Source organism: Bufo gargarizans, chromosome 1 (genome assembly GCF_014858855.1).
Source record: "Bufo gargarizans isolate SCDJY-AF-19 chromosome 1, ASM1485885v1, whole genome shotgun sequence".
Classification (NCBI taxonomy): Eukaryota; Metazoa; Chordata; class Amphibia; order Anura; family Bufonidae; genus Bufo; species Bufo gargarizans.
This window is the reverse complement of record NC_058080.1, coordinates 580,457,665-580,577,830: the sequence shown is the minus strand read 5'-3', so window position 1 is coordinate 580,577,830 and position 120,166 is coordinate 580,457,665. Positions and strand designations below refer to the sequence as shown.

At 45.0% G+C, this 120,166-nt stretch overlaps 1 protein-coding gene across 1 annotated transcript; it reads right to left on the bottom strand.

Moving 5' to 3' along the window:
• Window positions 1–24,745: 24,745 nt before the first annotated feature.
• On the bottom strand, window positions 24,746–78,165 carry TRAFD1 (TRAF-type zinc finger domain containing 1). Its single transcript, XM_044275796.1, has 12 exons — window positions 78,083–78,165; window positions 66,072–66,126; window positions 63,406–63,541; window positions 56,611–56,664; window positions 43,175–43,553; window positions 41,693–41,977; window positions 40,996–41,066; window positions 40,320–40,496; window positions 38,148–38,298; window positions 36,166–36,388; window positions 25,936–25,957; window positions 24,746–25,469 (listed from the first exon to the last, which is right to left on the bottom strand). Exons 2-12 carry the CDS (start codon window positions 66,113–66,115, stop codon window positions 25,419–25,421), a joined length of 1,593 nt encoding a protein of 530 aa, XP_044131731.1. The 5' UTR covers window positions 66,116–66,126; window positions 78,083–78,165; the 3' UTR covers window positions 24,746–25,418.
• Between the last annotated feature and the right edge of the window lie 42,001 nt (window positions 78,166–120,166).

Genomic DNA, 120,166 nt, shown 5'->3' with positions numbered 1-120,166 from the left:
TGCCGGATATACCTGCGATACTGTTGGGGGATTTCAACAATGTAATATCTCCAGCGTTAGAATGAACAGATCTGGACATCTGTTAGAGAGGGAAAGCACCCCGTTTGGGTGGATTCTATGTGAAGCCTCCTTGATAGCTCTCTGGAGAGTGAGAAACCCACAGGGAAAACTATTCTTGCCACTCCACTACATATGGAACATTGTCTAGAATAGATTTAATATTGGGTAATGCTATGATGAGCCACCTCATTCGGGAGATCAGATATCTTCCGCGACAGATATCTGATCACTCCCCTGTGCTTGCTGCTGCTGAATTCTCGTCTTCTAGCCTGAGAGGGGACAAAATATGGAAGTTCAATCCATTCTTGTTACATGTGCTTGCAGATGTGACTGCATTGGTGAACAATTAAAGGAGTTCTTTACGTATAATTTGCCGACAGATAGACTAGTGGTGTGGGACATGATGAAAGCTTTTCTTAGAGGAGTGTTAACAGCGGAGGTGAATAAAAAACAAAAATGAATGAAACCAGGGCCACAGTTCATAAAAACTGCTAATGGAAGTGGAGATGGCAGAAGCTAGGTATGTAGAACACTCCACAGTTGAGTCTGAAAGGCAATGGTCAGAAGCACAGCACAGATTGAATGAGCGTTTACTACTAAATGCAAAAAATAAATGCTTTTTTCAGAGACAATCATATTATGAATAGGGGGAAAAGGCGGGTAGAGTATTGGCACTGGTGGCTAGAGCTCAACAGCAACCAACCTATGTAGCTTCCCTACGCAATTTCAGAGGAGAGTTATGTAATACACCAGAACAGATACTAGAAAATTATGCATTTATTTTACTCCTTTCTGTATGGTTCCAAAATCTGTGCTTCAGAAGCAGAGATTAATGACTTTCTTGATCCGTTAAAACGACCAACTCTAACTGTAGAACAGAGGTCTATGATGGACGCTCCTATCACTATAAAAGAAATGGAAGTAGCAGTGGGGGATATGACCAATAATATAAGGCCCCTGGAGGAGATGGACTGCCTGTAGAAATGTATAAAACTTTTGCTTCCATACTTTTGCCACAATTATTGGAAGTGTATAAGGAGGCTCATAAGTTGGGCAGATTGCCCACTTCCATGAATGAAGCGATCATAGTGGTGATTCCGAAGCCGGGTGGGGATTTTCTGGAGGCGGAGTCCTACAGGCCCATCTCTTTGCTGCAAGTGGATGTAAAGATACTGGTGAAAGTACTAGCGAACCGCTTAAATTCAGTGATGGCATCTCTTATACATACTGACCAAGCAGGCTTCATGCCTAACATGTCAACGGCAGTGAACATTAGGAGATTGTATTTGAACATTCAGGTGGGTCTGTTCACACCTTGAATGCAGCGGTCATGTCTCTTGACGCAACAAAGCATTCGACATTGTGGAATGGCGATCTTTATGGAAAGTTCTTAAAGTATAGGGGTTTGGGCCAGAGTTTATCAAGTGGATACAAATATTGTACCAGTCCTACAGCAAAAATAAGGGTTAATGGGAAACTTTCAGAATCTTTTACATTGCATTGAGGGGCTAGGCAGGGATGCCCTCTATCGCTCTTATTGTTCGATATAGCAATAGAACCTCTGGCAGAAGCACTCAGGAAAGCGATTGGGGTGAAAGGATTGCAATTGACTGAAAAGGTGGCTTTATATGCGGATGATCTGTTACTTTTCTTGGACGAATGGGGCTCCTCTCTTCCAGAAGCTATGTCCATAATAAATGGTTTTGGCAGACTGTCTGGCTTAGGCAATAGAACTGGCTTCGTCCAGTTTATGACATTATCGGAAAATGTAATAGATATACCAGGCTTACAAATAGTGTCCTCCTTCAAATATCTTGGTATTAATAATATATTACAAAGAAAAAAATATGGGGAATTCAGCCCGCACAACCCCTAGCAGGTGCAGATTGCTATGGCGAAATACAGATACAAACGCAAAAACACAAAATGCAATCGCACTCTACAACCAGCACTCTGCCCTGCCTTTATGCTGGATGTTGAATAAGGCATTGGTGTACATTTTGGCCAAAGCGTAATAAGCCACTCACCACGTCAAGGTCGCCTTCATGAGTGGTCCCTAACACTAGTTCCTACCTTTTATGGGCCATGACAGCCACACAAAGTGCATGCTGTACCTGCGCTCCCTGGACTTTGTGTGGCTGTCATGGCCCATAAAAGGTAGGAACTAGTGTTAGGGACCACTCGTTAAGGCGACCTTGACGTTGTGAGTGGCTTATTACGCTTTGGCCAAAATGTACACCAATGCCTTATTCAACATCCAGCATAAAGGCAGGGCAGAGTGCTGGTTGCAGAGTGCGATTGCATTTTGTGTTTTTGCGTTTGTATCTGTATTTCGCCATAGCAATCTGCACCTGCTAGGGGTTGTGCGGGCTGAATCCCCCATATTTTTTTCTTTGCAGTCTATATTGGAGGCGTGGCGATCTCCATGCAGTCATGCACACCTGACCAGTTAGTATGCCCTGGAGGCTGGTTTTAAAGTCAGTATAAAACTGAGTCTGCTTATATAGCACCTACCAGTAGCCATTAGGCTCCAGGAGAAGTACACTCACCTAAAGAATTATTAGGAACACCTGTTCTATTTCTCATTAATGCGATTATCTGGTCAACCAATCACATGGCAGTTGCTTCAATGCATGTAGGGTTGTGGTCCTGGTCAAGACAATCTCCTAAACTCCAAACTGAATGTCAGAATGGGAAAGAAAGGTGGGCTACAACAGCAGAAGACCCCACCGGGTACCACTTATCTCCACTACAAATAGGAAAAAAAAGAGGCTACAATTTGCACAAGCTCACCAAAATTGAACTGTTGAAGACAGTTGCCTGGTCTGATGAGTCTCGATTTCTGTTGAGACATTCCAATGGTAGAATCCGAATTTGGCGTAAACAGAATGAGAACATGTATCCATCATGCCTTATTACCACTGTGCAGGCTGGTGGTGGTGGTGTAATGGTGTGAGGGATGTTTTCTGGGCACACTTTAGGCCCCTTAGTGCCAATTGGCCATCGTTTAAATGCCACGGGCTACCTGAGCATCGTTTCTGACCATGTCCATCCCTTCATGACCACCATGTACCCATCCTCTGATGGCTACTTCCAGCAGGATAATGCACCATGTCACAAAGCTCGAATCATTTCAAATTGGTTTCTTGAACATGACAATTAGTTCACTGTACTAAAATGGCCCCTACAGTCACCAGATCTCAACTCAATAGAGCATCTTTGGGATGTGGTGGAACGGGAGCTTCGTGCCCTGGATGTGCATCCCTCAAATCTCCATCAACTGCAAGATGCTATCCTATCAATATGGGCCAACATTTCTAAAGAATGCTATCAGCACCTTGTTGAATCAATGCCACATAGAATTAAGGCAGTTCTGAAGGCAAAAGGGTGTCCAACACCGTATTAGTATGGTGTTCCTAATAATTCTTTAGGTGAGTGTATATAGTGGGCTCAGCATGCATGTTGGTACTTGCATCCCTGGATCCGATGAAAGCTGTAATGGCACCGGACGGGGTTAAAAGCAGAGTGTGCTTGGCGTGCATGCTGTACCTGCGCTCCCTGGACTTTGTGTGGCTGTCATGGCCCATAAAAGGTAGGAACTAGTGTTAGGGACCACTCATGAAGGCGACCTTGACATGGTGAATGGCTTATTACGCTTTGGCCAAAATGTACACTAATGCCTTATTCAACATCCAGCATAAAGGCAGGGCAGAGTGCTGGTTGCAGAGTGCGATTGCATTTTGTAAAATCAGAGGTAGTCAGACGCACAAGTTTGTGTGACCACCAACCGGGGTGCCCACAGTCGAGTAGTATCACCCCACTACTCTAAAAAGTATGACAGCAATCAATAGAAGACTGGGCACACCTCAAGATATTAAGACACTAGATTTAATCGATTAAAACAGTTCAAAATAATAACATTAAAATAACAGTCAAGGACAATATCTGTAAAATTCATAATAAATATTGGCATTAGAATAACACTCACAAAACAGTATCTGTGAATACAGAGTAAATATTATGACAATGTAAACCTGTCAGTACGCTGAGGATCCTAATAAGTAGCAGATAAATTCATAAATCGGCTGATTGTATGCGCAGTAGCCCAGCCGATCTTACAAAATTTCAAAGACACTCAGTCACTGATAGTGAAACCGGGATCCTTAACAATAGCAGCACGGCATCAGACACAAGGCAACAACTAACGAGGTAACTGTAAATTCATATCCCTTGTTGGCAGGGTAGTTGTAAATCTGTAGCGCTAGCAAGCAGCTTGGTACCACCTTGATAGCGCCTGCAGTGAGGATGTTATTTGCAACACCCGACCAGCACAACACAGTTTGAACTGCTTTTTGAACTGTTTTTTGAGTGTTGTGCTGGTCGGGTGTTGCAAATAACATCCTCACTGCAGGCGCTATCAAGGTGGTACCAAGCCGCTTGCTAGCGCTACAGATTTACAACTAACCTGCCAACAAGGGATATGAATTTACAGTTACCTCGTTAGTTGTTGCCTTGTGTCTGATGCCGTGCTGCTATTGTTAAGGATCCCGGTTTCACTATCAGTGACTGAGTGTCTTTGAAATTTTGTAAGATCGGCTGGGCTACTGCGCATACAATCAGCCGATTTATGAATTTATCTGCTACTTATTAGGATCCTCAGCGTACTGACAGGTTTACATTGTCATAATATTTACTCTGTATTCACAGATACTGTTTTTTGAGTGTTATTCTAATGCCAATATTTATTACGAATTTTACAGATCTTGTCCTTGACTGTTATTTTAATGTTATTATTTTGAACTGTTTTAAATCGATTAAATCTAGTGTCTTAATATCTTGAGGTGTGCCCAGTCTTCTATTGATTACTTACCAATTGTTACGCACAATCCATGAGGTGTGGTGGAAATCCAGGAAGGTGGCGGATGTTCATAGGTTTACTAGATTTACACCGATTTGGCTCAACCACATGTATGGGGAACTAAATAAAGTAGCTAATGCACAAGTGTGGGAAAAATACTGTCTTAATCGTATTCACCAATTGCTTGATAATAGGGTACTTAAAGAATTTGGTCATTTGCAACAGGAATTTAAATCACCTAGAACCCTCTTTTATGTCTACTTGCACATGACATGCCATTAGTTCCCGGAGCAACACGGTAAAAGAATACCTGTCGCAAAACATCGTATTATAGATCTTAAGGCTTCCCATGGAGCCACTGGTGGAGTAATTTCACTTCACTACTGGAATCTTATGGAGGCAAAATGGAAGAGATGTCCATTGGCTCTATACGACAAATGGCGGCAAGATATCACAGATCTGACAGAGGAACAATGGAAGACGGTCTTAGAAAAATTTCCTGGAAACAGCAGTAAGTGAGGCCCATAGAGTATCTCAGCTGTACTTTTTCCATATAGTGTACAGGACCCCTAAAGTGTTGAAATAAAATGGGGTATAGGACAGATGATCAATGTCCAAGATGTGGGATGCCTAACGCAGATCTAATCCATCTCATGTGGAGTTGTCCACTATTAAGACGATACTGGTTGGATGTTGTTGAGATCATAAATAAGGTATTTCGTGTTAAGCTAGGTATGACAGCATTAATATGCATATTAGAATATGTTAAAGCATTTCCTATACTGGCAGAGAAAAAGGTAGCCATTATGCGTATACAATACAATGCTAGAAAGCTAATTGCATATTATTGGATTGCCCCCAGTCCTCCTAAAGTAACAGAACTAATAGAAAAAGTTCATACTTTGGTGAGATTGGAAGGATTTGTGTATCAGAAAAGAGGCAATACTAAAAAGTTTGATAAAATATGGAATGCATAGATACAACACTATAATGTTACATTATAATCTTTGTATCTGTGTAACGGATAGGTGAATTTTTCAAATTTTGAAAGTGCTGTGCCAGTTGAATTCTGTCGCACTTTATCATAACTAATATACTGTTATGTTTGTATTAGCTATGTTACCATACTACACATGAGAATGCATGATGTGTATGATTGAACAAGATTCGGTGGACCTACGAAAGAAAAAGTAAAAGACTTGCACGGACCACCACCCCCAATAAAAAATTAAAAAAGACTTGCACGGAAACACGTGAAAAACTACACCATCTCTTACTGTACTTTATTTGTTCAAAAATAACAAGGATTGCAGAATGGACCTTCTTTGGTGTTACAGTCTTATGGGAAAGGGATATATATTTGTAAAAGTTTCTTATAAAAGTGACAAATTATTTGAATAAAAAAAAAAAAAATCCTATAAAAGAGGGAACCACCCCCAGTGTTTTATTCTGTCCTCTTTCTTTTCAGGTGCTGGTCCTTTGTTCTTCGGTTCCGGCAGCTTACTGGCGGTCTGCATCGTGCTAGCGCACCTTGTTTTGCTCCTCTCCGCGGCGTCCTCGGTCCGGTTTTCCGCTGCCGATGGGCGCCACCATTTTCCGGACGTGACGTCGTAATGGCGTCTGACGTCACTTCTGGGTATTCCTCGCGGCTGTGATTCACGGTCGCCGGGGATCATATTTTCTGCTTCCTCCTGTTAGCATTTTTGTTACTTCTATGCCCTGGTAGGTATCATTTCTTATATTTATAGGTGTTTCATAAGTTTGGTTATTTTTTTTCCCCGCCTAGGGGCGGAGTTTTTCTTCTGGGTTTAGTCTATTTAAGGAAGCATTGTGCACCAGCTCGGTCTCTGGCTGCACATGCTTCACAGCTAGCTCCCAGAGCCTTTTATAAGCTGGTATTTTTTCTGCTTATAGGCACCTTTGTTCTTGGATAACCTCTTTCTTCTGCTACCTTCGGTGTGCCTCTTACCTTTCTGCTTAGTAACATTTGTTTATATATACAAATATCTTATTGTCTTTTCCTCCCGCAGTGATTTCTTCTCCGCGGGATCCTGATAGCAGATAGTCGGCTTCCAAGCGGAAGCATTTATCTTGCTCCGATTGTAGCACTCCTTTGGATGATTGCTATCCCTACTCTAGATGTGACAGCTGCCGTCAGAGGGTCCAACCTTCTGGTGAACCTACCATGCAGGATATGTATTCATGGGTGAAAAGCTATGTGGACGCTATGGGGTCCTCTGCTCCGATGGAGAGACCCTCTGTGGTCTCCTTAGTTTCTTCCTCCTCAGAGTATGAGGAGCTTACCTCATGTATTTTTCCTCCAGAAAAAACACAGACTACTCAAGTCCATTAGGTCGGGGAACCATGATGTTGACACGGGGAAGCCTTCCGATCCCGCTATTCGGGCACCACGTGTCTTTAAAGCGGATGAGACCCTCCTTCCTCTCTGTCATGCGTACAGAGTGGAAGAAACCTGAGAAAGGTCCGGTTCTAACTAAAAAAATTTGAACCATGTTCCCTATGGCTAAGTCCTTGGTGGAATCGTGGGGTTCCATTCCCAAGGTGGACATGGCAATAGCCAAATTGTCCAGACGCACTCTGGTTCCAGTAGACGATTGGTCTAGTCTGCAGGATCCCCTTGGCAGGAGAGCAGAGTGCAGTCTAAGAAGAGGTTACACTGCAGCCACAGAATCCGCTTCTACAGCCATTTCTCTACGTTCCTCTGGACTTGCCTGAACCAGATTCAGACTGACATGGATCAGGTGGGGTCTCGTGACGACATACTGGCTGCCTTTTAAACCATTAACCTGGCAACAGATTTCCTGTGAGATACCAGCTTCAGCTAAAATTAGCCATGGCCCTGTGTCAGCAGCCCGTAGGCCCTTATGGCTTAAGCCTTGGGTTGCTGAAAACTCTTCTAAATTCAATTTATGTGGCCTTCCCTTTGACCCCAACCGTTTGTTCTGCTCGAAGCCTGATAAAATTATGGAAGGAATATCAGATAAAAAGGGGAAGAGTCTTCCCCAACAGTCCTTTCGAGGGCAGGGCAGACAGGACCGTGGGGGTAGGTCTGGCCAGCAGTCAAGATCTCAAAGGGACTGGGGAGCGCAGCGAAGGGGTTTGAGGCGCTCTCGCAGAGCAGCCAAGGATAAAAAAGCCACCTCCTGACTACGGGCCTCCTCGAGTCTCTTGGGTGACTCCCGTTACTCCTGCCAGAAAGCTTCCCTGTTCCTCTGCCTCATCTACCTGTCGGGTGCAGTCTCTCCCACTTCAAAGAGAGTTGGATCTAAAATATTTCAGATCCCTGGGTCCTGAATATCTCCGAAGGTTATTTGATCAATCTCATCTCTCCTTCTCCAGACAAGTTCATCAAGACCAAGCTCTTACAAGCTGCCAAGCAGTCAGTTCTGGAGGCCTACATTCAGAACTACATCCACAAGGGGGCTCTGGAGGAGGTTCTGGCAGGGAAACGGGGCTTAGGGTTCTATTCACCAGTTTTTTTGGTTCCGAAAGCGTCAGGAGATCTCCGGATGACTATCGATCTGAGTTGTTTCAATCGGTAGATAAGGAAGGTGGCGTTTCGTATGGAAACAAACAATCAGGTCAGTGGTTTACGTTCTCCGTCCTGGGGACGTAATGGCAACCCTAGACCTCAAGGATGTATATCTGCACATTCTGATCCATCCTGCTTCCAGGAAATATCTCAGGGATCGTGGTCCAGGTGTCGGGTGTCACCAGACACCTTCAGTTTGTTGCTCTTCCTTTTGGCATTTCTTCTGCCCCTCACACTTTTACCAAGGTGGTGGTTTCTGTGGTGGCGGCTTTAAGACTTCAGGGACTGACCATCATTCCTTATCTGGACAACTGGCTTTTGAAAGCCTCTTCTCCGGCGGTCCTATCCCAGCATCCTCATGTAGAAATCTCCTTTCTGTTCCACTTAGGTTGGATCATCAACTGGCAGAAGTCGAACGCGAGCCCGTCAACTTCAGTAAGATATCTAGGCTTCATAAAAGACTCAGTTGGGATGTCTCTCCAGTTCTCTCCAGAAAGAAGAGCACGGCAGAGGTCCTATCCGTTCCCCGGCGAGTCCCAATTCGGACTCTCATGAAGATGTTGGGGCTCATGTCAGCTTCTGCGGAAGCAGTCCCTTGGGCTCTGTGGCACCTCCGCCCTCTACAGTGGGAGGTCCTCTCCAAATGGAATGGCAGCCCTGCCTGGCTAAACTCCCTGTCTTGGAGAACTCTGTTTTCCCTCAGATGGTGGATCCATCTTTTAGATGGAAAGTCTATGACCCAGCCAAACTGGATCATATTTACAACAGATGCATCCCAAGTAGGCAGGCGCGCTCACCTAGATGACTCTCCAGTTCACGGAACCTGGTCTCCTCAGGTGCGGCTTCTCTCATCCAATCTCTGTGAGATTCAAGCTATCCGGCTAGCCCTTCTTCACTTCACCCCTCAGATCTGGGGCAAAGCTGTGAAAGTCCAGTCAGACAATATGACTGCAGTACTTTACATTAACAAGCAGGAAGGCACAAGATCACTTCCGCTCCTATCAGAGATCGGGCTGATTCTGGATTGGAGAGAGTCAAACCTGTCCAAATTCTCTGCTATCCACATTCGAGGCTCCCTCAATATGATAACGCATTGGCTGAGCTGCTGTCTTCCAACAATGGAGTGGTTTTTACATCCTGGAGATATTCAAGCAGATAGTCCTCAAGTGGGGGATGCCAGAGGTGGATCTCATGGCAACAAGGTTAAACGCCAAGGTGGAGAGGTTTTGCTCCCTTTACAGGGAGGACAACCCCCTGGTGATAGATGCTCTGTCAATATCCTGGAGGTTCAGGCTGGCTTAAATCTTCCCTCCGTTTTCTATGATTCCGAGGGTATTGATGAAAATCCGTCAGGATCAGGCCTCGGTGATAGCCATCATACAGTTTTGGCCGAAGAGATCCTGGTTTACCCAGCTCACCCAAATGAGTCGAGGGCAATATTGAAGGCTCCCCCCCTCAGCAGACTCTGGTGTCGTGAGACATGCACCTCTGCACAGATTCAACCTGACAGCCTGGAGGTTGATTAGTCCCTTTCTCAGAGTAGAAGGGTTTTCAGAGTCGGTCCTGAGAACGCTGTCTGTCTCATTCAAGAGCTGACTCTACCAAGAGAGCCTACTCATGGATTATGAAGATATTCTCAAGGGAGGTGGGGGCTGCAGATCCGACCCTCTCTGCTATCCTTCAGTTCCTGCAAGATGGCCTTGACAAAGGCCTTGCCCCATCTACTCTGTGGGTTTAACTTTTAGCCATCTCAGCCTGCCTCAACAGGTCTTTTTCTCAGGACCCGCTCATCAAAACGGTTCCTTAAGGGAGCTGAAAGATTAAAGCCTACAGTACTGAGACCTATTCCTCAATAGGAATCCGTAGTCCTCAAGGGGTTAGCATCTCCCCCCTTTGAGCCTTTGAAGGAGGTGGCTTTCAAGTTCATCACATGGAAGCTTGATTTTCTTCTTGCAGTGACTTTGGCCAAGAGGGTCTCCGAGCTTCAAGTTCTCTCAGCACACGAGCCCTATACCATCTTTTTTTCAAGACCGGGTCCTTTTAAGATTTCAGCCCTAAAGTTCCTTTGTTACAGAATATCAACCAGGTGATATCCCTCCCGTTTCTTTCTAAACCTTCTACCTCCTACGAGGAACCTGCTATACATCCTCTGGACGTCTCAAGATGCCTCCGGATCTATGTGGATAGATCAAAGGAGTTTAGGAAATTAAAAAAATCTTCTAATCTTGTTTGCCGGTAAGGTTAAAGGCCATAAGGCATCTAAACCATCCAGCAGTCGATGGATTAAGGAGGCTATTAGGGAAGCCTTTGTTTCCCAATATCTAAACCCTCCGGGGTTCGTGAAGGCCCATTCTACTAGGGCCATAGCCACTTCTTTTGCCGAGAGGAGTCTTCTTCCTCTCGACATGATTTGCAAGTCTGCCTCCTGGAGCTCTGAATCAACATTCATCTCCCATTATAGATTGGATTCTAGATTAGCTGAGTACTCGGCCTTTGGGCAGACTATACTTGATTCTGCCAGGCATGAGGGCCCTCCCTAGGGGTTCTTCTTGCCATCTCCCCATCTGTGCTGCTGGTAGGACGTAAGGGAATCGTTAATTTCTAACGATAATTTGTATTCCCTTAGTCCTAACGGCAGTCACAAAGATCCCACCCTAGTAAGTTTAGTTTTTTCTTGCTACAACACAGTGGGCTGGGGGTGGTTCCCTACTTTATAGGGGGTATTTAATTGTTTGATTTACTTGGGCTCATTAATAATTCCACCGGTCCTACCAGTCCATGGGGATGGTTAATACCATCTGTGCTGGTGTTAGGACTAAGGGAAAACAAATTATCAGTAGAAATTAATGATTTTTACCTGTCTGTCAGCAGCAACATCTCTAACAAACCAAGCCCAAGTTCACATATCTGTTGCTCACCTGAGTGTAAAGAAGTATTTGTTTTAAGAGGTCATTTACTCCTTTTTGTAGATTTTTGAGTTTTTGCAAATGAGCATATGCACTCAGGTGAGCAATAAATATGTGAACTTGGACTTAGTTTACTAGAGGTGATGCTGACACACTCCCTTTACTGTATATGTTAATCTAGGAATATAACACAGGCACGGCCAGTGGGTGTAACTACATTAAATGTCGCAAGCTAATCAATACGTGTGACTGTGTAAGGAACATGTCTAGAAGTCATACTAATATTTGTTGTAAAGGGATTATCCGACTGAGAAAATTTTGGACGAATAGACCAAAAAATTAAAAATAATCCCTCACTGATCCCCTGCTACTTTCATTCCCATGCTAACCAGGTCTGCACCAATCTATACTTCCTGGTCTCATATTGATACACAGGAAATCCCCCACTCAGCCAGTCACTGCATTGGTGTATTGACAATAGTGTAGGCAAGTTGAATAACATATAGGGGGAGGTAAATGAGTGGCTCAATAACCGCTGTAGGAAGGAGAGGTTTTGGTTTCTGGAGAACTGGGTAAATTTCTGTTGGCTACAGGCTTTATTGTAGGGATGGGCTGCACCTCAGTGGGGAAGGTGCAGCTGCTTTGGGGGAGAAGCTAGCCAGGTTGTAGGAGTGTTTAACCTGGGGAGGGGTGAGTTGACTAGCTGATAGAAGGGGCAGTGCAGATAGTGGCCTGGGGAAAGGTAATGCAATAGGGTGGGGGGTGTAATGGTCAGAGGAACTAGAACATTTCATAAAGAAAGGTGTAGACCAGGGGTGGACTGGAAACTTAAAGAGGTCCTCCGACAGTTAAGAAAATTAAAATACTTAAATATTACTTTACAAAAATATATATTCCCAAATACCTTTCATTAGTTATAATGGCTAGTTTTGTCTAGGGAGCAATCATTAGAAGAAATAAAATGGTAGCCATCCTATAAGTACACACAAAACCTGTCCTAATCACCCAGGAGGACAATTTAATTCACAACACTGACGTAAAGAGCTGCCTCATCTTCCTCTCTACTCTGCTTGTCAGGGGTTATGATGATCCTGAATACAGTTTAATATGATCTTCAGCTGAAACTCTGTAGAAATGGAGCTCACGAGGAGACATGAAGTACAGAGAGGATGTGGCTGATGAGCAGCAGAGCTTGTATGCAGTCTCCATTACCACATTCTGTCCTCTCTGCACTTCTTATAAACTAAATTCCCCAGAGATTCAGCTAAAGATCAGCTGTATTTAGAATTAGAATCCCTGACCAGTAGAGCAGAGAGGAGGATGAGGCAGCTCTTTAGTGTAAGTTGTCCTGCTGTGTGATTAGGACAGGTTTTGTGTGTTTCCCCAGATGATTGCTCCCTAGCCAAAAAGGGTTAATTTTAATGTAAATTTGTTTTCCCTTAGTCTTAGCAGCACAAGTGGGGAGTTCTCCCCTGTCAAACTGGCAGGACAGGTGGAATTCTTATTGCTAAGATCGGGTGGGAAATTTGTGTGCTGCTGTTAGGACTAAGGGAAAACAAATTTACGTTAAAATTAACGCTTCCCTTTCGTCCTAACCAGCAGCACAAGTGGGGAGTTCTCCCCTGTCAAACTGGCAGGACAGGTGGAATTCTTATTGCTAAGATCGGGTGGGAAATTTGTGTGCTGCTGTTAGGACTAAGGGAAAACAAATTTACGTTAAAATTAACGCTTCCCTTTCGTCCTAACCAGCAGCACAAGTGGGGACCTAGCAAGGAGCAAAACAGACAAATTGAGAGGGCGGCATTCAGAATGGTACGTCCAAAAACCACTCCCTCAGAATGCCTGGAATCTAGGTGATAATGTTTAATGAAAGTGCTCTGGGAACTCCAAGACGCTGCAGCACAGATTTGTTTTAGGGCAGGGATGCCCAACCTGCGGCCCTCCAGCTGTTGCAAAACTACAACTCCCAGCATGCTCCAATAGCTGTAGGCTGTCCAGGCATGGTGGAAGTTGTAGTTTTGCAACAGCTGGAGGGCCACAGGTTGAGCATTCCTGTTCTAGGGAAACCAATCTTTTCTCCGGATAAGAGGTGGACACTGCTCTTATAGAGTGGGCAGTGACAAAGGATGGAGGAGCCAAATCCTGAGCTAAAAAAACTTAGCAGAGTGCCTCTTTCACCCACCTACCTAAAGAGGGTTTAAAGGCCTTAAGACCTTTGTTTTTCCCTGAAAAGGACACAAGGAGGTTTTCAGATCTTCTAAAGTCCACAGTTCTGTTCAGGTAAATTTTGAGATTTCCAAGGAATGGAGGGCTTCTTCCTCAGGAGCTGCAGGAGAGGGACACAAAATCGGTAAGGTAACGGTCTGATTAGTGTTCCTGAATGACGGAAGTTTGGGAACAAAGGTCGGTAGAAACCTCAACAGGATCCTGTCCTAGAGGAAGAGGGTGTAAGGCTCGGCGGCCACCAAGGCCTGAAGTTTTCAAATCCTTTTGGCTGAAGTTATGGCCAACAGAAAAGTGACCTTTAAAGATAAAAATCTAAGGTCTGTTTCCAAAGGTTCAAAAGGGGGAGAGGACAACCCCTTTAGAATGACAGATAAATCCTATCCAGGGATAGGTCTCAAGAGGCTAGGTTTTAGTCTTTCGGCTCCTTTGAGGAACCTCCTGGGTAGGGGGTCTTGAGCTAAAGATCTGCCTAAAAAGGCAGAAAGAGCACTGGTCTGAACTCTGAACGTTGACAGGTTTAGACCCTTGTCCAGGCCGACCTGGAGAAACTGTAGAATAGCTGAAAGAGGAGGATTTGAGAGTACAACCTCTTTAACCCCTTAAGGACGTAGGGCATACCGGTACGCCCTATTTCCCGAGTCCTTAAGGACTCGGGCGTACCAGTACATCCTAACTTTAAATAGAGATTCCGGCGCCGCGGGGGTTAATTGGAACAGGATGCCGGCTGTGAGACAATGTGGTAAGCGGAGGCATGTAGAGGAGGACCTTTAAATTCTAAAACAAGAGAGGAGAAAAGCCGTCAGATACTCCATGGAAGGCTGCCTGAACTGGCAGACCTAACCGGAAGCTGAAAAAGAAAACAAACATCTAGGCGAAAAGGGACAAAAATATAAAGGTTGTGTAAACTCATCAGACACTGTCCACCGCCACTACGGAACAACCTAATTAAAAATTTTTTTTTAAAAAAGGAGATACAGAATGGGGTTATCAGAGGTATGGACAAAATAGCCAGACAGGAAACGGAGATGGTATAAATACTGTGCCAGGAAGGGAGTGTGGACACCGAACGCCACAAAGTCCCAGAAAAAAACTGGTAACAGAACCAATACCACCCTCGCAGGCACGCCACAGCAGAAAGGAGGCATACGAGAACCAAATGGCTATGAAAAGAGAGAAACAGTATGTGGGGGAAATGCAACTACTCGCCCTGCCGAAGGGGAGAGTAGAAGAGGCCAATGTGGCTCAGTTAAGAACCAGCACTTAGGAGTGACAACAAGGGCAGCACGACCGCTCTACCCGGTGACGGGAGCAATGCAGACAACTCACATATGCAAACTGAGAAGGTGCATACCCAAACTCCACAAGGAGGTAACGCTAATGTCACTGTAGCAGAATGTAGAGGCAATGCACTACCCATAAAGGGAACAAGGCGCTAAACCAGCGCTATAGAAATCAGTAGGTTATACCAGGTGCAAAAAAAAACTTACTAATGCCCACCAGAAGTGAGCAAACCCATCAACTGCAGCATTTCATGGTATGGGCAGATGACAGTGCTACAAGAGGACATAGTTTTACATTAGAGGGGCAAAGGTTTAATAGTAATATCAGGAAGTATTACTTTACTGAGAGAGTAGTGGATGCATGGAATAGCCTTCCTGCAGAAGTGGTTGCTGCAAATACAGTGAAGGAGTTTAAGCATGCATGGGATAGGCATAAGGCCATCCTTCATATAAGATAGGGCCAGGGGCTATTCATAGTATTCAGTATATTGGGCAGACTAGATGGGCCAAATGGTTCTTATCTGCCGACACATTCTATGTTTCTATGAATAAAGTACCTGTCAGCCAGCGCCTCAGGTACACACCATACATACAATGCCTGGTGGGACTACCGCACCCAGTGATGGCAGAACATGAGCACAGTGCCACCTGTGGAGAAGGAAATGTATGCACAAGCACAATTACAACTAGCGAGAAGGCTCCACCCTTCAAAGGATGAATGCTTTGTAGATACCGCGGGTAATGCTAGGGCCGATACTCCTTGTGGAGGAAGGGGATGCAGTAAAAACATAGATGCAGTGTCCCCCACCCATGCGTCATGTAAGCCCCATTTGAAGGATGAACACAAATACTTCCCCTGGGAAGGGGTCACACAGTAGTAGCCATAAAATCTCTGGCCAGCGCAAAGACTGCCTGATAGGGGGGAGGCCATAGCAACAACTATGGCCTCCAGGGCCAGAGGAGAGGTTCTACCTGAAAATTAGATCAAACACCAGTAGCCACCATTAAAGGAGGAAACTGGCAATCGGTGAGGACGTTCCACCTACTGATGGAGTGTGGACGCCGAGCGTGCTAATGACAATCCCTTACAGGGACTCAAGGCAACAGCCTGTTAGCTACCCGCCTACCTGGAAGGCCGAGGCTGCCACGTAGGCGCTCGACACCAATCCAAACAATGACTACCTGAGGAAGAGGATAGTGTGAAGCAGTCACAGTATCCAGTAGTAGTGCCAAAATACCACTTATGACGGGGGGATAAGGCGATTGTAGGTACAAAGTCTAGCAAATAGGCCACCCATGGAACAGGATGCAATGCAACAAGGAAGAAATTAAAGTAGTCAATGTTCAAGCCATTACTTAAATAAGAAAGACTGGTAATGCGATAGGATGGACAGCTTCCAGAGATAGTAAATCACTCTGCTGACAGAAAGAGGGGAACCAAACAAGATGTACAGGGTTCACTGATAGTGCAAGCACTACTGCCTAAGGAAGGAGGGTAACGCGATAGTCTTTATAGGATCCAGTGGTAGAGCAATTACTCTTGGTGTAACTATTCCGTCTATGGAAAGAGGGCAATGCTACCGATGTATAGGATCCAACGGGAGGTGCAAATACCCTGCTTATGAAAAGAGAGTAATGATACAGAATGAATAGACTCAAGTGGTAAGTGCAAACACTCCGCTGACAAAAGGAGGGTAATGCTACAGGCTGTACAGTACCCAGGGGAAGTGCTATTACTCTGCCTATGGAAGGATGGTAATGCTATGGGCTGTACAGTATCCAGTGGTAGTGCAAGTACTCAGCCTATGAAAGGGGGGGTAATGCACTAGATACCGTACAGCCTGTAGCAAGTGCAATTACTCCGCCCATGGAAGGGGTTAATGCTACAGAATGGGTCCAGCGGTAAGCACACATATTCTGCCGAAGGAAGGGACAGGACCTACAGAATCCAGTAGTAGTGAAACAACTCCGTCTATGGAACTACAGGGTGTGCCGCCCCTTGGGGATGGCGGCTACACCGGTACCAGGGGCGACCAGGAGTAGCAGACAAGGTGACACTGTAGCTAGTGGGTAACCATGGATTTGAGATCCACTGTTCCTCCTAGTCTTCCAGTGGTTAGCTCAGTGTATGCAGGATGGGTATAGCCGAGAGGAGGAGCTAACACTTTTTTGCTTAGTGTCGCTCCCTAGTGGCAGCAGCTAACCCCATGGTCTTCTGTGTCCCCCAATGATAAAAGCGAGAAAATAACAGATAAAAATATAATACTTCAGAAGCTTTATTAGCCACACCTCTGCTTATCTGTGAATGAAAACCCTTATCTAACACCAAAATATATTTAAAAAAAAGAAAAGAAATAAAAGTTATAGGAAGAATTCTTCAGTCAGCTTCAAATCTTCAAAGGTGGACTTCTCAGATATTAGTGCAAAGACTCAAACGTTGGAAAAAATCCAGGACTGATTCAAGAGATACTGTCCTGGACTGTGTGGATACTGTCCACACACTCATATTATAAAAAAAATAAAAAAAAATATTTCTAACACACCCATGAAAACAAAAAAATGGTTCAGGCGGGGGGGGACATATTAACAAGGAAAAAAAAGCACACAATATGGCAACCCGCCCCCAAAAGAAATAATAGGTGGGGGGTAGAATGCAATGATATTGATGTTGTAAATCTGTCCAAAACTGTACTAATTAAGAATCAACATGAAGTTTTGACTCTAGGTTTAAATTTTGTTCCATCTACTGACTTCGATATGTTCATTGATATCAACAAATATGTCAGAAATTTAACAGTAAAAAAAAAACATTTTTCGGAGGTGGAGAACAATTTGGACTCTGTTAGAAAGCAATTGCAATAATATGTATTCAGGTTTATCGTTCAGAGAACAAATATCTCTTATGACCTTAAATAAGCTAGTCAGTCAGTCCCTGATAATGGAACTCTAGATTGTGTACCACAAAAATTTTGTGTCACCAATCCACAGTTCTATCCCAAACAATTACTTACTGTGGGTATGGATATCTTTCAAGAGGTGATGGAGAAGGAATTGTCCTTCTTTAATGAACACAAGGACAGTAAATATAAGTATAGTAATCTAACTAAACAACATAGAATAGCTCCCCAAGAACTGAAAGATACCCACAGTATCGTGATTAAATTGGCTGATAAAAGGCAGAGCGGTAGTGGTTCTTGATAGAAATGTATATGAAAGCCAAATGATGGATATCATTATGGATTCCTCCACATACAAAAAGTTAAAATCAAATCCCATTGAATTATATATAAAAGAATATTCGGATATTATATGTAGATTCAGGGTATTTTTCATATAAGGAATACTCCTACTTGGATGTGGAGGCTCCCATTACACCCATTCATGCCTTACCAAAGATCCATAAAGGAATAAACCCACCCCCACTCCGCCCAATTGTCTTAGGAATCGGCTCACTGACTGAAAGATTGGGCCTGTGGTTAGATTCTATTCTACAACCTCTAGCAAAACGAACTCCGGGGTACATAAAGGACACTAGTGATGTTTTAAGGAGTTTTTTTTAACCAAAAATGGTGCCTCAACTACAATTGGCCCACTGCCGATGTAGTGAGCTTGTACCCTTCAATTCCACATCACATTGCACTCTTGGCATTAGAATTTCATTTACACAAAATATAGCCATCATGCTGATGAATACATTCAATATACAGTCATGTGAAAAAATTAGGACACCCTTTGAAAGCATGTGGTTTTTTGTAACATTTTTAATAAAAGGTTATTTCATCTCCGTTTCAACAATACAGAGAGATTAAAGTAATCCAACTAAACAAAGAAAACTGAAGAAAAGTCTTTTCAAGATCTTCTGTAAATGTCATTCTACAAAAATGCCTATTCTAACTGAGGAAAAAAAGATAGGACACCCTTGCCCCTAATAGCGAGTGTTACCTCCTTTGGCTGAAATAACTGCAGTGAGACGGTTCTTGTAGCCATCTACCAGTCTTCGACATCGGTCTGAGGAAATTTTACCCCACTCCTCAATGCAGAACTTTTTCAGCTGTGAGATGTTTGAGGGGTTTCTTGCACGTACAGCCCTTTTCAAGTCACCCCACAGCATCTCAATGGGATTCAAATCTGGACTTTGACTTGGCCATTCCAGGACTCTCCATTTCTTCTTTTTCAGCCAATCTTTGGTTGATTTACTAGTATGTTTTGGGTCATTGTCATGTTGCATGGTCCAGTTCCGCTTCAGCTTTAATTTTCTAACTGATGGTCTCACATGTTCTTCAAGCACCTTCTGATACACAGTAGAATTCATCGTGGATTCTATGATGGTGAGCTGACCAGGTCCTGCTGCAGCAAAGCAGCCCCAAACCATGACACTTCCACCTCCATGCTTCACAGTTGGTATGAGGTTCTTTTCTTGGAATGCTGTGTTTGGTTTACGCCAAACATGTCCTCTGCTGTTGTGTCCAAATAATTCAATTTTGGACTCATCTGTCCAAAGAACATTATTCCAGAAGTCCTGGTCTTTGTCAACTTTATCTCTGGCAAATGTCAGTCTGGCCTCGATGTTTCTCTTGGAAAGCAAAGGTTTCCTCCTTGCACACCTCCCATGCAAGTTAAACTTGTACAGTCTCTTTCTGATTGTAGAGGCATGTACTTCTACATCAACAGTAGCCAGAGCCTGCTGTAGTTCTCGAGATGACACTTTAGGGTTTTTGGAGACCTCTTTTAGCATCTTGCGGTCTGCTCTTGGGGTGAACTTGCTGGGGCGACCAGTCCTGGGCATGTTGGCAGTTGTTTTGAAAGCCCTCCACTTGTAGAATATCTTCCGGACAGTGGAATGGCTGATTTCAAAATCTTTTGAGATCTTTTTAAATCCCTTCCCAGACTCATAGGCTGCTACAATCTTTTTTCTGAAGTCCTCTGACAGCTCTTTTGCTCTCACCATGGTGCTCACTCTCACTTCAACAGTCAGGAGCACACCAAACTAAATGTCTGAGGTTTAAATAGGGCAAGCCTCATTCAACATGCAGAGTAACGATCTACTAATTATGTGCACCTGGTGTGATATACCTGTGTGAGATCTGAGCCAATTTAAGAGGGAATACATGTGAGGGTGTCCTATCTTTTTCCTCAGTTAGAATAGGCATTTTTGTAGAATGACATTTACAGAAGATCTTGAAAAGACTTTTCTTCAGTTTTCTTTGTTTAGTTGGATTACTTTAATCTCTCTGTATTGTTGAAACGGAGATGAAATAACCTTTTATTAAAAATGTTACAAAAAACCACATGCTTTCAAAGGGTGTCCTAATTTTTTCACATGACTGTATATTGGAAGTCACACAATTTTTGTTGGTGCACAATTATTTTTGCTTCAATTAACATTTATATATTCAGTACAGATAATCCTTATCTAGAGGACATTCAGTGGTATGGCAGATACACCGATGACCTGCTCATGGTCTGGGCTGGCGATGTATCTGCCATACCCTCATTTGAAGCCTATCTTAACAACACAATGCGGTTTCAATTGATTTTCTAGATCTAACCCTGACAGGTATTAAAGGGGAGGTGGTCCAAAACATACTCTAAACCAACAACGGGCAACACTATTCTCAGACGCGGATAGCCACCATCCCATACATACAATCAAGTCCATTCCCGTTGGCGAATTTATTCGCGCAAGACGTAATTGCAGCGATGATATATTCTTCCATTATGAGAGCAATATCATCGCTGCACGCCTGACATCCAGGGGTTACCCTATGTGGATGATGCAACGGGCACAGGGAATAGCACAGAGAAAGAAGCGTGGAGATTTGTTGTTTGGAAATATTTAATCCAACAACAGATTCAAAAATACTAAACAATTGCCAACCTTGGAACTTACATATAGCAACCAGTTTCGTCAAATCCGAGAATCCATTTCAAAGTGCATCTCTTTGTTATTTGAAGATCAAGCATTATATCAATTGTTGAGAGATGGACACAGGGTGGTCTCAAGATGACCTCCGTCTCTTGCAACCTCACTGTGTCCCTCTCTCTTCACTTCCCTAACTAAATCAAAACGCAAACAGACCTGGTTGTAATACATTGGATTCACATGATGTGGTAGTCACCCTTGCAGAGCCTGTGGTCATGTCCTCCCCCAGAAGACTTTCCGAGATTCATCGGATAACAACAGTTTTCCTATCAAATTGTACATTAATTGTAATTCCACCGGAGTGGTTTATGTGATCGAGTGTGTGGAATGCAGACTTCTGTATGTGGGTTGCACAACTTGGAGATGTAAAATCGAGATTATTGGAACATTTAAATTATATTACAAATAGCGCATACGTGAATATTTTGAATGCTGGGAAACATTTTACCACTTCCCACAACAGAAGCCTGCATACCTTTTGTGCATATGCAATAGAACAGATCTCCTCCCCTTTGTGGGAGAAAGATACGAAAAAATTAACCCTTTAAAGAGAAGCTTTCTGGATTTTGAAATTAAACACAAGATATCCCACGGGACTAAATCTAAGGAAAGACTTAATGTATATTTACTGAGAAGGAAGCACCCCTTTAACCTAAGCGTTAGCCATGCACCTATAGGTTTGTTTTTAGGTTGATTTGCTATAGTTGAGAGTTCAGACACTGCGTTTTTTTGTTAAACATAGAAAAGCAATATTTGTTGATACAGTGTCGGTTAAAATATTTACTCAATCTAGGCAAAACCACATTTTATGTTTAACATGTTTTATCAGGGCTTTTTTTTCTCAGAAAAGGTGGTGGAACTCACCCCCCCTCCCCTGGCCACGCCCCTGCACGTGATCGTCTGTGTTGTTGCTGGGTTTGACCACACCTCTAGTCTCAGGTGCAGCTTAAGTGGTAATGCCTACTCCTCTATTTAGCTATGCGGTTTATAGATCTTTTTGGTTGTGAAGAGCGGGTGTTTGGCCCTCCTCTGAGTTCCTGCTCGTCTGCATATTTTGGAGTTAAGTGTCTTCTCCCTATTTCTTGTTTGTGGTTTTCCCCTACCTTTTGGTATTGGGCCTGAGGGAGTCTTCTGTTCCTTCAGCTGGGAAGGAACAGGTCATCTCGTGTCCTGACACTATTTCCAGGGCCCTACAGGGCCCTAGGTTCCAGAGTGTGAACATTCCTACCATCAAGGTCTGTTCATACTTCTAGTAGTCAGGGCTCAGGTTAGGGATTCACTAGGTGGTGACCTTTTCCCATATCCAAGCCTAGTACCTTTTCCCCTTCACTCCCACACCGTGCCGTGACACTGCCACTACACTGCAATATGCTGAGAATTGGCCGGACGCAGCACGCATCGGTATTTATCCAACCAAATCCCAGCATATTTGCCGGGTAGCAGTCGGATCTCCCCACCGGAACCTATTATAGTCAATGAGGTGTGCAGGCAATGCCAGAACATCAGCCACAAATGTGAAACTGGACTTAGTTTTATTATAAAGGCTGTGATAAAGGTCTAACTGGTAGAAGCAAGATTAAATATCAGTGATGCACATTTTATAGTTTATTTATTGATGTATAAAATACATTTAAAATGAGCAACCCCAAAAAGCAACATAGAAATATCTGTTTTAAAGTATCAAATAGTAAAGAATGAGCCATACGAGGTTCTATAAAATACATCCAGTACGAAAAGATTAGATAATCAGGCACTTTGCGGTACTACAGATTCCCATCATTTGGCAAAATGGTTTCTTTTACAAACTGGCTACTTCCACTGCATGAACCTGATTGGTCCGCTTTAAGACATTTCTCAGAAATTGTTTATCTGCATATAATTTATCAGTTCTTGTTAAAAGTCGGCCAGTCTACCATTATGTTCACTTCTGCATTGAAGGCTCATTGAAATCCGATGCGAATTCTATTGTTTTGGTCTGGAAAGATAGCATCAGCCACCTATTTTCAAATCAATGGGATTTATTGGTTGCCGCTGATGTCAGTCATCTGACACCGTTTCAGTTTTTTTTATAATGGTAACCAAGATGCAGATGTGAACAGAGTCCAAAATAAATCAAATCGATAAAAAAATAGCCAACCTGATGAAAACGCTGTACCGTAAATCAGAAGAAGCACAGACTGAATGATTAGCTAATGGAAGCTATAGTGAGAACAGTCATACGTGTACTTAGTAATAGAACAACATGTAAACATATTCATACACATGGGGGTAATTTATCATGAGGGCAAATTTAGATATCAGTTTTGCTTGTGTCTGTGTTGGAGTACTTTAAGTACTAAGTTTAGCAAATGTTGCACGTGGCTTGATAAATTCGAAACATCTTTATACCTAATATTTTTGACTAGAAATGCTGCTCTGGTTTTTCTACTCCACCCTCCTACTGGTGCGATTTAGCAAAAGTTGCAGTGGTAAATCTGGAGTGCAACTGGTCAACGTAGGCCACATTCCCACCCACTTTTGTAAAGTGATGAAGGTTGACTTTTCTTTTTACACTAATGATATATTCTCCCCAAAGAATACAACTCTGAAATACACATTACAGACATGCAGCCCACTTTACAAGACAATTCTGTAAACCCCATGATGTAATTCCAATGACTAGTGCAATGTACAGGCAGCCTGTTATAGAGCAGGAGGAGCTGAGATTGATATATAGTATTACGGGAAAATATTCAGTAAAACTTGTAATTTATACATTTATATAATTATATTTCTCTAACTTAGGCCTCATGCACACGAACTTATTTTGTTTCCGTGGCCGTCCCATTTAATTCAACGGGTCCGCAAAAAATGCGGACAGCAGACCGTGTGCTATCCGCATCCGTATGTCCGTTCCGTAGACCCGAATTTTTTTTTTTTTACATTTTCTATTTTTGTCCGTTTTAGGCATTGTTACAATGGATCCGCAATAAAAACGGATGGCATATGGATGTCAGTGTTTTTTTTTTTTTTGCGGATCCGCAATTTGTGGACTGCAAAACACATACGGTCGTGTGCATTTAGCCTTAGGCTACATTCAGATGACCGTTCTGTTTTCCAGTACACAAATTGCGGATCTACAAAACACGGATACCGGCCCATGTGCGTTCCGCAATGTGCGGGCCACACATGGCCAACGCTATGATAGAAAATGCCTTGGGAATGCTCTTATCTTTTTTGCTGGGCTGCAGAACGGAATAACTGATGCGGACAGAACACTGTGTGCTGTCCGCATCTTTTGCGGCCCAATTGAAATGAATGGGTCCGCACCAGTTCCGCAAAATTGCAGAATGGATAAATGCGGACTCATTCTTACAGTCGTCTGAATAAACCATTAACAACAACCCTATGAACAGCTCTCAGTACACGGAGGAGGTGTTATCAATGACTGACAACTATCTATGTATATTACAGAGAATGCTATCAATCACTGATAACACCTCGGAGGGTGGTCTTTTCCCACAAAAATATATATCAATCTGCTCGGCTTCTCCTGCTCTATTACATGGAGCCTTCACATTGCATTCCATTATGTGGTGATGGGTCCTCTAAAGTGCATCTATCAGTATGCTCAACACTATTAAAACTATGCATACTGCCTGCTAGGGTTGATTATGCTGATTAAAACGATACCTTCCTTATGTCTCTAGGTTGCATTGTTGTTGAAAAATCTCAGTTTTTATCATCATGCAAATTGCCTCCACTTTCAGGTCACATCAAGACAGCGCAGGCCGGGAGAAGACAAGATGTCTAGTCCCGTCATTCCCGGGGAAGGGAAGATTGGCAATAACTGAAGGGTGTTAACTAACTGGTGCTCTGAGGGCTCCGGCCAGCCCCTCGGGGCTAGGTGGAGCCCCGAGGGGCTGGCCGGAGCCCTCAGAGCACCAGTTAGTTAACACCGTTCAGTTATTGCCAAATACAAATAATACAAATGGAGATTTCTCGACAATTGTTCAACCTAGAGACCTAAAGAGGATATTGTTTTAATCAAAGTGATCAATCCCACTAGACAGTATAGCTGGTGTAATAGGTTTGACCATACTGACCGATACTCTTTCAAAATCCAACCCCTCTGGCTGAATACATGGTTAGTCTTTTATTGCTTTGAATATTTTGCTTATTAAATGAAAATATTGCTTTATATCTTTTTTTGCATGAAGTTTCATCATTCCAGCAAATTAAGTTAATGCACACTGATAAAACACTGATCTCTTAGAGAGCGGCAGTACAGGAGGTGCCATGAATATAGCAACAGTCCAAGAAAAATCTGCTCTAGACCTGAATTATAACAGCAGGTTAAGCAAAATCTCACTGTTCAGGTGAATAAATGTAACCTGCTCAAATCATACAATCCCATTATTAAAAATTATAAGCCCCATACAAAAGATATATACAAAGAAACATCATAGACAAACATATATCCCCTATCATATACATAAAGAAGACAGTGTTCAGACAGGACTAGCCCTATAAAGGAGTGTGCCCGCACCTTCTTGAGCAGTTTTATAGACTCTCCTTTACAGAAGTGTAATAGAAGATATAATACAAAAGATTCAAGAAACATATAGAGACGTTACTCCTCCTTATCAACTTCGTCAGACCTTGAGTTCATCTTCTTTTTCGGCTAAAATCAGAACATACAGAAATGAGTTAATACAGCACACCAGAGTCATGACAATAATGGCACATGTATTCCAGTTAAAATAAGTTATCCCCTTTCCACAGGATACTGGATAACTATCAGATCTGTGGGGGTCCTACCGCTGGGGCCCAAATGATCATGAGAACGGGGGCCCTGTACCCTGTGGAGCCCTCCTGAAATGGATGGAACGGCTGGTCAGTAAAGTCGCCTCCGCTCCATTCATTTCTCTGGAAGTGTCTGAGATAGCCGAGTACAGCGCTCAGCTATCTCTGGTGCTCCCACAGAAATGGATGGGGTGGTGGCGCCGATTTACCACCAGTTGCTCTGTCCATACAGGGGGGGCTCCTCCGGGTACCAGGCCCCCATTCTCGTGATCGGTGGAGGTCCCAGGAGACTAACCGGAATACCCTTTTAACTTCTTTATAGGGAGGGACGCTGGCTTTCTTACCTTGCCTCTGGTGCTGGTGTTCCTGCAGAAAAGAGAAACAGACCTTAATGAACACACAAATCCCACACAAAGCACCCATCAATATACAAATACAACAAAGAATCCAGATTTTTCATCACTAGATAAGTAGACTGTGGACATGAGGAGACTGCTCACAACACAACTATAATCCAAAGACCAATATGTATTATCCGTGTTGATTCTTCCATTGAAATAAATGGGAAGCTGAAAATAAAAAATGTAACATGCAAAAAATTTGAGCGGATTACGCGCTGATTTTTTCAGTGCGTTCTCAAAATCCATCATGTGTAATAGTTAGGGCTACACGGCGACACAATTTTTTTTGTAATTATAGTCAATGGTGTCGCACTGTGACTGGAACGGCGGCAAAAACCCATCCAAGTTGGATCTTTGTGTGACTGTTGCATCGCAGTGTGACACCATTGACTATCATTACAAAAATGTTGCGCATTATGTCGCAGTGTAGTTGTACCTCTTTTGTCACGTGACAAAAGTCACCATGTAGCCCTAGCCTAAAGTGTTGTCCTATCTCCCTTGTTCACCTCCACAGCTCAGCAATTCCTGGAAGTTTAGTGGGTGGATCTATTCTATTTAACTGAAGCCAAAAAGGCAGGCAGCGCTCTAATGTGCGCATTGTGCAGACTGCCTGCATGTGCACATTCCCAATGCTAGGTTCTGCCATTCTATCTCATCAAAGCTGTATAGGCCAGCTCCAGGACTACTGCACATGTAATGGAGCTGACCTATACACGAAATGCTGCAGCGCCATGGACGGGAACTGCCACGCATGCATGCTCCTGCAATCCCAGCCACGACAGTAAGAAGAGGAGTTCACCCCACTGCGCAAACGCTGCCACTGCTGCAAGATTGCAGCGGTGGCCATATCCGCAGTACACACTACAAGGGGGCATTTTCAATAAACCACTGCAATTGGCAAATTCCTTCTATTAAAAGGGTTGTTGGGGCTTTTAATATTGATGACCTGTCCTCAGGATAGGTCATCAATATCAGATCAGCGGGGGTCCAACACCCGGCACCCCTGCCAATCAGCTATATGAGGAGACGCAGTGTGCACGTGCCTTTTCTCTTCCTGTTCCTCGCTGCTGTCTATAGCAAAGCAGCGGTAAACAGGAAGAGAAACCGGAGACAGAACATGTGCACTGCGCACGCCATCTCCTCATACAGCTGAATGCTGGGTGTCGGACCCCCGCCGATCTGATATTGATGACCGATCCTCAGGATAAGGGTCCAGTCGCACGTCTGTAGTGTATTGCGGATCTGCAATACACCCGGCCGGCACCCCCCATAGAACTGCCTATTCTTGTCCGCAATTGCGGACAAGAATAGGACATGTTCTATTTTTTTGCGGAGCCGTGGCCCGGAAGTTCAGGGGCGCGCTCTGGAAATGCGGATGCGGAGAGCACATAGTGTGCTCTCCGCATCTTTTCCGGCCCCATAAAGAATGAATGGGTCCGCACCCATTTCTGATATTGTAGAATGGATGCGGACCCGTTTGCGGACGTGTGAATGGACCCTAGGTCATCAATATTAAAAGCTCGGACAACCCCTTTAAGTTTTTCTGCATGAGGGGACCCAATAAACAAGCTCGGAATACCCCTTTAACTCTACAGAGTCAGGAAAGATATGATGGCTGCCAAATTGCTAATCTCCCTGCAACACTGTACCTACGCCAACTGTTAAAGGGAATCTGTCACCAGGTTTTAGCATATTAAGCTGTCACCATTGCCATGTACAATAAACTACCTTCTTTCCTGCTGTGGTCCTCTTATCTTTTTTTATGGTGTCCTTTTTTATGATATGCAAATGAACCTCCAAGGTGCCCAGAGGGGCGTTATTCTTCTCTTGAGCCCAATAACCCCCCCCCCCCCCCCTGCAGTCCCCAGTCCGCCTTAATTTCCAGCTCAAGCACGCCACCTCATCAAGAAATACCCTCCGACAGCCGAGGTGAACGGCGGCGCCCCCTCTGCTACTTCATCAAATACATTCCAGCTACGCCCCTGGCTTCTTCCTTTCGGCCGCCGGAAATCTCGCGCAGGAGCAGTACTGCCCGCGCCTGTGCGATCATAAAGCTCCTGAGGGCAACAGCATCAAAAGAATCACTGGGCATGCGCCAAACCCAGTGATTGCTCGGCCATGCCTATTGACACTTTTGAGGCTGTTGCCCTCAGTAGCATTACGATCGCAAAGGCAGTCGGCAGTACTGCGCCTGCGCGAGATTCCCGGCAGCCAAAAGGAAGAAGCCAGGGGCGTAGCTGGAAAGTATCAGATGATGTAGCAGAGGGGGCGGCGCCATTCACCTCGGCTGTCGGAGGATATTTCTTGATGAGGCGGCGTGCTTAGGCTGGAAATGAAGGCGGACTCGGCACTGCGGGGGGGGGGGGGGGGGGGGGGGGGGGTTATTGGGCTCAAGAGAAGAAGAACGCCCATCTGGGCATCTTGGAGGTTCATTTGCATATCATAAAAAGCGCTTTTTTATCAAAATGACACCATGAAACGATAAAAGAAGACAACAGCAGGAAGGTAGTTTATTGTACATGGCAATGTAATATGCTAAAACCTGGTGACAGATTCCCTTTAAATATACACTGCACAATCATTTTTTTTAAGTTTTTTTTTTAACATGGTTGCCTGGCTAAATATTGCTAGAAACCAATCTTAGATTATTTAGGTCATCAGCTTCAAGTGTTGGTCCTTTCTAGACAAACCATTCACATATGCACAAATAAAAGCTGCAACTGGAAGATATTATAGTAATACATACTTTGTGCAGTAGAGGTGTGTTCACTACCACAGCATGATATCTCTGCTTAGAAAGTAAATGAAGAATATAATTTTACTTTTGGGTTGACTTTCTATAAAGTCTTTTACTTTTTTCACATGTTTCTACAACTTTGAGTGAAGTCCACCTGCGGTAAATTAAGTATAAAAGGACATGATTTGGAAAGACATCCCCGTGTCCTTATAAGGTCTCACAGCTGACAATGCATATCAGAGCAAAAACCAAGCCATGGGGAAGAAAACTGCCTGTAGAGCCCAGAGACAGAATTATGAGGAGGAACAGATCTAAAGAAGGGTAGAAAAAAACATCTGCACTGCAACGCTTCCAAGAGTGGGATCCATAAATCTGAAATAGAAGCTTTTTAAAGACTCTTCCTAGAGCTGGCTGCTCCACCAAACTAAGTAATCGGAGGGGAAAGGGACTTTGTAGGAGAGGTGACCAAGGACCCAATGGTCACTCTGGCTGAGAACCAAAGATCCTGTGTGCAGATGGGAGAAACTTCCAGAAGGTGAACCATCATTGCAGCACTCCACCAATTTGGGCTTTATAGTAGAGTGGCCAGAAAGAAGCCTCTCCTCAGTGAGACTACTTTCACACTAGCGTTTTGCTTTCCATTTCTGAGATCCGGTCAGGGCTCTCACAAGCGGTCCAAAACGGATCGGTTCTTTGCCCTAATGCATTCTGAATGGAAAAGGATCCGCTCAGAATGCATCCATTCCGCTCTGGAGGCAGAAACCAAAAAGCTGCCTGCAGCGTTTTGCTGTCCGCCTGACAAAGCGGAGCCAAATGGTTCCTTTTTATCTGACACAATAGAAAATGGATCCGTCCCCCATTGACTTTCAATGGTGTTCAAGACTGATTCCGTCATGGCTATAGAAGACATAATGCAACCAGATCCGTTCATTATTGTAACGGAAGAGTTTTTGCAGATCCATGACCGATCCGCAAAAAACGCTAGTGTGAAAGTAGCCTTAAAGACACATGAAAGCCCACGTGGAGTTCACAAATAAAAACACTCTAAGGGTCCATTCACACGTCCGTGTGTGTTTTGCGAATCCATGGATCCGCCAAAACACGGACATCGGCGATGTGCGTTCCGCATTTTGCGGACCGCACATCGCCGGCATTCTCATAGAAAATGCCTTTTCTTGTCCGCAATTGCGGACAAGAATAGGACATGTTCGATTTTTTTCGGGATCGGAAATGCGGACCCGGAAGTGCAGATCCGCAATTCCGGATCCGGGCAGCACATCGTGCTGCCCCATAGAAATGAATGGGTCCCTTATTGCCAAGTTCTGGCAGAGACGAGATATACCTACTAAAGTAGAGCTGTTCAATAGTATAGCGGAGGTCAGAAGAATGGAATATCTGACAGCAGGCATTAATAATACAGTAGATAAATTTAATAAGATTTGGCAACCCTGAGCAACTAGAATCCTTTTCCCCATTTTTCTTTTGTCTCCCCTCCTGTGTCTTGTCTCTCATTTGTTTTCCCAAATTATTAAATTTTTATAATAGAGTAAGTGATCTATCCTCCCGGTTTTCGGGATTTTTCAAGATAAGCTGTTATTTAACGGAGATTGACTAGAGCTGCACTTTGATGCTGTAAGTGTGTTGTCATTTACGTTGTTTTTCTCATTTGGATTATCTGAATGTCTATTGACCACACGAGAAATTGTACATGTACACTTTTATTTTTGTACTTATTCTAATAAAAAGACAATTATACAAAAAAAAGAAATGAATGGGTCGGCAATTCCGTTCCGCAAAATGCGGAACGAAATTGCGGACGTGTGAATGGACCCTAAATCAAACCTTTTTTGCACCAAGGACCAGCATCATGCACGAAAATTTTCCCAGGGACCGGGTGGGACTTAGGGGGTGGACAGGGCTTAGGGTTTTTATTTTTATGTTACGGCGCTCACCACAGAGGACATTTTTTTAAAATTTTAATAATTTGGACTTTCAGACATGGCGATATGTACGGTAATCTGTAAAATTGGGTGATTTATACTTAATATTTTGGTGTTTTTTTTTTTTTACCATTTCCTCCCTTAGGGGCTAGAACCTGGGATCTTTTCATCCCTTGTCCTATTCACCCTGATAGAGATCTATTAGGGTCCATTCACACGTCCGCAAAATGGATCCGCATCCATTCCGCAATTTTGCGGAACGGGTGCAGACCCATTAATTTTCAATGGGGCCGGAAAGTGCTGTCCGCATCCACATTTGCGGATCCGCACTTCCGCATCCGTGCTTCCGTTTCCGCAAAAAAATAGAACATGTCCTATTCTTGTCCGCAATTGCGGACAAGAACAGGCATATTCTATTAGTGCCGGCAATGTGCGGTCCGCAAAATGCGGAACGCACTTTACCGCTTTCCGTGTTTTGCGGATCCGTGTATCCGCAAAACTCATTGCGGACGTGTAAATGGAGCCTTAGGGTGAATAGGACTTCACACTCTTCCTGCTGCCCTGTGCTTTGTGCACACAGCAGCAGAGAGATTACCATGGCAACCAGGGCTTCAGTAGAGTCCTGGCTGCCATGGTGATCGGAGCCCCGGGATTACACTGCTGGGGCTCCGATCAGAATCTGCCACTAATGAGGATGAGAGGAAGGGACCCTGTGGCCACTGCCACCAATGATTTTAATACTGGAGGGGGGGTGAGTGCACTGCGCCACCAATGATTTTAATACAGATACAGGAGATGGGTGCGGCAGAATCACATAGCCAGCACCCAACCTCTAACAGGGAGCTGCGATCAGCGGCAGTTAACCCCTCAGGTGCCGCACCCGCCTCCTGTATCTGTAAGAGGACCTTTCATGGGTCCGGACCTTGTTAACTAAGTAGCAGGACATGTAGAGAGGCGCCAAGGGTTCTCTCTGCACTTACCATTATATCTAAGCACCGCTCCGTTCGCCCGCTGTGGCCCCCCATTACCGTCTCCCGCGCTGTATGCGAATTACTACCATGGGAACATCAGCTTCTCTCCCTGGGCGTTCCTTCTCCCTGGCTGTAGCGCTGTCCAATCACTACGCAGAGCGTCACAGCCAGGGAGAAGGTGATTTATTTATTTTCTCCCTGGCTGTGACGCTCTGCGCAGTGATTGGACAGCGCTACAGCCAGGGAGAAGGAACGCCCAGGGAGAGAAGCTGATGTCTCCTCCCTGGTGTTCCGAAAGTAGTAATTAGCATACAGCGCGGGTAACGGGGGCCACAGCTGTTGAAGACTGCTGCTCTAAATGACTCTCAGACTGTGAGAAACAAGATTCTCTGATCTGATGAACCCAAGATTGAATTTTTAGGCCTGAATTCTAAGTGTCAAGTCTGGAGCAAACCTGCCCAATACATCCCTACAGTGAAGCGTGGTGGAAGAAAAGCTGAAAGAAACAAAGCACAGCGAAAACCTGATCCAGAGATCGCTTGGCCTCAGACTGGGCCAAAGGTTTACCTTTCAATAAGACAATGACCCTAAGCCTGGGTTCACACCTGAGCGTTTTACAGCGCATACGAACGCGCTGTAAAACGCCCTACGCCCCAAGAAGTACAGGAGCTTCTTTGGGGCGTATTGTCCCGCGTTCCCGCCCATAGACTTCAGCGGGAACGCGCGACAATGGGCGTTTCTTGTTTGCTAATTTTAAAACGCACGTACGTACGCGCCTCTGTGTGTGTAAAAAGTATTTTACTACTGTCTGAAACGAGCTCTCTCCTGTTGATAAAAGGGCCAGCCTCTGTACTCACTTTTATGAATGCACTGCAGCGAGCGGTAGCGAGCTGACCGGCCGGCACGTGAACTTAGTAACGCTCCTCCTTCCTGAATTAGGAGCGTTACTTAGTGATGTCAGTCAAGCGCCGGCCGGCCAGCTCACTGACGCTCGCTGCAGTGCATTCATAGTGAAAGTGAGTACAGAGGCTGGCCATTTCATCAATAGGAGAGAGCTTGCTTAATACAATAGTAAAATACTTTGCACACAAAGCCAGTTATGTGCACAGTTTAGGACACATGAGGGGACACATAGGGCCATGAGGGGGACCAGCATAAGATGCTATATGTGTCATAGCACAGGTCCCCCCATAACAGCGCCCTCCACAGGTCCCCCCCCCCATAACAGCGCCCTCCACAGGCCCCCCCCCCCCATAACAGCGCCCTCCACAGGCCCCCCCCCCCCCCCATAACAGCGCCCTCCACAGGCCCCCCCCCCATAACAGCGCCCTCCACAGGCCCCCCCCCCATAACAGCGCCCTCCACAGGCCCCCCCCCCCATAACAGCGCCCTCCACAGGTCCCCCCCCCCCCATAACAGCGCCCTCCACAGGTCCCCCCCGCCCTCCACAGGTCCCCCCCCCCCCATAACAGCGCCCTCCACAGGTCCCCCCCCCCCCCATAACAGCGCCCTCCACAGTCCCCCCCTTCCATAACATCGCCCTCCACAGGTCCCCCCCCTTCCATAACAGCGCCCTCCACAGGTCCCCCCCCCCATAACAGCGCCCTCCACAGGTCCCCCCCCATAACAGCGCCCTCCACAGGTCCCCCCCCCATAACAGCGCCCTCCACAGGTCCCCCCCATACACGCCCTAACACAGGTCCCCCCCCATAACAGCGCCCTCCACAGGTCCCCCCCCATAACAGCGCCCTCCACAGGTCCCCCCCCCATAACAGCGCCCTCCACAGGTCCCCCCCCCATAACAGCGCCCTCCACAGGTCCCCCCCCATAACAGCGCCCCAGCCCCCCCATAACAGCGCCCTCCACAGGTCCCCCCCCCCCCATAACAGCGCCCTCCACAGGTCCCAGAGTTTTTCATTGAATGCCTCTGTTGTCAATCACACAAACGCACGTATTACGAGCGTTTCCTAAATACAAAAACGCCCCAAAATACGCCTGTAAAACGCCCCAAAATACGCCTGTAAAACGCCTGTAAAACGCCTGATAAATGCGCATACCGAATACGCTCAGGTGTGAACCAACGCTTAGCGCACATCCAGGACAATACAGGAGTGGATTAGGGACAACTATGTGAATGGCTCAGCCAGAGTGATCACTTGAACCCAACTGAACTTCTCTGTTGAGACCTGAAAATGGCTATCCACCAATGGTCCCCATCCAACCTGACAGAGCGTGAGAGAATCTGCAGAGAAGAATGGCAGAAAATCTCCAAATCCAGGTGTGCAAACCTTGTGGCATCATACCCAAGAAGACTGGAGACTAACTGTAGCCAAAGGTGTTTCGACTCAGTCCTGGGTAAAGGGTTTTAATACTTATGTTAATGCAAAATTTTAGTTTTTTTCTTTTCAATAAATTAGCAAACTTTCTAACATTCTGTTTTCACTTTTGAGTGCGCTTTTGGGTATTGAGTGCAGAATGATGGGGGAAAACATGCTACAACATAAAATGTGAAAAAAATGAAAGGGTCTGAAGACTTTCTCAATGCAGTGTACTTAATACTAAACTAACAGAGTTCAGCAAGCAGGAAGGCAGCTATAGGGTGTGAAGAAGAAGCGGTCACATCTGAGGATTGGTGCCTAAAGGGGTCGAAAGGCCACAAACAAAAAAAGAGAGATGTAAATGGAACATGATAGTTTGAAAAGACGAACATTTAAAGGGGTTGTCCGAGTTATGCAAATGTAGCAGCTTTCCAATTCATTCACGTTATTTCTGGTGGCTGGTTCCTCAGATTTCACTGAGGGTCACATGACCTGTGATGTCAGCTTCTCTCCCTGCTCTGATAAAAGGTCGTTTATGTCACTGTGCTGGCCACGCCCCCCTTCCCTGCCGTCTACTCTCTGCTAGGATTCTTAACCCCTTCAGCTGCACAGCTCTGCAGGCAGTGAAGAGACAATACATACTAGAGAGAGCATTGCACAAGAAGGTAGGGGGAAGATCCTGTGTGTATTAGCAGTGTCATTATACAGCTGGGACTTGTAGTCCTACACATACAACATGCTGCAGAGTCTCCCAGCAGTCAGACATGTCACTCAGGCCAGCATTTGTATTCACTCCCTTTGCAGAGCAGGGGGAGGGGCAGAGATTGTTTTTATTATACACTAGTGGGGTACCTCAGGGGTCAGTATTGGGCCCTATTCTCTTCAATATATTTATTAATGATCTTGTAGAAGGCTTGCATAGTAAAGTATCAATTTTCGCAGATGACACTAAACTGTGTAAAGTAATTTACACTGATGAGGACAGTATACTACTACAGAGGGATCTGGATAGATTGGAGGCTTGGGCAGATAAGTGGCAGATGAGGTTTAACACTGACAAATGTAAAGTTATGCACATGGGAAGGAATAATGCAAGTCACCCGTACATACTAAATGGTAAAACACTCGGTAACACTGACATGGAAAAGGATCTAGGAATTTTAATAAACAGCAAACTAAGCTGCAAAAACCAGTGTCAGGCAGCTGCTGCCAAGGCCAATAAGATAATGGGTTGCATCAGAAGGGGCATAGATTCCCGTGATAAGAACATAGTCCTACCACTTTACAAATCATTAGTCAGACCACACATGGGGTACTGTGTACAGTTCTGGGCTCCTGTAAACAAGGCAGACATAGCAGAGCTGGAGAAGGTCCAGAGGAGGGCATCTAAAGTAATAACTGGAATGGGGCAACTACAGTACCCTGAAAGATTATTAAAATTAGGGCTATTCACTTTAGAAAAAAGACGACTGAGGGGAGATCTAATTACTATGTATAAATATATCAGGGGTCAGTACAGAGATCTATCCCATCAGCTATTTATCCCCGGGACGGTGACTGTGACGAGGGGACATCCTCTGCGTCTGGAGGAAAGAAGGTTTGTACACAAACATAGAAGAGGATTCTTTACAGTAAGAGCAGTGAGACTATGGAACCCTCTACCTGAGGAGGTGGTGATGGTGAGTACAATAAAGGAATCCAAGAGGGGCCTGAATGTATTTCTGGAGCGTAATAATATTACAGGCTATAGCTACTAGAGGGGTCGTTGATCCAGGGAGTTATTCTGATTGCCTGATTGGAGTCGGGATAGAATTTTTTATTCCCCTAAAGTGGGGAAAATTGGCTTCTACCTCACAGGTTTTTTTTTTTTTGCCTGCCTCTGGATCAACTTGCAGGATGACAGGCCGAACTGGATGGACAGATGTCTTTTTTCGGCCTTATGTACTATGTTACTATTGCATGTAAACAAAGGGCCAGAAAAGAACCAGGGAAATAAGGAAATATATATATATTTTTTTTGCATAAAACTTGCTTAGCTCAGTTATATATCAGATTTTCAGTGCTATATTAATTTTTTTTCATAACTCGGACAACCCCTTTAAGTTTTGCTGCCTTTTTTCAAAGGAAAAAATAAATATAGCATAATTCTGCAGCTAAATTACAGAAGATGTTTCCCCTAAATCAAGAGCATAAGTAGATTTTGCTACCTGCTTGATGCTCCCTGTGTATGACCAAAGAAATCCTCGGATTGGCTTCTGGCCATTCTGGCATTCTCTTCCATGTTCCCTTTTCTCATTTCTTCAAGACTGGACTGACGAGTGTTATTCAATGGACGATATAGATTGTCAATTCTGCCATGAGCTCTAGTTGCGTTATCTGCATTCCTTCTTGTCTGGTTCCTGAAAGAGACTGTGGCTTCACTCCCTGATGCTGAAATATGAGAACGCAAATTAGTTAGGTCAGTAATGTTACCAATATACTGCTACAGAAGTAATCAAGTGTTCTTATTTATTAAAGGTGATGTCACAGAGTCTTTTGTAGCAGGCTCGCCAACACTCCCCATTTCAGATCTGACCAAAGAGAGGTCACAAAAAAGGACACCTTTTACAAGAAAACTTACATAGAAAATTATGAATGAGACGGGTCTCCTGGCCCGTCCTCTTCTCGGCCTACAATTTACCCGGCGTTAGTGGGGAGAAGTGACAGATAGCGGTGAAACTAACTGTTGCGCCGCCATCTGCACCTGAAATACGTGTAATATAAGCGCATTTCAGTATAATAAATGATCCCCTTAAGTGTGTTTACTTAAAAAGAAGTTAAAAATAAATTCCAAATTAAAAACTATACCTTTATTTTTCTGTCAATAGGAGCTGTCTTAGCTCGTTTTTGTAGGGTGAGCTGTGTTGAGTTTCTGGCACAAGGAGGGCCAGAGATGCAACTTATTTATTAAGAGTCCTTTGCTTCTTAATAAATTAGGTGTATCTGACTATCGCAGGGGGATGAAGACTGGCATATGGGAACGCCAGTCTTGATAAATGTCCCCCAGTGGCTTTGGCAGTCTAGGTCTAAACATAATTCAGTCAACAGAAACCTACACTTATTATGGACCTTCACTGACCATTGTGGCTCTGTGTGTATAGAATATTAAAGTGGTATTCCCATCTTAGACAATGGGGGCATATCGCTATGCCCCATTGTCCGATAGGTGCGGGTCCCACTGCTGGGACCCGCACCTATATCGAGAACAGAGAGGGGAGCGCTGTGGCTGGAGGACCCCAGATTTCCCAGGGTCCGTCCACCACCAAGCACTAATCCCTGCCTCTCGAATGGGAGCGTGCCGCGCATGCGCAGCCCATGCTCCTATTCATTTCTATGGGGCAGATGGCAATAGCTGAGCCAGCGCTCGGCTATTTTCGGCAGCCCCATAGAAATTAATGGAGGATGGCAGCCCATGCGCAGTGTGCCCTCCTTCACTTTTGAGGCTCCACTCTCTATATAGGTGCGGGTCCCAGAGGTGGGACCCGCACCTATAAGACGATAGGGGCATATCCTAGTGAAAGTCCCCCATTGTCTGAGATGAGAAAACCCCTTTAAAGAGGTCATTCCAGAATGGCAACTTATCTATCCAGTGGCTCTGTGGTGGACTAACCACTGAGACGCCCAGCCATCATGAAAAGTACGGTCCTCTGTCTCCAATTTAAACAGAGGTGCAATGGAGATTGCGCACTGCCACTCGACCTCAGCTCCATTTAAACAGGGAAGACTGTACCCTCATTCACATGGATAGGTGAAAGTGGTCATCTGGGACTACCTCTTTCGAGTCTGTCTTCTTAGTGATACAAATCTCCAAGCTGTACCAAAATGGTTAATGTTCCCTGATTTTGGAAATTCATGGTGGTCTGTGCAGGGACACACCTCCAACTGGTTAACAGCCCTCTGTACCCTTACTGCAGACTGCTAGCAGTTCATTCATAACTTCTAGTAGAAATAATACAGGAATGGCACAACATAGAGCCATAACAATAGATGCTCCAGAATTGTCATTACATGGGGAACGTTTTTAGCTATTAAAACTGGCATGTCAGGAGCGGTGACATGTCCTCTTTAAGTATCTGTGACTAGCTAGAGGATAATCTTAAGTGGATTTCCACTTTAATTATTCTGTACTCAGAAGCAGAGGAGAACAAACCTGCTCTGTGACCGAGTGTCTGGGAGGGTGTGGGAACCATGTAACTTCTGTACTCATCTTCAGAGGCGACCTCGGGGGAGACATTATCAGAAAAGGATGGCGCTGAAAAGTGGGATGTTTTCTCAGAGTTTGGTCCCATGTCACATTGATCCTATGAGAAACCAATAATAGAAATTAGGAAAGGGATTTTTTGCAATTGTAATCACAAAATAAACATCTATATGGCACCAGATTTTACCTTAAGGCAGAATTGTACAGAATTCTATAACACCAAATGCAGCACATACATATATATGCAGAAGGAACTGTTGGAATGGAATAACACCTTCTATGTGTGAATGATATATGCAAGTTAAAACGGATAAGCTTATTGGGAAAAAACCTGTACAACTAATAGGAGGCTCCAAAACCATTTTGGGCCGCCTCTAGTCTGGATACAAGATGACATACGGTTGGACATAGAGCCTTACAGGTTCCATAAGGTATCCTGCTGCACATTTGCCCACAGATGTTACAGCTAGGCCTGTAGATCCCGCAGACATGTAGGCTGCTGAAGCTGGTGTCCCAGCTGGCTCCATAAATGCTCAATTGGTGATAAATCTGGTGACCAGGCAGTGTTGCAATCCTGTGTGTGGTGAGCATTATCCTGCTGAAAAATGCCAGTTGGAAGCCCTGCCATAAGAGGCAACGCATGTGGCCGTAGGATGTCCTGCATATATGGATGAGCTGTTAGTGTTCCTCATATCACTACTAGGGTGGACCGACTCATGTGTGATGGCTCCCTAGATCATCACACCAGCAGTTGGGGTAGTGCGTCTCCCCACTGCAAAGGTGTTTGCCATGTGTGTGTGTTCTTATGTAACCAATGCTCCCAACATCTCCTAACAACTAGGTCAGAACAGCCTAGATGGTGGACAGTTCATCGAAACAACCATCCTGCTTCCCTCAGTCCAATGATGTGCCCCCTCTCAAAGTCTGTCAACTGGGCAAATGTCTGAATGCATTATAAAAGGCACGTCTAGCAGTCAGCGATCTCTCACTGAGATGTACACAACCCAAAGTAGCCTCTGAGAGCCATTTTATAGGACAGCAGGAAAGCACTTTTACACCCTCTTGTGGCAAGACCCAATGTCTAATCAGACCGCAACTGAAATCATTTACAGATCTGCCCTAGACTTAACTACATGCTGAGTTTTGCAGCAATCTGATAAATTTATGGTATGCTTTATCAGAGTTTCCCATCTTTCAAAGGTTTTGTTTAGCAACTGTATTCCAATAAATATACTTGATGTTCTGAGTCGCTTGATCATTTACATGATGGTGATGAAAAGCCAGATGTTAACATTTTACACATTCTAATTATTAGTCATTTATAAGTAGTCGGAGATGGAGTCAGAGTTTGGAAAAAGTCTGAGTCATAGCAGGAAGTCTGGCTTACCTCCATTGCCCTGGATGTCATACAAGTGAAAACTGTAGGAACCCTTAGAAAGCAGGAGCTGCAACAATTACCAAGGCATTGTGCCTGGTTTAACCAGTGAACCTCCGGGAGACCGACTCCCGGTCAGCATACTGTATATTCAGATGTGGCATATCATCACTGCAGTATTTTCTGTATTGATCATTTTAGGCTACTTTCACACTTGCGTTTTTGCCTGATCCGGCAGGGATCAGCAAAAAAGCTTCCTGTACTGATAATACAACCATCTGCATCCGCTATGAACGGATCCGGTTGTATTATCTTTAACATAGCAATGACTGATCCGTCATGAACACCACTGAAAGTCAATGGGGAACGGTTCAATTATTTACTGTGTCAGGAAAACGGATCAGTCCCCATTGACTTGCATTGTGGGTCATGTCGGATCCCTTTTGCTTTGCATCCCATGATCGGAAAAAATAAAAAAAAACGCAGCTTGCTGCAGTTTGCTCTCCGGTATGGAAACGCAACCAAACAAAAACGGAATGCATTTTGGAGCCTTCCGTTCTGTTCAGTTACGTTTTTCTCCGGTATTAGATCCTCTGCTGGATCTCAGTCCCGGAAAATGTAAACGCAAGTGTGAAAGTAGCCCTAGTCAGTGCAAAACGCAGTCATGAGACGAAACGCTGCATGTAGGCACATCACCTACCGTCCAATGTTTTACACAGGAGCCACAGATTTTACAATGCAGGTACCTGATGATGAAACAGGATATCCCCTTCCATCAGGACACCACAGAATTCACATGGAATGATGACACTCTGAGGACTGCGAGCAGGAGGTGAAGATGATCTAAGATGTTCAATGAAGTCCAGCGGGGGACTAGGGGAACGTCTTCTAACCGAGGAAGTGACACTGGGCCTGCAACCAGACTGCAAACAAAGAAATCACTATACATTTTTCAGAATTAAAACCAACATAAACAGAAGCTGGATAACTATTCACAAAATATTGGAGAGCTACAGAATAAATTTGGAGGTGAAAATATATAATCATTGTGGGGCAGAATTATTTGTGCGCACAACGCTTCCTTTCCTGCAATTACAATGCAACAAGCTTGCCACAATGTCAAATTCTTCAAAGTTATGCAATTGTGTATATATAGATGACACTATCTAAAAAATAAAAATTCAGCATTTTATGGAACAAAATGCAGAACTAAAAGGTGATGAATGAGCAGAAAGTAAAGAAACCCCCACTTAGCAATGAAATGATGCAAAACACCACAATAGGAAGCTACAGAAAGAAGTGGATGTTCATCATGTTTGTCCTGTATTTGAAGGATAAAATCTTGCAAGAACTGAAGCTCAGCTTGTTTGATAAGTGCAGTCATAGAGAAAGGGACTGTGAAAGGAATTGTGGCGCTGGTACCTGGTGTAAGATCAGATCATGTTCAGGAAAGAGCTCTTCGCAGAACTCGCAGGGCAGCTGGATGGCATCGGCTGTGAAGACAAACAGGGGGTGAAAAACTAAACCAACTTCATCTTAAGGACCCATTCACGACTGTGGTGCTGCTGGGCCCATGTTGTGGACCGCAGGTCCGTAAAACACAGGCACCAACCGCGTGAGCTCCGCATTGCTGTATGGGTCTGCGATCTGAAAGATGCGGAGAAAGATAGGACATGTTCTATCTTTTACGGCATGGAGGCACCAACCTGGAATCTCTTCCGTATGCTTCCAGGTCTATGCCGCAAAAGACAGAACATATCCTATCTTTCTCCGCATCTTGCAAATCGTGGACTCATTGAGGTCAATGGGTATGCACGGCGATGCGGCGTTCACATGGCTGGTGCCCGTGTTTTTGCAGACACAGGCACGGCGGCCCCACGGTCGTGTGAATGAGGCCTAACTGACTTTACAGAGTAAGGGTACAGCCAAATGTGGTGTAAATGCTAAAGGATTTTCTATAGTGGAATTGATTGTAGAAAATATACGTTTCGCAGCAGCAGCAGAGTAGACGAGATTTAAACTCATCCACAAGCCGCGGTGCTTAATTTATTTGTACCAATGGAGATGCAGCTTAGAGAAACGGGTTTATTTCAATGCTAGGCCCTAAATAAAAACGTACCGGTGGGTGTGCTGGGTGAATTTAAGTGCGCAGATTCACTGGTGGAGAAATAGTTAAGGTTGCTTCGTCCCTCGACATTCGTCTTCATTTTATTATCTTTGCAGTAGTAGTCACGCCAGAAGTCCAAGTTATCATCAGACTCAGGACTTGATCGAGTTCTGTTCTGACGCCGTTGAAGATGGGAGTGATCATAATTGCGGAATGGTTTAGGCTTTTCCTCCAAAAGGTGATCGAAAAAATCCAGTGGACTGTCTATGTCCAGATCCTGAGGAGTCCTATCTGTCTCTAAAAAGAGAGAAAACACAGCTTATTATAAGACAAATGAAATCCTGACATGACTGAAATATGAAATCATTAGATCGCAAGTAAATCATCTGCTCCAGCAAAGAAAGAAAAAAATAAAGAGTCCATATTTCTCATAACAGCCAGGTCCCTTTACACTCATCCGAGGGAATGTATCTCCCAATGGAACAAAAGATCAGGCATGCTGAAATCCAACATGCGCTATCCTTCATTCCCCTGCCATCTGTAGTCAGGTGAGCTGTGACACCCTCACACACATTACACCGTTGGCTGATGCAGCCAATGCATATCTAATGGGGATGGAACCCTTCACTTCTTTTTCTCAGGTATTATAGAAGATGGCACTGGTAGGAGGTCTATTCTTATGACTGTTTTGTCATTCCTCGGTTATTCCTGCTAACAATGTATGAATAAATGTATAACTGTATGTTACCAATTAAGAAAGTGCCCCTGTGCAATCTGCCACTGGCAGCAGTGATCGGATAATGCTAGAAGGTGCAGGGACACACTCCTAAAACCCAGTTGGACCTTTATTGCAGACTGCTGGAAACTCATTCATAAACTTCTAATAGGAATAATAGAGGAAATGGCACAACAGAGTCAGATCCAAAGATGCTCCATAGGTGTTTAGATATGGTAACAGGTCCACTTTAAAGTACAAGCAACACATTTTAGAAATCTGGGACTTAGAAGATACACATACATGGGAAACACGTCACAACATCACACGAGTCAGGTGATGCATGGGCAGCACAACTCCACTGACCCATATCAAATGCGATGTGCAGGAGCTCAGACCCAGCGGCATGGGTATCCGGTAAGTAGGATTCCCTCCACAGGTCTGCCACGCTAGGGGTGTCTGGACCCAGGGATAAACAAGCCCTTTAAGTGGGTGAGGGAATTCACAGCTTATGTCCTGGGGTGACAAAGGATTGGGCATGTGTAAATCCAAAATACCCAATCATTCTGTCTCAACTGCTGGGTGGGAAGAAGCTAGGAGACCTCCATAGAGTCTGTTCACATTATATAAAGGTCTGTCACATAACGGACACTGGCAGCAACGTATAATGGAGTCTTTTCACACGAAAAACTAATACCAGTAGCTCTGAATGCCGCGTTATTAATCAAAACAGACTAAATCTGCAACGTATTAGATCATTACCAGCTCAGAAATCTTACCGTGTTCTCTCCTCGTGTATTGGTTTAGGTCATCTAATTGGGTTAAAATGGAATTTCTATAAAATCTCTTGGGTACGTGACTTGGCACCTGAGAAAGAAGGTTGTTCACTAAGGCGCTTCTGTTCACAGACGGAAATGACGGCACCGCATAGTCTCTGCTGTCCTCCCAACTGTGGACTCTCGCCGGTTTCTTTTGCGCCTTCACTTTGCCACACACAGCCGGGTGCTCCGTGAGGTCCTTAATCATTACACTGGAGCCACAATTCTCACACTGCTCAGTCCGAGCGCCACAATAATCTTCATGATTTTCTAGTGTATTAAAGGTCACTTCCAGCTCACAAAACTGGCATTTAACCAGACGCAAAGGACAAGAGGATTTCTGCAAAAAAAAAAATAATAAAAAAAAAAAAGAATTTCCAAATACTAACACACTGTATTTCAGGTTACCCCACGGAGCATGGCAGCTGACTGTTTCCATCCCTTACTGATAGGTCATAGATTTATATAATACATGCAATGACTACAGACAGACATAAGCTGCACCTCAGACATCATTTTCGTATTTCTCAGGCTACTTTCACACTTGCGTTCAGAGCGGATCCGTCTGAGACGGATCCGCTCATATAATGCAGACGGTGGATCCGTTCAGAACAGATCCGTCTGCATTATATTGTAAAAAAAATTCTAAGTGTCAAAGTAGCCTCAGACGGATCCGTCCAGACTTTACATTGAAAGTCAATGGGGGACGGATCCGTTTGAAAATTGAGCCATAGTGTGTCATATTCAAACGGATCCGTCCCCATTGACTTACATTGCAAGTCTGGACGGATTCGTTTTGCCTCCGCACGGCCAGGCCGACACCCGAACGCTGCCAGACTGATGCATTCTGAGCGGATCCGCATCCACTCAGAATGCATTAGGGCTGGACGGAAGCATTCGGGGCCGCTTGTGAGAGCCTTTGAACGGAACTCACAAGCGGAGCCCCGAATGCTAGTGTGAAAGTAGCCTCAGTTGTAAGTAACGGAAGGCTTCATTCTAAGCCCATCCACCACCTTTAGGCCTCATGCTCAAAACCATATCAGTTTTGTGGTCCGCAAAACATGGACGATGTCCGTGCGACGTCTGTTTTTTGTGGACCCACTGACTTCAATTGGTCCTTGGTCCGCATTTTGCCGCAAAGAATAGGACATGTTCTATTTTTTTTTTTTTCAGAATGGACACATGGATGTGGACAGCAAATGGATGACATTGCGGTCCAATTTTTTTGCAGACCCGTAGAAATGAATGGGTCTGTGTGCAGTACGCAAAACAAATGCAGATCGGACACGTATACAAAATGCAGTCGCGTGCGTCTGTGAGGCCTTACTGAAAGTCTAAGGCTTCTTGTACATCTGCGTTTTTCCTGTGACGGATCTCAAAACCGCTTCAAGTTTTCTCCCCATTAATCTTCAATGGGGACAAAAATGAACGGAGTGCATCAGAATGCACTCCGTTCCATTTCGTTGCGTTCCCATGACACACACAAAGCCGCAAGCAGCGGTTTTGTGTACGACATGGGATACTGATCAAGACGGATCCGGCATGAAAACGGATCCGGCATGATCAAGACGGATCCGGCATGGTGCAGGATCTGTTTTTCGGACACACAAAAAATGGATCCAACGCCCATAGACTTACAATGGATTTAGTGACAAATCAGTCTTGTTCATTTTGGAGATAATACAACCAGATCCTGATGCAGACCGTCGTATCACTACTGAGCGGATGCAGACCGTCGTATCATTACTGAGCGGATGCAGACCGTCGTATCATTACTGAGCGGATGCAGATCGTCGTATTATTGAACACATGCGTTTTTTGCTGATCCCCTCTGGATCAGCAAAAATGCAGATATTAAAGTAGCCTAAGAAGTTGTTCTGTTCACCAGATGATCTGGCCAAGGAAAGTGGCGGGATGTGGACCTATATAAAGAAACAAGCAGAGAAGACAAGGATTGTGTCATCTCTGCATACCCTTCTGTCAAATGCAAAATCAGCTTCTGCCTTCAGGAACGTCTCACTCAGTGGGGGTCATTTACAAAGCATGTCAAGCCACTCTTTGGCTTAAAAAAAAAAGTTGCAAGACAGTACTTTACGACTTTTTTTTTTTTTTTAACTCCCGTACGACAATATCTTGTCACTCAAGTGTTTTTATGCCACCCTTGCCACTTAGGAGTGGTGGGGGTGTAAAAGAGTGAAAACGAGGACTCTCCTGCATAATGGAAACGGGATGGATCCGTTATGCAGGCCATAGACTTCTATTATGACGGAAAGAATAACGGAATGGCTCTAAAGGCATTCCATTATGCATTCCGTCATAGAATTGCGTTATGGTCCGTGGTAACGGAAACCATAACGCAATTCTGCTTTTACCACAAAACGAAGCGTGAACGAATTTCAAAATATGAAATTAGGTAATCTCTAGCCAATGAACACAATGGGCAATCTAACAATTGACAGTTATTGTCATCCAAGGTGACTTAAAAAAAGTAAAAGTTAAAAAAAAGTTTTTACAAATAAAAAGAGAGCTAATGTAAAAGAATGATGTGTCAGCCAACTGGAGTCCAATCAATGAGATGAGAGGCGTTTGTTACAGCTGCCCTGCCCTATAAAAAACACACACCAGTTCTGGGTTTGCTTTTCACAAGAAGCATTGCCTGATGTGAATGATGCCTCGCACACAAGAGCTCTCAGAAGACCTATGATTAAGAATTGTTGACTTGCATAAAGCTGGAAAGGGTTATAAAAGTATCTTCAAAAGCCTTGCTGTCCATCAGTCCACGGTAAGACAAATTCTCTATAAATGGAGAAAGTTCAGCACTGCTGCTACTCTCCCTAAGAGTGGCCATCCTGTAAAGATGACTGCAAGAGCACAGTGCAGACTGCTCAATAAGGTGAAGAAGAATCCTAGAGTGTCAGCTCAAGACTTACAAAAGTCTCTGGCATATGCTAGCCTCCCTGTTAGCAAATCTACGATACGTAAAACACTAAACAAGAATGGATTTCATGGGAGGATACCACAGAGGAAGCCACTGCTGTCCAAAAAAAACATTGCTGCACGTTTACAGTTTGCACAAGAGCACCTGGATGTTCCACAGCAGTACTGGCAAAATATTCTGTGGATAGATGAAACCAAAGTTGAGTTGTTTGGAAGAAACACACAATACTATGTGTGGAGAAAAAGAGGCACAGCACACCAACATCAAAACCTCATCCCAACTGTGAAGTATGGTGGTGGGGGCATCATGGTTTGGGGCTGCTTTGCTGCATCAAGGCCTGGACGGATTGCCATCAAAAGGAAAAATGAGTTCCCAAGTTTATCAAGACATTTTGCAGGAGAACTTAAGGCCATTTGTCCACCAGCTGAAGCTCAACAGAAGATGGGTGTTGCAACAGGACAACGACCCAAAGCATAGAAGTAAATCAACAACAGAATGGCTTAAACAGAAGAAAATACGCCTTCTGGAGTGGCCCAGTCAGAGTCCTGACATCAACCCGATTGAGATGCTGTGGCATGACTTCAAGAAAGCGATTCACACCAGACATCCCAAGAAAATTGCTGAACTGAAGCAGTTCTGTAAAGAGGAATGGTCAAGAATTACTCCTGACCGTTGTGCTCGTCTGATCTGCAACTACAGGAAACGTTTGGTTGAAGTTATTGCTGCCAAAGGAGGTTCAACCAGTTATTAAATCCAAGGGTTCACATACTTTTTCCACCTGCACTGTGAATGTTGACATGGTGTGTTCAATAAAAACATGGTAACATTTAATTCTTTGTGTGTTATTAGTTTAAGCAGGCTGTGATTGTCTATTGTTGTGACTTAGATGAAGATCAGATCACATTTTATGACCAATTTGTGCAGAAATCCATATCATTCCAAATGGTTCACATACTTTTTCTTGCAACTGTATAATATATTATAAAAAATAAACATCATGGGCATCGCCGAGTGCAAAAATGCCCATACAATTAAAATATAACAATATTAATGGCATATGGCAAATAGAGTAACGAGGGAAAAAAATAAATAAAAAAGTGATCAAAAAGTCGCACACACTTCAAATTGGTATCACTGAAGTACAGACTGTCCCGCAAAAAATGAGCCCTCACACAGCCCCGTACACATAACTACAAAAAATTTCAAGCGGTCAGAATATGGTTATAACATTTTATTATTTTTCCTCAAAGGTTTAAAAAAAAAAAATATCAGTATTGAAACGCAAGAAAAATTATACAACTGTGGTATCGTTGTAACCGTACTGATCTGGAGAATGAAGATAACCGGTCAATTTTACTGCATAGTGTAAAAAAAACCAAAAAAAACTTCATCTCAATTGCGTTTTTTCCCAATTCTACCCCATTTGGAATTTTTTTTTCCTGCTTCCTACTACACGGTATGTAATTATAAAGTACAAGTTGTCCCTCAAAAAAATAAGCCCTCATAAGGCTATGTGAATGGAAAAATAAAAAAGTTAGGACTATGGGAAGGCTTCCCGTGAAAAACGCAAAAAAAAGGAAAATCTCACGGCCCTGAAGGGGTTAAAGGTAGACAAAAGTGTCTGTCCCTATCCAGTCTACATTTTAGGCCTCATGCACACAACCGTAGTTTGGGTCAGTCAGCGTCCAAAAAATGCAGACAGCACAGGGATTTTATCCACGTGCTGTTCTGCAAAATTATAGAACGTATCCTATTTTTGTCCGTTTTGCAGACAAAAATAGTAATTTCTAGTATTACAATGTTATACGTAATCCATATTTTGCAAGCGCAAGCAGGTCTCAAGCAGAATCAGTAAATCTCCCCCAATGCGTTTACAGACGGGGAACTGGTTATGTCAGTAAGGCCTCATGCACACAACAGTGTGTTTCCTTGTGTCTTCCTTTTTTTTTTGTCTGACAGAGGAAAAAAAAGGAAGGTTAATGAAAAGTGTAATTTTATTGCACCAAGGTCTTGTAGAAAAAAGCGGACACTGATGACATACCAGTTGTGCATCCGTTTTTTTTTGACGGACCCATTGACTTGAATGGGTCCGTCCTCCGTTTTCCACTGACAAGAATAGGACCGGTTATATTTTTTGGACGGACTGGAATCACGGACGCGGAGAAAAAACGGAGGACTATCAGTTTTTTTTTCTTCACAGCTCCAAAGAAATTTATGGGACCTCTGCTAAACTGTAAAAAATGAAGGAACAGACGCGGATGCACACAACGGTCGTGTGCATGAGGCCTAAGTGTCACAGAACAAACAGTAAGTGTGACAGCTCATAGTGCGGTGTGCCAGGGCAGGCTGTGCTGCAAGACTGGGTAGAGATAACGTAGGAGGCACCGTACAGAAAACGTTGGCAATCCTCATTCTGCATAGGCACATGGTATAATACAGTGTAGGCTCCTAGTGCTAGTGTACTCCAATAGCTTACACGCCTGGTGATGTACATGTTGATTCTTGTCTAACATGGTGAACTAGTTTGTTCAGTATTTTGTCTGGTATTGGGCAAGTAGAAGATCCAGGCCCTGCCATTTCCAAATGGTTCCCACCTGCAGAACTACACAAACACTGAATATGTAATTTGGTGGAAAAGAAAAGAACTAAGCAATTATATTAGAAGACTATGGGGTCATTTACAAAAACCATAGGATTCAGCTAATTTATGATGAGGCGTGTGCCTCGTCATAAATTAGGCGCACCTCCGGCAGTCCTTGCGTCATCATAAAAACGACACCAGCCCTCACTGTTTTCAGGCATAAAAGTTATTACATTTTTCAGAACAGTCACTCCAAAGTGCTGATTGTGCAATAAAATAGTCCAAGGAGGTTAAAAAAAATGTTTGCAAATTTGCAACTATTTTAATTGCTAAAAGCTGGCGCAAAAATGATGGTAGATGACCCCCATGTGCACAAAGACACCAGTAGCCCAGCTTTGCCTGCTCTATTCTGTAGTCTTATAATTAAATGGGTTACAAACTAAACACTGGACAGCCACGCTCATTTCCTTTATACTTTAGGCCTTATTATTTACCATTTCCAATATCTCTGTTGCACGGAGGGGAATTTATCACCTCCTACACTCCAGAATCCTGGCTTCAAAAAGTCACAAAACAGGGCATTCGCAACTGTCTGGGCTTCCTTGCACAAAAGTTTTAGGACTTTTAGAATTTTTACCACTCACTCCTGTTCTGAAAAGTAGGTGGGGAAATGGGTGTGGTGTGGTTCCCTTCCGTCAATTGTCTGCTCGCTAGAGGAGGAGACTGCTGCCATTACATGCAACCATCTCCTCTGCAGCATAGGGGCAAGCGATCGCTAATGCACCGCTCGTCCCTGTCTCATTGTTTGCCGGCATCAGAGTGCCTATTACACAGCGTAATCTGCCGCCGGCAAACCAGGATTTTTTTAACATGTAAAAGATCCCAAGTACCTGATGAACGGGTAATCAGTGGCAGTATTACATTGTCTTTTTATACTGTCAGATGATTGCTAACGAGCGGTAGGGTCTCAATACAAGAGAGAAACGCTTCTGTTTTGTCCCCATTCCTTGTCTATGAGGACAAAACGTAACTGAACAGAACAGAATGTGCCAAAATGCATTCGGTCCCTTTCTCATACCGGAGAGCAAACCGCAGCATGCTGTAGTTTGCTTTCCGTCATGGGATGCAGAGCAAGACGGATCCGGCAAGACTCATAATGTAAGTCAATGGGGACGGATACGTTTAAAGGGGTTCTGCAGTTTTTTCAAACTGATGATCTATCCTCTGGATAGATCATCAGCATCTGATCGGCGGAGGTCCGACACCCGGAACCCCTGCCGATCAGCTGTTTGAGAAGGCAGTGGCGCTTGCAGTAGCGTCGCGGCCTTCTCGCTGTTTACCGCAGGCCCAGTGACGTCACAACTAGTATCAATGGCCTGGGCGATGCTAAGCTCTATTCAAGTGAACGGAACAGCCCCGTCCAGGCCATTGATACTAGTCATGACGTCACTGGGCCTGTGGTAAACAGCGAGAAGGCTGCGGCGCTACTGCCAGCGCCGCTGCCTTCTTAAACAGCTGGGTGTCGGACCCCCGCCGATCAGAGGATAGATCATCAGTTTGAAAAACTGCAGAACCCCTTTAACTCTGACACTATATGACACAACAGAAAACGGATCTGTTCTCCATTGACTTTCAATGGAGTTCATGACGGATCTGTCTTGGGTATGTTAAAGAAAATACAACCGGATCTGTTCATAACGGATGCAGACGGTTGTATTATCAGTAACGGAAGCGTTTTTGCTGAACCCTGCCGGATCGAGCAAAAACGCTAGTGTGAAAGTAGCCTAACTCCAGTAGGGAGTGGAGTACAAAATAAATTAAGTACCATTTCTAGACAAGATGTGACAACTTTAATAAATAACATGCGACATGGTGCAAAAATAGTAATGCAGACTCAACCAAAACTTAGGGTCCATTCACACGTCCGCAAAATTGGTCCGCATCCGTTCCACAATTTTGCAGAACAGGTGCAGACCCATTCATTTTCAATGGGGCCGGAATGTGCTGTCCGCATCCGCATTTGCAGATCCGCACTTCCATTCCGCAAAAAAATAGAACATGTCCTATTCTTGTCCACAATTGTGGACAAGAAAAGGCGTTTTCTTTGAGAGTGCCGGCGATGTGCGGTCCGCAAAATGCAGAACGCACATTGCCTGTGTCCGTGTTTTGCGGATCCGCAAAACACATATGGACGTGTGAATGGACCCCAAGATATATCACTCTCACAATTGTTTTATTCAGGGGGTGAAAAACTTTCCTGACCATGTCCTGCTCACACAGCTGATTGGTTTGCTGTAAGGTATAGAGCTAGGCAGCCCCATGTAAGCTAAACACAGCAGAAGCAAATTCCTCTCCATTCTAGGCTGATGTGTATTAGCTATGCTAATCGATTATAATGAGCCAGGCTGAAAGTCCCAAGAAGTTTAAAGGGATTTACAGATATATTTTTACTGGTGGCCTATTCTCTGGATAGGTCATCAGTACCTGATCGGTGGGGGTCTGACACCCTGGACCCCCAATCGATCAGCACACTAACCACAGCGTCGATAAAAAATAGTAGAGATTTGTGTGTGATTTTTATTGCAGATATGAGGATTTTCTGCATACAAATCTGCGGTGTGCAAGTAGCCTTGGGCTGTACACGAGTGCAGGTTGTGCAACAGAATTTCTGCATGGATTTTTATATGGATTTTTGTGTTTTTATGCTGATTTGCTGCAGATCTCACCACTGACACTGCAAAAGGTAAAATCTGCACCAAAAAATAAATACATTGCACAAATAACCGACATGTTCCGCCAGGTCAATTCAGCATTTTTCCGCATGGAAAAAAAGCTAAGTGTACATGATATCTGTCTAATCTCTTTCACTTTACAGGCACTGTATTATGGTCCATTCACACGTCCGCAAATGGGTCCGCATCCTTTCTGCAATATCGGGAACGGGTGCGGACCCATTAATTCTCAACGGGGCAGGAATGGATGCGGAGAGCACACTATGTGCTCTCCGGATCCGCACTTCCGGAGCGCGGCCCCGAGCTTCCGGGCTGCGGCTCCGGAAAAAAATAGAACATGTCCTATTCTTGTCCGCAATTGCGGACAAGAATAGGCAGTTCTATGGGGGGTGCTGGCCGGGTGTATTGCGGATCCGCAGTACCCCACAGACGTGTGAATGGACCCTTAGGCCCCATGCACACGGCCGTGTTTCACAGCCGTGTGCGGGCCGTGGAACCGCGGCCTGGATCCCTCCTGAGAGCAGGAGCGCACGGCGTCACTGGTTGCTATGACGCCGTGCGCTCCCTGCTGCCGCCGCAATACAGTAATACACTGGTATGATCTATACCAGTGTATTACTGTACTGTGCCGGCAGCAGGGAGCGCACGGCGTCATAGCAACCAGTGACGCCGTGCGCTCCTGCTCTCAGAAGGGATCCAGGCCGTGGTTCCACTGCCCGCACACGGCTGTGAAACACGGCCGTGTGCATGGGGCCATACACTGGTATGATCTATACCAGTGTATTACTGTACTGTGCCGGCAGCAGGGAGCGCACGGCGTCATAGCAACCAGTGACGCCGTGCGCTCCTGCTCTCAGAAGGGATCCAGGCCGTGGTTCCACTGCCCGCACACAGCCGTGTGCATGGGGCCTTATGCTGCGTTTTGTCTGCACGTAATCTGCAATGCGTGACAGTACACAAGTGCAGGTGACTGCACAGAATTTCCACAGGAATTTCCGTGCATTTCTGCAGTACATCTGCACCAAAGTCCGCAATTTCTAATTGAGGATTAGATGAGGTTTTGCAGCAGATCTCGCTCTTCCATTGAAAAGGGTAAAATCTGCAACTAAAACCGCAAACATAAGTGTTGTCATAATGTGGCTTCTGTAATCCACAATGCAGGTCAATTTCTGTATGGAAACAATCCGCAAAGTGTACATGAGATATGTGTAATGTCATACACTTTGCTGGTACTGTACTACTCTGCAGTTTTTCTGCACAGAAAAAACTTGCGTATTCTGCAATGTGTAGAGGTGGCCTTGGGTTATGTTCACACAGAGGATTTTTGGTGTGGGTTTTGGCCCAGATCCTGCACTAAAAACAGATGCAGAACCTCTCCATCGATCACATTGGGGAATCTGCATGTTAAACCATATATAAAAAAATATAAAAAGTCAAACACTGTCAAAAAAAGGAAATAACCTGTCCATTCTTGATGTGGGTTCAGAACTCCCACACAAAATCAGCAGGAATGAAAATCCATATTTAAAAAATAAAAATTTGATTCCACATTAGTTTTTTTCAGCACAGACAATATTGTGAACACTGATGCAGTTTTAATGTGGGAATTCGGCGCAAAATCTGTGTTAAAAAGTTGTAGAGCTTTTAATTTATACGGTGATTAAAGAAGCTTTCCAGTAAATGTTTGCCTATATAGTGGAGTGTATGCTTTTAATAAAGAATAAGGCCTCTTGCACATGAACTTTTTTTCCCCCCATTTCCGTTCCGTATACGGAACCATTGATTTCAATGGATCCGCAAAAAAAAAACGGAAGGTACTCCGTACGCCTTCCGTTTCCTTATTTCCATTCACAGATAGAACATGTCCTATTATTGTCCGCAAAACGGACAAGGATAGTACTGTTCTATCAGGGGCCAGCTGTTCCGTTCCGCAAAAAACTGAATGCACATGGACGTCATCCGTTTTTTTCTGCGGATCTGTTTTTTGAGGACCGCAAAATACAGAAAAAGCCATACAGTCGTGTGCAAGAGGTCTAAGCTAGAGGCTCTTTAGTATATCGTGTGTGTACTTGATTTTGCTTTCAAGGTTGTCTGCCATCTTGTCTCCTTTTTCATGCGGATGGGTTTCCCCTAATGCAATCTCATGTGCAGCCCTGCAACCTACATTTCCCATTTATTGCTTGCTATCCAGAGGCAGAGGGGGTAAAGACCCAATACACTGCACATGCTGCGCTATGAGCCCTAGCTAAGGGCAGCAAGTGATGGATCAGTGACGTAGAACTTGTGTCCTTTACCTATAAAAACCCCCCTCCACAGAGATGCTACTTCACACTGCTCTCCTCTGCCTTGTAAGAGCAGACGGGAGGATACCCATCACAAGCAGGAGTCAGGGGAGAGCAGCATGACGCTGCATCACCTTGAAATACAATGGACTCTACGCTGAACCCAGAAAAAGGCAGGGGTGAGTGAGGGGAGTTTTTATAAGGCTTATTGCACACGAGCGATACGGAATGAGTCAGGGTCTATTCAGGGAAAAACTGATGGTCTTCCATGCAAGTTCAATTAGTTTTGTCTGTGATTTCATTCAGTGTTTCAGTTTTTTTCCGCATGGATGCAATCCATTTTTGATGTCTTTTTCATGCACAGTAACAAAAACTGAAGAACATGTTGCGATCTGCAATGCAGAGATAATCAGTGATAAATGGCGCTCATGTACACAAATGAGTCAGGATTCGGTCTGGATGCTACATGCTTCGCATATGGACGGAAAACTCGCTCCTGTGAAAGAGGCCTAACTGCAACTAATCACTCAATGGACGCACCTACATCACTACATTTCTATTCCCTTATCTACAGCAGAAATGATCTCATCAGCAGCATTCTATAAATGGGGGGGGGGCATAGGGAGGTACAAAATAGGTTAACCCCGTGGGGAGGGAAAGTGCGAGGAGGGATTTAGTAGATGCTGGTGTAATTCACAGGTCATACCTGGGGACAATGATCTCCTGTCTACATAGGAGAACCCGCTCTTGACTTGTGGTCAGGCTGGTGATCACAAGAAATAAGAGGCTTCAGACTGTATGAATGGAACACATAACACTGCTAGAATATTGCTGGAGAGTTAGCATTAAAAGTCCCAGAAAAAATGCTTGAACTGCTTCTTTAAAGGGAACCTGTCACTGGGATGTTGTGTATGGAGCTGAGGACATGGGTTGCTAGATGGCCGCTAGAACATCTGCAATACCCAGTCCCCATAGCTCTGTGCTTTTATTGTGTAAAAAACTGATTTGATACATACGCAAATTACCCCGAGATGAGTCCTGACTCATCTCACGTACAGGACTCATCTCAGGTTAATTTGCATATCTATCAAATCATTTTTTTTACACAATAAAAGCACACAGAGCTATGAGGACTGGGTATTGCGGATGTGCTAGCTGCCATCTAGCAACCCATGTCCTCAGCTCCATACCCAAAATCCCGGTGACAGGTTCCCTTTAAGCAATAGTCATACAAAATAAAAGGAGTATTAAATTAATAAAACACGAGGTAGGGGTTTTCCAACAGTTAGAAGGTTGGCTGATCTATATATTTTCTGTACAGAATTATGCCCATAAGAACTCAATTCAGACGGCCGTAGTGTTTTGTGGACCGCACATGGCCTCAACCACAATAGCCTATTCTTGTCCAGGAGTGCGGAAAATAGGACATGCTCTATCCTTTCCACGGTGTGCCATCCACATCTTTTGCGGCCCCGTTGAAATGAAGGGGTGTGCACCCGTTACGCAAAATTGTGGAACGGGTGCGGACTCGTTCATACGGCTGCCTGAATGGGCCCTAAGATTAAGCATGCTTTTATAAAATAACCCACTTAAGTCAATTGGTTTGCATCTGCAAACAGCGTGCACACGGACGGTGCCCGTGCATTGTTGACCGTTATTTGGGGTCCGCAGCACGGCCATAGGGCACACACGCCCATGTGCCCTTAGTCTGTAAAAACAAAGTTTAGAAGAAGGAAAAAAATAAAAAAATTACCTTAATGCCACCTGCACACTTTACGGATCATACACGTTTTTATCTGTATAGATTCTCCCGTGGAAAATGTTCAGCATAATACAGTACCAGCAAAGTGTATGATATTTCACAAATGTCGTGTACACTTTGCTTTTCCTTTGGTGTTGAAATTAATCTACTGTTCAGATTTTGAGATCTGCAACAACTCAATTCAACGCAACGGTGAGATCTGCAGTGAAACTGCATCAAATCCGCACCAAAAATTGCAAGGAACACAGAAGCCTGGCTTACAGTGCAACGGTGGCGTGCTTGCTGCACTGAACAGTTCATTATGAGACAAATTTCTCCAGAATGAGGCCAACAACTAAGATGGGACCAAGAGCGTTTTACTCAGAGGACCATCACACGCCTAACAATTCATTTACACGGGTATGGTGGTGACAAATTCCCTTCAGGGTCTATTCACACATCCGTATGTACGGCTCCGCATCCGCTATTTTGCAGAACGGATGTGTACTCATTCATTTCAATGGGGAAAAAATAAAATATAAGAGCATGTCCTATTTTTGTCCGCAGCCACGGACAACAATAGGCATTTCTATTGCAGGGCCGACCACGTGTGGTTCGCAAAATGCGGAACGCACATGGCCGGTCTCAGTGTTGTGCAGATCTCCAATTTGCGGACCGCAAAACACTTGCGAATGCGTGAATGGACCCTTAGGGTCCTTTCACATGTCCGTGAATGTGTCTGCAACCGTTCCGCAATTCTGTGGAACGGGTGAGAACCCATTCATTCTCTATGGGGCAGGAATGGATGCGGACAGCACACAGTGTGCTGTCCGCATCCGTATTTCCGGAGCGTGCCCCCGATCTTCCGGTCCGCTGTGCCGAAAAAAAAATAGAACATGTCCTATTCTTGTACGCAGTTGCGGACAAAAATAGGCAGCTCTATGGGGGTGCCGGCCGGGTGTATTGAGGATCCACAATACACTACGGACGTGTGAATGGACCTTTTAAGTGAGCAAATGAGACCAGCACAAATACATTGGGGTCATTATAAAATAGACAGACATTCCTGAGAAACCTGCATTCTACCCGCGAACATAAGAACAGAAGTACACGATAAACTGACCTCATGTTCCTCCAGTGCACACTTCTCCATGGTCATGCTGCATTTGCAAGTCACCTGCAATAGAAAAATGAGATCTATAAACTAGACCTGAATATTTTAGGCATGGTTTATACAATAAACTGTTAAAAAACCACAACTGAACAACGAATGTTCATTCACTGAATTTAACAGACTTCATCAGCCCCTGGATAAAAACCTTGGATGTTTCCATTCACCAAGGCTACGGCCATCACCGTTTATTGGAGGAGGTTTTGAGGCAGATTTGCCTGCAGGATTTTCAGCCAAAGCCAGAGGTGGATCCACCAGGAAAGAGAAGAATAAATCTTTACTTTATTATATATTTCTGATGGCTTTCGAATCCACTTCTGACTTCTGAAAACTGTTCAGCTGTACCCTGACAGAAAAAAAAAAGACAGTGAGAAACTGAAACAGTGGGTAAGATATAGTAAGACTGGCATTTCATACACCAGTCTTAAAGGTCATTGGCGTAAAATGCAACATATTTATTGAAAGACGCAGGCCTCTTAATAAATTTGGCGCATCTTCTACAACTATGAGCTGGCACAGATTTTAATTACAATTTATGCCAGTTTCACTAAGTATCTTTCTACCCCTCATCTAAGCCTCACCCACTGTACTTACCACTTTTGAAAAGTGTTGAGAGAAGTGAAAAGTCACAAAGTATGGTATGTGCCATAATTAAAAGTAATGTAAAAAGTTTGATATATCTGTTCCAGTGTATACAAAAAGGTTGTAGAACTTTGCACTGTACAATACCTACATAAAACCAGAATAATCTGTTGTCCCATTAAGACGGCTTATCCAAAGAATAGGACATAAGGACCTGATCGGCGGTGGTCCGACCAATGGGACTGCTGCTGATCACGAGAATGGGGGTCCAGTTTCCCCTGTTTAAATGGAGCAGTGATCATGCATGCTCACTGGCACTGCTACTACAGAAATCCAAGTACAAGAGCTAAGCTACCTCTGGCAGCCCCATAGTGCTGAATGGAGTGGCAGCGAGAATGCATGACCACAAATGGGGAGGAAAAGGGCCCCCCATTCTCGGGATCAGCAGGGGTCCCATTGGTCAGACCCCCTCCGATCAGATGTTATGCCTAAGGGCTCATGCACGCGTCCGTGCCGTGTTTTGCTGTACGCAAACTGCCGATCCGCAAAACACGGATGCCACTAGTGTGCGTTCCTCGATTTGTGGAACGGAACAGGCGGCCCATGATAGAAATGCCGCAAATCGGACAAGAATCCGCATCTTTTGCGGCTCCATTTAAGTAAATGGGTCCGCATTAGAGCCACATGCGAGCCCAAACAACAGTCGTGTGCATGAGCCCTTATTCTGTGAATGTGAACCATAGTTTTCAATCATGAACATTTAACGCCTTAGATTCCATGGTCAATTGCAACCACAACATATGAGAAGTTATTCCTTACCTCCCTTCCCCCCCTTCCCTTCCCAATGAGACTGCAACAGTCACTCACTTGCTGTGGCAGGCTAGGGCCTTCTACAGTTCCTAATGACTGTACATTCCAGTCCTCTTGGAGAACAAATAATAAACTTTAAAAAAAAAAGTTTATAAAAACATCCAAAACATTTAAAAATTCAAATCAGATCCTTTTCACATTATACACCACAAAGAAAAATAAATAATAATAATAATTTGTATCATTGCATCCAAAAAAGCCTGCACTATTAAAATATAAAAGTATTTATCCTGTACGGTGACGCCATAACAGAGAAAAATATCTAAATGCTTGTATTGCTGTTTTTTTGTTGCCAAACCTTCCAAAAAGCCATACACACACTAGTAATCATACATAACCACAGAATAAAAGGTGAAGTAGCATTTTTGAAGCCCAATGAATGCAGTAAATACAAAACCCGTAAAACAATAGTGGAATTGTATTTTTCCCATAATTCCACCTTCTTAATAATAATTAATAATTTTTGGCTTTCCAATACATTGTATGGAATGTTAAAGGGGTTTTATGAGATTTTTATCCTCTGATAGGTCAGTATCTGATCGGTGGGGGTCCGACACCAGGGACCTCTGCTGATCAGCTGTTTGAGAAGGAGCCGGTGCTGTTCTCCTTTGAGCACCGCAGCCTTCTCTCTGCTTTTCCTAGGCCAGTGATGACATGTTCATCGTTCACGTGTCCTAGGAGCAGCTCAGCCCCATAGAAGTGAATGGGGCAGAGCACGGACGCTATACAATGTACGACTCACAAGCCCTCATATGCCTATGTGTATGGAAAAGTTAAAAAAAGTTAAAAAAACAACCATTAAAGGGGTTATCCTAGATAAGTTATTTCTGAGTTATCCCCAGGATAGGTCAGATCTGTGCGGGTGCAGCACCTGGGATCCCCACTGATCAGCTGTTAGAAGAGGCCTTAAATGCCGCAGCCTCTTCCTAGACCAGTGACATCACTGTACATCAGTCACATGTCCTGGCTGCAGCTCCGCTCCATCCAAGTCAATGGGGCCGAGCTGCAATACCAAGCACTGCCACTATACAATGTACAGCGCTGTGCTTGGAAAGCTGTCGGCAGCTTGCATCACTCACACAGCTTTGGTGGGCATAGCAGCTCCCTGAAACAGATGATTGGCAGGGATACCAGGACTTGGACCCACACTAATGTGAAAATCATGACCTATCCCGAGGATAAGTCATCATTACTTTTTCCAGGATAATCTCTTTAACCCCTTACCGGACTTTAAAGATGGTGCCTGCTTTGCTTGGTTCAAACAGTAGGCCCTCTGGACTTTAGTCCGCAAATGGCCGTAAAGCTGATCGTGTGGGCTCCATAGGAACATAGGGGGTCATTTATCAAGCTGAAATCCAGGTGCAGATTGCGACGCAATGGTTAGTTGTGCCGTAATCTGCGATTTTTCCCCGCTCACGCCAGGTCTGAACAAGGGGGCGTGGCACGGGCAGGTAATTCCGTTTCATTTACCATTTTCTACATTGTTTCAGGCTAAGGCCTCATGCACACGACAGTATTTTTTCACGGTCCGCAAAAACGGGGTCCGTAGGTCCGTGACCGTTTTTTCGCCCGTGGGTCTTCCTTGATTTTTGGAGGATCCACGGACATGAAAAAAAAAGTCGTTTTGGTGCCCGCCTGGCCGTGCTGAGCCAAACGGATCCGTCCTGAATTACAATGCAAGTCAATGGGGACGGATCCGTTTGACGTTGACACAATATGGTGCGATTGCAAACGGATCCGTCCCCCATTGACTTTTAATGTAAAGTCAGGAGTCCCTTTATACCATCGGATCGGCGTTTTCTCCAATCCGATGGTATATTTTAACTTGAAGCGTCCCCATCACCATGGGAACGCCTCTATGTTAGAATATACTGTCGCATATGAGTTAGATCGTGAAACTCAGATCCGACAGTATATTCTAACACAGAGGCCTTCCCATGGTGATGGGGACGCTTCAGGTTAGAATATACTAAACTCATTGGTGGCCATTGGTGGCCAGTGCGGGCCCCCCCCCCCCTGTAGTTAACTTATTGGTGGCCAGTGGGCCCCCCCTCCCTCCCCTGTAGTTAACTCGTTGGTAGCCAGCCCCTTTCCTTGTAGTTAACTCTTTGGTAGCCAGTGGAGAGTACCGATCGGAGTCCCAGTTTAATCGCTGGGGCTCAGATCGGTAACCATGGCAACCGGGACACTACTGCAGTCCCGGTTGCCATGGTTACTCAGCAAGTTGTAGAAGCATCATACTTACCTGCGAGCTGCGATGTCTGTGTACGGCCGGGAGCTCCTCCTACTGGTAAGTGACAGATCATTAGGCAATGTGCCGCACAGACCTGTCACTTACCAGTAGGAGGAGCTCCCGGCTAGACACAGACATCGCAGCTCGCAGGTAAGTATGATGCTTCTACAAATTGCTAAGTAACCATGGCAACCGGGACTGCAGTAGCGTCCCGGTTGCCATGGTTACTGATCGGAGCCCCAGCGATTAAACTGGGACTCCGATCGGTACTCTCCACTGCCACCAATGATAGGGGGGGAGATTTTAATTAGGAGGGGGAGGGAGGGGAGAGGGCCCACTGGCCACCAACAAGTTAACTACAGGGGAGGGAGGGGGGGGGGGGGGCAGTCATGTACACAGTTCTTTTAGTATATTCTAACTAGAAGCGTCCCCATCACTATGGGAACGCCTCTGTGTTAGAATATACTGTCGGATCTGAGTTTTCACAAAGTGAAAACTCAGCTCTGAAAAAGCTTTTATGCAGACGGATCTTCGGATCCGTCTGTATAAAAGTAACCTACGGCCACGGATCACGGACACGGATGCCAATCTTGTGTGCATCCGTGTTCTTTCACGGACCCATTGACTTGAATGGGTCCGTGAACCGTTGTCAGTCAAAAAAAAAAATAGGACAGGTCATATTTTTTTGACGGACAGGATACACGGATCACGGTCTCGGCTGCAAAACAGTGCATTTTCCGATTTTTCCACGGACCCATTGAAAGTCAATGGGTCCGCGAAAAAAAACGAAAAACGGCACAACGGTCGTGTGCATGAGGCCTAAATGTAAGACAGCTCAGTAGAGTCCGGCGACTCTTCATAACTTAGGCAATCCACAACTAGCTGTGGCCTTTGTTAAAGGGAACCTGTCACCCAAAAATCGCCTATTAAGCTGTTTACAGTACCTTATAGTGCTGTATAGTCGTTTCCTGATGCACTTTTTGTTAGTTTTGCAGCATGTATGCTCAGTCAGAAATCGATGTTATATTCAGCTGCTGCCCCGTGCTTCAAGTCAGGCTTGAAGTCACGGGGGCAGCGGCCTCGGCGTCTTACATGGCCCTCTCCCCGCCCCCTGCCTCTGTGACTGACAGCCGAAATCCGATTCCGGGACCGCGCTCAACGGCCGCATGCGCAGTAAAGGGCGGCAGGAGCGCGGTCCCGGCTGCCGCGCGTACTACGCGCCGTCTTACTTTCGCCGCACTGCGCATGCGCCCGACATCCTGTATCAAACGCGCCCGCGCCCTCATCTGGGCGCGGGCGCGTTTGATACAGGATGTCGGGCGCATGCGCAGTGCGGCGAAAGTAAGACGGCGCGTAGTACGCGCGGCAGCCGGGACCGCGCTCCTGCCGCCCTTTACTGCGCATGCGGCCGTTGAGCGCGGTCCCGGAATCGGATTTCGGCTGTCAGTCACAGAGGCAGGGGGCGGGGAGAGGGCCATGTAAGACGCCGAGGCCGCTGCCCCCGTGACTTCAAGCCTGACTTGAAGCACGGGGCAGCAGCTGAATATAACATCGATTTCTGACTGAGCATACATGCTGCAAAACTAACAAAAAGTGCATCAGGAAACGACTATACAGCACTATAAGGTACTGTAAACAGCTTAATAGGCGATTTTTGGGTGACAGGTTCCCTTTAAGACCGATGTCTAAAACACTGGTCTTAATAAATGTGCCTCAAAGTGTATTTCTCATACACTCCAATGTTAATGCATTGGAGTGTTTGAGAGAAACAATCTAATGATTGCTTGATACAGTTCCCTGTGGGAACTATAAAAAAAGGTTTTAAAAATTAAAATGTAAAACAATACATAAAAATTCAACTCCCCTCCCTTTCCCCAAAACGATATGTCGATACTATTAAAAGATAAAAACATTTATCACAAATGGCGAAACAGAAAAAAGGCAAAATGGAATTATTTTTTTCATTTTTTGGTCACTTCACTTCCCACAAAAAATGTAATAAAAACTGATCAGCTTACATACTGGAAATTGGTATCAATGAAAAGTACAGATTGCCCTTAGCAAAAAATGAGCCCTCAAAAATTTTTTTTTCAAAGGTTTTTTTTGTCTTGTTTTTTCAGTATTAAAAAAAACACAAGAAATACTATGGGGGAAATTTATCAAACTGGTGTATAGTAGAACTGGCGGACACTTTCACACTCGCGTTTTAGCTTTGCGTTTGCGAGATCCGTCATGGGCTCTCACAAGCGGTCCAAAACGGATCAGTTTTGCCCTAATGCATTCTGTATTGAAAAGGATCCGCTCAGAATGCATCAGTTTGCCTCCGTTCAGTCACCATTCCGCTCCGGAGGCTGCCTGCAGTGTTTTGCTGTCCGCCTCTCGAAGCGGAGCAAAACGGATGCGTCCTGGCACACAATGTTTTCTCTGACACAATCTGGCACAATAGAAAAACAGATCTGTCTCCTATTGGCTTTCAATTGCGTTCAAGACGGATCCGTCATGGCTATGGAAGACATAATACAACCGGATCCGTTCATGACGGATGCATGCGGTTGTATTATTGTAACGGAAGCATTTTTGCAGATCCATGACGGATCCGCAAAAAAACACTAATGTGAAAGTTGCCCATAGCAACCAGATTCCACCTTTCATTTTTGACAGTTCCTTTGGAAAATGAAAGGTGGAATCTGAATCTGATTGGTTAATATACGCAAGTTTTACCATATGGGGAAAGTCGTGAAAACAAAACCCATAAAACTGCTACAGAACTACGTTTTTTTTTTCCAATTTCACACCATTTGGAATTTTTTTTTACAGCTGCCCACTATATTGTATGCAATGGTAAATGGTGGAATTAGAAAATTAACCATGCCCCGCAAAAAACAAGCCCTCATACGGCCAAGTGACAGTATTTTCTTTGTTTGACCTGAAAATAACACATTATTGTAACACAAATACATCATAAATAATAAAAAACAGAAAACACTTTTAAATGCATTATGGTGTCCAAAATGAATAATCTTCAGTACCTAATACATAAAACTATTCCTGCCAACTCTTACCAGGGCATGCTCACTGGCATGGTGATCCTCCATCTCACTTCTGGGGATCGGCTCTTTGCACAGCTTACATATGATGATATTGCGTCTGCAGTGAATCTCATGGATGGTGAAGTTAACCACAGGAATGTCACGTTTACTATATAAACAATACAAAAAGAGTAAGATTAAAAGGTGGATAAAGAACGGTCTTGCTGTAACTTTTCATTCTCATTTTAAGAGAATCTGTCACTAGGATATTCAGTATTAAACCAGGCAGAGATCACAATGACTTCTGTATAGGACATTTTACTCCCTATAAAAAAATAAAAAAAAGTCTTAGGGTCTATACACACGTCCGCAAAATGGGTCCGCATCCGTTCTGCAATTTTTCGGAACAGGTGCGGACCCATTCATTTTCAATGGGGCTGGAATGTGCTGTCCGCATCCGCATTTGCGGATCCGCACTTACGTTCCGCAAAAAAAAAAATAGAACATGTCCTATTCTTGTCCGCAATTGCGGACAAGAAAAGGCATTTTATAGGAGAGTGCCGGCGATGTGCGGTTCGCAAAATGCAAAACGCACATTGCTGGTGTCCGTGTTTTGCAGATCTGCAAAACACATACGGACGTGTGAATGGTCCCTTAGGCTTATTTTCCCTGCCATTCATGAGTTCAGGGCAAAATGGCACTAATAGGACATCAGTGATTAATAGTATTCTCTGTGTAAGTGTGTATACAGATAGCTGTCAGTTACTGATATCTGTACACAGGAAGTGTTATCAGTGATTGATAGTATTCTCTGTGTAAGTGTGTATACGTAGATCAGGCATGTCCAAACTGCGGCCCTCCAGCTGTTGCAAAACTACAACTCCCAGCATGCCTGGATAGCTTACAGCTATTAGGGCATGCTGGGAGTTTTAGTTTTGCAACAGCTGGAGGGCCGCAGTTTGGACATGCCCGACATAGATAGTGGTCAGTCTCTGATAGCTGTACACAGGGGAGATGGTATTAGTGATTGATAGCATTCTCTATGTAAGGCCTCATGCACACGTTGTTCGGGTCCGCATCCAAGCCGCAGTTTTCGAGGCTCTGATGCGGACCCATTCACTTCAATGGGGCCGCAAAAGATGCGGACAGCACTCCGTGTTCTGTCCGCATCCTTTGCTCCGTTCCGTGGCCCCGCAAAAAAAATATATTATGTCCTATTCTCGTCAGTTTTGTGGACAAGAAAAGGCATTTCTACAATAGGCCGCCCGTTCTGCAAATTGCGGAAGGCACACGGGCGGCTTCCGCTTTTTGCAGAATGAGGCCTAAGTGTGTATACAGAGATAGCTGTCAGTCACTGATAGCTGTACACGGGAAAGGTGTCATCAGTGATGGATGGTATTCTCTATGTAAGTGTGTATACATAGGTAGCTGTCAGTCACTGATAGCTGTACATGGGGAGGTGTTATCAGTCATGGATGGTATTCTCTATGTAAATGTGTATACATAGGTAGCTGTCAGTCACTGATAGCTGTACACAGTCAGTCAGTTTTTTTCTCCATGGTTGGGATGCTCTCCACTGTGATTGGACCATGGCACAGCCAGTGAGAAGGAGACGCCCATTAAAAAACCCTGGTGTCTCCTCCTCCCTGTACCGATGCTCAGGATTAACATACTGAGCGGGAAAACTACAGGGGGGCACAGCGGGGCGTACGAGTGATATTTGAAAGAAACAGGCAGGGTGGCAGGAAAGGTACTTATCTAAAAAAAAAAGAAAAAAAAAAAAAAAAAAAAAAAAAAAAAAAGAAAAGAAAGGTCCTCTTTAAATGTCCTTTTTCTCAGACCACATTATTTTATTAGAGGCCACTCCACTTTTTGTGACAGCCCCGCCGCCTCAATGTATGTTTGGACGCCGATGCCAAGTCTGATGATGCAGCATCCCATTACCACACATGGGGAGATATGCCAACTCTTCTAGGTGTCGGAGGATCCCTTTTTTTTCCTTGAAAGTTGCCAAGTATGAGGTCATCTGGTTCTACCAAAACTGGTGGATTCTGATGTCTTTCATCTAATGTGTAGGCCCTCATTAGAACTTCCTTATACAGAGCCAGTAACACAGGTGTCTTACATACAGTCTGCAATGGAATTTCATGCAGATATTACCTATTGCAGAGTATTTTACCTCTGCATGTGGATGGGGGTTTGCATTCTTATGCATTGTACTTTAGTACAGATTATTGTGTAGTTTTGCTATTAGGTTTACATCTGTAGCAAATTTTCCTTTTTTTTTCTGTTCCGGAATAGGAAAAAATAATAATTCAAACACAGAAGGTCAGGATTCAAGCAGCACCTGGATTGAGTCTGTCAGGCTTCTGGCACTCTGCTGGGCAGTGGCCCATTACAAGGATACGCTCTGTACTCAGCTTGCCGAAGCCTTCACCGAGCAGACGCCTCGTGGCCAAATGTCTGCCCAGGAGGCTCCACTGCCTCTGCCTGAGCTACAACTACTACCACTAGCAGAAACAGCAGCACCAGCTCCTACTTTTTGTCAAAACCTGCAATGGAGGCTCCAGAACAAACCTCTGATGTTCTGTATGGATATGTCACTGGTATTACATAGCACCAGAACCGATCCCTGAGACATTTCTGTCCTCTGCCCATAAAAAGCAATCCACAAGCTGCCATTATGACACATTACTCACCAGTTTCCGCACAGCCGTGTCTCCTGCTCAGCACTGGAATCCATGGTCAGCGTCTCTAAAGAAAACAGCACAATCACTATCACTTTCATTTCTCAGTAAGACCATAAAAAAAAAAAAAAAAAAGAGAGAACGTTCCTCAGAGACTCGCTCCTGAATAACACACTCTAATACAGGAGCTCTAGAATCTGTATGGAGGAGGTCACATGGAGATAAAACATCCCTCAATCTTAGGGTTGTCACGATACCAACATTTTTATTTGATTTCGATACCATAATAAAGTATTGCGATACTCGATACCAAGCGTAAAAAAAAACCCAAAAAAAAAAAAAAAAAAAGCCTCGTGCATTACGCATTTTATGGAATGTCTGGCCCATAATAGAACGGTCCTACCCCATTTTCTTTGGTTGGGGACAAGGTGACCAAAAAAAGGTAAATTGCTTGTTTTTTTATTTTATTTTCCTGTTAGGGTACTTTCACACTAGCGTTTTTCTTTTCCGGCGCTGAGTTCCGTCCTAGGGGCTCAAATCCGGAAAAGAACTGATCAGTTTTATCCTAATGCATTCTGAATGGAGAGTCCGTCCCTCAGGATGCATCAGGAAGTCTTCTGTTCAGTCTTTTTGACTGATCAGGCTTTTCAGAAAAACGTAGCATGCAGTATTTTTACCTCCGGCCAAAAAGCCTGAACACTTTGACTGAACGCCTGATCAGGCTTTTTTCCCATTGACTTGCATTAACGCCGGATCCGGCGCCGTGTGTTCAGTCAAAACGGATCCGGCTTTTGCATGTTAAACCCGAAAAATAGGAAAAAAAAGTTAAAGTCCATAAATGGCGGATCCGTTTTTTCCAATGCATTTTTCCATTGTGATCGAAAGCCTGATCAGGATTCAAATGTAATCAGTTTTCACATGTTTTTCCGGATACGGCGGGCAGTTCCGGTGTCGGAATTGAACGCCGGATTCAAACAACGCTAGTGTGAAAGTAGCCTTACGGCGTTCACCGCATAGGAGATACTTTCTGATATTTTAATCATTCTGACATTTTTTCGGAAGTGGCGATATGTAATTTTTTATTGTGTTTACCGTATATTTTTATATATAAAATTAGGAAAGGGGGCGATTTAAAATTTCTATATTTGGGGGGGGGGGGGGTTAATTTTTTATTTTTTTACTTTAAATTTACTATTAGCCCCCTTAGGGGCTAGAACCCTTGTCTATTCACCCTAATAAAGCTCAATTAGGGTGAATAGGATTTTACACTGTACCTGCTGCCCTGTGCTTTGTGCACACAGCAGCAGGGAGCTTACCATGGCAGCCAGGGCTTCAGCAGCGCCCTGGCAACCGATCGGAGCCCCAGCTGCCACTGCACCACCAATGGATGAGGAGATGGAGACCCTGGAGCCACTGCTACCAATGACTATAATACTGGGGAAAGGGTGGGCACCCTGCGCCACCAATGACTATAAGGCCCCTTTCAGATGAGTGAGTATTCTGCGTGGGTGCAATTTCAATGGGTCTGTGTACATGAGCGTTGTTTTTCACGCATCACTTGTGCGTTGCGTGAAAAATGCAGCATGTTCTATATCCTGCGTTTTTCATGCAATGCTGGCCCCATAGAGGTGAATGGGGCTGCGTGAAAATCGCATTGCATCTGCAAGCAAGTGTGGATGTGATGTGTTTTTCACTGATAGCTGCTAAGAGATGTTGTTTGTATACCTTCAGTTTTTTATCACTTGCGTGCAAAACGCATTAAATTGCATCCGCACGATAAAAACTGAACGCGATCGCATACAAAACTGAATGAACTTGCTTGCGAAATCGCGCATTTTTCACTGAACCAATCCGCAACGCATCCGGACCAAATCCGCTCACGCAAGTCTGCAAGGGGCCTAAGACTATGGATGGGGGGGTGGAGACCGCAATTAATATAATACTGAGAAGAGGGGGAGTAGGAGGGGAGGGACTGTGGCCACTGGGCCACCGATGAATATAGTTTATGCCTGAATACAAACGTAGGCTGCAGGTTCCGGGCCATGTCACATACCTGGCCTCTATGACTGCACGCTGCGATCCACTGCAATTAACCCCTCAGGTGCGGCAGCCTACGTTTGTATTCAGGCATAAAATATATTCATTGGTGACACAGTGGCCACAGTCCCCCCCCCCCCCCCCTCCCCTCTGTTCTCATTGGGGCCCACAACAGCCGCACACAGTGGGGAGGGAGGGACTCCCTCCTTCTTTACTGTTCCGGCTCAGGATTACATGGTGCACGCCGAGAGCGGAGCGTGCCATGTTCTCTCAGTGATACTAGGCTGCGCAGCAGCGCAGCTTAGTATCGGTAAATAGCAAATCCTGGTATCAAATCGATCCGGGTACAAAAGTATCGATTGGGTATCAATAATTCGATACACCGTGCAAACATACTCAACATGATTTTTTTTTTTTGTTTCAAAAATGCTGTTATTGTGTAAAACTTAAATTTAAAAAAAGTATACATATTAGGTATCGCCGCATCCGTAAGAACCTGCTGCATAAAAATAACTAACCTCTCAGGTGAACAGTATAAATTTTTTATATGCAGATTATGCCTAGGTGTGTTTGTGTACACGCAGAATATGTATTTATTAAAAAACTGTCGAATCAACAGTACATTTGATTCTTCCTCCTTTTTCTTCTTTTTGTTCACAGATCACCAGCACTTATCATGCGGAGGGGTGGAGTCTGAGGACGAAGTTGACACATTATCCTACACAGGAGGTTGATACCCCTGACAGTTATGCTTTTTTTCTTTCTCTTTTCTGTTTTGTTTTTATATTTGTATTTTTCACTGTTCGATCTGGCACGCACCAGGGGCACCACAGCTGGGCCGACATGGTGTCACGGCTGATCTACCATCTATCTGGTCTAGATTTGCTCCCTGTAACACCTGGGTACAAATTGGAGGAGAACCCTCTTGGGTATGTAAGCGACCGGACACCTGTGATGGATAACCCCCTACACATAACGGTTTCCGTTGTGATGGTGGACTCCAATCTAGGCATGGCATGAGGACAATCTGGTTTCCGGGCTGTCCGTGCCGGTCTGGTTTGCTATACCCTGATGTACCTTATGATGGGTGTACAGATGCAGGCAAAGGGCATCTTTCCAGTCTTTAAGATGGCGTCCCGAGATAGGACGTGAACGGGACGTGCGCCGTGAAGCACCTAGGCCGGATGCAATGACGCAGTGGTGACGTAGTGGAGGGCGGTCTTTGATGACGCGTGGCGGCTGACAACGGACGTCGTCCCCTTTCTGGTGCCAGGCCGTGACAACAGTGAGTTGGATACGGGACCCAGCGATCGCACAGCTGTGGTTTTCAATTTACATAGGATCCAGTGATTGCATGGCTGTGGCTTTCAATTTTTAAGTGTCCTTTGACTCGTCTCTCAGCTCCTCCCTCAGCATGTCTTACACGCCTTGGACGCATCCACCGGCTGTGTACTTGTGTAAGTGTGCAGCCGATGGGTCCGCCCTCTTTCCTCCTTTTTTTCATTATAAGTTTGCAAATGTCCGATGCACGCACATGATTGGTGTTTCACGTTGTATCAATATCTGATATATGTAATTGATGACATTCGCTTTACTTTGTGCACATGTATTTTATGTAACCATGTTTATGCATTGTTTTGAACACGCCCCTTGGGGTGGGACGTGTAGTGATCACGTGATTTGTAATTCAATTAACTCACCTATATAACTGCAGACACTTGATTTGTATTTGTGCTTGATAAAGGCTCAGTATTGGAGCCGAAACGTTGTACCGCAAGGTTGATTAAAGACCAATTTTATTTCAACTAGAACGGAGTGCCGTCCTTTTTCTGGATTCATATATATATATATATATATATATATATATATATATATATATATATATATATATATATATATATATATATATATATATATATATATATATATATAAGAATAAATACACCGCAGCACGTCCGTAAGGTGAAAAATGTGGGATCCTTTATTCACCCAAGTGAGTGAATAAAGGATCTCACATTTTTCACCTTACGGACGTGCTGCGGTGTATTTATTCTTCTGGTTATTGGACACTGTGGTATAGTGTCGATACCGCTGGCACCCTACATCTGCTACAAGGAGTGCTGCCCTGAACTTTCATCTCTCTCTATCTATCTATCTATATATTTTTTTTTTTTTTTGGTCACCTTACAGCATAAAAAGTGTAATACGTAATAAGTGATCAAAATGTCATACGCACCCCAAAATCATACCAAACAGTCATCTCACCCCACAAAAAATGAGACCCTAACTAGGACAATCGCTCAAAAAATTTAAAAAGTAAGTGGTTGCTGAGAACCAGCTTCATAATCATTGCAGCCCAGGCCTTGAAAAGAATCAAATCTACATAAGAAGAGTCATGGTTATTCATAATCTCCTGCTCTCCCCGCCCATTTGCTGATGATTGGCAGTTCTCTCCTAGAGAGAAAGGGAGAAAACTAAGTAGAAGACTGTCCGTCCTCAGCAGGTGGGCGGGGAGAGCAGGAATTTATGAATAACCATGATTTCTCAGGTGTCCGGGACTCTTTTCCAGGCCCAGTCTGCAATGATTGTGATGTTGGTTCTCGGCAACCACTTACTTTTAACTTATAAATGACAGACCTCTGAAATCATCTCACTGTCCCTACTTTATGCTGTCGTTAGTATGGGCAGCATAAAGTTGATGACAGATTCCCTTTAAATAGATTTTAAAAAGTATACATATTAGGTATTGCCATGTCCGTAAGAACCTGCTGTATAAAAATATCACATGAACTAACCCCCTCAGGAGAACACCGTAAAAAAAACACGTTTAAAAAAAAATGTATTTTTTTTTTTTTTAGTTTCTTCTATTGTGTGCAGTATTGCAGATCTGCCGCATTTAAACGAATGGGGCTGAGAAGCAATACTACACAAAACCTGTGGACAGATGTGGCGCTGTTTTAGGAAGAAAGCAGCTATGTTTTTGAAGTTCTGGACACCTAATCTGAGCCTTTTAGACCACTCAGATCAGGTTATAGACTCCCTTGCTCTCATTACAACGGTACCTTTATTTGTTCTGTCCCTTGCCGAGATCTTCCAAAAAAGACTTTTTAAACTTATGCTAATGAGTTTCAGCAAGTGCCCAGGTGCGGAGTTTCTGCAGCAAGTGCCCAGGTCCCTTGGCAATGTACCCAGAAAACCACACCTCTTTCACCATTCTGGCCCGCCCTTGTTTCCCATTATTGCCTCCTCCTCTCCAACAAAGATCTCACGCCTGCGCATGCACAGTTCAACTACCTGTTCCTGTGCCCATAATAGGAATAGCAGTGCGCAGGTGCCGGACAAGTGTGGAGCGGAGAAGAAACAAAATCTGGGAGGGAGAAGAGGAGGTAATAATAGGAAACAAGTGCGGGCCAGAATGGTGAAAGAGGTGTAGTTTTCTAGGCACATCGCCAAGGGGCCTGGGCACTTGCTGCAGTAACTCCGCACCTGGGCACTTGCCGAACATCATTAGCATAAGTTTAAACATTTAGGCCCCTTTTACACGAGCAAATTTTCCGCGCGGGAGCAATGCGTGATGTGAACGCATAGCACCCGCACTGAATCCTGACCCATTCATTTCAATGGGGCTGTGTACATGAGCGTTGTTTTTCACGCATCAGTTCTGCGTTGTGTGAAAATCGCAGCATGTTCTATATTCTGCGTTTTTCACGCAGCCCTGGCTCCATAGAAGTGAATGGGGCTGCGTGAAAAACGCATTGCATCCGCAAGCAAGTGCGGGTGCAATGCGTTTTTCACTGATGGTTGCTAAGAGATGTTGTTTGTAAACCTTCAGTTTTTTTTATCACGCGCGTAAAAAAACGCATCAAAACGCATTGCACCCGCGCAGAAAAAAAAAACCGGAACAACTGAACGCAATCGCAGACAAAACTGATGGAACTTGCTTGCAAAATAGTGCGAGTTTCACTGAACGCACCCTGAATGCATCCGGACCTAATCCGTCACGCTCGTGTGAAAGGGGCCTAAGAGACTCAGATTAGGTGACAGACTCCCTTTAAGATATAGGTGGAGGACGCTGATTGATGTACGTGAAGAAGGGTAAAAGAAAAAACTAGTCCATAACTGACTTATTCTTCACGGTGCCAGAAAAGGGAGAGTCATACAAAGCAGACAGCATTAACCCTTATAAGGTGCAGTACAGGATTACAAGAATTTGACTACTTTTTTTCGGGAAACAGCACCACACCGGTCCATGGGATGTGTCTGGTATCAGGGTGTATTCAGACAGTCTGGGTGGGTGCTGTCAAAATTACGTTTGGAAAAAACACAATGTGGTTAATTTTTTTTGCGGGACAAGTTGTACTTTCCAACGACATCATTTAATATTGGATATGATGTAATGGGAATCAGTAAAAAAAAAAATAATAATAATAATTAAAAAAAATTACAAGTGGGGTGAAATTGCAAAAAAGCAATTCCACCACAGATTTATGGGATTTTTATTTACGACGTTCGATAAAACTGGCCGGCTAACCTCCTCCCGTATTTATTTTGCGCCTTAAAAGCCTGTATTGTTGATATTGGGCTATTTAGCCCCTTTTTAGGCTACTTTCACACTTGCGGCAGGACGGACCCGACAGGCTGTTCACCATGTCGGATCCGTCCTGCAGCTATTTCGCGGTGCCGCCGGACAGCCGCTCCGTCCCCTTTGACTATAATGGGGACGGGGGCGGAGCTCCGGCACAGCACGGCGAAAGCCGCCGGACTAAAAAGCCTGACATACAGTAATTTTAGTCCGGCGGCCTTTCGCCGTGCACCGCCGGAGCTCTGTCCCGTCCCCATTATAGTCAATGGGGACGGAGCGGCGGTCCTGCGACACGGCGAAATAGCCGCAGGACGGATCCGACAGGGTGAACAGCCTGTCGGATCCGTCCTGCCGCAAGTGTGAAAGTAGCCTTAGAGTATATTTTCTACAATGAAGATTTTTTGTTTTATTTTTAGCGTTCTATTCAGGCGGTGTTATTAAAACCAGAACAAGTCAAACCTGTACTCTCCACATTATGTAAGTGGGGCGGTTTAATTTCTTAATTTGCTGAGGATAGAGGAGGGGCAGTGCGATAAATGTGCAGGGACAATCTGACAACATGCGTTGCTTTCTGTACATCTCTCCTTTCAGAAGACTGTTCACACTTGCATTCTAGGGTCCTGTCAGCAGGAATACAATGGGGTTTGCTGGGATTCACATTTATGTGCTTAGATTCGGATCCAGCAAACCTGTCACAACAATTACTTTAATGAGAATGGGGTCTTACCAATAGTTAAAGGGGTTGTCCGGGTTCAGAGCTGAACCCAGACACATCACTGTTTTTTTGCCCTGCACTGAATGTTTATATTTTTTACACTGCCGAATCGCGCACGGCAAAGGCTTTTTCTGGAGATCCAGTGACGTATCGGGCTTTCCATGGGAATGCTAGACGGAGGCTTCAGCCTAGCAGTGAGCCCAGTGATGTCACCGGCACTAATTTGTGGGTTTTAGCGCGGCCCCAGCCATTTTACAGGCTAGGGCAGCGCTAAAGCCCGCCCATTAGTGCCACTGATGTCACCGGGCTCACTGATAGGCAGTGGCCTCCGTCTGGTATTCCCATGGAGAGCCCGGTACGTCACTGGATCTCCAGAAAAAGCCTTTGCCATGCGCGATTCAGCGCAGGGCAAGAGAGACTCTGAGCATTAAATAATCCGATGCTCATATCAGAGGGGCGCCTGGGTGAAAACGGGGATATGTCCGGGCTCAGAACTTTAAAAGGGTTTTACGAGACTTTAGAACTGATTACTTATTCTCAGGATAGGTCATCAGTGGTGGGGGTCCGACACCCGGGACCTTTGCCGATCAGCTGTCGAGAAGGCACCGGGGGCTCCTGTGAGCGCTGTGGCCTAGTTCTCCCTGCTCACCAAGCATAGCCCTGTACTTTTTATAGCGGCTGTGCTCGGTATCACGCTCAACCTCTTTCACTTCTATGGGGATGAGCTGTGCATAGGCCACGTGACCGCTGAACGTGATGTCACCCGGCCTAGGGAAAGCTGGAGAAGGCTGTGGCACTGATCAGCGGGGTTCCTGGGTGTCGGAGCCCCACCGATCAGATACAGAGTATAGGTAATCAGTTATTAAGTCTCAGAAAACCCCTTTAATGGTATGCTTGGAGGAAGGGTGCCTTTTTAGTTTGGCAGCTTATCAAAATATGGCCCAATGTAACCAGAGAAAACGTATTTCCATAATTCTGTAATACTTGGGTGGACAACAAATTTTCCTTTCTTACAGGAATTCTAAAACTTTACATTTGCGTCATGTAACCGCTGACCACATGGCATCTGAGCCTGCCGGCAGACGTACACCACCCGAGTACCTAGAGTGTAGGAAAACAGTCTGTGGTGCCTCCACAGATCCCCCATAAGAGTGTCGTCCACAGATCCCCCATAAGAGTGTCGTCCACAGATCCCCCATAAGAGTGTCGTCCACAGATCCCCCATAAGAGTGTCGTCCACAGATCCCCCATAAGAGTGTCGTCCACAGATCCCCCATAAGAGTGTCGTCCACAGATCCCCCATAAGAGTGTCGTCCACAGATCCCCCATAAGAGTGTCGTCCACAGATCCCCCATAAGAGTGTCGTCCACAGATCCCCCATAAGAGTGTCGTCCACAGATCCCCCATAAGAGTGTCGTCCACAGATCCCCCATAAGAGTGTCGTCCACAGATCCCCCATAAGAGTGTCGTCCACAGATCCCCCATAAGAGTGTCGTCCACAATTTGTTTTAATATGGCCTTTGAACATAATTTTTCAAGTAAGATCATATAAACCTCTCTGTTTTGTAATTTTGTCGTTTTTTCCGATTAATCGATTAATCGTAGTAATTAATCGGCAACTAATCGATTATTCAAATAATCGTTAGCTGCAGCCCTACTATCAACACAGATAATATAAAGCTATGCCGATGCATACCAGCCTGATGGGTTTTGTGAATAAAGGCCTATGGATATGGTATAGGTGCTGGGGGGCGCTCCAGGGCATATGCCAATCATATCAAAAATAAAAACACTATGGGAGACATTTTTCAAGAACGGCATTTTCTTTGCCAGTTTTGGTTTCTCCGGCACAACCGGAGGATGCACCAAATTAAGGCCTCTTTCACACTTGCGTTGTCCGGATCCGGCGTGTACTCCACTTGCCGGAATTACACGCCGGATCCGGAAAAACGCAAGTGTACTGAAAGCATTTGAAAACGGATCAGTTTTCAAAATGCTTTCAGTGTTACTATGGCAGCCAGGACGCTATTAAAGTCCTGGTTGCCATAGTAGGAGCGGGGGAGCGGCATACTTACAGTCCGTGCGGCTCACGGGGGCGCTCCAGAATGACGTCAGAGCGCCCCATGCGCATGGATGACGTGCCATGCGATCACGTCATCCATGTGCGTGGGGCGTCCTGACGTTACTCTGGAGCTCCCCGGGAGCCGCACGGACTGTAAGTATACCGCTCCCCACTACACTTTACCATGGCTGCCAGGACTTTAGCATTCCGGCAGCCATGGTAACCATTCAGAAAAAGCTAAACGTCGAATCCGGCAATGCGCCGAAACGACGTTTAGCTTAAGGCCGGATCCGGATCAATGCCTTTCAATGGGCATTAATTCCAGATCCGGCCTTGCGGCAAGTCTTCAGGATTTTTGGCCGGAGCAAAAAGTGCAGCATGCTGCGGTATTTTCTCCGGCCAAAAAACGTTCCGGTCCGGAACTGAAGACATCCTGATGCATCCTGAACGGATTTCACTCCATTCAGAATGCATTAGGATAAAACTGATCAGGTTTCTTCCGGCATAGAGCCCCGACGACGGAACTCTATGCCGGAAGAAAAGAACGCAGGTGTGAAAGAGCCCTTATGCAGTGGCGCAGAAAACCGGCGAGAATAAGGATAAATTTGTCTGACCTGCTGGCCCCGCTTCCTCCCTTCGCCTCCTTTTTGGAAAGCGATGAGAGCAGCGCCATTTTACACCCCCAATGTGAACATAAAAGAGTTTACTACAATCCGATAACTACTGGCTTATCCATCAATGTCAGATCTGTGGGGGTCCGACACCTGACACCCACATGATTAGATGTTTGAAGGGGCCACAGGCCCAATGTTAACAGCAAGAGAGCCACAGCACTCACAAGTGCCTTGGCCTCTTCCGAGACCCCCACCAATCTGATAACAATGACCATCACTATCCTCATCCTGGAAAACATAGGCCGCGTGCACGTGACTGTATGTATGCTGCAGTCTGGACACCGCAGAGCCGCAAAATACGGATACCGGCCGTGTGCATGTCGCAACTTCTATGTACAAATGCCTATTCTCTGCAAAACGGACAACACAGGACCTGCTCTAGAATTTGCAGGGTGGGCACATAGATGCAAAGGGTCTGCATGCGATCCGCATTTTTTTTGCAACCTGAAAATACTGTTGTTGTGTGCATGAGACCTTAAAGGGGATGTCTCATCACAGACAATGGGGGCATATCGCTAGGATATGCTTCCGTTGTCCTATAGCTACGGGTCCCCCCGCGGGACTGGCACCTATATTGGGAACGGAGCCCAAGGTGATGGCTGGAGGATTCCAGTCCGGCCACCACCAAGCACACTTCCCATAGAACGTACCGTGCATGACCTGCCACTGCTATCACTTCTATGGGCCTGACAGAAATAGCTATTTTCGGTGGCCCCATAGAAAATGAATGAAGAGTGGCTGCGCATGCGCAGTGCGCCCTCCAACACTTTTGGGGCTCCATTCTCTATATAAGTGCGGCTCCCACCGGTTAAGACAATCAGGGCATAGCCTAGCGATATGCCCCCATTGTATGTGAAGATACAACCACTTTAAAAAAAGATAAAAAAAATCTTTAAAAGAACCACCAAAAAAAGCTGCGTGCATTCCCCATTTTATGGAAGGTCCAGCCCATAATCCGATCCAGCGCAGGGCAAAGGAGAGCATCGCTCCGATGCTCATATCACAGGGGCTACCGGGGTGAAAATGTGGGTATGTCTGGGTTCAGCTCTGACCCTGGACATACCCACATTTTGACCCCGATGCCCCTGTGATATGAGCATGCTCTCCCTTGCCCTGCGCTGGATCGGATTATGGATTATGGGCTGGACCTTCCATAAAATGCATAATGCACACGGCTTTTTGGTCGTTTTATTTTTTTCCGCATAGTATCGAGTATCGCAATACTTTTTTATGGTATCGGAATCTAATCAAAATTTGGGTATCGTGACAACCCCTTCAACCAGAGGAGATTGTACAGAGCTTTGATTTTTAACGGATTATTCCTCCCCCACACAGTTATAGTGTATACACAGGACATGCGTGTCAGACAAGTCCTTGTCTCAGTAGTAGAACCCGCATCCGTCTGTAGACGGAGGCCTCGCCTGACCCCCTCATGCCTGGATGCAGAAGCTATGGAGACAGCAGACCAGGCCCTGCAACTCCCATTAACTTGTATGAGAGATACAAGTTTCAGATCTAGTGGCCCACTGCTCCCCCAGGAACAGAAGCTGCCTAGAACAGGCACTACATGTCCCAGAATACAGATCACAGCGCAGAAAATAAGGACACAGATTTTTGACACTTGCAGAATTATGAATGCAGCTCCGGTCTATAATGCAGGCAGTCACAGCTTACTGATATATATATATATATATATCCCTCCAGTTACACGTCAATAACTACCCCTGGGCACAGGCTGGTCACAGATGCCAGGCAGGCACTTGCTGCTGAGGAGTTAATGAAATGCCATGAATCACCATGACACAGGAGAAACTGGGAGCGGACGCCCTGCCCAAGGAGCCCATCCGTCTCCATGCTGGGACCTGTAGTGCCACAGCACTTCTCCCCACACAGCACTGGAATACGGCCGAGGGGAGCCCTCAGCTGACAGCAGGGGAAGCTCCAGTCTCTTACCCGGAGCACAACAGAAGAGTACGACACCGGCTGTCACCAACGGCTCCTCCGCTTCTAAACACAGAGCCCCAATGAACTGGAGCCGCTGGCTGACGTCACGGTCATGTGACCGGTCACGTGGGTGGGAGGAGCCATGAAGTTAGGTTTTGAGACGCCAGCGAAATAGCGAATGGTTGGTTGTTGTTTCCAGTCTGCGGCTGCGAAACTACAACTCCCAGCATCACCTGTTACAGTATGCTGGGATTGTAGTGTCGCTACAGCTGGAGAGCCACAGGTTGGACATCACTATTCTGTAATGGAAGGGAACGTGTGTGTGTACAGGTCCCTATATGTAGGGGCCCTAACACTATAGTCAGCTGAGGACATGGGTTGCTAGATGGCCGCTAGCACATCCGCAATACCTGGTCCCCATAGCTCTGTGTGCTTTTATTGTGTCAAAAAAAAAAAAAAGATTTGATAAATATGACATCTCAGGTTAATTTGCGTATGTATCAACTCGTTTTTTTTTTACATAAAAGCACACAGAGCTATGGGGACTGGGTATTGCGGATGTGCTAGCGGCCATCTAGCAACCCATGTCCTCAGCTCTATACACAAAATCCCAGTGACAGGTTCCCTTGTTCCCCAGAAGTCTTGTCTGTCCCTATTGGGACACAATGTGTAAAATAGTGTTGAGTGAATCAAAGCATCTGAAGTGGAATTCTATCCGAAGTTTAGAAAAAAAAAATGTATTCGCAACAAATCTCTATTTCCTTTGGCTTTGTGGTAACAAATCAGGTTTTTTTTTGTTTGTGTTTTAAATGGCGACTACATGTGTTACAAAGTGAAAGTAAGAAGTCCAGGAAACCCATAATGCCATGCAGATAGCCAATCAGCAGCTAGACAGCCCCTGTGATGTCACATCCCTATAAAACCCTCATCCCGCATGGTCTCCGACATTTTTTGGTGAGCTGAGCATAGGGGGAGAAGTGACAAGCGCTCATCAGCTAGGGACTGTTGCTAAAAGGTTTTAATTGTGGGACATTGGATAGGGAGAGTGCAGGGACAGTTTTTACACACTATAGGGAGACTCCAGGGAAAGCAATCTGAAGGGATCCGTAGGAGACAGTGCAGTCTGCATCAATCCCAGTGTCCACCTTGTTTCATAGATCAGCAATTCTATTAGGCCTTGATTCTAAAATTGGGGAGAAGAAGGCTGAGTTCACATCAGCGTTCAGCCTTTCCGTTCTCCAGCTTTGTTTAGGAGCAGAAGAACGAAAGGACGGATTCGGCACATAACTGAGCTAAACGGAGCCTACGGACCCCACAGAAGAAGATTTTGAAGCAGAGACAAAAGTGGAAACCTAACAGACCCCATTCTAGTCTATGGGGGGCTTAGGTTCCGTTCAGCTCAGTTATATGCCGAATTCGTCTTTTCCGTATTCCTGCTCCTAAACGGAAAGGATGAACGATGCCTAAGCTGTCTTGTTCTACTGTTATTGGGGTGCCCACCTGCCTGTCACAGTAACTGTTTCATTGCCAGAAAGGACTAAGGCTGGGTTCACACGGGCGTGACGAATTTGTTCAGGATGCGTCCCGGGTGCATTGCGACAAACCCGCGTGAGTAGGTACCCAATTGCAGTCAGTTTTGACAGCGATTGCGCTCCGCTGTTCAGTTTTTATTGCGCGGGTGCAATGTGTTTTGCACGTGCGTGATAAAAAAATTAATGTGGTACCCAGACCCGAACATTATTATTTTCCCTTATAACATGGTTATAAGGGAAAATAATAGCATTCTGAATACAGAATGCATAGTACAATAGGGCTGGAGGGGTTAAAAAAAATTTAAAATAATAATTTAAGTCACCTTAATCCACTTGTTCGCGTAGCCGGCATCTCTTCTGTCTTCATCTGTGAGGTAAAGGACCTGTGATGACGTCACTGCGCTCATCACATGGTGATGGATCATGTGAACAAGTGGATTAAGGTGAGTTAAAAAAAAATTATATATTTTTTTTTAACCCCTCCAGCCCTATTGTACTATGCACTCTGTATTCAGAATGCTATTATTTTCCCTTATAACCATTTTATAAGGGAAAATAATAATGATCGGATCCCCATCCCGATCGTCTCCTAGCAACCGTGAGTGGTTCATAGAAATGAATGGGTCCGGATTCAGTGCGGGTGCAATGCGTTCACCTGCCTAACTATGCATGTTGTTGAAATGCACAGTGATGTACACCGAGATACAGCTGATTTAACACGCTTCGTGACGAGTTAAATTGGAACAGAGCAAATTGAAAAAAAAAATTGGGGTGACGTGTCCGAATCGAATTTTTTGAAAACTTCCCTTATCTCTAGTGTAAAATAAAAACATAAAGATTTATTTTTATTTTTTAAACCAGCTTGCCGAAGCTTCTAGCCCAGCCCCCGGCAACCATAACCTATACATCCCACATATCATAATGACCGTTACGGAAAGGAGATATAATATAACAAAGTAGTTTAGCTGCATGTTGTGATATTAACAAAAAAAGCAAATTTCCTGGGTGTAAAAAAATAAAAAAACAAAAAATACTAAATTAAATATAAAGCTCCATATGTCACCAAAAAAGGTGCAAAAATTACATAACAACCGAAAAAAGTTATAGCTTTCAAAGACACGTGTACTAAAACAAAAACAGAAAAGGTGCCTGGTCAGGAAGGGGTTAAATGGCCCTGTCTTGAACAGGTTAATATTTGTTTCTTGCTTTGGACTGCCTCTGTCTCCTTATATGTTACCTAAGAGGTTTACATCATTTTATTTCTGACCACTGTATTAGGCCTCATGCACACTTCTGTTTCCATATTGCGGTCTGCAATCCAAGAATCTGCAGCTACCGTATGGCTATTTCAGTGTTTTGCGGTCCGTTTTTCACGGATGCGTTGTTCCGCTTTTTTGTGTCCGTTGTGTTTCCGTTTCGGTTCCGTTTTTCCGTATGGCATATACAGTATACAGTAATTACATAGAACAAATTGGGTTGGGCATAACATTTTCAATAGATGGTTCCGCAAAAAACGAAACGGATACGGAAGACATACGGATGCATTTCTGTATGCATTCAGTTTTTTTTGCGGACCCAATGACTTTAATGGAGCCCTGGAACGTAATTTGCGGCCAAATATAGGCCATGTTCTATCTTTCAACGGAATGGAAATATGGAAACGGAATGCATCCGTTTTTTTTGCGGACCCATTGAAATGAATGGTTCCGTATACGGAACGCAAAAATACGCCCTGCAAAACGGAAACAAAAAACGGTAGTGTTAAGGAGGCCTAAGGCTACATGCACACGAACGTTGTTTGTTTCCATGTCCGTTCCGTTTTTTTTTTGCAGATAGGATGTGGACCCATTCATTTCAATGGTTCTGCAAAAAATGCGGACAGCACACCGTGTGCTGTCCACATCAGTATGTCCGTTCCGTAGCCCCGCAAAAAAAAATAGAACCTGTCCTATTCTTGTCCGTTTTAAGCATTGTTACAATGGATCCGCAAAAAAAAATGGATGGCATACGGATGTAATCCGTTTTCTTTTGCGGAGCGCAAAACACATACGGTCGTGTGCATGTAGCCTAATCCACATTTTTCTCACACTCATTACTAGAAATGTTCTATGACAATAAGACATGTATAAATTTGTGAAATGGACGCACATATGCCGACAGCACATGAATAGAAATGAATGGGTCTGCGTGCAATCCACAAAAAATGCAGGGCGCACATGGATGCAAAATCCATGTGTGCATGAGGCCTTAGTTTTATGCTTATTTCTCTTTGGTGCTACATTTCCTGCGGATGTCATGGCAATTTCTTTCTTTTATTTTTTTCATCGTTGCATTCCAAGAGACAACTTTTTTACATTTTTCTGTCATTGTAGCCGTATGAAGGTTTGGTCTTTTTGTGTTTTTTTTTGTTTTTTTTTGAGGGACCAGCTGTAGTTTTTAATTTTGAGTATACACATAACTCATTGATTAACTGTTATTAACTCTTTCTGAGAGGGAAATGGAAAAAAACTGCGATTCCGCCATTGCCCTTTTAACATCTTAATATTGGTGGCGTTCACCTTGCAGCATACATAACATGATAACCTTATTCGCTGGGTCAGTACGATTACAGAGTATTTTTAAATTGTTCTACTTTTACGCAATAAAAATTCTCTTTTAAAAATGGAAATGTTTTTGTATTGCCGGATCTCAAGACCTATAACTTTTTTTCTCTTCTTTCTACAGAGGGCATAATCTTGCGGGATGATTTGTAGTTTACTTTGGTATCATTTTGGGATAGAGAAGACAGTTTGATAGCTTTCTATTCCGTTTTTTTGGTCGTATATAAGCACAAAACAGCAATTTTGGCCCTTTTTTAAGACGTTTACCTTGTGGGATAAAGTATGTGCTCATTGTACAGTTCAGGTCGCTAGAGTGATACAAAATATGTGGAGGGGTTTTCATTTTTTTCAATTAAGGCTACTTTCACACTCGTGTTTGGTGCGGATCCGTAATGGATCTGCACAGACGGATACGTTCAGATAATACAACCGCATGCATCCATTCAGAACGGATCAGTTTGTATTATCTTTAACACAGCCAAGACGGATCCGTCTTGAACACCATTGAAAGTCAATGGAGAACGGATCAGTTTTCTATTGTGACAGATTGTGTCATAGAAAACGGATCCGTCCCCATTGACTTACATTGTGTGTCAGAACGGATCAGTTTGGCTCAGTTTTATCAGACGGACACCAAAACGCTGCAAGCAATGTTTTGGTGTCCGCCTGCAAAGCGGAATGGAGACTGAACGGAGGCAAACTGATGCATTCTAAGCGGATCCTTTTGCATTCAGAATGCATTAGGGCAAAACTGATCCGTTTTGGACCGCTTGTGAGAGCCCTGAACGGATCTCACAAACGGAAAGCCAAAACGCCAGTGTGAAAGAAGCCTAAGCAAAAAAATTACAGAGAACAGTTGATTTCTTTATTTAGATATTTTTGTAATTGTTTTTTTTTTTACTTTTATTCAATTCTCAATTATACAATTTATTAGTCTCACAAGGGCACTTCGACATATGATCACAGTCTAATAGGCAAACACAGAAGGCAGGCCTGGGAGCCTTCATTAGACCCCTGGCTGCCATGCACAGACATCAACATCCCATAATCACATTTGTGGCTCTGGGTGACAGATATTGCGGTTGCTATTGACCATAACTAGGCTTGAGCGAATCGAGCCTCGAATCATAGATCCAAAGTCAAGTCAAGTCAAAAAAATTGTGGTTAATGCTGTTAATGTATTAAAATGTATTGGCTCCGTGGAGCCAAACTTGTCTCGCCCAAAGCCGTGAGACAAGTATTTTAAAACATTTTAAAATAGGAATCCAAAGTGGATTTTGGTACTGGCTGGTACCTCGGTACCAAAGCCTACTTCGGATTTTTATTTTAAAATGTTTTTAAATACACAGATAGGAATACCTAATACACTAATTCACCAAAGTCTCACTTCCACGGAGCCAATACATTTTAATGCGGTACGTAAAAAGCATTAACCACAAAGTTTTTGAAAGAATCAACTTCGGATCTATGTTTCAAAGCTCGATTTGCTCAAGCCTAATTATTACCATCTAATTGACTTCAGAGGGAGGGGGAGCCCTAAGGCCCTTAGTGACTGCTCGTTCCCGATAATTGCCCTGTGTAAAAATGCCACCAATCACCTAATGAACAAGCAAAGGCACTTACGCAGTTACCTAAATCAATTATTCTTTTTTTTTTATTGAAGATTTTTTATAAGTTAGAGCCATCAGACAATATGACAAAGTAAACTAGTAATGTGTGGTATTATTTTAAATATAAAGATGATTTTTATCTTCAAACGTGGGGGACCGCAATGGGAACGAGGTTCGCACCGGGGTTCGATAATCTCTATGTGGGGTGGTGGGAGCATGAATATATACACCCCAATAGCAAGCTCCAGGCGGGCCTCGTCCTATGGCGGCGGTTCATAGATGATGTTATTTTTATATGGGAGGGAGGGGAAGCAGCATTAAAGCAATTTTTTAAGGATATAAATAAAAATGAGTGTTATCTGGATTTTACCCCAACCTATAGTAGGGAAGAGATACATTTTTTAGATCTGACCATTTATACGGAAGGAGAAAAAATCTGCACGAAAACCTTCAATAAACCCACAGATTCCAATAGTTTTATCTCCAGAGAGAGTTGTCATTTACCGCAGTGGCTAGAAAATATTCCCAAAAGTCAGTTTTTGCTCATCAAAAGAAATTGCACTACATGGGAGGACTATGAGAAGGAGGCAGAAAAATTGCAGAAAACAATTTGAGCTAAAAGGGTATGATACACAAAAACGTATTCATCAGAAAACTGAAATAGGACAAAAGGATAGACAGCTAGATAGACGGCAATAGAAAATAAAAGAATAATAGATAACAGGTTACCTAAGGGTTTTTTCCTGTGCAAAAAATGTACAGGATGTCAAAAATATAAAACAATTCCAAATACAGAATAGTGATGGTTCATATACACACAACATAAAAGAACACATAACATGCAACACCAGAGGAGTAATATATGTCATTAAATGTCCCTGCAATAAAATATACATCGGCCGCACAAAAAGACAATTGAAAAAGAGAGTGGGAGAACATGTATATAATATCCAATGGAATTTTGAGGGACACCCATTGTCAAGACACTATAAGGATAAACATGGAGGGAAATTTGAGGGATCAACGTTTTGTGGAGTAGAAACAGTAAAAATAGATGCACGAGGAGGAGATTACATTAAAAGTATGTCCAAAGTGGATCTTCAATATGGATACAATGGCTTAAAAAGGTTTAAATGTAGAGATAGAGCTATTTGCGTTTGAATAAGCAGGGGGAGGGGGGGGATATGTGTAAAAGCATTAACTGTTGAGGCAGAGTGTGGCAGAGAAAGTGTTAATGCAATTATGAGAGAACAGGTCTATATAAGAAGGGGTGTAGGTAGTACGAAAGTGATTCTCTGATGAAGAACAACGTTACTGTTCGAAACGCGTTGCATACTTTTTGGTACTCACAGTGATCCTTAGCTCGTACAAGTGATGTCACTAGGTAGCTCTACGTGAACACGAGCACCCGTAAGAACGGAGTCACGCCACCGGCCGGGGCGTGCTCCAACAATTACCGAACCCGAATATATCCTGTAAGAGACATCTGCAACAAGGAATAAAGAGGAAGCCACAGAACATAGATCAATTACAAGGTACTCTTGATTTTAATATTGATTGAAGTGGTTATCCACTTCAATCAATAGGGGGTGAGGAGGGATGGTGACTTTCTCCCTGCAGCTCAGACAGAACAGTGCTGCTGTCTGAGATTGAGTTGTTTAAAAGGACATCCCTGCGTCCGTCCAGGCCCTACGCCGGGTAGAGGACAGGGAGTCTGAAAGCCGGACTGTCCGGCCTAAAACCGGACCTCTGGCCACCCTAGGGGCAGGCTGCCGTGGAGGTTACAGTTGAGGGGACAGTCCGCTATGGAGGTCAGTGTTAAGGGGCAGATGGCTGTAGAGGCCACTGTTAAGGGGACGGGGTGTTGTGGAGGTCACTGTTAAGGAGATGGGGTACTGAGAAGGTCACTGTTAAAGGGGGGCACTGTGGAGGTCACTGTTAAGGGGCGGGATGCTGTTGAGGTCACTGTTAAGGGGGCGGGCTGCTGTGGAGGTCACTAATAAAAGGTCGGCCGCTGTGGAGGTCACTGTTAAAGGGGAGGGAACTGTGAATGTTACTGTTAAGGGGCAGCCCACTGTGGAGGTCACTGTTAAAGGGGCGGGGTACTGTAGATATCACTGTTATAGTGGATACTGTCGATATCTTTTAACGACACACACAAACTTTAAATGAAATAGATTAAATATACCTGTGCGAAGCCAGGTCCTTCTCCTAGTATACAGTACAGACCAAAAGTTTGGACACACCTTCTCATTCAAAGAGTTTTCTTTATTTTCATGACTATGAAAACCATCTCGATTGAGTTCAGGTCCGGTGACTGTGGAGGCCAGGTCATCTGGTGCAGCACCCCATCACTCTCCTTCATGGTCAAATAGCCCTTACACAGCCTGGAGGTGTATTTGGGGTCATTGTTCTGTTGAAAAATAAATGATGGTCCAACTAAAGGCAAACCGGATGGAATAGCATGCCGCTGCAAGATGCTGTGGTAGCCATGCTGGTTCAGTATGCCTTCAATTTTGAATAAATCCCCAACAGTGTCACCAGCAAAGTACCCCCACACCATCACACCTCCTCCTCCATGCTTCACGGTGGGAACCAGGCATGTAGAGTCCATCCGTTCACCTTTTCTGCGTCGCACAAAGACACGGTGGTTGGAACCAAAGTTCTCAAATTTGGACTCATCAGACCAAAGCACAGATTTCCACTGGTCTAATGTCCATTCCTTGTGTTCTTTAGCCCAAACAAGTCTCTTCTGCTTGTTGCCTGTCCTTAGCAGTGGTTTCCTAGCAGATATTCTACCATGAAGGCCTGATTCACACAGTCTCCTCTTAACAGTTGTTCTAGAGATGTGTCTGCTGCTAGAACTCTGTGTGGCATTGACCTGGTCTCTAATCTGAGCTGCTGTTAACCTGCGATCTCTGAGGCTGGTGACTCGGGTGAACTTATCCTCCGCAGCAGAGGTGACTCTTGGTCTTCCTTTCCTGGGGCGGTCCGCATGTGAGCCAGTTTCTTTGTAGCGCTTGATGGTTTTTGTGACTGCACTTGGGGACACTTTCAAAGTTTTCCCAATTTTTCGGACTGACTGACCTTCATTTCTTAAAGTAATGATGGTCACTCGTTTTTCTTTACTTAGCTGCTTTTTTCTTGCCATAATACAAATTCTAACAGTCTATTCAGTAGGACTATCAGCTGTGTATCCACCTGACTTCTCCACAACGCAACTGATGGTCCCAACCCCATTTATTAGGCAAGAAATCCCACTTATTAAATCTGACAGGGCACACCTGTGAAGTGAAAACCATTTCAGATGACTACCTCTTGAAGCTCATCAAGAGAATGCCAAGAGTGTGCAAAGCAGTAATCAAAGCAAAAGGTGGCTCTGAAGAACCTAGAATATGACATATTTTCAGTTGTTTCACACTTCTTTGTTATGTATATAATTCCACATGTGTTAATTCATAGTTTTGATGCCTTCAGTGTGAATCTACAATTTTCATAGTCATGAAAATAAAGAAAACTCTTTGAATGAGAAGATGTGTCCAAACTTTTGGTCTGTACTGTATGTATACAGGGTTGTAGCCCTACTTGCAGCACCCACAAGCAGTGTGCGACAAATACTTTATCTTCATGAATCAATAGAGACAGTCACATAGGACAAATAATCCCTAGGGAATGTCTCGAACTATACCGGGGAAGTGACAGCCAGAGAGAGAGCTAGACACAAAACCTGTCTGACAAAATGTCCCAAGGGATCTACCTACAATAGGGAGAAAAAGAACAGAACAATTTGCAATCAGAAATGACAGAGAAGCAAAAGTCACATTGGGGGACAGCTAAGAGTTTTTCGGGGAGGGCCGTAGGCTCAAAACCCCGCAAACGGCTGGCAGAGCATCTTTGTCGTCCACGTTGAAGGTCCCGTCAGTTGAAGCATGGGAGGGTATCAGGCGCTGAGGTGGAGCAGACGTAGGAGGGAATATGGACCTAACACAACTGGAGATAGCTCAATGTCCTAGAGAAATTGTGGAAGGCCCTCGGCACAGTGGAGAGTGGTGGAAGGTCTTTTGTGTCTGGCAATTAATACAAAAGGATATCCCCAGCAGTATAGAATTCCCCGGTCCCAAAAAAGATCCAGAAGAGGTCTCAGGGTAACGCATTGTGATAGGTGTAATGAGAGAGATCTTGCAGTGACAGTATGGAAGGTCCGTCATAGGATAGTGAGGCTTGTTTTCGGGCCGTAGTTAGGATCTGCTCCTTGATAGAAGTTTAGAAGTGAATCCTACAGATAACATATCTAGATCTGGAACCATAACAATGCACAATGTGGGCATAACTACTGTGAGAGAGCACAGTGTGGGCATAACTACTGTGAGGGAGCTCAATGTGGGCATAACTACTGTGACACAGCACAAGGTGGACATACTTACTATGACAGCACAATGTGGTGATTACTGTGGCAGGGGACAATGTGAACATAACTACTATGAGGGCAATGTGGACATTACTACTTTACTACTATTTTACTATTTTATTTGACATTACTACTGTGAAGGCACACAATGTTGACATTACTACTGTGAAGAGGCACAATGTGGGCATTACTACTGTGAGGGGACACAATGTGGGTATTAGTACTATGAGGAGACACATTGTATATTCTACTGTGAGGAGGCACATTATAGATATTACTACTGCAAGGAGTTACAATGTGGGCATTAGTACTGTGAGGGGGCACCATGTGGGCATTACTGCTGTGAAGGGGCACAATGTGGGCATTAGTACTGTGAGGGGGCACAATGTGTGTATTAGTACTGTGAGGAGGCTCACTATAAATATTACTACTGCGAGGAGTCACAATGTGGGCATTAGTGCTGTAAGGGGGCACCATGTGGACATTACTGTGAGGGGGCACAATGTGGGCATTAGTACTGTGAGGTGGTACTGTGTGGTAGCACTAAAGGAAAAGCAATGCCCTAGATTACCCAGGTATGCATGGGGATGGCTAGTTCTTCCAGTGCTAGCACAGCGCCTCCTCCTGGGGATTTAACAGGTATAATTACCATCACTTGTTTTTGTGGTTATTTTTTCTGCTCTATCACCACAACGTCCTTATTCCGGTTCCAGCGGACATTACGCCTTCACGCCAGCGAAAGCCTGCATGTAGTAGGACCTGTTGCTTTTTTAATTTGTCACAAGGTATATTAGTATAGCCGTGTACCCTATGATAGATCTTATCAGGTGTAATTGGGGGCATTTACAAAGACTTTCTTTTTACACCGATCTTTGTTCCCCTCTGCACCACCAGAGTATTACACAAATCACTGAAAAAATGCACCAAAATGATACGCAACTGACAATACTAGCTAATTCCTCAAGCCGATGTTAGGGCTCTTTCACACTTGCGTTCTTTTCTTCTGGCATAGAGTTCCGTCGTCGGGGCTCTATGCCGGAAGAATCCTGATCAGGATTATCCCAATGCATTCTGAATGGAGTGAAATCCGTTCAGGATGCATCAGGATGTCTTCAGTTCCGGAACGGAACGTTTTTTGGCCGGAGAAAATACCGCAGCATGCTGCGCTTTTTGCTCCGGCCAAAAATCCTGAAGACTTGCTGCAAGGCCGGATCCGGAATTAATGCCCATTGAAAGGCATTGATCCGGATCCGGCCTTAAGCTAAATGTCGTTTTGGCGCATTGCCGGATCCGACGTTTAGCTTTTTCTGAATGGTTACCATGGCTACCGGGACGCTAAAGTCCTGGCAGCCATGGTAAAGTGTAGTGGGGAGCGGGGGAGCAGCATACTTACCGTCCGTGCGGCTCCCGGGGCGCTTCAGAGTAACGTCAGGGCGCCCCAGGCGCATGGATGACGTGATCGCATGGCACGTCATCCATGCGCATGGGGCGCACTGACGTCACTTTGGAGCGCCCCGGGAGCCGCGCGGACTGTAAGTATACCGCTCCCCAGCTCCCCGCTCCTACTATGGCAACCAGGACTTTAATAGCGTCCTGGCTGCCATAGTAACACTGAAAGCATTTTGAAGATCCGTGTGATCAAGTGTGAAAGAGGCCTTAACAGCTGAGAACTTTGCCAATATCTTCCAGTCAGGAACATATCGGAGCCCCTCATTCCACCTGTTTAGTGAGTTTTTACCACCAGAGAATTAGGCTAGTTTATGCGTTAGGCGCACCTCTGGCAGTCTGTGTGCTTGGGGTAAAAACTACTTGGGCCCTTGACTAGAGTAGTTTTTATTCCTCTTTTATGCCTGTTCATGCCTGTTATGCCTGCTCCTAACTAGTTGCAAAAAAGGGGCTTGTGACAATTTTTATGCCTAAAACAGGTGTAAAAATATTTGTAAGGATATTATTAAAAGTTACATTTTAAGCTATTCACCCATAACCCTAAAGGGACTTGGTGGGCTTGAGTGAGTATAGTTATGCATTGAGCGGAGTTAGTGTTAGTTGGAATTAGTATACCCCGCTGATATTGTCCCTTTTTCTGATTTGCTAAGGGTACTAGCGTTATTCTTTTCCGGTATTGAAATCCGGTGAAGGGTCTCAATACCGCAATAGAGCGCATCCGGTTTGTCCTAATGCATTCTGAATGGATGTCTTCTGTTCCGTCCCTTTTATGGTATTTGACCGGAGAAAATACCGCAGCATGCTGCGTTGTTTTTTTTTTTTTACCAACCAAAATCCTGGAACACTATCGCAAATGCCGGATCCGGCATTAATTTCCATTGAAATGTATTAATGCCGGATCCGGTACCTAGTGTTCTGGAAAGTACCGCATCGACGGATCCGGTTTTCCTGTCTGCGCATGCGCAGTGCTTTCTAGATGTGAAAAGATATATATAGCAGATCCGTTATTCTGGATAATACCCGAAAGATGGATCCGGTATCTCAATGCAAAAGTCTAACTGATCCGGAAAAAATAGATATCCGTTTGCATACGGATTTCCGGATTCTTTTAACACAAGTGTGAAAGTACCCTTAAATTGGGAAGTAAATGAGGGTTGGGGAGCCGTACTGAATCCTAGCCCCGGGTGCAGGAAAGCCTAGCTACACCTCTGTACACTGCCTTCCTGCTGCCTGCACCTAAACTTTCTAATTCAGTTGAGACATCAGCATTTGAGGTACTTGGACTTGTATTTCGGTGACAAGCATATTCTGAGAAAAACAATAAGCCAGGAAGCGTTTGTCAGTGAACCTTGAACTGCCCTTTGTCCCACTTATCCATTAATATTCACTTTTATCCATGTAAATGCAATTGACCCACCTGCTTCTAAAACAAACAGCAGATGTGGAGAACTTCGGATCCATAGCAAGAAACGCTCGGACAGCAAAACAGTATACTAAGGGTGGCCAACAGCTATTGTTTTCTATGGGGAGAGGTGAACTGCGGCATGCCTAATATGAACTTGGGGCTGAGCTGCAGTAGCCTGGAATGCCCCCTACACAGTGGACTCTGGTTCCAGCTCCCTCATCTGTGTGTTCTTCCGGCGCTGGACGACTGCTGAAAACAGCTGATCAATGGCGGTGCTGGGTCTTGGGCTCCACTGATCTGATATTCATGATCTATCCTGAAGAGAAATGAGCAGGGGCGGACTGGGAACTTAAAGTGGCCCTGGAAAAAACCTAAAAGGGGCCCCATGTTGTAGGCATGTCCAAATCGACGGACGGCAGGGCAACACCTCAGCTGATATACCTTCAGCGCGATTCCCAATGTAAGTCCGAAACGTTGTTGCTACACGTCTACACTTTATTTATTCGGCTGTATTGATGAAATAAAAATAACTTACTTCACTGCAAATAGTATGCTGTCTGAAACTCGTGTATCAACAGAAGTAGGCAGGGCCAGATATACCGCAGTGCAGCACAAAATACTGCCTCAGCAGAACCATATACCGCAGTGCAGCACAAAATACTGCCTCAGCAGAACCATATACCACAGTGCAGCACAAAATACTGCCTCAGCAGAACCATATACCACAGTGCAGCACAAAATACTGCCTCAGCAGAACCATATACCGCAGTGCAGCACAAAATACTGCCTCAGCAGAACCAAATACCACAGTGCAGCACAAAATACTGCCTCAGCAGAACCATATACCAGAGTGCAGCACAAAATACTACCTCAGCATAACCATCTACCACAGTGCAGCACAAAATACTGCCTCAGCAGAACCATATACCACAGTGCAGCACAAAATACTGACTCAGGAGAACTATATACCACAGTGCAGCACAAAATACTGCCTCAGCAGAACCATATACCGCAGTGCAGCACAAAATACTGCCTCAGCAGAACCATATACCATAGTGCAGCACAAAATACTGCCTCAGCAGAACCATATACCACAGTGCAGCACTAAATACTGCCTCAGCAGAACCATATACCACAGTGCAGCACAAAATACTACCTCAGCATAACCATCTACCACAGTGCAGCACAAAATACTGCCTCAGCAGAACCATATACCACAGTGCAGCACAAAATACTGACTCAGGAGAACTATATACCACAGTGCAGCACAAAATACTGCCTCAGCAGAACCATATACCGCAGTGCAGCACAAAATACTGCCTCAGCAGAACCATATACCATAGTGCAGCACAAAATACTGCCTCAGCATAACCATATACCGCAGTGCAGCACAAAATACTGCCTCAGCATAACCATATACCGCAGTGCAGCACAAAATACTGCCTCAGCAGAACCATATACCGCAGTGCAGCACAAAATACTGCCTCAGCAGAACCATATACCACAGTGCAGCACAAAATACTGCCTCAGCAGAACCATATACCACAGTGCAGCACTAAATACTGCCTCAGCAGAACCATATACCACAGTGCAGCACAAAATACTGCCTCAGCATAACCATATACCACAGTGCAGCACAAAATACTGCCTCAGCAGAACCATATACCGCAGTGCAGCACAAAATACTGCCTCAGCAGAACCATATACCACAGTGCAGCACAAAATACTGCCTCAGCAGAACTATATACCACAGTGCAGCACAAAATACTGCCTCAGCAGAACCATATACCAGAGTGCAGCACAAAATACTACCTCAGCATAACCATCTACCACAGTGCAGCACAAAATACTGCCTCAGCAGAACCATATACCATAGTGCAGCACAAAATACTGCCTCAGCATAACCATATACCGCAGTGCAGCACAAAATACTCCCTCAGCATAACCATATACCGCAGTGCAGCACAAAATACTGCCTCAGCAGAACCATATACCACAGTGCAGCACAAAATACTGCCTCAGCAGAACCATATACCACAGTGCAGCACAAAATACTGCCTCAGCAGAACCATATACCAGAGTGCAGCACAAAATACTGCCTCAGCAGAACCATATACAAGAGTGCAGCACAAAATACTACCTCAGCATAACCATCTACCACAGTGCAGCACAAAATACTGCCTCAGCAGAACCATATACCATAGTGCAGCACAAAATACTGCCTCAGCATAACCATATACCGCAGTGCAGCACAAAATACTCCCTCAGCATAACCATATACCGCAGTGCAGCACAAAATACTGCCTCAGCAGAACCATATACCGCAGTGCAGCACAAAATACTGCCTCAGCAGAACCATATACCACAGTGCAGCACAAAATACTGCCTCAGCAGAACCATATACCAGAGTGCAGCACAAAATACTACCTCAGCATAACCATCTACCACAGTGCAGCACAAAATACTGCCTCAGCAGAACCATATACCATAGTGCAGCACAAAATACTGCCTCAGCATAACCATATACCACAGTGCAGCACAAAATACTGCCTCAGCAGAACCATATACCGCAGTGCAGCACAAAATACTGCCTCAGCAGAACCATATACCACAGTGCAGCACAAAATACTGCCTCAGGAGAACCATATACCACAGTGCAGCACAAAATACTGCCTCAGCATAACCATATACCACAGTGCAGCACAAAATACTGCCTCAGCAGAACCATATACCACAGTGCAGCACAAAATACTGACTCAGGAGAACTATATACCACAGTGCAGCACAAAATACTGCCTCAGCAGAACCATATACCACAGTGCAGCACAAAATACTGCCTCAGCAGAACCATATACCACAGTGCAGCACTAAATACTGCCTCAGCAGAACCATATACCACAGTGCAGCACAAAATACTGCCTCAGCATAACCATATACCACAGTGCAGCACTAAATACTGCCTCAGCAGAACCATATACCACAGTGCAGCACAAAATACTGCCTCAGCAGAACCATATACCACAGTGCAGCACTAAATACTGCCTCAGCAGAACCATATACCACAGTGCAGCACAAAATACTGCCTCAGCATAACCATATACCACAGTGCAGCACAAAATACTGCCTTAGCAGAACCATATACCGCAGTGCAGCACAAAATACTGCCTCAGCATAACCATATACCGCAGTGCAGCACAAAATACTCCCTCAGCATAACCATATACCACAGTGCAGCACAAAATATTGCCTCAGCATAACCATATACCACAGTGCAGCACAAAATACCAAAATACTGCCTCAGCAGAACCATATACCACAGTTCAGCACAAAATACTGCCTCAGCAGAACCATATACCACAGTGCAGCACAAAATACTGCCTCAGCAGAACCATATACCACAGTGCAGCACAAAATACTGCCTCAGCAGAACCATATACCACAGTGCAGCACAAAATATTGCCTCAGCAGAACCATATACCACAGTGCAGCACAAAATACTGCCTCAGCATAACCATATACCACAGTGCAGCACAAAATACTGCCTCAGCAGAACCATATACCGCAGTGCAGCACAAAATACTACCTCAGCAGAACCATATACCACAGTGCAGCACAAAATACCGCAGTGCAGCACAAAATACTTTTTCTAACCTGTCATTCACCTACCTAAGTGCCCAAGGGGACGTTGCTACATACAGGGTGCCCTGCTGCAGCCATCTCCGTCTGGTGCCCAGCGCCGCCTTCCCACTAGAAATCGCCGCCCTCCGTTTCTATAGAGCCGCCTTCCTCACCTCAGCACCGCCTCCCTCACCTCAGCACCGCCTCCGAAATCGTCCTCTCCCTCAGCCAGATCCCGCACGTGCCCACTAGGTATAACCTGATGCACCTGTGCGGACTCCTGGCAGCGGCCTCATTGAGCGAAATGCGCATGCGCCGTTAGGCGCACTTCGGTCAAACCTGCCTTGACCGCCCTATTGCAGCCATCCTCTCACAGCCGCACAGGATATGGCTGAGGGAGCGGACGATTTCGGAGGCAGTGCTGAGGTGAGGGAGGCGGCGCTGAGGTGAGGAAGGCGGCTCTATAGAAAAGGGAGGGAGGAGCGGGGCACCATACGGAGATGGCTGCAGCCGGGCACCAAACCCAAACCCTTTAACTAGATCCAAGACGCTACCAGAATCCCTTAAATAAGAGGGTATCAGTAGGACATACTTTTGAAGAAAGTAGTCCACATAGTCACCTAATCTGCTTGTAAGGGAATTGATCACGGACACAATGGGTCTGCCAGGGGGATTGGTCAGACTCTTGTGTATTTTGGGTAAGAAATATATCACCGCTGTGACCGGGAACTTGTTATTCAAATAATCAAACTCTTTCTTATTAATAATCTCATTTTTGAAACCTCTGGTCAGAAACTGGTTAAGTTTTAATTTAAACTCAACTGTTGGGTTATTTTTTAAAACCTGGTATGTTTCTCCATTTGACAGCAACCTGAGCATTTCTGCCTCATAATTCTCTACATCCATACAACCGTCCCCCCCCTCCCTTATCCGCCCCGGTTTTCTAACAATCTTGTGGTTGTCATCCAAACTTTTTAGGGAATTTCTCTGTTCCAGTGTCAGGTTCTGCCTCCTTGGTTTGGTGCTTATTGCTTCTATTTCCTTTAATACCCCTTTTCTAAAAGCTTCTACACACTCGTTATCTTTATTTTTTTTGAAAGAACGTGGATTTCTCTTTCAGGTGTGTATGCACAGTCCTTCCATCTTCCTCACTATTCCTCAAAGGGGCTTGATTAGTCAGACAGTATTTCGCAATGTTCAATTTTCGTACAAACTTTTGCACATCCAGAAAGGTCTCAAATTTGTTAATCCTCAAAGTGGGTGCAAACGTGAGGCCTTTCCCCAAAACCTCTTTTTCAGGATCTGACAAAATATGTGAACTCAAGTTGAAAATCCCCATTAGGTCCCCCTGCTTTTTTTGTGGTTTTGGCTGGTGCTTCCTCCCCCCTCGTTTTCTTCTACATGGCTTCTCTTTAGTGGGGTTGCCTGTCTTTCTATCTCGGTCCTCTGTACCCCCTTTACTCCCTGATGGGGAAAATTGTGAGCATCTGTGATCACACTTCTCAGCATCTCAGAAGGTCCCCTCCCCTCCTCAGATTGCTCACTACGTGGCATGGGCTTCCCGGAGTCTCCTCTCTCATAATTCCTGTAATTATACGTGTTTGAGAAGTTCCTTCCACCATAATAATTATTCTGCCTAGGGGGATAATAGCCCCCTTGCTGTGCAGGGTGGTAATTTCAATTAATATAATTATTCCTATAATTATGCGGTCTATACTGTCCGTGATAATCATGATTCTGGTGTGTTCTAAACCAAGGTTTAAATCTCTGCATACCATAGTTTCTCCCTGATCATAATTAAACCCCTCTGTTCTCTCTTTGTGACTGCTATAGTTGTTTCTATTATAATTCACATTTGTCTGCATATACCTTTGATTTCCTGTGCTATATCCCTGCGTTGGTAAACCCATAACCTTATCTGCCGATTCTATCTTGGTGGTTTTCTGTTCCTCCTTATTCTTTCATTTGTATACTTAATTTTTTTGGTAATCACCACATGTTTTAAAATACTTTTTCTGTTTTTTACTGGTGCCATCTTTTTCTATTTTCATTAAACCACTTTATATGGTTTCAGCTGTTGTTGAAGCAAATCTATATTGGTTTTAATCATCTGCAATTTATTTTTCTGCATACAAATAATAAACCTCATGGCCCTAAAGCCACAGTTGTTCATTAGTTTCTCCCATTCCCCCAAATCATTGGGGTTTTCGGAGTTCAGCGGCAATTGCCATCTCAAACCCTCTGGAATTTTTGCTTCACAGAGGTATTTCTCGAGGGATGCGATATCCCAAGTGAGCAATCTGATAACGGGGAGGGGAGGCGACCTTCTGAGATGCTGAGAAGTGTGATCACAGATGCTCAACATTTTCCCCATCAGGGAGTAAAGGGGGTACAGAGGACCGAGATAGAAAGACAGGCAACACCACTAAAGGGAAGCCATGTAGAGGAAAACGAGGGGGGAGGAAGCACCAGCCCAAACCCCCCAAAAAGCAGGGGGACCTAATGGGGATTTTCAATTTGAGTTCATATATTCTGTCAGATCCTGAAAAAGAGGTTTTGGGGAAAGGCCTCAAGTTTGCACCCACTTTGAGGATTAACAAATTTGAGGCCTTTCTGGATGTGCAAAAGTTTGTACGAAAATTGAACATTGCGAAATACTGTCTGACTAATCAAGCCCCTTTGAGGAATAGTGAGGAAGATGGAAGGACTGTGCATACACACCTGAAAGAGAAGTCCGTGTTCTTTCCAAAAATAAAGATAACGAGTGTGTAGAAGCTTTTAAAAGAGGGGTATTAAAAGAAATGGAAGCAATAAGCACCAAACCAAGGAGGCAGAACCTGACACTGGAACAGAGAAATGCCCTAAAAAGTTTGGATGACAACCACAAGATTGTTATAAAACCGGGGCGGATAAGGGAGGGGGGGGGGGGGTTGTCATGGATGTAGGATTCAGGAACATATCAGGAACATAAGAAAAGGACTTGAGACGCATAGTGTCTCAATGCACTTCAAAACCACGCATCGGAAAAATCCTAGCGGCTGGTTATTTTTTGGGGTCGAGCTGGTTAAACCACATTGGCGTGGAGGGAATTCCATCATGCAGATCAATAGGAGGGAGGTTGAATGGATCTATAGGATGGGTACACTACAACCTAAAGGGATGAATTTTGAGTTCGACCTTAAACCCTGTCTTAACAGAAAGAAAGTTCTGTACCGCAGTATCCACTAGAGCCGTTCGAGGACCTTCGGTAGAGGGACTGGGAATGGCTCAGGGAGATCTTGTGGGATATGACGTATTCTGAAATCTGTGAATGAAAGTAGGCGGTCCTAAGGTGTGCAATTCACCATTGGTTGGAATATAGGCCACGTGGGGAGGGTGGTCATTTCTGAATGGGAGAACACTATGGAGCGTTTTGGATATGGATTCAGTGTGTATCGTGTATTCTGGAACTTGAAGGAGGATGTTTATGCGATGTTTGTATATTTCATGATTTTATATTTATAGGATATATATTTTATTTAGGGTTTTATACATTTATTATGGGTGTATGTATACTTTTGTAATGAAATTGTAGAAATTTGTGGCTCCACTAATGAATAGGTGCACTGCCCCACAGCACTCCCTGTTGCTGATAGAGTGAAGGAAAAGATTGAATTTGGGCGTCACTCAATATCAAGCAACCATAGACAAGTTGGATTGTATCAGATAAATTTATATATAAATAATATATATATATAAATAAAACCTAAACTAAAGCTCTGTGGCACTGAAAGTGTCATATATACAGACGTGGACAAAATTGTTGGTACCCTTTGGTCAATGAAAGAAAAAGTCACAATGGTCACAGAAATAACTTTAATCTGACAAAAGTAATAATAAATTAAAATTCTATAAATGTTAACCAATGAAAGTCAGACATTGTTTTTCAACCATGCTTCAACAGAATTATGTAAAAAAATAAACTCATGAAACAGGCATGGACAAAAATGATGGTACCCCTAACTTAATATTTTGTTGCGCAACCTTTTGAGGCAATCACTGCAATCAAACGCTTCCTGTAACTGTCAATGAGACATCTGCACCTCTCAGCAGGTATTTTGGCCCACTCCTCATGAGCAAACTGCTCCAGTTGTGTCCGGTTTGAAGGGTGCCTTTTCCAGACTGCATGTTTCAGCTCCTTCCAAAGATGCTCAATAGGATTGAGGTCAGGGCTCATAGAAGGCCACTTTAGAATACTCCAATTTTTTTCCTCTTAGCCATTCTTGGGTGTTTTTAGCGGTGTGTTTTGGGTCATTGTCCTGTTGCAAGACCCATGACCTGCGACTGAGACCAAGCTTTCTGACACTGGCTAGTACATTTCTCTCTAGAATTCCTTGATAGTCTTGAGATTTCATTGTTCCCTGCACAGATTCAAGACACCCTGTGCCAGACGCAGCAAAGCAGCCCCAGAACATAACAGAGCCTCCTCCATGTTTCACAGTAGGGACAGTGTTCTTTTCTTGATATGCTTCATTTTTTCGTCTGTGAACATACAGCTGATGTGCCTTGGCAAAAACTTCGATTTTTGTCTCATCTGTCCACAGGACATTCTCCCAGAAGCTTTGTGGCTTGTCAACATGTAGTTTGGCATATTCCAGTCTTGCTTTTTTATGATTCGTTTTCAACAATGGTGTCCTCCTTGGTCGTCTCCCATGTAGTCCACTTTGGCTCAAACAACGACGGATGGTGCGATCTGACACTGATGTTCCTTGAGCATGAAGTTCACCTTGAATCTCTTTAGAAGTCTTTCTAGGCTCTTTTGTTACCATTCGGATTATCCGTCTCTTAGATTTGTCATCAATTTTCCTCCTGCGGCCACGTCCAGGGAGGTTGGCTACAGTCCCATGGATCTTAAACTTATGAATAATATGTGCAACTGTACTCACAGGAACATCTAGTTGCTTGGAGATGGTCTTATAGCCTTTACCTTTAACATGCTTGTCTATAATTTTCTTTCTGATCTCTTGAGACAGCTCTTTCCTTTGCTTCCTCTGGTCCATGTCGAGTGTGGTACACACCATATCACCAAACAACACAGTGATTACCTGGAGCCATATATATAGGCCCAATGGCTGATTACAAGGTTGTAGACACCTGTGATGCTAATTAGTGGACACACCTTGAATTAACATGTCCCTTTGGTCACATTATGTTCTGTGTTTTCTAGGGGTACCATCATTTTTGTCCATGCCTGTTTCATGAGTTTATTTTTTTACATAATTCTGTTGAAGCATGGTTGAAAAACAATGTCTGACTTTCATTGGTTAACATTTATAGAATTTTAATTTATTATTACTTTTGTCAGATTAAAGTTATTTCTGTGACCATTGTGACTTTTTCTTTCATTGACCAAAGGGTACCAACAATTTTGTCCACGTCTGTATAGTGAAATATATCAGTGGGTGGCCCCAAAAAACACTGCAGTCCAGAGACACTAGAACTTGTAAATTTATAAATTACACCGCTCATAAGAAAGTCATTAACATCCACAAATACTGTACTTTGTACAAGGTACTTTACCGCTCCTATTCTCGGTCCGCTTGTACACCAGATATCAAGTGCAGTGCTCCTGTTGTGAGCTTCCAGGACCTGTCGGTAAAGTCTATGGGCCAGATTTATTATTAGCTCAGGTCAGAATAATGGAGTGAAAAAGTCCCAAAAAAAAAAGTCCCAAACGCTAAAACTGCGCACAAATTTGCAACTTTTTTCTGCTCTGCACTATGCTCGCCAGTTTTCTGAAAGTGGGCGTGTTTTCTTATGTAAATGAATCTCTAGACAGATTTACTATTGGGACTATTTAAAAAGTCGCAAAAAAGTCGCAGAAAAGTCGCAATTTCACTCCAGTGAGGACCATGCTTATCTTATAAGACTTTTTAATAGAACATACCACTTTTTCATAAAAACGTGCAACTTATTCGTAAAGATGTGCGACTTTTGTAAAGCTGCTTACTGGCGGATAAACTGCTACCGTCAAACCACATTTATTACAGTCTTAAAGGGCCAATCATAAATCTGACTTGTCTAAAACTGACTTTAGCCATATGTGAAAGTGGAGTGAGCTGTCAGTCATGATAAATCTGGCCCTATGTATGAGGTTCCCCACGCTCCTGGATATGGTTGCTTGATATTGAGTGACGCCCAATTCAATCATACTTTTGTAATGAGCCTCATTGGCTATGATGTTTTTATGGAGGTGTGGTGAATCCCCACCTGTGGGTTTATAAAGACCGCCCTGGAATTGGCGGAAGAGATACCCCTGACAAAGCTTTTCGGATCGGGTGACTGATTCCTTGTACACTGCTTGTAACCCTCTTTTATCTTGTAAGTACAATAATACCTTTGAACCTCAACTTATGTGATTGTGCTTCACTATTTGTGGCAACCTTGATCCTTCACAGAAGTTCACAAAGGAGAGGAGAAAGTGGATTTATGTGACCTGAATGCTTTGCCATATCCAGTGATATCTGCTTGATTCGGAAAGGAGGACTTTCTGTTTGCTCTGGAGCAGCGCGGTCCACTTCAAAAACCTACCTGGTATCCTGACCAGATCCAAAACATTAGCAGAACCAAATACCACAGTGCAGAACAAAAAACTGCCCTAGCAGAACCAAATACCACAATGCAGAACAAAATACTGCCTCAGCAGAACCAAATACCACAATGCAGAACAAAATACTGCCTCAGCAGAACCAAATACCACAGTGCAGAACAAAATACTGCCTCAGCAGAACCAAATACCACAGTGCAGAACAAAATACTGCCTCAGCAGAACCAAATACCACAGTGCAGAACAAAATACTGCCTCAGCAGAACCAAATACCACAGTGCAGAACAGAAAACTGCCTCAGCAGAACCAAATACCACAGTGCAGAACAGAAAACTGCCTCAGCAGAACCAAATACCACAGTGCAGAACAGAAAACTGCCTCAGCAGAACCAAATACCATAGTGCAGAACAGAGAACTGCCTCAGCACAACCAAATACCACAGTGCAGAGCAAAAAACTGCATCAACAGAACCAAATACCACAGTGCAGAACAGAAAACTGCCCTAGCAGAACCAAATACCACAATGCAGAACAAAATACTGCCTCAGCAGAACCAAATACCACAGTGCAGAACAAAATACTGCCTCAGCAGAACCAAATACCACAGTGCAGAACAAAATACTGCCTCAGCAGAACCAAATACCACAGTGCAGAACAGAAAACTGCCTCAGCAGAACCAAATACCACAGTGCAGAACAGAAAACTGCCTCAGCAGAACCAAATACCATAGTGCAGAACAGAGAACTGCCTCAGCACAACCAAATACCACAGTGCAGAGCAAAAAACTGCATCAACAGAACCAAATACCACAGTGCAGAACAGAAAACTGCCCTAGCAGAACCAAATACCACAATGCAGAACAAAATACTGCCTCAGCAGAACCAAATACCACAGTGCAGAACAAAATACTGCCTCAGCAGAACCAAATACCATAGTGCAGAACAAAATACTGCCTCAGCAGAATCAAATACCACAGTGCAGAACAAAATACTGCCTCAGCAGAACCAAATACCATAGTGCAGAACAAAATACTGCCTCAGCAGAACCAAATACCACAGTGCAGAACAAAATACTGCCTCAGCAGAACCAAATACCATAGTGCAGAACAAAATACTGCCTCAGCAGAACCAAATACCACAGTGCAGAACAAAATACTGCCTCAGCAGAACCAAATACCATAGTGCAGAGCAAAAAACTGCGTCAGCAGAACCAAATACCACAGTGCAGAGAAAAAAAACTGCATCAACAGAACCAAATACCACAGTGCAGAACAGAAAACTGCCTCAGCAGAACCAAATACCACAGTGCAGAACAAAATACTGCCTCAGCAGAACCAAATACCACAGTGCAGAGAAAAAAACGGCGTCAGCAGAACCAAATACCATAGTGCAGAACAAAAAACTGCGTCAGCAGAACCAAATACCACAGTGCAGAACAGAAAACTGCCTCAGCACAACCAAATACCACAGTGCAGAGCAAAAAACTGCATCAACAGAACCAAATATCACAGTGCAGAACAGAAAACTGCCCCAGCAGAACCAAATGTCACAGTGCAGCTCAAAATACTGACTCAGCAGAACCAAATACCACAGTGCAGCACAAAATTATGCCTCAGCAGAACAAAATACCACAGTGCAGAACAAAAAACTACCCTAGCAAAACCAAATACCACAGTGCAGAACAAAATACTGCCTCAGCAGAACCAAATACCATAGTGTAGAACAAAATACTGCCTCAGTAGAACAAAATACCACAGTGTAGAACAAAATACTGCCTCAGCAGAACCAAATACCATAGTGTAGAACAAAATACTGCCTCAGCAGAACCAAATACCACAGTGTAGAGCAAAAAACTGCATCAGCAGAACCAAATACCACAGTGCAGCACAAAATACTGACTGAGAAGAACCTAATAACACAGTGCAGAACAAAAAACTGCCTCAGCAGAACCAAATAGCATAGTGCAGAACAAAATACTGATTCAGTAGAACCAAATACCACAGTGCAGAACAAAAATTGCCCTAGCAGAACCAAATACCAGAGTGCAGCACAAAATACTTCCTCAGCAGAACCAAATACCATAGTGCAGCACAAAATACTACCCCAGCAGAAACAAATACAACAGTGCAGCACAAAATACTGATTCACCAGATCGAAATACCACAGTACAATGCAAAATACTGCCTCAGAAGAACCAAATACCACAGTGCAGCACAAAATACTGATTCAGCAGAACGAAATACCACAGTACAATGCAAAATACTGCCTCAGAAGAACCAAATACCTAGTGCAGTGCAAAATACTGCCTCAGCAGAACCAAATACCGCCCCCGCAGAACCAATTGAATTCAGGAGGGCACCTGCGGCCGCTGAGAAGATGCATAAGTGCCTGATGTTCCTACATTTACTAATGTTGAGAGCATTAGATCATTACGTACCTGAGTGTCTGAATTTTCCTGTAGTGTCTATGGCCAGTCCCCCCATGGTTGTGTGGTATGGTATTCTGTGTTACACTATGGTATTACTGACTTTTCTGACATGTATTGGCCCCATCTACTTGTGTTGGCCCCGCCTTTTGTCAGCTTGGACTATGGAGAAGGGGAAAAGGAGCACTAGGGGGGCATTTACTGGGGCCACTATATAGGGGCATTTTAGACTGGCACACATTATGGCGGCACTATAGAGACATTAGCTCAACTGGGGGCACTAAGAGGGGGTATTTTTTGTACTGTACACAGAACAGGGGCATTTTTGTACTAGTTCACATTAGGGGGAATTTCTTGCACGCTGCCTCATCATAAATTAGACAAATCTAATGGCAGCGGCAGGGGAAACTGAGACCGGCATAAAAAGCCAGTCTTAGTAGATGTGTCCCATTAGCACTAGTGCTTTTACAAACTGGGCAAAAAACCCCAAAAGACGATGGGGGTCATTTATTAAGACTGTGAGGAATATGGATTATCATTTACTGGCAGCCATGATTTTCATCTAATTCACCTTGGTCTGTGTGCATGCAAAATATGTTCTCACCCCCTAGCCATCTGTTGTCAGATAGAAAGCCCCATGGAGTCCAGGCTTCAAGTAGGCCCCAGGTGGATAAAGTCACACCTCAACCAGCCAGTTTGGAGGCAAGCTAATCCTGCATGAAAACCCCAAGCAGGAGGTCTCAGCCCTTGCCCAGGATCAATGATACCTCCCAGACATGTTGGCACCTACATTTCATAAGGAATTATGAATCGTCCGTCCATCCCAGGCTTCGGTTATCTTTTTGCAATCCTGGGGCAAAGCCAAACATCCATGTGGTCCTGGCTCAATGCTACGATGCTCGGGAGGGGAGATATACATATATATATGTTCCTCTATGCTTAGTTACGAGTTGGCCTCCATCTCTATATTTCTTTTTATTCCTATCCCATGTTTGTGATGCAATGTTCGATCCCTCTATTTATGTAATGTATGGATTTCCATACTTATAATGTGCGCCCCCTCTCCCCTAGGGTAGGGATACATAATACATGTTGTCTTAATACGTGTCCTCTTTAAGTATCCGGACTTCTGCGTGCACCCCCCGTTCTGTGGAGATGCATGCAGATTAACACATTGAATCATGTATTTGTGCTATTACCTTGTTGGTACTTACTATGTCACTGCTGTGCGCTTGTTTTTAGACGTCATTACTTCCAGGGGCGAACAGCTGTGGATGACGGCGCCGGCCGTGCCCTGTCTGCCTCTATATAAAACACACTAGCGTCATGACGTATTCAGCGGCCTGAGGAAGCGCGACCCCACGCGCGAAACGGCCGTCGCCGCCCGCAACAGTGTATCCGCCTCTGGACCCACATGTATCTTCTTCTAAGGAAGCCACAATAAAGATTTTTTATCCTGGTGAGTGCCGCAACGCTATTTATTTTCTTCTTACCTTAATGATTGATTCCCACTCAACGTTTACTTTTTGTTGCTGAGCACCACCTACAGGATTCTCAATACCGCATGCTACCAGCCCATATCGGCGATATCAGTGGAGGCAGTGCCGCCTTACTTTCTTCTCTTCTTCTCGCATTAGATATACATATATCCCCACAGAAACCAAATAACGGTACCATGCTTGGACACTAGTTGTAGCCGGAACCCAGGCAGATCAATTAGGCCCAGAACCATCTTCCTTCAACATTCTGGTCTAGGACTATGAGCCCTAAGGGGTTTTATGGGTCATTTTCTGCCAGCACCAGAGAAGGAGGAGTGGACCATACCCATAGGCAGGGAGGGGAGTGGCCGACTACAGGTCATTAGCCCATGCAAGCCAGCGGGCGGTGTCTTTTTTGAAGGGGGTCAAATCGTGCCAATGTGTTTGGAGAGACCGGGAACCAGCTGACATCATCACTGCCCCCACGTGACTGCAGACAAGGACTATTCCACCATTATAACCCAAAGGAACTTTCATCTACCCGGTAACTGACTTTTGCTCTGCTTAACCCTGTTGTACCTATATCACCTGTATCTGTAACCTCAGACCACTGTATATATTCTCTGTGTATATTGTGTTATATAGTGTGCCCTTAAGGCGATTAAATATATAATTTTATCTTGTGCTATCTTGTACCTCGATCACGAATCCCTACTTCCATGTTTCGGCCTAGTTATAAGCTACCGCGGGTTGGTTTCTCACCCTATATAATCCCGTTAGCGGACCGGGCTTATATCAAACAAGAAGCTGGTGGCAGATTTCCCAGGCTGAGGACGCGCTGTTTCACTGTGGCAGTGAAAAGGCTCTCCCAGCTTGTTGCCTCTCTGCACCCGCGTGGACAGGAGGTGTCTGTGTAAACTGTACCAAGCTGACCTTACCTGCTCCTCTGGAGGGCGTAACGTCACGCTTTGGTAACCCGTGACAATACTGTGTCTCGTGAGCTCGATGTAGGTGACGTCAAGCGGGCATGAGGTCTGGTATTCGTCACATATTGGTGGGAACAAAGTGGGATTGAGATACTAGTGTGTGTGAGTGTGGGACCCATACTCCCAGACACTAAGGACTACCAGCAGTAGCTTTTGCCGCTGGAGTCTTAAGATCAGCTCAACACTAGACAATAAGGTGTGTGTGCATCAGGTTGCAGGCTGTGTCAGTGACCATCAGTTGTAATGACGGCCAGCATCACAAGGAGCAAAGCTAAAGAGATGGCCGATACTTTGAATGGTGGTGGGGAGGACGCAGTCCAGATAATGGGCCGGAAAAGGTGGAAGGCAACTTTCTTCAAGGTGAGGGGGAGCACAGCCAAAGGAGCCAGTTGCCGGAGGTGAGGTCTGTGGTGGGCCTCACTCCACCTGCCCACCCCCCCAGCAAAGCTGGCTCAGCTGCTCTCCTACAAGCTGCCCTGGAGCGTCTCCAGGCCAGAGACCAGGCAGCCTCTGAGCTCCTCATGGCGGCTGCAGAACGTCATGAGCAGGCTGCAGAACGTCATGAGCAGGCTGCAGAACGATGCGAGCAGGCCGAGCGTGAGCACTAGCTACAAGTGCTCCAGCTCCAACTCCAGCAGCCCTCTCCAGCCCGATGTGAGTCGCCAGAGGTCCGAGTTCCCAAACTGCGGGAGGAGGACTTTCCCCTACTGGACAAAGATGGGGACCTGGACACCTTTTTGTTGGCATTTGAGATAGCCTGCCATCTGGACCAGCTGCCAGAGAACCAGTGGTCAGATTCCTCATGCCACGGCTCAGGGGAAAAGCCCTTGAAATCTTCTCGTAGCTGCCCAGCGAGACCTTCCTGAACTATGAGGACATCAAACCGGCTCTGGTCAGGCAGTATAACTTAACCCCTGAGTCGTACCGGAAAAAGCTCAGTAATTTGCAGCAGGGTTCTACCCAGAGCTGGGCCTATCACATGCAGGCATTGCTGAGAGCGGTCGACCAATGGAACACAGATTTGGAGCTTACCACCGTCCAGCAGCTGAAGGAGCGCATCGCTACAGAACAGTTCTTGTGGAATTGCCTGGAGGACCTACAGCCGTACCTCCGCGACCGGAAGCCAAAGGGGGCCTCCGCAACAGCAGCCCTGGCCGATGAATACACCAACAACAGGACTTCAGAGGCCCGAAAACCTGTCGGCTAGAGAGGGGGTAAGACACACTCTGCCCCTGCTGCTCCTGCCCCTAGGCCCAAGTGGGCACCGGCCCCAGCTTCACTTTCCACGTCGGTGGGGGAACACCAACTTTGCCACCTGTGTAAACAGCTGGAACACTTCAAGGCCACATGTCCCCAGCGCCCAGGGGACCCGTCCCAGTCATCGACCCGGAAACCGTCCCCTGTGTTGTGTGTGGGGGTGGTGGGAGGTCCCTTGACAATGTTCAACCGGTCTCCGTGGGCCAGACCGTGGCCATGGGACTTAGAGACACTGGTGCTGAGATAACACTGGTACGGCCTAAACTGGTGGCACCCCATGATTTACTGCCCGGGAGATCCCATACTGTCTCCGGATTGGAGGAGTAGAACCGTCGCTGCCCGTCGCCAAGGTCTATTTGGACTGTGGCGCCAGTCGAGGAGTAAGGGAGGTGGGGGTATCTGCAATTATCCCCGCCAGTGTTTTGCTTGTCTCTAAGTACATGGCCGCTGACACCCCGAGGTCCGATTCCACAGAATGTGATGTAATGTCCCCCCCCCCCCGATGATACTGTGAATGTACCTAACATGCCTGTTGATAGGGATGTGGGGGTGAGGGATGTAGTGTGTATCTGTCCCCTCAGTGGGGAGGGGGGTCATTCCTGCCAGCTGTGCTGAGGACCCAGGGTGTGGCCAGCAACCCTGCTGGAACCTGTTGTCCTCCGGTGTGGTGACTGAGGGGACAAGCAGGGGGCAGAGAGCTGCGGGGGAGGAGGATGCAAATGAGGTCATGGCTGTCCCAGGAGAAGTAGTGCTGCCAGGTAAAGCTTCAGTGCAGGGTTCCTCCACACCTGGGATGTCAGGGGGCCAGGTTAGTCTGGACTGGCGACTTGGTCGGGAGCTGATGGGAAGCAGGCACTACGAGCGGTGGCAGCGGCCATAGCTGCTGTCACGCGCAGTGGGATTGCTAGGGGCCCAATGGCTTTCCCCCTTCCGACCAAGTGGCTGCCGAGTCAGATGGAGGCCTGGAGACAGGTCCCAGGGACCTGACAGGGGACGTGGAAGTCTTGTCTATTCTGACTACGTCTGGTCAGAGGTTTCAGGTGGCGTTAGTGGCTAACGCCAGCCTGGACGCTCCCATGGAGCAGTTGGCACAGCCTTACTCTGTCTCAGACCTCGAGCGGGTGGTCTGGGACCAAGGACTGCTGTACTGGGTCATGGTCCAGCAGGGCTCAGCGGAGGAGTGGCCTAGGGAACGGCAGGTAGTAGCACTGACAGGGGACGTGACAGTCTCGTCTATTCTGACCACGTCCCACCAGGGGTTTCAGGTGGCGCTAGGGGCTAGCGCCAGCTTGAAAGCTCTCACGGAGCAGATGGCACGGCCTCCCTTGGATTCAGACCTCCAGAGGGCAGTCTGGGACCAAGGACGGTTGTGACAGCAAACGGTCCAACAGGTCTCAGCAGAGGTGTGGTCTAGGGACTGACAATTTGCGGTACCCTATCCGTTCAGGATGAAATTTCTGTGGGCTGCGCATGAGATTCAGGTGACCAGATACCCAGGGGCCTCTAAGACAGAGGCCTGGACGGGAGACGTAGCCACCCCTGGGTCGTCGGTCATCGAGTGTGTCATGCGCTTCCAGGAAAAGGCGCAGGCCTTGTCGCGGTTGGTGCATGACAGTATAGGGCAGGCCCAGACCGACCAGAAAAGGGGGTACAACCAGGAGGCTTGTGAGAGGACCCACCACGTGGGTAAGCAAGTGTGGATACTGGTTCCCGTACCTCAGGACAAGCTTCAGGCGGCCTGGGAAAGTCTGTACCTCGCGCACAAGCGACTCAATGCCAAGATGTACCTGGTCACCCTGGACTACGCCCGGGGAAGGCAGAAGGCCTTCCTCGTGAACCCGAATTGCCACCCCTTCCTGGAAATGTTAACCAAAAATCCCGGAAAGACGGAGTCCACCGAGATGCCCTTGGGCATGGAGTATGCCCCTGTCACTTCTAGGCGGATGGTCCACCTGCTTAAGGGACTCGAAAGGTACAAGGCCGCGTACCTAGAGATTGTTGCCGTCTTCGGTCCCACAGGGGAGGATCCCCGGAAGTATCGGGTGCAAATGCTAGGGCAGATCTGCCAGGCAGGCTTGACCATCAAGCCAGGAAAGTGCCAGCTGGGCATAAGTGAGGGGCCCTGGGTAGGCGGGGAATCTTCAGAATCAGAGCCCGGGAGAGTGGATGCCAGCACATCCTGGCCCACCCTCCAGGAGAAGAACCAGGTGATGTCCTTCCTGCTCACCGCCGGGTACTATAGGGGGTTTGCGTCCCACTATAGAAGCCTGGCGAGGCCCCTGGCGGACCGCACCTGGAAGAAGCTGCCCTCCACAGTCGATTGGACAATCTACTGCGAAACGGCCTTCCAGGTGCTGAAGGCTGCCCTTTCCAGCTTCCCTGTACTACAGGCAGCCGACTTCACACGGCCGTTTATAGTACCAACTGACGCCAGTAATTTCGGCCTCAGTGTCATGCTCAGTCTGGGTGACTCTATTGTCCAAGAACGAATGAGAGGTGGGTATGCGGGAGCTTGGCACTCCAGCCGTACCATGTTGCCATTCGCCACCAGAGAGGGTGCGGATGGGCGCACGGGGAAACACAGGCATATGCTTCCCCTAGCGCCCTCTAAAGGGGGGGAGGTGTGAGGAATATGGATTTTCATTTACTGGCAGCCATGATTTTTGTTTGATTCACCTTGGTCAGTGTACATGCAAAATATGTTCTAACCCCCCCAGCCATCTGCTGTCAGATAGAAAGCCCCCAGGGGTCCAGGCTTCAAGGAGGCTCCAGGTGGATAAAGTCACATATCAACCAGCCAGTTTGGAGGCAAGCTAATCCTGCAGGAAAACCCCCAGCCCTTGCCCAGGATCAATGATACCTCCCAGACATGTTGGCACCTACATTTCATAAGGAATTATGAATTGTCCGTCCATCCCAGGCATAATTCGGTTATCTTTTTGCGATCCTGTGGCAAAGCCAAACATCCACATGGTCCTGGCTTAATGCTACGATGCCCGGGAGGGGAGATATACATATCTCCCCACAGAAACCAAATAACGGTACCATGCTTGCACTCTAATTGTAGCCGGAACCCAGACGGATCAATTGGGCCCGGAACCATCTTCCTGCGACATTCTGGTCTGGGGCTATGAGCTCTAAGGGGTTTTATGGATCATTTTCTGCCAGCACCAGAGACGGAGGATTGGACCCTACCCATAGGCGGGGAGGGGAGCGGCCGGCTACAGGTCGTAAGCCCATGCAAGTCAGCGGGCGGTGTCTTTTCTGAAGGGAGTCATATCGTGCCAATGTGTTTGGAGAGACCAGGAACCAGCTGACATCACTGCCCCCACGTGACTTCAGCCAAGGACTATTCCACCATTATAACCCAAAGGAACTTTCATCTACCCGTTAACTGACTTTTGCTCTGCTTAAAGGGGTTATCTGAGTTATTTTTTTGTTCTTTCTATGTTCCTAACTAAGCAAATATAACAGCTTTCCAATTCACTCACTTTATCTCAGATTTCACTGAGGGTCACATGACCTGTGATATCAGCTTCTCTCTCTGCTCTGATAAAGGTCGTTTACAAGCCTGTAAACGAGACGTCTCTGTGCTGGCCTAACCCCCACCTTCACTGCCGTCTACTCTCTGCTAGGATTCTTAACCCCTTCAGCTGCACAGCTCTGCAGGCAGGGACAATTCTGGGCACTGAAGCTGATATACTAGAGAGAGCATTACACAAGAAGGTAGGGGGAAGATCCTGTGTGTATTAGCAGTGTCATTATACAGCTGGGACTTGTAGTCCTACACATACAACATGCTGCAGAGTCTCCCAGCAGGCAGACATGTCACTCAGGGCAGCTCTTGTATCCACTCCCTTAGCAGTGTCATTATACAGCTTGGACTTGTAGTTCTACACATACAACATGCTGCAGAGTCTCCCAGCAGGCAGACATGTCACTCAGGGCAGCACTTGTATTCACTCCCTTAGCAGTGCAGGGGGAGGGGCACAGATTGTTTTTATTGCATGTAAACAAAGGGCCAGAAGAGAACCAGGGAAATTAGGAAAAATATATATTTTTTTGCATAAAACTTGCTTAGCTCAGTTATATATCAGATTTTGAGTGCTATATTATTTTTTTTCATAACTCAGACAACCCCTTTAAGGCCTCTTTCACACGGGCGTGTGTGCCCCATGGTCGTGCTGCGGGCCACAATGCACGAGCACAGTCCGCGGGGCAGCCGCAGCAGATTGCGGACCCATTCACTTGAATGGGTCCGCGATCCGGCCGTTCTGCAAAAAGATAGGACATGTTCTATCTTTTTGCGGAATGGAAGTATGGGACGAAACCCCACGGAAGCACTCCGTAGTGCTTCCGTAGGGTTCTGTTCCACACCATTCCGCATCTCTGGATTTGCGGACCCATTGAAGTGAATGGGTCCGCATCCGTGATGCGGAATGCCCACGGAACGGCGCCCGTGTATTGCGGATCCGCAAATGCGGTCCGCAATACAGCAACGGGGCGCACACGCCCATGTGAAAGAGGCCTAACCCTGTTGTACCTATATCACCTGTATCTGTAACCTCAGACCACTGCATATATTCTCTGTGTATATTGTGTTATATCTATTGTGCCCTAAAGGCAATTCAATAAATAATTTAATCTTGTGCTATCTTGTACCTCGATCACGAATCCCCACGTCCGTGTTCCAGCCTAATTATAAGCTACCGCGGGTTGGTTTCTCACCCTATATAATCCCGTTAGCGGACCGGGCTGGTGGCAGATTTCCCGGACTGAGGACGCACTGTTTGACTGTGGCAGTGAAAAGGCTCTCTCAGCTTGTTGCCTCTCTGTACCCGCGTGGACAGGAGGTGTCTGAGTAAACTGTACCAAGCTGACCTTACCTGCTCCTCTGGAAGGCGTAACGTCATGCTTTGGTAACCCGTGACCATACCGCGTCTCGACGTAGGTAACGTCAAGCGGGCACGAGGTCTGGTATTCGTCACAAAGACCAACATTTTAGACACCGGTTTTAATAACCCCTATATCTGACGGTGGATCCGCCAAAGTAATGAAGAGGCGCAGACCTCTACATAACTTTGGCACATCCAGCACCAGTCTAAGGGCTCATTCAGACAGCCGTATGTTTTGTTCTGCATCGGTTCCGCATTTTTAGGGAACAGGCGCGGACCCATTAATTTCTATGGAGCCGCAAAAGATGCGGACAGCACACAGTGTGCTGTCCGCATCCGTTTTTCGTTTCCGCGGCCCCGCAAAAAATATAGATCAATTGGGGGCAAGAATAGGCGGCCATGTGCGGTCTATGAGAGTGAGGCCATGTGCGGTCCGCAATTTGCGGACTGCAAAACACATAAAGTCGTGTAAATGCAGCCTAAATGTAAGACAGCTTCCTAACTGGCTTACATTTAGACCATATAGGTCATTTTCCACTTTATTAGACCTGGCATGAGTGGGGAAAAGTCGCAGATTGCGGCGTAACTAACTGCTACACTACAATCTGCTCCAGAAATACACCTAATATAGGCTTATTTCTGGATAAATGACCCTCTGATGATGTCTATAGGACAAAAACATCAGAGCATGCTGATATTTCCAACAAATATCATTGGTGTGAAAATGGCACTAAACAAAAACAAAAAACTCTTATTTGCCCAGCATTATTTCCCATAGACTGCAATGCCACATATGTAGCTAGCATTTTTTGCCTTAAAAATGCTGCAAAAAACATGAGAACTGTTGTGCCTTTTCATAGGTAAATGCATTGATATCCAATTCTAGTCAAGATGGATGTTCATTGCCTTTAAGAGCCATGCTCGACTATATTTACAATTTTGTATGTCTTGAGTAGGCCAAAGTAAGGTCGCACAAAGGTTTCTGTGTAAAAAGGTTTCTATTCTTCAGTGCTATTCTTCTCATGAATGTACCAGTCTGAGAAGAATACTCCTTGTCTACTTATTTATGACGGGAGATAAAGATAAGCTCTATGCAGCTGGTGATAATTACCTATACAATTAGGTATTTATTAATGAAGCAAAATATATATTATGTATGTATTCATTTAATGAGCCTTAGTTAGTCCTTAGCATAAGACAATCAGTAGGACATATATATATATATATATATATATATATATATATATTTATTTATTACTTTATATTATATTGTTATATGTTATGAAGACAACATGTATCCAGTATATTATATATATATTTCTCATTAGGAGAATATTCGTCTCTAAAAGAGTGTCTGTGAAGATGTGTGTTTTGTAACAATTAATCGCATCTTTGGTATGACAGGAGGTACTGATATCTCTGTGAGAAAACAAGGCCATTCATATCATTATGCTCCATAAATCAACAGTGTAAGAAACATTCAGAGAGATGACTAGAGGTCTGTCTCTAATTGATACAAGTGTCAGAATTAATCCCTATAGCTTTGAATTAAAGCTTCTAAGGTCAAATGTATAAAATATGTTTTATTCAGACTTACATAAGTTAACCCTTTATACTATGATGCAAATAGCTTACACAGCAGTGCCAACCAAGGTATGAGTAGGTGACATTACAACAGTAATGGGTAATTCTGGGTAAGGTTACGTCACAATTTTTATCAATGGTCACGCCCATCCGACAATGATTGGAAAGTTCCAAACTAGAAAGGTGTGTCTACCTGATAAGTTTGTGATCATAAATCACACAAGGAGAAGGAGAGAAAAAGGAGAGACAAGTTGAGCTCTCTAGAGGGGTCTATCAAGATGAAAGCCATGGTGAGATATACTGTGATGGACCACCCAGCTTTCCTAGGAGCAGAAGTGAGATTCCTACTAGCACTTGGTAAGAGAAACAGAGAATGATATTTCATTTTATTAAGACTAATTTGATAGTGTGGGTGAAATTATACCATCTAGATTGGCGAATATTGAGATGTAGTCTTAGGATATTGTGAGGTTTCATTCTACCTGCAGAAGAATCAAGACTCATAATCTAGCAAAGCATTAAATAATTGCTTAGATATATATATATTGATAGTAATATTCTTTGCCAAGCTAAGTGATGGATTCCCACAGGAAAGACTTGTTTCAAGTCCTTCCCATTTAAGATATGGTCTAGGAAAGATCCTAGGTCCCTGTTATTTGTCATAATAGTCTTACCAAAGTTATATGTGTGAAAATAGTCCAGGATGGGGCGGAAGGATACAGTTATCTCTTCTAAGTTATATCCTTGAATGGATTTGCCCATTCTGGAAGTCATGTGATGTGTAGTTGGTTAGAAGGGGGCAGAATGTATTTAGCATTCCATATTGATGTCTAGGATTAGACATGCCCGTCTTGATATCATGAGGTTTCCTCTGAACAGTAGTAATGTATATAACTTATGTTCCTATTTTGATATCCTAACCTAATAATAGCTTGGTTATAATGTGACAAGTTATTTCCACTCACATGTATTGTTAAAGGGATTCTGTCACCAGTTTTTGACCCCCACATTCAAAAATATGGTTATGTGCATGGAGCCCTTGTGATTTCTAATGTGGTCTTATAAGCTAAAACTGTAGGCTCATTTAGTGTAAAAAACGTTTTATCTAACCTGTCATTCATCAGATTAAGGTGCCCAGGAGGATGCTCATGTCTCCAAGATGCCGCCCGCCGCCGCCGTTCGTGCCCAGCTCCTCCTTTGCTGTCATCAGCGATGTGCCCAGCTCCTCCTTTGCTGTCATCAGCGCCGCCTTAGAATCCTTTTCAACGCCTCCGGCTCTCCCTCACTCCCCCCTCCTTCTTCTCTAACATCCCGCGCATGCGCACAGGCCTGTGCCTGATGCGTCCGTGCGGACTTCTCCGTTCAGCTTCATTGAGCGAAGTGCGCATGCGCCGGCACTTCGCTGAACCTCCCGATGACCTGAAGGCTGGCGCCAGTGTTCAGGGCATCGGGAGGTTGAGCGAAGTGCCGGCGCATGCGCACTTCGCTCAATGAAGCTGAACGGAGAAGTCCGCATGGGCGCATCAGGCACAGGCCTGTGCGCACGCGCGGGATGTTAGAGAAGAAGGAGGGGGGAGTGAGGGAGAGCCGGAGGCGTTGAAAAGGATTCTAAGGCGGCGCTGATGACAGCAAAGGAGGAGCTGGGCACATCGCTGATGACAGCAAAGGAGGAGCTGGGCACGTCGCTGATGACAGCAAAGGAGTAGCTGGGCACATCGCTGATGACAGCAAAGGAGGAGCTGGGCACATCGCTGATGACAGCAAAGGAGGAGCTGGGCACGAACGGCGGCGGCGGCATCTTGGAGACATGAGCATCCTCTGATGAATGACAGGTTAGATAAAACGTTTTTTACACTAAATGAGCCTACAGATTTAGCTTATAACACCACATTAGGAATCACAAGGGCTCCATGCACATAACCATATTTTTAAATGTGGGGGTCAAAAACTGGTGACAGAATCCCTTTAAGCTTGTAATGCTTTATATTAACGCTATATATATTCATTTGCATGTATCATTGTGTTTATTTACTTATTTATGTTTATAACCTTGTAACCAATAAACCTGTGTATTATTGTATAATGTAGGACTATATTTTTATCATTAACGTCATCTCACAACACTTATTATCTGAGGAAATAGTCGGACTTAGATGTGAATTGTATCGATTAATTTGTCTACAATTCACCAGGTCATGATTTTAAGAATTTATGACAAATTTTATAAAACATTTTTTTTTTATGGTTAATTATTTTTATGACCATAAGTAATAATTCTTAATTGCATTATTACCCCGACAGAACAAAATTAGGAAGCACACAAAACCTCTTAAAAATGCCCAAAAATCCTACTTATGACACCAGTCTAAGGGCTCATGCGCACGGCCGTGGCTGTTTTGCGGTCTGCAAACTTATTTGCACGTTAATGTTTGGTAAGTGATTTCCATCAGGGATTGTAAGCCAAAACCAGGAGTGGAGACCACGCAGAGATAATGTATAATGGCAAGATCTGCTCCTGTTCTGTGTTTAGAGCTGCACCTGGTTTTGGCTCACAATCACTGATGGAAATCACTGACCAAAAGCTAGGCCTCATTTATCAAAGCTAACAGCAAAGCTTTCTTTGTTGCCCACAGCAACCAATCAGAGCTTACCTTTAATTTTTTCAGAACACTTTAAGAAATGAAAGGTAAGTTTTGATTGGTTGCTATGGGCAATTACTGTTGTCCTTTTAGGCAGAAACACTTGGAACCAAACCCGAGTTCCGGTAATGTTTTTTGACAGTAGAAATCAATTTATGAAGTTATTACGTGAAGTCTCACGAGACTTCGCAGAGTAATAACTTCGGCTCATCGGAGCCAATACTTTCTACAAAGTTTCGCTCATCCCTAGTACTGATCTTTCCCTTATACTTTATCTCTTTTATAGGGGCACATTTACTAATGGATTTGCGACACTTTTAGGTTTTGTGCCTGGTATGCCAGTTGGGAATGACAGAGGTGGGGCAGGGGTGTGTCGCTGGCCGTGGTGCTGGGGCTGGGACTCTAGCTCTGCAAATTTACACCTGGAAACAGGTACAAATGTAAACTAAAAACGACGCCAGCCAGGAGCTGGAGTAGTTTTTGCAACAGGTGCACAGACTGCTACAGACGCACCTAATGTATGACGGGGTGCAGACCTCGTCATAAATTAGACGTATCTAGAGGCAACGCAGAGGAGGAAACTTTTTATGCCGGTCTTAGTAAATGTGCCCCATAATCTTTAGCATTCATTATGGTTTTCCAATTTGTATGTAAAAAATGTTGGCTATTCGGGAATCTGGGATGTTGTCCAGAAAAAATAAAAATTGGCAACCCTGATCACTGACTGTGTGAAAGCAGCCTAAGGGCTCATGCACACGACCGTAGCCTGTTTTGCGGGGCCACGCTACAGACATACGGATGCGGACAGCACACAGTGTACTGTTTGCATCTTTTGCAGCCCCATTGAAGTGAATCGGTCTGCATCCGACCCGCACAAAGTGCGGATCAGATGCGAAAAAATATGAGGGTCATTTATTAAGCCGAAATATGCCCATATTAGCCGTATTTCAGACGCAGATTTCGGCGCAGCAGCTATCTGCAACAAGTGATGGCCAGTTTGCAGTGTTCGCCGACAAACACATGCGATCTGCCATCTTTATTCCCTTACCTGTGCCTGCGCCGCGAGCCGCTCTGAAACACATGCGGTCACCGGGAGCAGGCAGTTCCGAGAAAAGCCCGATGAAGGAACACTGCGAACTGGCCATCACTGCCTGCAACTTCTCCCTGCTCATGCTAAGTCTAAAAAAGTGGGTGTTATGTGGGCGGGGAAGGGGATGGGCCAGCAGGCCCATCTCATTTACCATCTTCTACGCCTGTTTTAGGGCTCATGCACATGACTATATGTGTTTTGCGGTCCGCAAAAACGGATCTGCAAAAAATACGGATGACGTCCGTGTGTATTCCGTATTTTGTGGAACGGAACAGCTGGCCCCTAATAGAACAGTTGTATCCTTGTCTGTAATGCGGACAAAAATAGGACATACTATTTTTTTGCGAAACGGATTTACGGAGATACGGAAATGGAATGCACATGGAGTAACTTTTTTTTTTTTTTTCCGGACCCATTGTAATGAATGGTTCTGCATACGGTCTACAAAAAAACAAAAACGGAACAGAGATGGAAAGAAAATACGTTCGTGTGCATGAGCCCTTAGGCACAGAAAATGGCCTAAATGTAAGGCTACTTTCACACTAGTGTTTTTGCTGGATCCGGCAAGGAGCAGCAAAAACGCTTCTGTTACTGATAATACAACCAATATGAACGGATCCGGTTGTATTATCTTTAACATAGCCTAGACGGATCCGTCATGAACACCATGGTAAGTCAATGGGGGACGGTTTTTATTGTGTCTTGCTCCGCACCACATTGCGGACAGAAAAATGCTGCTTGCAGCGTTATTCTGTTCGCGACGGGGACACAACCAGACAAAATGGTGCATTCCGTTTCATTCAGTTTTGTCCCCATTGACAATGAATGGGGACAAAACGGAAGCATTTTCCTCCGCTATTGAGATCCTATGACGGATCTCAATAGCAGAAAGGGAAAGCGCAAGTGAGAAAGTAAGGATGCTAGCTTTAGGGGCGGACTGAGAACCCTCAGGGCCCCTGGGCAAAATAAATCAAGGGCCCCCTCCCAGGCCCCACCCATGTTCTGCCTCCAGCCACGCCAATGTTCCGCATCCAGCAACGCCAATGTTCCACCTCCAGCCATGCCCATGTTCCGCCTCCAGCCACGCACAACACAAAAAACAAAAGTGCAATGATTCCTTTCTGGCAGAGTCTATCTCAGTGTCCTTTAGAGAGTTTGTTAGAAAGAATCCCCTCCAGGCCCCATTAGAGACTACAATGGGGTCAGTCTAATAGGCTTGGGGGGGGGGGGGGTTCTTTCTAACAGAGACCATCTAAGTGTCCATTAGAGAGTGTATTAGAAAGAATCCCCTCCAAGCCCCATTAGAGACTACAATGGAGGGGACTCTTTCTAACAGGCCATTGAAGGTGGTCTTTCTGGCAGAGGACATATCAGTGTCCTTTAGAGCAGTGGTCCTCAACTCCGGTCCTCAGGGCCCACCTACCAGTCATGTTTTCAGGATTTCCTTAGTATTGAGCAGGTGATATAATTAGTGTCCATCCATCAGGATTTACCACAGGTATTCATTCTGTGGGATACTCCTAAATCCTGACCGGCAAGTGGGCCCTGAGGACTGGAGTTGGGGAACCCTGCTTTAGAGAGTATGTTAGAAAGAGTTCCCTTCAGGTCACATTAGAGACTACAATAGAGTCTAATGGGTCCTGGAAAGGGGGGGGGGGGGGGGGGTCTCTCCTACACTATGGTTCCTATTCACAATATAACAACACAACATAGCTCTCTGATACCTAAGCCAAGTTGGCTCCTACCTTAATTATGGTTGGTGGCTGGCAGGCTGTGGCTGGCTGATTGGCAGGCTGTGGGCTTGCTGGTTGGCAGGCTGTGGCATTACTGGCTGTAGGCCTGTGGCTGGATGGCTGTGGGTGGCTGGCTCTGGGCCTGGGGCTGGCTGGCTCTGGGGTTGCCTCTGGACCTGGCTGGCTCTGGGGCTGGCTGGCTCTGGGGTTGCCTCTGGGCCTGGCTGGCTCTGGGCCCGTGAAAAGAAAAAAAGATAGAGGGTTAATCCAAGACTTCCCTGAACAAAATTCAGGGGAGGTCAGAGAGTAACAGGGTGGATATTTTAGAGATTGTTCAGAGTGATAGGTTGGACAGCTATGATAAAACAACGGAAGTCTAGAGAGGCTGCTGAGGGTGGTTACATATGTGCGGACGACAGCTACATAGGTGATAGTCAGATAAAAGAAAAAGGCAAAAATAGGTAATCACACTGGTGGCGCCAGTCTATCTATAAGAAATATTATCCGTATTCAGGCTATTAGGTCTGCCCGTATGGACTACTCAATGTTTTTATACGTATATCAGTATATAGACATGTAATATAGTATATAAACGTGCTTCAGTGGTTAGACACAGGGACCTATTCAGGGGCAGACTGAGCGGTTGGGCACTTCGGACGTGGTCCGGGGGGACGGCGGCTGCCGCCCAGTACAGAAAATTATTTCACCCGTCCGATGTCTCTAAAGCTCAGAGACATCGGGGGCGGGTCCGGGTGAACTAATTTTCTGTACGCATACTACGCAACATACGGCAGGCAGGCTAT

Bases quoted from the DNA above. Each gene is read 5' to 3' on its own strand.
- TRAFD1 (XM_044275796.1), bottom strand. From the start codon at position 66,115: ATGGATTCCAGTGCTGAGCAGGAGACACGGCTGTGCGGAAACTG. The intron at 41,978-43,174 runs GTAAGATTTCTG...CTCTCTTTTTAG, and splicing joins ATACACGAGGAGAGAACACG to AGACAGATAGGACTCCTCAG. The intron at 25,958-36,165 runs GTAGCAAAATCT...TCTTTTCTGCAG, and splicing joins ACACAGGGAGCATCAAGCAG to GAACACCAGCACCAGAGGCA.